General features: G+C 41.5%; 3 protein-coding genes across 3 annotated transcripts in view; 2 read left to right on the plus strand and 1 right to left on the minus strand.

Moving 5' to 3' along the window:
• The first annotated feature begins 3,262 nt into the window (after positions 1-3,262).
• fam219b (family with sequence similarity 219 member B) lies at positions 3,263-9,228 on the plus strand. The gene is made up of 6 exons (XM_017717196.2): positions 3,263-3,463; positions 4,692-4,803; positions 5,040-5,133; positions 6,933-7,007; positions 7,648-7,696; positions 7,883-9,228. The coding sequence occupies exons 1-6, from the start codon at positions 3,365-3,367 to the stop codon at positions 8,030-8,032; spliced, it is 579 nt and encodes a 192-aa protein (XP_017572685.2). The 5' UTR covers positions 3,263-3,364; the 3' UTR covers positions 8,033-9,228.
• Positions 9,229-20,510: 11,282 nt separating this feature from the next.
• LOC108439030 (AT-rich interactive domain-containing protein 3B-like) lies at positions 20,511-105,947 on the plus strand. Its single transcript, XM_017717195.2, has 9 exons — positions 20,511-20,626; positions 22,812-23,426; positions 67,950-68,024; positions 69,348-69,420; positions 98,083-98,266; positions 101,288-101,562; positions 103,794-104,063; positions 104,311-104,400; positions 105,644-105,947. Exons 1-9 carry the CDS (start codon positions 20,588-20,590, stop codon positions 105,814-105,816), a joined length of 1,794 nt encoding a protein of 597 aa, XP_017572684.2. The 5' UTR covers positions 20,511-20,587; the 3' UTR covers positions 105,817-105,947.
• An 18,975-nt stretch (positions 105,948-124,922) lies between these two features.
• The window catches only part of LOC108439023 (semaphorin-7A), a 31,033-nt gene continuing 11,776 nt past the window's right edge, over positions 124,923-144,179 (minus strand). Inside the window, exons 8-14 of the mRNA XM_017717188.2 lie at positions 143,323-143,501; positions 139,174-139,276; positions 136,790-136,967; positions 133,727-133,842; positions 132,328-132,467; positions 127,231-127,271; positions 124,923-125,680 (exon numbers count right to left, since the gene is read on the minus strand). Of these exons, the coding sequence (XP_017572677.2) occupies positions 125,346-125,680; positions 127,231-127,271; positions 132,328-132,467; positions 133,727-133,842; positions 136,790-136,967; positions 139,174-139,276; positions 143,323-143,501 (1,092 nt within the window). The 3' untranslated portion in view covers positions 124,923-125,345. The remainder of the gene's footprint in view (positions 125,681-127,230; positions 127,272-132,327; positions 132,468-133,726; positions 133,843-136,789; positions 136,968-139,173; positions 139,277-143,322; positions 143,502-144,179) is intronic.

Below are 144,179 nucleotides of genomic sequence, written 5' to 3' on the forward strand. Positions count from 1 at the left end.
AGTTCTATAAGGTTCTATCTGTGAGCCAACCAGCACTTCAAATACACACTAGAGGACCAGGTCAGGCTCTGCTTCTCTATCATGTCTCTGCTCTGCTGAGTGACTGCGGGAAACGTTTATAAAACTTTATGAACCATGAAAATATGTGGCTGAAACTCTGACTGTCTTCTTAAAGTTCTTTAAATAGTATTATTCTCTTAGGTTGTATAAATATTAACCTTGAAGGTATTTAAATGGTGAATTTTTAAGTGATTTGGGTCTTAATTACAACCCCATTTTCAAAAAAGTTGTGAAGCTGTGCAAAATATAAATACAAACCAAATGCAAAGATGTGCAAATCATTTAAACCCTATATTTCATAAACAAATAGCACAAAGACAACATACTGAATGTTGAAAGTGAGATATTTTATAGTTTTTTTTTAAATATATGCCTGTTTTCAATTTGATGCCAACAACATATTCCAAAAAAGTTGGGACGGGAGAAACCAAAGGCTGGCAAAGTTGTGTCATCTTAAAGAAACACCTGGTGGTTGATTGGCAACAGATCAGTAACATGATTGGGTATATAAAGAGCATCTCAGAGAGGCGGAGTCTTTCGGAAGTAGGATGAAGAGGGGTTCACCACTGTGAAAGACTGCATGATCATATAGTGGAACAATTCAAGAATAACGTTCTCAACATAAAACAGCACAGAACTTCTGCTTTTCATCATCTACAGTACATAATAACATTAAAAGGTTCAGAGAATCTGGAGGAATCTCTGTATGTATGGGACAAGGCCCTGATCTTTGGGCCCTCAGACGGCACTGCATTAAAAACAGACATGATTCTGTAGTGGAAATCACAGACACTGTGTTCTCCAGGCTGAAGACCACTCAGCTTGTTATCAGCTCATAGTTCAAAAGCCAGTATTCATAATGGTACAGGGGTGCATTAGTGCGCATGAAGGCACCACTAATGCTGAATAATATATACATGTTTTGGTAACATATGCTGCCATCCAGACCACGTCTTTTTCAGGGAAGGCCTTCATTACTTCAGCAAGAAATATCAAACCACATTCTGCATGTGTTACAACAGCATTGCTCCCAAACTGATAAGCAGCTGAAATCATAGACCAAACAAGAATGGGAAAACTTTTCATTTTCTAAACTACAGCAGCGTCTCCAAACGCTTACAGAGTGCCGTTAAAAGAAGAGGTGATGAAACATAGCGGTAAACAGGCCCCCATCTCAAATTTTTTGGAACATGCAAGAAGGATCTGGGTTCAGTCCCTAGCTGGGCAACCAGGGTACTTTCTGTGTGGAGTTTGCCTGTTCTACCTGTGATGGGCTGGTGACCTTCCTGTGATGGGCTGGTGACATGCTCACAGTGTTTCCTGCGTCTGCCCAGTGTGCGTGTCTGAACTCTGTATGAGGTTACCTGATAGTTTTGTATGTTTCTAGCATATTCCTTAATGGTCTGTCAGTTTAGTGAGATCATTTCACTTGAAGCAATTTAAATGGTTAGAAATAAGTTTAAAATTTCAAATCAAATTTATTTGTAGCGCTTTTTACAATGGAAGTTTTCACAAAGCAGCTTCACAGAATTCCAGAAAAGACAGAGTTTTAACAAGAATGTAAAAACCCCTGGTGGGCAAGCCAGGGGCAACAGTGGGAAGGAGAATCTCCCTCAGGACTGAGGAAGAAACCTTGGGAGGAACCAGGCTCACCAGGGGGGGTCCTACAAGTGATTATACTACTAATATTAATAGCAGTAGTATTAGTAGTAGTGATAGCTAGGAGTCTATGAGAACATCAGTGTAGGGTGGGCAGCTAGTCCAAGGCAGGTGGCGGGAGCTGGGGCGTGGGCAGCTGGTCTGAAGTGGGTAGTAGGAGAGCTCGACGGTCAGTCAACCTTCAGTGTCCGGCCGGACATGTGAGCGGTGGTATCCTCGGAAAAAGGTAAAGAGATGGAATTAGTTTTATTCTGTTTGTTTATATGTAAAACAGGGAATGTGACATTTACAGAGTGTGGCTAACGACTCCAGCAGATCTAACTATGACATCTTAGTTAAAAGGAGAGAACCAGAAGGACACACAGACATGGCAGCACTCTGAAACAGTTTGGCATCCCTCCTCTCCACCGTCCACAAACCTGAGTGACCGCGTGCGAGCTGCAGGACGACAGCACCAGCGTCTCAGTTTACTATAATTCCCTGTGTCCATGGACCCCTGGATCTGCTGCCTTTATCTAAGGGGGAACATTAACTACCAAAAGCTAAACTGAACAAGTGAGTTTTCAGCCTAGTTTTAAAGATTGAGACTGTGTCTGAGTCCCGAACAGTTTCTGGAAGATCATTCCAGAGTTTGGGGACTTTATAAGAAAAGGCTCTTCCCGCAGCTGCAGCCTTATGAATTCTAGGAACTATTAATAAGCCAGCACTCCGGGATCTGAGTAGTCGTGATGGCTCTTAATGGGAAATAAGGTCTTACAGGTACTCAGGAGCGAGCCCATGTAGGGCTAAAACAATTTTATAATCAATACGGAATTTAACAGGCAGCCAATGAAGTGATGATAGCACTGGACTGATATGATGAAATTTTCTAGTTTTAGTGAGGACCCTGGCTGCGGCGTTGTGGACCAGTTGAAGTTTGCATAATTCCTGCTCGTACATCCTGACAGTAGTGCGTTACAGTAGTCTAGCCTGGAAGTAATAAAGGCATGTACTAGTGTTTCTGCATCACGCAGGGACAGGGCATTTCTGATCTTGGCAATGTTGTGAAGATGTAGAAAAGCTGTCCTAGTGATGCTGCCTATGTGTTGATTGAATGATAAATCTGAATCAATTATGACGCCGAGATTTTTTGCTGCTGAGCCAGGTGTAACTGGAAAGTTGGCGAGATTTAAAAATATTTCAGCAGCAAAATGAGAAATATCAGGTCTAACAGCTAGATTTAACTTTCCAAGACATTTTGCAGTACAGACAGCAGCACTTTGCCGGTTTGATCCCCAGCACAGACAGTCCATGACTGAGGTGTCCTTGAGCAAGACCCCTAACCCCCAATTGCTCCCCGGGCGCTGCAGTTTGGGCTGCCCACCGCTCCGGGCAAGTGTGCTCACTGCCCCTTAGTGTGTGTGTGGTGTTTCAGGGATGGGTTAAATTTAAAAAGGTGGGGCTTTGAATCATGAAGCCTATATACAGTCTTTGGTTTGGGGCAGATCAGAGAGTTAGGGACTTTTATTTTGAAATAAAAAGAAGCAGCGAGCCCCTCCAACCCCTTACCCCAAACATTGGCCCCGTTGAGAACCCTCCTGTTGTCGTGTTCTCGCTGCTGGCGCCTGCTGTGCTGTGAGATCATGGGTTCCTTCGGCTCCGCTTTATGAGCCACGACTGTTCTCGCTTAATTGGCTCCAGCATGAACGACATCATGGAGGAGCAGGAGAAGGACGGTCTGCTGGCAGAGTCTCCGGCCGCAACGGTCAGTTTCACTAAGTTGGCTGGATAGATAGAGAAACAAGAGACTGCTGGTTTCCCATCAGCCAGCTTCTTGTTTGAATTCCCCCGTTCCACCTTAAATGGTGCAGCAGTTCGCTTCTGTAGCCTGAGGCGCAAGACTGTAACTACGGCGGGATTTAAGGTGGAACGGGGAAATTGGAACTCGAGCGCGAATAAGCCGTTTTCGGCTTCGTTTGAAAACAGCCTCTACACTTACATTTTAGATCAGTCTTAGGTTGAATTCGAGCTGGTTTTGGGTAGTTATGAGTTATTTTGACAGAGATGCAGCTCGAAGTTGAACTGTAACGGTAATGTTTTCATCTGACGAGGCTAACGTTAGTTAGCCACCGTTAGCTTGTCCAAGAGTGCAATGTTGTTAAAATGTGCGATTTTGCTTGAACTCAAAGCCCCGAAGTTCATCTCTGCCTTCTTTGTAGCTGTCACTATTACTCTGGATATATGTAACTTAAAAAGGAGCAATTATTTGTGGTTAGGTTAGCTAAGCTAACTAGTTAGCTTGCTACGCCTTTTCCTGCAAGAAGCTGCTTAAAGGGGAATTCCACCAATTTTTCAGAAATTCTGAATAATTCAGTCCTTCAAATGTTAATGGACACTGAGTGGTTTGGTGGAGAAATGGTTCATTGTAGAGACTAAGATTTCTTTACAGTGGTGGTGATAGGAACCAGGTGTCACCATGTCTACAACGCAAATATACCCCTTTTATTTACTATCCAAAACCACCAGTGACCCTACACGTGCCCTTTGAGCTTTTATATCTAATGTTGATGATGGTAAAATATGCATAAATCTTAAAAATGTAAGTTTTTTTCCATGCTATCTTGCCTTTGAAATGGCCTGCATGTGCATGGATGCATGAATGGATCAAAATAAATGAATTAAAATTAATTTTAAGGCAAAACTTGGATCTTAAAACTATCATTCAGCAACGTGTCGGCGATCCGCCAGCCACTTCATTTAATGGCTTTCTGTGAGGGAGCATTGAGAAGTGGACGGTTCCTCTGACAAGATTTCACACCCAAACGCTCTTGAATGATTTTGTTTACATCTCAACCTTTTAATTAGGAAGGTTTTCTGGAAAATAGGTGGAGTTTCCCTTTAACATACCAGCCTTCCAGACAGGAGCAAGATGCATTTTTTCGTTCTGGATTAACTTTAACATTAAAATCATGTTAAATCATTTTTATCTCTAGAAGCCGGGCAGCAGCAGCAGACCCAAACCGGTTCTGGATGGAGGGAATAGACCAGTGGAGAAGAGAGGACCCTATATTATGTCCAAAGTTCCTGCAATACATACCAAATTACGTGAGTAGAGCTTCATGGTAAACTAGAAATGACCGAACATTGCCTTCTGTGTCATGAGAGAGAGCAGTGCTGACAGAGGATTTCAGGACTGAATGTCTCCTTATTCTTTCCTATATTGGAGATTTCTGACTTGATGTTCAGAGCTTAAAATTGATGTTAAATTATGTTGATGCATAAATGTGTTGGTTTTCCTTTGGTTTTATCTTATGTTCCTTTCTGTGCCCAATTCTGTGTAGAGAAACACAGAGAGATGGCCAGAAGAGTGCTGAAGAAGAAAGGCTTTTCATCCGGTGGGCCGGTCATGCAGCAGCCCAGGCATGGGGCTAAAAAGTGAGCGAATGGCAGTTCGGTGTCCTTTTGATAGTATTTAAAAGGGAGTTCCGTGTTTTTTTCCCAGTTCTCTGCATAATTCAGTCATTAAGATGTAAAGAAGGTCATTCTAATTGGTTTGGTGTGAAATGATTCATTGTGGAGGAACGTACTGACTCTGATTTCTTTACAGTGGTGGTGAAAAGGAACCAGGGGGCACAATGTCTCCAACACCAATAAAACACCAAAACATATACACTATATTGCCAAAAGTATTCACTCATCTGGCTTCACACGCATATGAACTTGAGTGACATTGCATTCTTAATCCATAGGGTTTTATATGATGTTGCCCCACCCTTTGCAGCTATAACAGCTTCAACTCTTCTGGGAAGGCTTTCCACAAAGTTAGGAGTGTGTTTATGGGAATTTGCTGACGTTTCTTACAGAAGCGCATTTGTGTGGTCAGACACTGATGTTGGACGAGAAGGCCTGGCTCACAGTCTCCGCTCTAATTCATCCCAAAGGTGTTCTATCGGGTTGAGGTCAGGACTCTGTGCAGGCCAGTCAAGTTCTTCCACACCAAACTCGCTCATCCGTGTCTTTATGGACCTGCTTTGTGCACTGGTGCGCAGTCATGTTGGAACAGGAAGGGGCCGTCCCCACCTGTTCCCACAAAGGTGGGAGTGTGAAATTGTCCAAAATCTCTTGGCGCTGAAGCTTTAAGAGTTCCTTTCACTGGAACTAAGGGGCCGAGCCCAACTCCTGAAAAACAACCCCACACCGAAGTAAGGCTTGGATGCAGCTGCTTGGCCATGGAAACCCATTCCATGAAGCTCTCTATGCTGTTCTTGAGCTGATCTGAAGGCCACTTGAAGTTTGGAGGTCTGTAGTGATTGACTCTGCAGAAAGTTGGTGACCTCTGCGCACTATGCCCCTCAGCATCCGCTGACCCCGCTCTGTCATTTTACGTGGCCGACCACTTCGTGGCTGAGTTGCTGTCGTTCCCAATCGCTTCCACTTTGTTATAATCCCACTGACAGTTGACTGTGGAATATTTAGTAGTGAGGAAATTTCACGACTGGACTTGTTGCAGAGGTGGCGTCCGATCACGGTACCACGCTGGAATTCACTGAGCTCCTGAGAGCGACCCATTCTTTCACTAATGTCTGTAGAAGCAGTCTGCAGGCCTTGGGGCTTTGTTTTGTACACCTGTGGTCATGGAAGCGATTGGAACACCTGAATTCAGTGATTTGAATGGGTGAGTGAAAACTTTTGGTAATATAGTGTATATGATGCACTAAACCTTCTCTGAAGACTATTGTAAAACAGTTACTCAGATATCAAAGTGCTTAATTACTACCTCATATAAAAACTTTCTGTGAGGAGGCTTTTGGAGGCATTTCGGACATCTGGTTCCTTTCACCACCAGTGTGAACAAATCTGACAGAGCATTTCACATCATTACACCTGGGCTGGATTTTAAAACAACTGATTTAAAATTTACACTTTTTTTCTTAAACCCAGTTAGTGAATTGCTGCCAAAGGATTTAAAGCAACTTTTTTTTCCACTTGCACAATAGGCGAGTGAGTAAAGGTAATTTGGTTCTTTAACAAACAAGCATAAAAGCAGTTTAGTAATGATTAGACAGAGTGGTGAAGCATTTTCTGGGTGTGTACAACTTGATTTCCTCATTCCACAGATGCATGCAAGCTGCAATGAAAGATGAGAAGATTTTTTAAGTTTTACATTGTGATCAAGTAGCAGGCTTTTTGAGTAATGTTTGAAATGGGATTTGTTTTTTGTTTTTGTTTTTCAGTGTGAAGTTCAATAAGGGATATGCAGCACTTAGCCAGAATGCAGAAGACACGCTCATATCTTTGGACTCAGACAGGTAAACAGATAAATGTTACTTTGTGGTGCTTCAATTACCTCATGGTGTGAAATAGCAGAGGCTGAACTGATGTGCGTAGATTTGGAACTTATTAACTTCTTATTGTTGAGGGTACATCGACCGGCCTCTTCATTATATATACTTGTATCTACACGCTTTGTCGATTTTATCAGCTCCACTTGCCATTTTGGTGCACTTTGTAGTTCTACAATTACAGACTGTAGTCCATCTGTTTCTCTGCATACTGTTACTCTGTTCCTCAGTGGTCAGGACCTCCAGAAGATCCCCACAGAGCAGTTATTTGGGTGGTGGATCATTCTCAGCACTGATGTGGTGGTGGTGGTTTGTTAGTATGGGTTGTGCTGGTCTGAGTGGATTAGACACAGCAGTGCTGCTGGAGTTTTTAAACACCTCAGTGTCTCTGCTGGACTGAGAATAGTCCACCAACCAAAAATATCCAGCCAAGAGCTGGACTTAAGTTTCTGACTTAACATAAACGAGGTGAACCAAAAGGGTAGATGTATGTAATAGAGTGGATGGTGATTCACTTGTACTAGCACACCACCACCACATCAGTGTCACTGCAGTGCTGAGAATGACTGACTGTTTCTCATCTGTTTATTGCTTGTTTCCACTTCAGTGACGTGGAGCTGGAGTCCCAGTGTTCTTCTGGATATTCCTCTGCAGAGGTGAGACGCGCTGAGAAAGATGAGAGTAATACGTTATTAAATCAAATGATGATTACTCCTACTTTTAGAAATCTAAGAAGAGTTTAAGTCATTTAACGTACACCCAGCCAATGTTTCAGTGTAGCATGTTTGATCAAGTGTTCCTCAGTGTTGTGATGTCATATCTTCTCACTTCCTCTCCTCCAGGTGCACCCGGAATTAAGCCAGCAGCTGCTGAAGGACGGCTACAGGCTGGACGAAATCCCCGATGACGAAGACCTGGACCTCATTCCTCCAAAAGCCATGGGCTCCTCGGTGTGCTGCTGCTCAGACAGCCCATCCTGCTCAATTCAGTGAGAATCACGTACAACCTTTAACCCTTCACCCACCACACTGGACCTGCAGAAGCTGCCTTCCAGCAGATGGAACCGTGCCCGAGGCATCTGGAGCTCAGGACTTCAGAACAGCTCAAAATTTTGTCGAGCTCCTGTGAGGTTCCAGAGCTTCAGTAATGACGGTGCTGCTACGTTTCATACCGTTCTCCCAACATAGCATAGCACTTTTGCCGACTTAAGGCTCTTCAAAACTGCACGGTGCTTCTGATGTTACTTTAAAGGAGGTTTCCTAAGAGTGCTAGAGAGATTTATCGCAAAATGGTATGACTTTGATTTCCCTTCTTTGACATTTAAGATGAACTTAAACCTTCTGTGCTATTGGGAAACCTGCACCACCTTGTCATCATACTAACCTTTAGCTCATGCCTAAGCAGTCAGGAAATGCAGTTCGGTTTGATGCAGGTCTTGTCCTGTTCGGGCTAATTCATAGTACTAGCCCACCTCATCTTCAGGAGAAACGAGTAATGCTGCTCTAACTCAAACCATCTAAGTAGATTCAGCAGAACACCAAATGTCTTGACTGCATTGACCAATTTCTTCTTATTAATGAGCAGGCTGGGGTAGCTGTGGTCAGTTTAGGAATTTCTAGGTTACATTTATCATTTTGAGAATGATTTTTATATGGCACATAGTCTGTTATACTGGTCCCAGTCCCAGTGTTACACTTTTATGATTCTCTAGTTAGACACTCTGGAAACAGCACATGTGATCAATAACTGTTGAATCAATTGAATCACGTGTTGGATTAGAGGGAAGCAGCACTGAGACTGATAACACCAGGTCAGGGGTCATGATTTTAGGTCCTGGAAGGGCTTAGTCCAGCACTGTATGGTAAGTTTTCCTTCTCTGAAACACATGATTCAACAGTTACTTACAAGGTTCAGCAGGTGCATTTTAGCAGAGAAGTCACCAATCTGCTGCCCTGCCGTGCGTCACAATGCACAGTACAGTGCAGAAGTCAAAGTCCACTATTCATTTAATTTCCAAATTTCAATTTTCAAAAAAAATAGAGTAGCTATGACATTTATTTCGCTGTTATCGGAACAACCTTGTATCTCCAAAATGGTAACTTTACAGGAGAAGGAAAAGACCGACTGTACTTCTATTGTAAGTCTATGGAACCAGACATCTTTCCATTTGATTTTGGGCCATTTCCTTTGGTCTATTTGTCATGAAATTTGCATACCATGTAAAGAGTAACAGGCATTTTCAGATTATGTCAAAAACTGAAAAATGTCAAAAATGGAGATACAAGGTTTTCTTCCGACAACAGCTATATATAAATGTGTGTGTGTGTGTGTGTGTGTGTGTGTGTTATATTTGGTGTCTCCCAGGCCTTCCAGGTGGTTGTTAGGAGACGCATTTTCTCCATATCTTTTAATGATTTATTTTTTTTTTAACTCCAGTTTTGGAAAACCTTGCTTTACTGCTTAGTTTCTTTTGATGTTCCCCTTATTTAATATTTAACCCAGTGGCTGTTGTTGACCTGAAATTGAACAAATGAATGATGGCCTTTGGCTTTTGCACAGGGTTGTATAATGTATGATGTGTGGCTTTGGACACAGGTCTGAAATCAGCACCTCCAGGACTTGAATTGACCACCCATGCTTTAAGGGCTGCGTTTTATAGAGAACCTGGGCAGCAACACTTAATTTTACTAGTCCTTTTTTCTTTAAAAGGATGCTCTGGCCAGATAGGTCAATTCTGATCATGTGATGTATCCTTGATATAAGCTTTTTAAAAAAACTGTTTGGGGAGTTTTACAGGAAGTGCTGGACATTTGTGTGTACCTATACACACCATCCCAGCCTTTTATATGTTTGAAATATAAATATATAATATTTTGCAGACAAATCAGATCAGTAACAGTGCTACCAAGAACCTAGAAAACATTTCAAACTGCCTACCACCTTAAACACCCCAAAGCACATCTAGTTTCTCAAACCCCCCCCCCCCCCCCCCCCCTTCGGGATACATCACTAGAAAGTGGTGTCCCTTTAAGAATGAACTGAATTAATGAGGTTGTTCAGAGTTGGAACAGAAATCCTGCAGACAGTGGCCTTCAAGTAGAGTAGCCCCTTAATGTGCCTCTATACTGAGCGGGATTCATCAAGCTTTAAAGCAGAGGTCATCAGCGGCCCTTCAGGGTTGAAGCCCAGCACAGTTGAGTGATTTCCTGCTCAAACACACGAACTAAACCTGGTAACTAACTGCTGAATTGTATTATCACCTGTATTAGAGCAGGAAGATCACCAAAAGTAAGCTGGACTCTGGCCTTACGGTTTTAAAACAAGGTTCTCAGGCTGAAACCCTGGATGCCACAGCAGTTTAGACTCCTCCCCATGATTAAACCTGATTAGCTGCTAAATTCCAAACAAGGGGGATACTACACTGTGAAGGAGTGGAAAGTGATGGGGGGGGGGGGGGGTCACAGTGACCTGTACACACAATAGCTAATAGAATTTGGGTGCCCTGGTCAAATTACATGTTTAGTTGTAACACATTTAAGCATATTGTGAAGCACAATTGCTGTGTATACTGAATTGAATAAAATATAACATAAAATGTGGTCTGTGAAAAAGAGATGGCACCCCCCCAAGTATATTGAACTCGGTAAACAAATCACAGCTGTCAGAACAGAATCTCATATCTCCAAAGGGGTAACTGTACAGGAAAAGGGAGAACATACTGTATTTTTAATGTAATTCAGTGGAACCAGGCTTTGGACCGTTCATCATGAAATTTACACACAGCATTTTCAAATTATGTCAAAAAGTGAAAAACAAAAAAAATGGAGATGCAAAGTTTATTTCCAACAGCAGCGAAAGAGCAAATGTCCGTTAGAATAAGCTGAAAAAAAATGAGGTGTGCTTCTTGAAAAGGATGTTCCCTCGTTTTCAGTATAACGTAATTTGACCAGGGTTGTTCCAGCTTACGCATATGACTGTATATCGCATTGTGTATCTGCCTGGCAGTAGGGCTGGGTATCGTTATACATACCAGATACAGATAATTGACTTTGATGATGATTCCCAAGTGATACTTTTTCTCAATATCTTATAAACACAAAAACATTAAGTTTGAAAGCATATATTGCAATGGCATGACCAAAGGAGCACCTCACCGAATAGAAAATTCTGACATACACAGTGACATCAGCTTGAAATTGACAGTCCGGATTGCTTACAGCAGGGCTGTCCAGTCTTGGCCGCATAGGGCTGGACTGGAACGTGATGTTTCAGTACTCATTACTAACTGAAGTTGTTCAGTCTACCATTAGAGCTGAATTTCAGTACCCAGCCCGGCCAGGCCCTGCTGACAGATCCAGCATGTTTGTCTTGTTTCCCCTTCACCTCCATGAAGGCAGTTGTGTCTCTGTTTATATGATATAGGGATGATCTCTCCTGCGCACATTTATATTCAGTACTGAGCTTTACGTTTCTGACTTTATGCTTTAATACCTGCTTTGACAGCTGCACTTTGGTTTAATCTGTTTTTTTTCTTTTACGTTGTCTGCTACAGACGTGATGTAGGAAGCTTTGTGCGAGTGCGGGACGTGACGAGCAGGTTTGCCCTCGTCTTGTAGCTCTGATGTGTATTTTAGTGTGTGTTGTTATTTCAGAGCCGTCATTGCTGTGTTACAGATTTGCCCGTTTTCTGCGCCGAGTTTATGCAGTTTTCCCTCTGCCCTCCAGACGAAGTCGATCAGCCAGGATGGGCGGTGTCCAAAGTTTGCTTCTTTAGTTTAGCACTGGAGCGACGTATTTTGCTCCTTCTAATGTTTTTAGCAACATTATATGCGTTTGGCCATTTTTAGGGATAACTGGAGGTCATACAGTGTCAGCAACGACGTAATGGAGTTTGCCTGATACTAGTTGGTCTGTTACTTGGTGGCTAGATTAGCCGGTAACTGAAAATTCAGACACCAAACCTGTCTTGGCTGATGAGGAGAATTGTTTCAATTCAGTTTTAGTCCAAATCCATCACTTCAACACATTCTGCCTTTGACTGTTCACAGAATACAGCTGCCTGCGATGTGAAGAGCCGTATTTTACATCCGCTATAGGAAGCTCGGTGTCTTCGTTTTGAGTGTTGTGTGGTTCTGCTGCTTCGCATGTTACTGAACTTTGGGGACGAAGCCCCAGTAGCTCCTTCGTTGTACTTTTTTAATTTAAATTATTTGTTTCTCAAGTCATTTTTCATGTACTTTTGCCTTGTCCCCACAGTTTGGTCAATACATTTTAAGTTCTCAGGAGTTTTAAGTTAATATTGTACCATTTAATGTGCTGGTTCAAATAGAAAGTCATATTTTTTTAGAAAAATAGCTGATTAGCTGCTTATTTATCTCTTAAAAGTGGATTTCCCGCACTTTCTGTATAATTCAGCTGAGATGGAAACCGTCTTTCAGAGTGGTTTGATGTGAAATAGTTTAGTGTAGAGAAACTTGCAGACTCTGTTTACAGTGGTGGTGATAGGAACCAGGGGTTGCCATGTATACAGCATAAATATAGACATTTTACTATCCAAAACCACCAGTGAGCCTTGCATGTACGTTTCCACTGGGAATGGATACCTTAGGGCAAAATCTGATCTCAGAACTGCTGTAAAACAGTGTGTTTACATTCAATAATCTGATCGTAATGGGATTTCTGCACTTAGCTGATTATTCAAATGGCCATGTAAACAGCTCACTTAGCTCTGTGATCAGATGAGCTCTTACTGAAACTACATGCTTGACTAAATGAAGGATTTAAGTGTTCTTATTCTCGATGATGTATGGAAGTGGCGCAATGTTTCAGAAAAAAAAAATACGTTTACATCACGTCGTCTTCTGTGAGTTTATTGGCTGTTTTCAAAGCAGAAATCTGATCACTGTCCGACTCCTGTAGACCCAGAGTTTCCGCATTATCTGATTACTCGAGTGCACGTAAACGCGTTGATTGGATCACTGACCAAATCTGATTTTCTGCAGTCATCGGATAATTAAGTGCATGTACATGTGCTCAGTGTCTCAGGCGTCAGGCAGCATATTGGTCACCGTTTCATGTAGTAACCTTCTGTGAGGGAGCTTTTAGAGGCATTCAGACGTCTGGTTCCCATCACCACCACTGTAAACAGTTTGACTAAGTTTAGTCAACGGAACATTTCACACCAAACCACTCTGAATGACTTTTACATTGATTTAATTACACAGACATTTTGGAAAATTGAGCAGATTCCCCTTTTAATTTACGCTATAACTCCAGAAACCAATATATGAGGGCAAAAAATAAGAGAATGGATTTTTGGTCTAGTTCTGATATTAACTGTAGTCAGGATGTATGGAATATATATATTAAGGTGTTTAGTGATTTGAGCTGTGCGGACGCTGTTTTCTTGAATTTTATTAACTACAGCATGTTTATAGGGATGTAAACAGACAAGGGAAGTTTGGCTATTGGTTTTTTTTTTCTGTGAGGTGGGTGTGGGTGTTAGTTTGAGTGATGAACTTGTACATAAACGTTGCACTCTGAGCACTCGGCAGACTGTTCCTCCTCCTGTACTATGCAACTAACTGGACAATCACTTCTTCACAGTTAATGTGGCGATTACTAACCGTTACTCAGTTTAAATGCAATAACTTGAAGATGTGTTCTTGTTGTGGAAAAACACTATTATTTGTATTTAACTCTGTTGTTTTGCAATGTTAAAGGAACACAAACCTGTATAATATCTGGCTTTTTATGATCGCAAAACAGTAATAAATATTCAAGATTAAAGTCTGAGTTGTTCCGAGTTCTTCTAGATTTTCCAGTCCCTTTGCTTTGAGTGACTCTGTACCTTAATTGTGTTCATTTTATTAAAAGAAACGATTGAACGTTCCATTTTTTTCACTGCCAGTATAATCATAACACCATTCAAACGTCACAATGTTTCGGTAGCGACAATTTTCCACTGGCTTGATAAGATCGGCACTCTGCTGACTGTTTGCCACTGTTGGTCCACCGTTGGACCACCCAGATTACTGTCCTGCATACAAGCTGTACTTTTATTTTAGAAAATAGACAAATAATTGAATATACAAACATCTGATATAGAATGATTTTTATAGTCTTGCTGACACTGCAGGATTAAAATGATTTACTAACCTAATTTGCAAAGTGTAACTAAGGAAAGGAAGTAAATTAGGCTGTGAGTGAATGAGCGGTGATGAGAAACCATCACCATGTCTACAACACAAAAATCTGATCTCAAAACTGGTGTAAATGGGACTTCTGCAGTTACCTGATTATTCAAATGATCATGTTTCGTTTCTTAGGTCAGGGTGAGGTTGAGAAAGACGTCCGATAAAGAGAGCTTAGTCATCAGATTTCTCCGTGCATGTGAACTCTTACTCTGATTTCTTTCGGTTTAGCGGAAATAAGTGAGCAGCATCGCAGCAAAACGTTCATATTTTTGGGTGAAGTGGCTGGAGGTTAGTTTGAGTTTTACATTATGTTTACATCCCATCTAACGTCCCGTGGAATTTTGTCTATTACTGTGCTTAAGCACCGGTGGGCTGCCCAGAAAACACTGAGCAAAATGCCAGTGGAACGTCAGCTTTGTCATCAGCGAGCGAAAAGTGGTTCATTGTTCTTTTGCTTTCAGGGTTTTAGCTCATTTTGAGCGGAACGGTGACCCATCTGAACAGCTGTACACACATAAAATCGTGTTTCATTAACAGAAAAATGTTTACTTAAGTGCAGAAAACGTGTTTCAGTACTGACAATTATTACGGTTTCACACTGATTTTTCACACATTTGCCTCAAAAACATTGGAATCTAACTGCTCACCATGACTGTGTCCAGAAACTTTTGCTCTTATACTGTCCGCCCCAAACACATCTCCCGCCCTACTGGAGAAGAATGGAAAGAACTGATTGCACAACTGATTTCTTTCAATGTCATTAAATCTGATGTTGGACAGCCAGTAAGACGGGGTCCTGAAATCAGTTTCTGGGTCGAGGAAGAGAGGAGGAGGACTGGAAGGAAAAAACAGGACCTTTCAAGGTTTCTGAACGCAGCTCATGTGGCCGCGAGGGACAGGGATCCAGTCTTACTTTCTGCTGTAAAATACAAGGGTGTGGTTAGAACAAAGCTCCGCCTTTAGACTAAAACTGTGTTTCGGTAGTGACATGAAAACAGCATTTTGATCATAGTTTTTTATTTCTTCAACTCCGCATTACAAGACATTTAAAAAGTACTTGCAAAATACACTATACTGGCAAAAGTTTTCACTCACCCATCCAAATCATTGAATTCAGGTTTTCCAGTCACTTCCATGGCCACAGGTGTATAAAGCCGAGCCCCTAGGCCTGCAGACTGCTTCTACAGACATTAGTGAAAGAATGGGTCGCTCTCAGGAGCTCAGTGAATTCCAGCGTGGTGCCGTGATCGGACGCCACCTGGGCAGCAAGTCTAGTCGTGAAGTTTCCTCACTACTAAATATTCCACAGTCGACTGTCAGTGGGATTATAACAAAGTGGAAGCGATTGGGAACGACAGCAACTCAACCACGTAAAATGGCACCAGTACACAAAGCAAGATCCATAAAGATGTGGATGAGCGAGTTTGGTGTGGAAGAACTTGACTGGCCTGCACAGAGTCCTGACCTCAACCCCATAGAACACCTTTGGTAACAGTTAGAGCGGACACTGTGAGCCAGGCCTTCTCGTGGAAAGCCTTCCCAGAAGAGTTGAAGTTGTTATAGCTGCAAAGGGTGGGCCAACATCATATTAAACCCTATGGATTAAGAATGGGATGTCACTCAAGTTCATACGCATGTGAAGGCAGATGAGCAAATACTTTTGGCAATATAGTGTGTTTTCAGAAGTGTGAATGTAGTGGTTAGGGTTTGATGCAGACATCTCCCAACAGAAAGTACCCTATAAATTAATATTTCCTTTGATCGGGTTTGATTGGATAATAACATCATCTTCGTCAATTTGTTTTAGTTTTTTATTGTAAGACCATGGTTGAACTAAATTGGTAGTATGATGCAAAACACCTTCCAGCAAGCCAGTGCTGATTCATCACTGATAATCCTGTCAAGCCTAGGTTTAGGCCTAATCTGTGTCTGTGAAGCTTAATGCTGAGCTGCCTGAGGCTCTTCTTGGTATGCTGTCATATGAATCATTCTGGAAGAAGAAGCCGCCTGAAGATCAGACATATAATCACCACCTTTTTTCCTTTTAAATCATTGCTCAATATTGTTCTGGGCTCGTGGTTTACATTGAATTCCCTGCTCTAACCAACCCGACACGGCATTGTTTACCAGAGATAACAGAACGTCATACAGCGTCAGAGACCACATTGTCACGTCTAATTAGTCTATCAGACTAAACCCAGTCTGAAGCAAGTGAGCGGCTAATTGGTGGGACACAAGCTTCTATTACTCGGCTGAAGTGAAGTCGAAGTTTATTTATTTAGCGCTTGAGTCTTAGAAGTTAGTTGCATTTTCTGCTTCTCATGATTCCAAACACATTCGGTGGTGTTAAAGTCTGGACTCTGGGGTGGTCAGTCCACTGTTCAGCTTCTTTGTTCGATGTGTCCGTCTCCTTTTCTCAGTGAAGTCCTCTTGACAGCTACACATCCTTTCAGACCCATAGACGACTGCAGTCATGTTGTCATTTTGTACTCAGCGCCATGCTTTTATGCCCATATTAGGAACTCCGGGTGGTATTCGGGAGACAATTGTACACAGGACGAATCGTATCGGGTTCTGAAGCCATTTTTCGAAAACCCTATTCATTCTGGTCATAGATAAATGGAGCTTAGACCCGGAGTTCCTAATATGGGCATAACGAGGACTACAGAATGATGCATGACTACAGTTACCTGTAACGCTGACTGATTGTCTCACAGTGGAAGGACGGACAGAAACACCTGTGGATGTTTTCAGATCTGAAGCAGCTTGACTTTCTCCCCTCTCTCAAAGAGGAAAGCTTTGAGTGCGGTTTATCTGGTGGGGGCAGTTTTGGTGGTGTCCCATTTTCTCTGGAGCTTTTTGTCCTTTTTTGAACATATTTTCACTGCTTTCCCCTTCCTTATGCATGTGAATTATCTTATATCTCATCGTAAATATGTTCTGAAGAATAAATAGCTTCTACTTAATAGCTGTTTTGACTGGAAAACAGCTTCGGCACATTAGCCTTATAGCTGCTGAAGTGCTAAAACAAATAAGCAATCTATAGACATAAAACATGTCCTGGCTGACTGACTACATCTGTGGTAAGAGAGGAAATTGAGCACACTTGATTACACTGAACTCTAAACTCTAAACTTTTTAGCGTCAGGTACAGACTGAATACTTTCCTGCTGGTCCGGATGGCTAATTAGCACGATCTGTTATTAAAGAAAGCCTAGATTAATCTGTGTCTGAGGATTATAATGAAACAAATTTGGTGAAAATCGGTTGAGTGATAGGGAAGTTTTGGCCCATTTAATCCTGAGACTCATCATCTCTCAATACAAGTGAACGTGTTCACAAGCAGATGTTGACCGCTCCAATATGGCGGACGCGCAGACGTATAACTGACAACGCAGCACCCAGGATACAGACCGTCTTGGGCGAGAGACAGACAGCCCGTGTGAACTGATGAGTCGATTCCAAAGCAATCGATTCTTCAACTCCAACAGGTGTAGGAGTTGGAGTCGACTCTTGGCCAATGATTCTAAGAGTCGAAATGCTTGGAATCGACTCTTCGACCCTGTATTTTAAATCGCTCCTAAACAATATTTACAACAAACGCCTTCCAATTACAGGGGCCCATTAAAACAAACAACACTTTAAAAAACACAGTTCTTCAAGGGTTCTTCAGTAAAGACAATGGTTCTATAGAACCATGAACACTCAAAGAGCCTTTTGCATGCTTAAAGTGTTCTTTGCATGGTGAAATGGTTCTTAAGATTGATGGAGAATATGTTGCATATGGTGCTGTGTAGAACCAAAATATTTCTTTTGTTGTGAAAAGCTTGGCACCGTAACAATTATAGAACCTTTTGTGCGCTATATAGAACCACTTTCAAAAATCATATACAGCACGTTCTCCACCAATCTGAAGAACCATTTCACCCTGAAAAGAACCGTTTAAGGGTGTAAGTGGTTCTTTGGGTTTTCATGGTTCTGTGTTTGTGTACTAACCGGGAATTACCACTAGATGGCGCTACACAGTTAGAAATGACTCCACATTAAATCACAAGAAGCTGCACGGAGAAGATTAAGGCTTAAATTCAGTTTGTCTTTAATCTCACGCTTGTGGATGTTTTTCTCACGTTTGTGTATATTTTTCTCACGCTTGTGCATAATTTTCTCACACTTGTGGTTATTTTTCTCACGTTTGTGTACATTTTTCTCACGTTTGTGTATATTTTTCTCACGTTTGTGTGTATTTTTCTCACACTTGTGGTTATTTTTCTCACATTTGTGTGTATTTTTCTCACACTTGTGGTTATTTTTCTCACGTTTGTGTATATTTTTCTCACGTTTGTGTGTATTTTTCTCACACTTGTGGTTATTTTTCTCACATTTGTGTGTATTTTTCTCACACTTGTGGTTATTTTTCTCACGTTTGTGTATATTTTTCTCACGTTTGTGTGTATTTTTCTCACACTTGTGGTTATTTTTGTCACATTTGTGTGTATTTTTCCTCATGTTTGTGGATATTTTTCTCACGTTTGTGTATATTTTTCTCACGTTTGTGTATATTTTTTTTAAAGCAGATACATTTTTTTCTCTAGATGTTCTATCCTATATTATTTCTTGTATCTTTTAATGTAAATACATGATCAACTACAAATTTTTGTTATATTTTATTTGCTGATGTAAAATGTCTTGTCTTGCTCACTTCATTATTGCTGATTCCTTTTCTATTATTTATTTTTATTGCTATTATTTTTTTATCTTTTAGAATTTGTCCATTTACATTCTCTTTCCTTTTCAGTGCTTTTATTTTCTTGACTTTTTTCTTCACTCATATTCTTCTTGTTTTTCAAATGATTTCTATTGTCCTCTTTCATTATTAACCGGCTGCAGTGAAAATGATTGAACTCGTCCTCTACACTTTATTATTTATTAAAATGATAAAATATAATAAGTGCCATGTGCAAAAGGTGATGGGATATTTCATATATTAAGTTTCTCCCCCTGGTCTGTTAAACTCTACAGAGGCCCTGAAGTGCCAGTCTGAGAGGACGAGCCGGTGCTGGGCAGGGAGTGGGCCGAGCTTCTAGGGCATGGATGTGAAAATGTGCGCTGCAGTGACCAGTGCTTGGCAAAGAAAGGACCACCACAGCAGTTGCACGCCCCCAGCAGAAAGGAGCTGGTGTTCGGCTGCCCACCAGGGTCAGAGGAAGACAGCAAGGATTGTGGCTTTGGGCTGTGCGGCCAACCCCCGAAGACGGTCTGTGCGCCGCTGGTGGGAGCTTAGCCATGCAAAGTGGCTCTCGGGAGGCGCCGCATCCCGGATACAGCGGACGTTGTTGCTGATGTGTTGGAGTAGCTGTGTTTATCAGAGTAATTGCGGTTTGTAGTGTAACTAGTGCTTAGTACCCCCTCCCTGTGTCTAGTGTTGGGGTAGCTCTGGGCTGGGCGTTGTGCTGTGTCTGTTGAAATGCCTGTTCAAAATAAAAGTGCATTTTTGTTGTAAAAGTGCGTCGTTATCCAGGGATTTTTTCATGATTTGATTTGAAAATGCTTGTTTCCCTTTACACTGTGTGTAAACGTCATGATGACTGGACCAAAAGAAAAGGACTCGGGGGAAACGTCTGGTTCCATTGACCTGCGTTAAAAGTAAAGCGTGTTTTTTTTTCCTTCTCCTGCGAAGTTTTTCTCATTTTGGAGATACGAGGTTTATTATTATTATAATTATTATTATGGGATTAAACTACTGCTCTGTTTACCCTCATAAGCATCTGAGGCTCAAGTTGCATTGAATTGCTTCTGCTGTTTTACATTCAGCCTGAAGCCCCGCCCACTTTTATCCATCCGTCCATCCATCCGTTTGTTTGTTTGTTTGTTTATCGCTGTTCGCGCTCGAGCTGTGGGACTTGTTGCCGTCCGCTGGGCGGGTCCTGCTGACGCCTCGGCACGAGACGGGGGGTAGGAGAGAAGGAGGAGTGGAGAAGGAGGAGGAGGAGTGGAGGAGGAGGAGGAGTGTGAACGCGCACTGCAAAGGGGAAGGGAAAAAAAGAAAAGCGAGCGCGAGGAGTTGTGAGCTGAAGGCTACGCGCTCGCGCTCTTCTCGTTTCCGTCCTCCCTCTCTCTCTCCCTCCCTCTCTCTCCGTCCGTAGCGGAGAGCTGACCGTCGAGCGCGCGAGCGTCGCCGTGCTGTTTGTTTTTATTTTTATTTGCATTTTCGGCGCTACGGAGTAGCTTCGCTGGCACGCACGCGCTCTCTCTCTCTCTCTCTCTCTCTCTCTCTCTCTCTCTCTCTCTCGCTGAGCGCGTGCACGAGCAGCAGGGGTAACAGAAGAGAGGAGCGCGAGGAAGAAGGGAGGGATGGTGGATAACTCGAGCGGCAGCAGCAGGGCACAAATGGTGAGTCGCGCTTGAACTTCGTGGAGATAAAAAAAAAAAAAAACAAGAAAAAGTCGTTTTTTGTTGGTGCAGTGCGCTCGCGCGGCGCGCTGCTCTGATTAGGACCGGGACTTTGATCTTTACTGGGTCAGAGGAATGCGTGCTCCGCGCGCGCGCTGTGAATGACCGGCGCTGTAAGTTGCGCGGACTGCCCGGTTCGCAGCGCTGACCGGCTTTTTGGAGCCTGTTTGAAGTGCAGTGTGGGCAGTGGTCGCATGCAAAGTCGTTTTGGAGATCAAAGCCATGGAAATGTAACCTGTAGCCCCCCCAGTCTGCGTGTCGAGGGTCTGCCGGATGAGAGCACAGCCCCTCCTGCAGTATGTTGAAGGGCTGTGCTCTGATGACTGTCCAGGTCCAGATTGTCCTGTAGTGAGAGTGAAGGAGTGTCTTGTTGGTTCGGCCTGAGAGGGTCTCAGACTCAGACTGCTGCTTGTTCTGGGTGCTTATTGCTTGTAAAGTGTCTTATTACGATCCCTTGATTGGATTCTAAGACTTTCAGATGGACAGAGCTGTCCAGTCTCAATGGGTGCTTGGCGAGGATGGTGGGCGGTCTGAGTCCAGCACAGTTTGGAGGTTTCAGTTCGGCCGCTGAGATGTAAACAGAGTCATTCAGAGTGGTGTGATGTGAAACAGCTCGCTGTAGATCTGAGCTCCGATGTCTTTACAGTGGTGGTGACGGGATCCAGGGACGCCTGCCACACAAATAAAGCCATTTATTCACTCTCCAGAATCACCAGTGAGTGTAGACACACGTGTCTTCTGGGATTTTATATGTGGTGTTTATGATGGTGAAATGGTGATAAGTTCGCTGAAATGAAGCACCGGGGACTGTTTTGCCTCATAACATCCACTGACCTATTAAAAAACTGCGCTTAAATGTATTTGTGACCGTTTCGCTTGAGGGAGGGAGCTTTCAGAGGGTTTGAGCTCTAAATTCGACGTCTGGTTCCTATCACGGTCACTGTGAAAGTTTCTCACTGTTCAGTTTCTCTCGAAGGGAGTGTTTCTGGCATTGAATCACTCTGAATGAGTTTGTGGTACTTCTTGGAGATGGGGTCATATGTGGGTATTCGATATTTTTTATGTACGTTGGCCAATATCGATGACATGGAGATGCTGGGACGAAATCCACTTGGATTAGCATTCAAATTCAATAAAATGAACAAAATGCTGATGTTTTGGTGGAATATATATTTACAAAAGTGGAGATACAAGGTTTTCTTACCACAACAGCTTTATATATTTATATATGTATGTATGTGTGTGTGTGTGTGTGTGTATACACTCACCGGCCACTTTATTTAGGCATGTAGAGGTGGGCAAGACAACCTGCTGAAGTGCAGACCGAGCATCAGAACGGGGAAGAAAGGGGATTTAAGTGGCTTTGAACGTGGCGTGGTTGTTGGTGCCAGACGGGCTGGTCTGAGTATTTCAGAAACTGCTGATCTGCTGGGATTTTCATACACAGCCATCTCTAGGGTTCACAGAGAACGGTCCGAAAAAGAGGATATATCCAGTGAGCGGTCAGTTGTGTGGACGAAAATGCCTTGTTGATGTGAGAGGTCAGAGGAGAATGGGCAGACTGGTTCCAGATGATAGAAAGGCACCAGGAACTCAAATAACCAACCAAAATCTCTGAGGAACGTTTCCAACACCTTGTTGAAAGTCTGCCATGAAGAATTAAGGCAGGTCTGAAGGCAAAAGGGGGTCCAACCTTGTACTAGCAAGGTGTACCTAATAAAGTGGCTGGTGAGTGTGTGTGTGTATATATGAAATCAAATATTGGTTTTAGCCTTTAAATATATGGCAAATCTAAACTTCTGTCCAATATTTGTTGGACATATCGGTTGACACAGATGTTCAAACAGTATCATTGTGCGTCACTAGTGCCAGTTAAATACCATCGTCCACTGCAGAGGTTAGTAATAAGACCACAGTCCATGGTGAATGTTTTTAAAGTGCGAAGGTGGGGAAATAAGATTCTGCTGTGGAATAAAACAACTATATCCTTAACTAAATAAATACCTGTAGTAAATCGGACAGTCAGAGGCTCATTCAGTGACCCAACTTGAGATGTAATTGGAGTCTTGCCTTTATGGCATGTCATTGACGTCTTTGTTGCTTCCTTTCTGCCTGTGTCTCTCAGGAGGGCAGTTTGGGGAGCGGTGGTTACCCCCAGGGGGGTATGGCTGGAGTGAAGCTGGAGGCCGTGATGGAACAGCTGCAGAGGCAGCAGCAGGCACGGCTGGAGATGGAGCGCAAGGAGCGGCGACTCCGTGAGGCCCACATCATGTACGCCCAGCAAGTGGCCGCCCAGCAGGCCATTCTGGCTGCGGCCAGAGCTTCCGGGGTGGCCCAGGGGCAGACCAGAGCAGACTCGGAACGGGACAACAAGGAACGGCGAGGCCAGGACTCGGATGACGAAGATGATGATAACGATGATGCTGCTGATGATGATGATAATGAGGAGGAGATGATGGAAGGGGACGAAGCCAGTGAGGAAGAGGCTGGTGCGGTGAGTGGTTTGGAGTTTTTGAGAAAGCAGACATTGGCTCTGCAGCAAGGAGCTGCCAGGTTGCAGGGCCATTCCTTTGGGAGCTACACCGGGACACCAGCTCCAGCACCTGGGACCCAGAGAGAACCATCACCCCCTGTCCAGGTCAAACAGGAGCCTGAAGATGGGCTTTCTCCAGTGGAGCCAGCATCAGCTGCTTCCCCTAATGGCCAGGCTGACTGGAGCTACGAAGACAACTTCAAACAGGTAGGAAAAAGCCTGAATTCCTCCCCAAATCGTGAACGCTGAGTTGTTAAACAAGTTGACGTGACCCACTTGATAATTCTGTTGGCTGCTGTTTGATTATTGAGTTAGTGAACCAGTTTGCCTTCTTCGGTTTCTTCTTAAACAGGCGGATGTGACTGCCAACTAGAGCAACTAGCTCTGTCTGTAGCCGATTAATCGCTCAACTACTGTTCGGTTAATCGACTAATCGATTCCTCTCACTTTGCCGCCACCAGTCAGACGTCATTCAAAGTTTCATCAGCGTAAAAGCAGTTTCTTACAGATCTACAGCTAATGATTATTTCTATAGTCGATTAATCTGTCGACTGTAATTCAACTAATCGAATTATGCCTTCTGCAGTTTCTCCCCAGTCTCTCCAAGTGTTGCCGTCATTCAAAGTTCAGTCTGTGCAACAGTTGATAGTGTATTTTATGGATAGGACTGCAGTTGTTGATGATTTCTAGAATCGATTATTCTACCAGCTATTATTCAGTTAATCGACTAATCAAACCATTATGCCTTTGTCAAGTTGTAGCTGTGCAACAAGCAATTTCTTCTTTTGTGGTGCGATTAAAACTATCGAGACACGTCACTCCCAATGCTTTTTGTAGCATCTGTCAGTCTGTCAGAACTTCAGTGCAGGATGAAGGGATGTGAAAAAGTAGGGCGGTGACAATAACTGATTGCTTAATTCCTGATGAATTGTGCTTTGGAATGATAAATTGGAATGATATAAAGCTGTGTTCGGCAGTCTGAACATTGGCTGCAATGCAGGACAGCTGGAGCTTAAGTTGATTTCTTGAACAGCATTGAAAGAGAGGAAACCCACACCAGCAGGATCTCACTAATGCACATGTCTCTATTTGTAGTAGTGCATATATTTGAAGCCAAATTACATGTTTGCTGTCATAAATTGTGTGTGATTTACACGATTAATCGTCAAAATAATTGCTAGGTTATTTTATTACTTGTATAAGCAATAAAATAGAATGACGCGAGGAGAGTTGTGCTTGCCTGAGTGGTTTCAACACTGTTTTATTCTCAGGTCTCTTACCTGTGCCCTAATCTCAGAGACCATGTGGAAGTCTAAATCATGCTGAACTGCTTCTATTGCTGTTCTGCTGTCAGCCAGGAGGGAAAAACCTGGAAGTGTGTCCTGGCAGGAGGCCAGACCTCAGACGTCATTCTTTCACTTTATGCTCTCGCACTTCCATTTCCTTGCTCCTGGCAGAAGCTCAGCAGGACTTGGCCAGACTCCAGTGCGTGTAAAAAGACATTTGGGTCAGTTTTAACATTTGGGAGAAACATCCGGCAGGGCTGTATGTGTCTGTTCGAGTGCCGTACTCTGCCTGTACTCCTTCTCAGGCGCTCTGTTTTTCATTGAGAATAACCTTGGCTGGTCAGTGGTGCTTAGAACAGGGTTCGGCAGCCCAAATGTCAAGAAGAGCCAGTTTGTCCTTTCAACAAAACTCAAACCATCTTGGGAGCCATGAGGTGTCTCGGTATGTGCTGATGTGTAAGTATAGGCATACAAATTTAATATAAATGAAAATGTAGACTTGCGTTGCTTTAAGATTTAGCTCAGCTGCAGCCACTTTTCTCACATCTCCAGCAGGAAACGTTTCCTAAAGTAGAACAGTTTCTTGTAAAATGCCTCTTAACACTCAGTTTTAATGAGGCTGAAGTTGCTTCTCATTCTCCAGCTTTTGGTTCAAATTTCCGTGTTCCACCTTAAATTGTACAGCAGACAGTATTTAAGGTTGAAGGGTGATAATTTGAACGAGAAGCTGGCAAATGAGGAGCCACTTCAGCTTCAAGACCTTTGATTGACAGTTTGAACGTATCTGGAAACCAGCTGAAGTGATTTATAAATGGAAATCCATTCATACCCAAATTATTGATGTTGGTCTTGAATCTTTTTCTTTATCATTTCTTTAGATAACTAACTAGGTGAGATTGTTGTCTGTGTTGCTATGGCAACCAGCAGTCTGCACGCCAGCCTTCAGGGTTAAAGGGTGAATTAGCAGTTCTACATTAACTCCAGCCGTTTATTGTTAAACTGTGTTGAATGGTCAGCAGAGCTTTGTTTTACTCTAAAGGAGGATTATGTTATTTTCAACTAACCCTAACCCTAAAAATCGTATTCTGCTGTGGAGCCACAGCAGAGCAGTGAAAGAGCCGTGGCTCCAGAGCTGCGTCTTACCCACCTCTGACTTAGAGCTTTAATCAGGCCTAAAATATTAGCCTAAGCCTGAACACAACCCAGCAACTCGGAGCTGGACATGATCCACAGCACAAAGCTTTGAGTCTGATCCCAAAGTCTTGAGTGTGAAACTAATGCTGTGGTCTCACCGGCCTGTCGACTCCTGGGAACAGCGGACAGTGGGTGGGAATGGGTGGTCCTGATGTACGGTGGTTGTGGAAGGAATGTGTAGCCCCGCAAGCTAAGGTCAGCTTTTTAACGTGTGCGAGCACCAAGAAGCATCATGTTGACCGAGAAGCAGTTCCTTTGTTTATTTTTCTTTCAGAATTCACTCACCAGCCCTCCTCCTGGAGATCAACCCTCACTTATGTCAACATTAGTCATTTGTGTCATGTGAACATTGATAGTACCTTATAGAACATGTCATAAACATTAATAGAGGGGTATATAACATGCATGATGTGAACATTATACAGCATGACAGAGCTTAACGTAAACGATCCTGGTGACAACTAATTGACTTTTTCCAACTAATCATTGCAGCCCTATTGGACATCTTTATTGCGGTGCTGTGCGTTGAAGGATTGTGCTGATGTCTATTTTAAGAGCAGCGGCCGATACAGGACAGTCTGGGAGCAGGGGGCAGGGAGCGGAGCATGGAAAGACATTAAATAACCAGCCAATCAAATGAACGCAAAAGACATTCTACCTCCAGCGTTCATATGATCGTCTTGACAGCTTAGAAATCAATCATGAATGACCCCCCTCAGCCAATTCTGATTGGTGTTGCCTTTCAGGGATCTTATGACAGAAGAAAGGTACTTTATCTGGATGGAGGCAGATGGATGGAGCCAATGCAGTTATTACACAAGCGCATGGTTTTCATTTGAGCCAACCCCGATTATTTTTAGCTTTTAAAATCAACTTTTTATGTAGGTCGGAACAGTTCGGCAAATATATCGAATGATTTTGTTTTCCAGCATTACAGTTGTGATTTAAACGTGACTTGTTTTCTATAAATTGAGTTCAAGGCTTTTTCTATGGCAACAAGATACCTAACACTTCGCCGTACCCCTGTAACAGAGGGTTAAGTATTAGAGGCAAGGGGTGAAATGGGATCGGGCCTGTTCCACCTTAAATGGTGCAGCAGTTACATTGTGGCGCTTCAGGTGTCAGAACTTTCAGACTATTTAAGGTGGAACGGGAAAGTTAGCTAGCTAGCTACCAAGACATTAGCTTGCTATTAACGATTTTTTATGCTTGTTATGAGGAAAATGACCATAAAACACTGAACCGGCATTAATCTAAGATAATACAGTGGTTATAAATGTTAAACAGAGAAAATTCTCGTTTGTGGATTTGTTTGGTCTCTCGCTCAGCCGTCTTTCCGGTTATCTTATTTCTCATCACTCTGTTTGGACGGTGTCCAAACCATGTAGCCCCAACACTCCGCCCCTCTATCTCAACATGAACTGGGACACCCTGCCCCTAGACGTGAACGCGCAAAACGGAGGGCTTAGGGCTGAGTGGTAGGGGCGAGGGGTGACACGGGACTGGGCCTTGGACAGCTCAAATGTGACACACATATAGACACTAGCTAGCTGCAAGTAATAATTGTTTAATTGATCAGTGACTTATTGATTCAAATCATCCATTCGAACAGTCATGCCTTTTGCTGTTTCCTCTCACTCTGTCCCGTCACAGTGGTGTCATCAAAGACGACTCCTCCTTTTATGGATGCAACCCCACCCCTGCGCTTCCTATAGTGTACCGCAATCAGCCATATGTATCATATGAAGATTAAAATACTTGTTTTTTTTCCCCCATAATCTTGTTATCGATGCCTAAATGACTTCATCAGTTAATCGCTGCAGTCCTAGTTCAAGCGCTTGTACCCGTGATGAAGCTGTCGGCTTTTATCTGGCACGATAAAACCCAACTGAGTCAGGCTTTACGAAAGGTGTGATGACGCTCTGTCTCTCGCTCTGGAGCTTTGATCAGGGGAGAGACGCACAGAGGAGGGGCATGGGGGATGAACGGGGGGCCTGGAAGGCTCTATTGTATGATGAGAAATGGTCCGGCTGCTTTTTGTTTTCTTTCTGTTTGCCGGCATGTCGTAATGCTGTACAGCACCGTTTAATGATCCTCTGCGCTCTTGCCCTCTCTCTCTCTCTCTCTCTCTCTCTCTCTCTCTCTCTCTCTCTCTCTCTCTCTCTCTCTCTCTCTCTCTCTCTCTCTCTCTCTCTCTTATATTATATTGTTAAATGGGGGGCTCCATTAGGCCTCCGGATGCCACAGATTCCTCTGAAACGATGAAACTAAAGATTGTTGAAGGAATGCATGGGAAATGATACTATGGCTGACATTTAATACTAATGAACTGGGGCCTGTTCTGGCATTTCTTTGCCTGAAAATTGTCATAAGCTTTTATTCGTTAATGGTTCATTCATTCATTGCTGTTTTTAGCTCGTTCTTCAGTGTTTTTGGCATATGATATTCTTTTGAATGCTTTTAAATGATGCTCTCAGTGGGTAGTTGTAGGTGGGAACAATTGTTTGGTTAATGTGTTTACGCCAACATCTGGACAGCTCATAAAACCAAGTTTGCATCTAGATGATATCGTTTTTTTTAAAGCTACGTTGTCATTTGGCTTTGTTGAAACTCTCACTCGTGTCATCGGAGAAGTAGTGAATGTTTTGTCCATTTTAATTTCTTAAACAAAGAAATGGTCATTCATGGGGGTCTGATGTCAAACGCTCTGCTCTAGAGAAACGAACTGTTCACTGTGGAGGTGATAGGAACCAGACGTCTGATTAGTTTAACGCCTCTGAAGTCTCCATCGCAGAAAGCTCACATGAAAACATGGATTTTCTGCCTGATGGCTGGGGCATTATTATAGTTTTGGGATCAGACTTTGGTCTAAAATTTATACTTTTGAATCCATTGAACAAAAAATCAAACCACCTTCAGAGCCACAACATTTTATGCCCATTTTACCATCTCGGCTGTGAATATGTCTCAATGTGTGTTAATGTATTGGTACAGGCTAAAAAAATGACAAATGGCAACGCAGACTTATTTTGCTCTGCTTTAAGCTTTGGCTCAGCTATAGACACTTTTCTCGCATCTCCAGCAGGAAACTTTTCCACAAAAGTAGAACAGTTTCTTGTAAAACGTCTCTTAGTATTTGGATTTTTACAAGCCTGAAATCGCTTCTCATTCGCCAGCTCCTTGTTTGAATTTTCCCGTTCCACCTTAAATGCTCTCTGAGGCGCCAGAATGTAACTGCTGCGCCGTTTAAGGTGGAATGGGACGATTCAAACAAGCGACTTTTTAGTGTTTTGTGAGTTTCTCATTGCAGATGAAACATTTCAGGAAACCAGCTAAAGTTGTTATTAATGCAAATAAGTCCATTCGTCTCTGAATCATCAATGTTCGTCTAAATAAATCTCATATATGAGATTCATATATGATGCAAAATAGTCCCCAATGAAAGCATGTTGTTTTGGGTTACCTCTGTTTTACCATCTTCAGGTTTGCATATTAAAACTCAGAAGACATGTGTAGGTTTGTTGGTCGTTTTGGATATATTTGCATGACCTCTGGTTCCTGTCTCCACCACTGTGAATAAATCTCTATCTATACAATGAACTGCTCCACCCTGAGAGAGCCTGAATGACTATTTACATCTCAACCACTGAATTACGCTCAAATTTTGGTGGAAAATCGGTGGAATTCCCCTTTGAGACTGACTGACTGTGAACTTTTGAATTAGCTTGAGGTAAATATAGCTGCACTCTAATAGTGTTGCTACTGTCCTGTAATGTGAAAGCATTGAATTTATGTCTTCTGACCTCGGACCTGCCCTGAACAGAACACCCCCCCCCCACCCCAACCCCCACCCCACCCCCCCCCCCAACACCCGGCAGGGTCCAGCGATTCTGGTTGGGGCGGGGTAGAGGGGTGTGTTTCTCATCCTGAGGCGCAGAGGAACGTACAGCTGACCCTGCTAATCCTCTGTGTCCCTGGGGTCCTCTGGGGCTGACCGCTTCGTGGCCCGCTGGCGCTAGCTCCTGCGATAGCTCCCCTCCCCCCTCGCTAATCCTATAGTGATTAATAGGCTTTTAATCACAGAGAACATGGACAGTGTGCTCGACACCTGGACGGGCACCTTATGTTGGTGCATACACCTCAGAAGTGGAGCTGGAGTAGTAGAAGTTGAGCTGTTCCCCCAACATAAGCTCAGTTTTGTTTGTTTTGTTGTACTTTTCAGTGTGTTTTCCTTTTCAGTGTTGGTTGAGGAACTGAGGCTGCCTATTCAGATGAACTCATGAGCTAACAGGTCTTCTACACGAGGTCTTTCCTCCTCGGTGGAAGATGTGCGTGTTATTTTTGTTATTAAAATGGCTATATTTGTGTTTAGACAGTGACCCCTGGTTCCCATCACCACCCCTGAATCTGTGAATTTCTCTGCAGTGAACCATTTCACACCAGATGACTTTGTTCACATCTCAACCCTTGAATCATGCAGAAATTTTGAAAGATCTGTGGAATTCCCCTTTAAGTGCCTACACTGTTCCCCAAATACTCTGCATATCTTACACCATTTCACACTTACAGTGTTTCTATGTAATAAGATGTGCCATCAAATCCCCCCCCCCACACAATGCTGTAGTTTCATACCTGCATCAACCTTATTACACCATCCAGCTCAAGACCCCCTCTCCATCTGAAGGCCTGCTTGTTGAGGATGTGCTGCTATTGCATAATTTAGCCATCACCGCGGCAACGTGAGGGGTGGCAGCTGCCCAGTCAATCGATGGGGCTTGTGTAAGAGAGGACGATTGGCCTCATTTATGCCTCATCTATGATGGATGAAGCAGGGAGTCTGTGGAGTATCCACCTCCCCACCCACCAACACACACACACACACACACACACACACACACACACACACACACACACACACACACACAGCAGCATTGTATGTATGTATAATATAGCACAATATTTTTTCATTAAGGTCCAGGTGTAACAGTTAGGGAAATATATATTATAATTTATTTGTTTCTTATATAATATAATGTAATATAAGGGATAAAGATATATTGAAAAAAAATATGTATATATTCCTTTAGAGCTTAACAGGCTGTTCTTGTTATTCTGTACTTTGTTACTTTATGACTGATGCATGCAAATAGACTCTGTTCTGATTGGCTGCTCAGTATTGTGCCTCATTGAAAAAGCAGTTCAGGTTGAAACACTCCTTTTAACTTCAGTATAAGTGGGTGGAGCTAAATAGCTGCAGGTTGAGCTGATGGATGTATGTAAACACGATGGTTTTCATGACATCACAAAACCACAACGTATTAATTACCACATATAGACTGTACGGACTGGCAGGTGAATGGTGCACTTTAATAATATGTATATATTGTAAATGTATATCATCTAACTCTTAACAAAATGTGCACACACACTAGGGGGCAGTGAGCACACTTGACCAGAGCGGTGGGCAGTCCTATCCACAGCACCCAGGGAGCAGTTGGGGGTTAGGTGTCTTGGTCAAGGACACCTCAGTCATGCACTGTCGGCTCTGGGGATCGACCCGGCGATCTTCCGGTCACAGGGCCGGTTCCCTAACCTCCAGCCCCTAACCTGACTGCCCCCACATTTAAATTTTTTAAATAGTGAGCTAAATGTGAGCCACACAAAAGTCATTTGGTGGAGGGTAAATTTGCATATTATGCCAGTTTCCAGAGTCTGGCTGATAGTGCGATAACAATTAACAAACATTGTATTGTGCAGCCCTGCTCTGCACCACAGGTTGTGGTTTTGAGAGAAAGACTGTTCCTGCCTGAGTGCTACACAGGTGTGTCTTCTGACCTACTTCAGATGCCTCTGAAATGCTTTATCGTTCTCTCGAGTCGAGAAGAGGCCCCGCCGTGTGCTGTTTTTCCAGTCAGACAGGGTCTTTCATGCCCCCTCACTTTCATAAATCAGATCTGTTATTTCTGCGCCAGTGGTGTCAGTCAGTCAGTCAGGCGTTTTGTATGGACGCCTACTGGAGGTCCTGTCACTCATGACCTCTGTGCGAATGAAAAGCGAGGGCATAGCTGATGAAAAACATGAAACCCACAAGAGGACCTGCTGACCTGCTGCTAATTCAGCACTCAGCGTTGAACTTTTTCAGTAGTTTTGAGCTGCAGTGGTAGAGAAAGTTCTGAAGAAAGTTCTGGGCTAAGGATGATCGTTTTTTTTTATATGAAAATTTACCAAAAAGTTAATCAACTATAGTCTCTCACTTTCTCACACACACACACACACACACACACACACACACACACACACACACACACACATATCTCTCTCTCTCTCTCTCTCCCCATATATATATATATATATGTGTGTGTGTATGTGTGCGCGTGCGTGCTTGCGTGTGTGTGTGTGTGTGTGTGTATATGTATGTATGTATGTATGTATATATAAATGGTATTTTAATACTGGCGTCTTAAACAGTTAACTGAGTGCTTAAAGGGGAATTCCACCGATTTTCCAAAAATTCTGCATAAATGGTGGAGATATAAACAAAGTAATTCACAGCGGGATGATATGAAATGCTCCATTCCAGAGAAAGTCAGTGGTGGTCATAGGAACCAGACGCCTCAAGAGTTGAATGCCTCTGAAAGCAGAAAGTTGTTACATGGTTAGATATACTCTTCCAGCTATGACATAGTTTTTTAATAAGGCTTTGATTTAAAATGCATTTTACTTCATTCATTTTCATCCAGAGGAATACATGCAGGGTGGTTTTTTAATGACTGTTTTATTCTTATCAATATTACATATAAACGCTCAGAAGACACGAGTAGGTTCACTGGTGGTTTTGTAGAGTAAATAAAATGGCTGTATTTGTGTTGCTGACATGGTGACCCCTGGTTCCTATCACCACCACTGTAAGGAAATCGGAGTCTTTTCAATCAGCCATTTCTCATCAGACCACTCTCAATGACTGTTTAGAGTTATTCAGAAATGGGTTGAATTCCCCTTTTCGTCCCTGCTGTAAATACCAAACAAGTCTTGATTTACTGACTTGGCACGCTTTGGGAAGCGTGATGTTTTGACTAAAACATTGCTTGAAAATGTTGGTATGTACACAAAATCAATTAGGCCGATGAAGCAGCGGTGGCTAATATCGGCCGTCACAGTTGGTGTTGTGAGCTGACCGTAAAGCTGTTTTGACTCTAGATTTGTGTTTAGCTCTTCTCATTCCTTAAGAGTGTAATCCCATTGGTCAGTGTGCTGCAGATAATTTGTGTTGGGAATTTTCCGCCAGTTCTTCAGGTTGTCTTATTTTCCCAAGCCGACCTTTTCGGAGCTGGTGTGGTACCGAGCGTCCCCAGCCAGTTCGGCGGTGCTGTGTGCGGTGTTGTGCTCCTTTAATGGCGCGTGGTCGTGACTGCAGCGAGAGATTTGTAGGTGAACGTGTCATTAGCGCCGACTTCGCTTCATTAGCTGGAGGCCTCTGATGGCTGCGTTCCTCCTGCCTGTGAAATCCTGCTCAGCTTTCGTGATTCATTGACTCGTTCAGTAAAGAGTCTCAGTGAGCTCTGATCATCAGTGACGGGTACTTGGATTCAAACGCCTTAAGCAAGACACCAGAAGGTGTTGCAGTACATTTTATTAAATATTTCAAGTTTTTTTTTTTTTAGAAACACCAAGAAGCTATTGAATGAGAATATACTGTAATTACGGTCGTGTGCAAAAGGTCCAACTACTTTGCTTTTCTAAGTGTTTATTTAACATTTTGGGGGGAAACAAATGCAAAACTGTGGCCTGTGCACAATTTGTGGAACATATTATATTAGATATAGGGATGCTGGACACTAAAATGTGCAGAAAATGCTACATTTGTTAGGAGTGGTAAGCTGTTACATACGACTGTGTGTAATTTTAAGTTATCTGAGATTTGATGAGTCAATCTCGATATTAAATTTATTATAGTGTTATTTTTGATGACCATTTACCTTTCTTTCAGTCATTATGTTCTTGGTACGTCTCAAATCTGAAATGTCTTCATTTTTTTTTACACTCCCACGAATAACTATATTAGCTGATCATATTATAGTTAATATTAGATCATATTAGAATCAGCTTTTTATTAGGAAGGCTGGCTCAGTTGTAGGTTTATTAGGAAGGCGGGCTCTGTTGTAGGTTTATTAGGAAGGCGGGCTCTGCTGTAGGAGTCAAGCTGGACTCTTTGAAGGTTGTTGCAGAACAGAGGACGCTCAGAGACGGTACTGATCTCTGCTGTCTGAAATGTGCTGAACCACATCAGTGCATCTCCTCTTTGATTAATACACACTGTGCAATATATCACAACTATTACTGTAATGACACTTTCACTATGCACTATTACTTTACACTACAGTATTGATGCACTTTAGAGTTAGTCATGTCTATAATATGTGCTTTTAGTTTACCTCATACCACTCAGTGCCTGCTGTCTGTAAGCACAGTGAATCTGTCTCATACGCCATGTAGATATGTAAATAGACATACTTTTATACTTTCGTACTTTACAGTGGGGCAGTCGTGGGCTGGAGGTTAGGGAACTGGCCCTGTGACCAGAAGGTTGGCAGTTTGATCCCCAGTGCCAACAGTCCATGACTGAGGTGTCCTTGAGCAAGACACCTAACCCCCAATTGCTCCCCGGGTGCCGTGGATAGGGCTGCCCACCGCTCCGGGCGAGTGTGCTCACTGCCGCCTAATGGGTGTGGGTGTGTGTGTGTGTGTGTATTCACTACTGTGTATGTGGTGTTTCACTTCACGGATGGGTTAAATGCAGAGGTGGAATTTCCCCGTTTGTGGGATTAAAAAAGTATCACTTATTTTATTTGTCTTGTACTTTAACTTCTGTCTAGATTTATTTCTATTTTTGATTTTTCTGCATAGTTTATGTAAGTTTATGTGTAATTATATGTCTGACTACTGAAACACCGCAGTTTCCCTCCAGGATCAATAAAGATCGATCTATCATTTTTACATTTTCATGTTTCTAAACTTTTGAATGCTATTATACGTGTGAGATGCAGGATGTGGGGTGTGGGGGTGGATGTGGGGGGTGGATGTGGGGCCTGGGGTGTGAACGTGTATGTATGTGCAGACAGCGTCGAAGGCATGCCTGTACGATCCTGCCCCCTGAGTAACAGTGAAGTGTTGGAGATTCCTGAAAGCCAGAAATAGAGGTATTGAATGTAGGAGGATGATGGCAGAGGGGGAGGGGGAGGGGAGGGGTGTGAATTTGGTGGGGGGGTTGGGAGGGGCAGTGTTGTCCTGTCTCAGCTTTGCTCTGCCACACCCAGGGGAAACATTCCTGAATTAAAGAGTTAACTCTTTCTCAGCAAGGACATCTGTTAACACCAGCACGCCTGTGGCCGTATGTGTGGTCAGACCGTAGCCTGGATTGTGGGGCTAAAGAAGAAACAGCTTATAAGTATTATGATTCGTTTGCTTTGTTGCGTTAAGAAAACCTCATTTAAATACTACAAGGAAGGAAAATAAGGAAAAAAAAACATGAATTGTATTCCTAGCAAGTTGCGTAAAAATGCTAAGTGGGTGATCCTGCCAAATCTGGCAACCTCAAGAGTTCAACCATCTTAAAAAAAGGAAACAGCAGCTGTGTCAATGCCGCCTGAATGTTTCCGACTGTTTTGGATGGTTTGCTAGCCAGCATGCTGTCATTTATTCTCTATAATATATTCAGTACTGTGTAAAAGTCCGAGACCCCCTGACACGTAATTAATTCCCAGTCAAAACGGTCAGAAATGATATACGTCATCATTTTTCAGGCGACGTTTCTGAGGAGGCTACATATAAAATGGTGTGATTGCATCAAAATAAATAAAATAAAAAAGACGTTTTCAATACAGGAGGTCAAAAAAATGAATCAAATATACAGAGAAGACTGGAGAAATATTCAGTGCAGCACTAGTGTGTAGAACCGACAGTATATGGGGGTTCTTTACACTTTATAAAGGTTCTTCACATTCTCAAGCCATCTGTTGAAAAGTTAGGGAACCAAATTGGTTCTCCTGTGGCATCGCCCCCCCCCAAAAAACCCAATTGCCACCTTCTACTTTAAGAGGATGTGCACAACCAGGGAAGTAATTCATCCAGGATTTTATGAGCCAGATAACTTAAACCAAGTCTCAGCTGTCCAGTAAGATTTCATGGACTTAACCCTCTACTGCCCGCATGAGGAGAGAATTCTTTAAAATGTTCACTTTTCTCACATAAATGGACCTGATTTTTAAATTCAGAAAACATGAAATATTGTGTCCAAGGCTTCTTTTGGGGTATGTTGCCTTGAGGCAACGTTGTGCTTGTGACTGGCTAAATCCATTCCACTGTCACACAGTGTTGCTTCTGGGCAACAAACATACTTCTGCAGATTCTTGTAATGAAGAAAATTATACTGCATTACATTGTGCTTTGTATTCATTTAATCAGCCTCTGTCAAAGCACCATATCAGCCTGAAGGGCGGGAGGCATTTTGTCTGTTAAATGTTTGTTGTCAAAATAAGCTTTCGTTTTAATGAGCATATGAACCACAAACAGCGCTCATATCTTTCTATCTCAGCTCGTCAGCCATGCCCAGACTTTTCGAATAAGGAACGTCAGAAAATGTCGGCACACCCTTTACACTTATAACAGTTTCAACTCTTCTGGGAAGGCTTTGCACAAGGTTTAGGAACGTGTTTATGGGAATTTGACCGTTCTTCCAGAAGAGCATTTGTGAGGTCAGACTCCAATGTTGGACGAGAAGGTCTGGCTCACAGTCTCCGCTCTAATTCATCCCAAAGGTGTTCTATCAGGTTGAGGTCAGGACTCTGTGCAGGCCAGTCAAGTTCTTCCACACCAAACTTGCTCATCCACGTCTTTATGGACCTGCTTTATGCACTGGTGCGCAGTCATGTTGGAACAGGAAGGGGCCAAACTCCTCAAACTGTTCCCACAAAGTTGGGAGCACGAAATTGTCCAAAATTTCTTGGTGCTGAAGCATTAAGAGCTCCTTTCACTGGAACTAAGGGGCCGAGCCCAACTCCTGAAAAACAACCCCACACCATGATCCCCTCTCCACCAAACTTTACACTTGGCACAATGCAGTCAGACAAGTACTGTTCTCCTGGCAACCGCCAAACCCAGACTCGTCCATCAGATTTCCAGATGGAGAAGCGTGATTGGTCACTCCAGAGAGCACGTCTCCACTGCTCTAGAGTCCAGTGGTGGCGTTTTTCACCACTGCATTCAAAGCTTTGCATTGCATTTCTCTAGAACAAAGCACTTCACATTAAATCCATCTGAATGACTGACTGTTTTCAACATAATTAAAGGGTTTAGATTTATCTTTGAAAAATTGGTGGCGTTCTCCTTTAAAGAAAACCTCTATAAAGTCTTACTTACTGACTGTCTTTACAGTGGTGATGATGTGGACCAGGGGTTGTGGTGAGCTTTTATTAGGAACCTTGGTGGTGGTTAACGTTTGTGGTAGGTCTGTTTGGCCTGTAACTGTTCAGGGGACTTCCCTTTCGAGTCACCTCAAACAGACTTATTTATTGTTATCTGCAGACATGGAGATGAAGTGAGAACACACCTCTGAGACACGTTAGCCCCCTCAGCCCTCGTGTACTCTGGATTGGGGTCAGTGTCATTGCTGACCTTCAGATGCTTTCAGTTCTCAAAGACCTTTTGAAGTGCTGGATCTGACTGCCTAGGTTGCATCATGTCCAAGCATTTCCCACCGTAATAGCAGTGGGGGTCTCGGGCTGCGCTCTAATCCCAGCGGTGCATTAAAGCTGTCCCTCTCGTTTATGGGACGACCCTGGAGGACGGCCTCGTCCTGCGGTCTCTAAGGGAAGAGGGAGCACTGATGACTGAGTAATGTGATCCCTCAGTGCAGGCAGTCCGTCCCCACCGGCATCACTCGCTGTTACTCAGATAGCAGATCCTGTTCAGCTCCCATCACAACATCTGTGTCTAAATATGAAACATGGGGCGGGAGCAGCCCCCCCCCCCCCCCCCCCACCGCCCCGGCCCCCAGACCTGCCGGAGCGCCGGGCAGCGTGTGGAGAGAATAACAGACTGAAGCTGCTTCCCTGTTAGCAAAGAATGTTCATTTTCAGTGGATTTACTCGTTTGTCTTCGCTCTGCAGCCTCTATCGCTTTTTCTGTTGTTTTTCTTGTTTCTTCTTTCTTTCCTTTGTTGTTCCTTTACCTGCTTTTCTTCTTTGACTTCTTTCTTTGTGTTTTATACTCAGTTTTTCAGTCTTTTTCAGTTTCTGTTCCCTTTCTTCCTTCCTGTCTTTCCCTTTCTTACTTGTTTTTTTTCTTTGTTTTTTATTGATCTTTTCTTTCAATCTTTTGCTTTATCTGTTTTTTCTTTTCTTTCTTTTTCTTTCTGTCTCTGTCTTTATTTCTTTCTGTCTTTCTTGTTGTTTGTTTTCATGTTTCTGTTGTTCTTTTTTGCTTTTTTCTCTTTCTCTTCTTTCTTTATTTCTGTCTTTCTTTTTCTTTCTGTCTGTCTTTTTCTTTTTTCTTTCTGTATTTCTTTTTTCTTTTTGTTTGTTTTTATGTTTCTGTTCTTTTTTGTTTTCTCTTTCTCTTGTTTTTTTTCTCTTTCTCTTCTTTCTTTATTTCTCTCTTTCTGTCTGTCTTTCTTGATTTCTGTCTTTCTTTATTATTGTTTCTGTCTTTCTTTCTTTCTGTTTTCTTTCTTCTGTTTTTTTCTTTCTTTCTGTATTTCTTTTTTCTTTTTGTTTGTTTTTGTTTGTTCTTTTTTGTTTTCTCTTTCTCTTCTTTCTTTATTTCTGTCTTTCTTTATTATTGTTGCTGTCTGTCTTTCTTTCTTTCTGATTTCTTCTCTTTCTTTCTTTCTTTCTTTCTTTCTTTCTTTCTTTCTGTATTTCTGTATTTCTGTATTTTTTTGTTTGTTTTTATGTTTCTGTTCTTTTTTGTTTTCTCTTTCTCTTCTTTCTTTATTTCTGTCTTTCTTTATTTTTGTTTCTGTCTGTTTCTTTCTTTCTTTCTTTTTTCTTTTTTTTGTTTTCTCTTTCTCTTGTTTTTTCTTTGTTTTTGCCTTTTTTTTTACTTTGTTCCCTTCCTGCCCCCCACCACCATAATAAACAAACGATTAAAAGAGGACGTTTAATAGAACAACAGTCTTTTTCTTTCTGTTTTGTTTTTCAGACTTATTTAATATATCTTTCTCTGTTTCTTACATGTTTTACCTTTTTATCATTTTTGTTATTTTTCTACCTTTTGTTCTTTCACTGTCACTGTCTTCATCTATCTGTTCATCTTCTTTCTCTCTTTATTTCTCACTCTTTCTTGTTCAGCTCCTAGACTCTGCAGTAGCGTTCTAGAGAGTATCAGCTATACCAGCTTGATAGATGCTTAAAGTCCAGATTAAAACCACATCTATTTGTTCGCCTAGCTAGAAGTGTTGTGGCTCGTTTTCTCCTGTTTGGAATTGTGCGGTTTCCTCAGTTTGGAGTGTTTTTATCTTTCCAGTGTTTTACTGATATTCTTCTCTAAAGCACGTTGAGATTAAAAAGTGTGGTATGAATAAAGATTCGTTGTTGTTGTTCTTCTTCTTCTTCTTATTATTATTATTATTATTGTGACTTATTATTATTATTATTATTATTATTATTATTATTATTATCTGTATTTCTCTTTAGTTCAGGCAGAGTTCTATTCTCTCAGTGCAGGCTGCGCTCCGGCGGCAGCTGATGAGCTGCGAGCCGTGTGTTGTGCGCTGGTCTGGCAGATGTCCAGTCCAGTGGCTGATTCTGTAAGTGCTAAAACACTCTCGCTGTGTGTGGGAGGCCCGGGCAAGCCAGCTTGGCTCAGAGCCGAGAGAGAGAGGTGGAAGTGTTTAATTTCACCGCTGGCTGTTCTCTCTGACTCTACATGATGTAAGCCTTTGTAGCACTGCCAGCTATTCTGTCTCAGTGCCAAGAGCTCCTGTTCCAAGAAAGAGAGGAAAAAAAAAACGCTCCCTGGTGTTTTCCCTGAGGTCTGCTGACTCAGAGCCCGAGCCCCACGCGTTTAGGTAATGTTGCAGAAACGAGGCGTCATACTGTTACAGTCTCAGTGATGTCAACTTGAAATAGTGTCAGAAAGTAGCACGAAAGAAATGACGTCAGGCTGGGGATCTCACGATTACTCGAATAATAAAGAAGAAGAATAATAACTAGTTCTAATGTACCTTCTCGATGAGTCAGCAGTAATGAGTTGGCCATTTCGAGTGTCACAAAGGTCGCAGGGCTTAAAAAGATGCTTAAAATATTAGGCACAGCTCCAAAAGTCGGTATGTACGTTTACACAGTCGACTTAATATTAAATAACCCTTATTTTCCCTTATGATTCCTCAGATTTTTCTTCTTTTATCCCATTTCATAGTCACTCTGCGTCTATAAAAACAGCTCGTCACAAAACCAGTTCAAAACCATTTTTAATATAAAACAGTATTTTTAGGAGTTTGTATAAAACAGATTCATATTTACTTTTTTATATCATTAAAATTATAATACATTTTTAAAAATATGTATTTCATTTAAAAATATCATTCGGTACAGATTTTGGTTACTGGTGTTATCAGGACTCATATTTTAACACTATTTTAACTATTAAACGGCTTCTTTGGGTCGAGGCTCATCAGAGAGGAAGCATCTCGAGGCATGAGAAGGCGAGTCCCACCTGCTCACTATAATTCATTAATTTATTAATAATTTTGTTTAGCAGGCAGCTCATAACTTCTATGGCTGGGTAATTTAACTGCAGTTTCCCTCTGGGATCAATAAAATATTCTGATTCTCATTAATATTTTGTCAGAATAATGCCGCATTTCATTTTTATGACTGATTTTAAATCACAAGGTCAAATTTCACAAGGTGACCTGACCACCAGAGTCAGTCCATTTACAGAATCCTCAGTTTTAACCACAGAGTCACTGGAGTCACCGTCACTGGTGTTACACCGTATTCATACAACACCAGTGATTGTAAAGTATGTTTGGAGTTCAGCTCTCCTTTCTGCCTGTATGATCATGGGAGATGTTAATGGACGTATTAAGATGATTCAGTTTTGGGATGAAAGAAAATGTTATCCACCTGTATCCACCTGAATTCCCACTCCAAACGGGGAATGATCCGTATACACGGGAATTTAACTGTAGTTAAATGAGAGCAGGTTGAATTTGAGTTCTAGTAAAAGTGAAAGTCCCCATAAAGGCTGGACTGGAAGATGGGCGATGGGGAAAAAAATGGGCCTTGTCTGTGCATTTAGGGAGCTAGAGAGCAACTATTCCAATGAAACTGAACCTAAATAACCAATGTGGTCAGTGGCTGAACTCAAGTTCAGTCTTAAGCCTTATTCATACATACGAGGCCTGCGTGGCGCGAGCGACGTGGCGGCGTGAGCGCTACAGCTCGAACACGCTGGCCTTTCTTACGTACAGTGTTTGTGATGCAGAGCGGAGCAGTGAGGAACTTGTACAATCATTCCTTTCTCCAGACAGATATTTGTTCACATCAGTCATTCTGCTCAACAAAGACATGCTTTCTAGAAGTGCACGGTATGTTTGTTTATCCTCAACGGCATTCTGGCCTGTGAGAGTGCGGCGTGGAATGTTTAAGTAGCGTTTTGTTATGAATTCATTTACATTGTTTAAGCAGTTTGGGGTCTTTGGAAAAATCTTGTGATGATCAAAATAATCATGCATTTCTTGAGTACTAGTAATAATAAGAACTAGTTTGACTTTACAGTTGTACATGAATAAAACGTTAGAGCAACACAACTGCCGTCTGTCAATTGACGTCTTTTCTCAAGAACGATTATTAATGTGCAACCAATTGACATTTGAATCACATACACTATACTGCCAAAAGTATTAGCTCGTCTGGCTTCACATGCATATGAACTTCCCATTTCATAATCCATAGGGTTTAATATGATGTCGCCCCACCCTTTGCAGCTATAACAGTTTCAACTCTTCTGGGAAGGCTTTCCAAAAGGGTTAGGAGTGTGTTTATGGGAATTTTTGACGTTTCATCCAGAAGCGCAATTGTTAGGTCAGGCACTGATGTTGGACGAGAAGGCCTGGCTCACAGTGTCCGCTCTAATTCATCCCAAAGGTGTTCTATGGGGTTGAGGTCAGGACTCTGTGCAGGCCAGTCAAGTTCTTCCACACCAAACTGGCTCATCCACGTCTTTATGGACCTGCTTTGTGCACTGGTGCGCAGTCGTGTTGGAACAGGAAGGGGCCAAACTCCCCAAACTGTTCCCACGAAGTTGGGAGCATGAAATTGTCCAAAATCTCTTGGTGCTGAAGCATTAAGAGTTCCTTTCACTGGAACTAAGGGGCCGAGCCCAACTCCTGAAAAACACCCCCACACCATGATCCCCCCTCCACCAAACTCTACACTCGGCACAATGCAGTCAGATGAGTACCGTCTACTGGCAACCGCCAAATCCAGACTCGTCTATCGGATTGCCAGACGGAGAAGCGTGATTCATCACTCCAGAGAACACGTCTCCACTGCTCTAGAGTCCAGTGGTGGCGCTTTACACCACTGCATTCCACGCTTTGCATTGCGCTTGGTGATAAAAGGCTTGGATGCAGCTGCTCGGCCTTGGAAACCCATTCCATGAAGCTCTCTGTGCTGTTCTTGAGCTGATCTGAAGGCCACATGAAGTTTGGAGGTCTGTAGTGATTGACTACAGAAAGTTGGTGACCACTATGCCCCTCAGCATCTGCTGACCCCGCTGTGCCATTTTACGTGGCTGAGTTGCTGTCGTTCCCAATCGCTTCCACTTTGTTATAATCCCACTGACGGTTGACTGTGGAATATTTAGTAGTGAGGAAATTTCACGACTGGACTTGTTGCACAGCTGGCGTCTGATCACGGTACCACGCTGGAGCTCACTGAGCTCCTGAGAGCGACCCATTCTTTCACTAATGTCTGTAGAAGCAGTCTGCAGGCCTAGGGGCTCGGCTTTATACACCTGTGGCCATGAAAGTGATTGGAACATCTGAATTCAGTGATTTGGATGGGTGAGTGAAAACCTTTGGAAACAGTGTACATTCAAAGCCCCGTTCTTTTCAGTGGAGCACACAGTTCATAGTGAAAAGCTTTAGTGAATGGCTGTTAGTAGTGCACAGTTTTTATCAAGAGAACACCTCGGGTTTGGCACTAGACTAGAGTTTGAGTGTAATCGTGGGAGGTGTGAACAACTGTGTGCATCTGCTGCATGACTGAGGATGATAGATATCAACCACATTTCCTCCCACACAGCACTGTGTCACAATCAAAAGGCAGGAATTGCTGGTTTAACCTGTGTTTGCGTGTGTGTGTGTGTATGTGTACATTAGTGTGTGGGTGGATGTTTGAATGGTGTCGATCTGAACAGAAATTTCACTGACAAATCAGGGGCTGCTATGCATTGTTGGATTTTTGCAGCGCTGCCCTGAAGGTTTGATTCACACCTAGAGACGCCCTTATTCATCATCTCCTTTAGGACTGTAAAGCCTTAGTGGTGTTTTTTTTTTCAACTTGGAAACTTGTTCAAAACCAACTTGTTTTGGTTGGAAAACGTTCATTTATAATTAATGTATTCAAATGTATATATCGCTGCTGTGGGAAGAAAACCTCGTATCTCCATGTTTGACGTTTTTCAGTTTTTGATAGAATTTGGAAATTTACCATTTACATTGTATGTAAATTTCATGATGAATGGACTAAAAGAAACGCCACAGAATGACTTGGAAAAATGTCTGGTTCCATTGACTTACATGAAAAGTAAACTATGTTTTTTCCTTCCTTCTCCTGTAAAGTTGTAATTTCTTCCGACAACAGACATATGTATGCAAATGATATTCCTATGTTGGAACCAGGTCCCGTGATGTCTACAATGCAAATATAGCCAGTTTGTTTGCTATCCAAAACCACCATTAAGCAAAACGTGTTTTCTGGGTTTTACAGTAGTGTGCAAAAGCCAGAGAACGCCCCCCCCGGCCCCCAGCCCCCTTTAGAAGACTTGCTTTCAGTTTTTCAAAAGAAATCTGCAGGGATATTTCTTCACACCTCCAAAGTTCAGTCTTACAAGTTGGTTGCATTTTCTGCTTTAGTGCAATCCAAGTAATTCCAAACATATAGATTGTTCATTGGCCAGTACTTTGTTCTGAGAAACAGCAGCAGCTTCTTTGAAAGCTACACATCCTTCCAGACCCCTAGCACTGAGTTGTCTTCTCACAGTGGACAGATGGACAGAAGCAACTGTGGATTTTTCAGATCAGAAGCAGCTTGATTTTTACTTACAGGTGGTTGTCAGAGGTCCCATTTTCTCTTTTCAGCTTTTTAATGATTTTAAAAAGTTTTCCCTCCAATTTAGATGTGTTCAATTCCACCCACTGGTTAGGACTAAAGGTACTAGTAGGCTAGTAGGGGGAAACGGAGGGGCCATCCTACCCAACCAGACAGAGCGATGCCAATTGTGCTCTCTTGGACTCCGGGTAACAGATGGCTGAATCCAAGGGGTTGAACTTGTGATCTCCTGATCATCTCCCGACACTTAAATGGTTGCACCATGTGGGAGCCCCCAGAAATTCATGTGTTTTTAACCCGTTTTCAGTGCCTTTCCCCTGAAATTAGGACAATAAAAAGTGGTCAGTCATGTGTGTGTAATGTTGATGATGATAAAATAGTGGTAAATCTGAAAATATATGTATTTTTAGGGATTATTTTCCCTTACAGTTCCATAAAAATGCCTAAACTATGTCACAAAGCAATCTCTTAGGCATCAGATAACGTATTTATAACCTCTTCTTGTAAAATATGTTTACCTAAGGGACCCTTTAGAGCCATTAAACTCTATGCCTGGTTCCTATCACCACCACTGTAAACAATTCTGACTATGTAAATTTCTCTAGAATGGAGCATTTCATACCGAACCACTCTGCATGACTCTCCGTTATACAGAACTTTAAGTCATGCACAGTAGCTTCCTCACAACAGCAGCGGTAGTGTACTTCATGTCTTTTTGTGGTGTCAGCAAATCTCTTAAACAGTAAACCACACACCACACCACCCCCTCTCCACCCTGTTTTAGCTGATCTGTTTATAATAGAAAGCCACATTTGGGACAGGACTATGAAACACACGCTGGACTGGGTTAATCATTTCAGAGCGGGCGCTGGACTGGAGGGATTAGCAGAGCTCATAAAGAGGAGAAATGAGGGAAAACGTAAAAAGCTTGCATAAGACGGGCAGAGACCCTGTTCGCTGACCCTGCCCTGTTAGCAAACAGCAACCTGTGCGGACAAGATCTGTCTAGTGTTCCAAAGGTTCAGTCCCGAAAAGACAAAGAACATACAAACCCACTTTTCAGAGGCGAGTCAGTGTTATTAGACAGTACTGAAAATGAGTAAAATGCGTGATTGTACTAAACATGGATGTGAGTTGTGGTCAGATGTCTGATATTTATAGTGCACATATACATGTTTGCTGAATCTGGCTGGCTATGACGTAATTAATGAGAAATGTGATGTTTGTAGAGGTTAGGGCCGGTCGATAAAATGATAACGATAATTATCGCGATAGAACTTCCTCAATAGAGCGATAAGACATGTTCGATATAATTCACTATACTCACAATTCCACGTTCTGGCGACAGCCCTGGTGAAACAACATGAATAAAAACAACGTGAAAACTTTATAACAAAGTAACCCACGTAAACATCCCAACCTGGTGGTTGGTTAGTGTAGTGGTTAACACCTCTGCCTTCTACACTGTAGACTGGGGTTCAATCACCACCTGGGTAAGCACCCTACACTTGGGCAAGACTCCTAACACCGCCTTGGCCTGCCTGTGTAAAATGATCAAACTGTAAGTCGCTCTGGATAAGAGCGTCAGCCAAATGCTGTAAATGTAAACATTCAGCTTTTCTGGAGTACAGTCATTATGTCTTCATATGTAATCTTGAAGTATCGGGTGAATCTATTTATGCTAACACTGATCGTCATATGCAAAAATTTGAAAGATCTTGGGTTATATTTGCTTTGTGGATTTTCTAAGTGACGGTAAGTTAACAAATCGTCTACAGAGAACACACGGAAATGTAACGTTTTTCTGCCGCAGAAATGTTAACGGAGAATTTCTACTTAACTTTCTGTTTAACACCCTGGAAGAAAACATAAAATGTAAAATGTGCCATAACTTTTGCACAGGCCACATTTTATTGATTTTATTCATTTTATTTATTTCTTTAAACCCCCTGATTTGTTCAATTACAACATTCAGCAAATAAACAGTAATTGTACATTAAAATGTGCAGAAGTGTATCCTCTGTTCACTTATTTTCATGTGAAAAATCAAGAGAACATAGAACCCCCCCCCCCCCCCCCCCCCCCGTTTGTTAATAAACAGAGAAGGTAAAACTGAAAGTTACAGGAAAAAATGCCATGTTTAGGTGTGTTAACTGTAAAGGATGTGTTAATGTATTTTGCCTGAGCAACAAAAAGAAGCAGCTTCACCCAAACAACAACAAACGAGTAGAAAACCAACCTGAAATGGTAGAAAATGTGGCCCGTGGTGCAACAGGACGAGTACTATAATAAACATTCGGTAATATGGGCTTCTCCTCAATGTGAAGGTAAACGTGAAGGTAAATATTTAAACAATGTTCTGGCTTTGTGGTTTGTTTACTATGATTGTAGTTCGAGCCCCCGACTGTGACGGAGCGATTCCCAAGTGTTGACCTATTATTGCCCAATTTCCTCACAGCGGGACGTGACCCAGTTCCTCTTCAATCTGAGAAACGCACACAGTGACGTGTTAAATACGAGGAGTGTATTTGTGTTGTCTGAGGAATTTGGCTTCACTTGGTTACTTCCTTTCTTCCTGTGCCATTCGATCCCACTGAAGGTTGAGATCAGAGCTGCTTGGGTGGAGCTGTTTTGCTATGTTTCCCCCTTTAAAGACTGTCAAGACGAACCTTCACCCACCTCCTCACTCTTCAGCACAGAGAGGCATGTTGTACTTTGGCCCTGGAGAAATAAAAGGATTCAGACACATTTGTTTTTGTTATGCAATACACTGACAGTGTCTGTTAGAAGAGATTTAAAGTCTCAGAGAAGCAGCCTCATGTGATGATGCTCCCTCCATCGTGCTTCGCTGTGGGTGTTCTCGGGATCATACGCACAATCCAAGGTTTCCGACGTATTCAATTAGAAAAAGATCAACGAAAAGCCTTTAAACATTTACACCAATCAGTCATAACATGATGACCACCTCCTTGTTTCTACGCTCATTGTCCATTTGATCAGCTCCACTTACTCTATAGCTGCACTTTGTAGTTCTACAGTTACAGACTGTTGTCCATCGGTTTCTCTGATACTTTGGTAGCCTGTTCTTCAGTGGTCAGGGTAAAAGAAGGCTAACAAAAGTACCAGAGAAATAGATGGACTACAGTCTCTAACTATAGAACTACAAAGTGCAGCTATACAGTAAGTGGAGCTGATAAAATGGACACTCAGTGTAGAAACAAGGCGGTGGTATTAATATTATGGCTGATGGGTTATGGGATGTATTTTTAGCCAAAACTTTGAGAAAGTGAAAGATCCTAATAGGGTGCTAAAGGAGTTCTGCCATCAATACAAGACGTCTAGCATTCTCCTCATAACTGTGTGATGGAAGCTTTTACTGTTTTTAAAACCCTCATTATTGTGACTGTAAGGGTGTGCTTTGCCAGTAAAGGCTGTTTTCTTCCGAGGCAGGAGTTATGACGTTGACTTGTATGTACATGCCAAAAATAGTTACATAACCCTGGTCACATTTTGGCTGTGCAGTTAATGTTAGTGTAGCATTAACCGCCCATCACTCTACTCCCTTTGATCTGCTGGCCTCAGTCGAACCACATTTTGAGACATTAGTCTAGTTTTAAATATTGAAATAGCAAAAATGATGTAGTGTTATTGTCTTTTTAAAATAGCAGCTGATCTGTAAGTTTGTGTAGGTTTTTCTCCCAGCAATGACATTTGTTTGCTGTTTGGCCACAGAAGTTACGGTGGCATATTAAATCCGATCAAGTTCCAAAAGCTATTTAGAAACTAATGACTTCTACCATGCTGTATAATCTATCATCTATATCTAACTCTTTCTAGTCCATATAAAATTCCCATAGCTCTTTTTTTATCGTAATGTACTTGTATAGTGTGCTGTAGTATTTGATAGTAGTCATTTCAATTTAGTACAGTTTCTAGAAATAAAATCAATATTTTTATAATTGAAGGGTTTTGTCCTAAACCGTATAACGTGCCACTTATAATTAACCATAATCCGATGCAGAAAATCAGATTTTGTCAGTAATACGATCAATGTGTTAACAGGCACTTGTGTGATGAGATAATAGGGAAACTCCAGGCCTACATGAGTCAGGCAGTAATCAGATTTCTGACTTACAACCAGCCAATAAACTCGCAGGGGAAGACGTGACGTAAACATAACGTAAAAGTTGGACTTTATGCCTCAGTGTTTTTCAAAACGTCGCGCCACTTTACCTGAAACCATGAACATACGTCATCTAGAAGATGAGGACTATTTAAATCCTTCATTTCATCAAGCATTTCCAGGGATCGCTGTCTGATTTCACACAGACTTAGAAATTCGAAAGAAATCCGAGTAAGAGTACCCAAGAGCTAAAATCCAGCCTCTTTAGATCTCTTAATCAGATGTCTACACCTTACTCCGCTGTAAGAGATCGGAGTATGCTGTTTACATGACCATTTGAATAATCCGATAACTACAGAAGTCTGATTATGATTGGATTATGATATACATATTTGGGCGTGGGCTTGATTCGTACACAAAATATCAATGCTGTATTAATACTACCGTTACTAGGGTAATTAAAACGAGTTTTTTGACGTTTTTTTACGTCAAACCTTTTTTATATTCAGAATCGTTAGGAATACTTTTCCAGCATTTGTAAACTGAGTGATGTTGAACTGAACCCATTCTTATTGTGGGCTTTTTAATCTGTGAGCGTTCAGGCGCACTTAAGACTTTTAAAATGTAATATTCCAATGTACCAGTTTTGTTAGCTTTCTGACAGCATTGACATGCTTTGAGAACCAGGTTCAGTTTGCACCATCGTGGGCCTCCACAGCTGGAGTAAAAGGCCAAAACATGGCAGTTTTGGGAAGCAGTTTTCCCCCTCAAACGGTACTGGTGCCTGTGAAGGCGTCAGGCTGGAGGTGGGAGTTTGGAGGGGGGTTGGGGTTAGAACCTGTCTGTAAGCGAGTTGGGGGAGGTGGTATGGAATGTGGACTCTTGGTGAAAGGGATTTGAACAGAACAAACGCGCTCGGTTTATTTGGCAGGGTGGCGTTTATTGCGGCTTGTTAGACTTGTTTGCGGAGACTCCCTGCGCTGGCCTGTCGATTCAGTCACCCCAGTTTCATCAGAAGTACATGAGAACATTTTTTAGGTAAAGCCTTCGTAAAATGGTCATACGACAGTATCACGGATGTCAGACAACATGAATCAGGCAAAGCAGACCTGTTCAGTTGAAGATGTGGATATTGTGAGACTGCTTTGAGAATCACATTCAAAACGGGGGCATTTTTGAATGGTTTTCTCTTCAGTCCAGCGTCACTCTGAGATCTTTCTCTCAGGGCAGCAGCGTTGATGGTGCTTTTTGTTTTCTGTGGCCAGAAGTGGAACCGTTAATTCCCTTTACAGTATGAGACCATTTTTCCCTGTATTGGTGGTTTTCTCTGTGTAATTGTGTCCTCATACTTTGACATGATGGACAAGGAGGGGCTGCCTTTTAGGATATGTTTACAGTTTCAGTTCATTTCGATCATTCAGCCTTATAAAAGTACAATATCTAAAACAAAGCTGTGCTGTATCGTTCTAGCGCCTCAGTTTGAGGCTCTCGCAAGCCACAAGCTAACATGCTAATCGTGACAACAGTTCAGTGCTTCAGGACGATTTAATACTATATTTCCGCACCTATAAATTGGAAGTTTTCAGCTTTGTTACTTATTTGATTTTAATGTCCGTTACAGAAAATATACGATGCTGCTTCCAACCTGTTGGTAGGGATGAGCTACTAAGCTAACACTGGCTGTGTTTACATGCAAAGATTTTTGCCAAAACGATTGAATACAATCGGATTACAGATACAGATTCCGCGCATGCGTAGAACGTTCTTCCACCTTCCGATTGGAGTGCAATCAGATTCAGGCGTTTACACGGCTATTATTCTTCTATTTAACGGATTATTTACCCTCCTCGTTCAGTCGGATAGAAATTGTATTCCAATTGGCCTCAATCGGATTAGTCTGTTCCGATTGAGGTGTTTACATGGACGTATTCTATTCCGATTGAGCTATTAGTCGGATTATTAACGGATTATCAGGCTGCATGTAAACGTGGCTAATGAGGGTATTTAGCGGGTTAGCCTGTGTATCCAGTAAACTCAGTGAAGCCTCCAGCATTAGACTTTTCTGTGAGGGGAATATTAACCGAAAAATTCCATAATCACTTACTTGAACACTTACTTGAACTTATGAACACTTACTTGAAGGGAACCTCCACCAATTATTTAAAAAAATCTACATATTTAAATGGTTGGGCTGTAAAGAAAGTCATTCAGAGTGGCTTGGTGTGAAACATTACGCTCTAGAGAAAGTCGGAATCGTTCACAGTGGGGGTGATTGGAACCAGACGTCTGAAGAGTTTAATGCCTCTAAAGGCTCCCTCAAAGTTTTACACATGCTGCCTGATGTCTGACGCATTGTTTTATGATTGTTTCCGGCTTAAAAGGTATTTGAATCCATTCACGGCGGAGGGGTACGTGAAAGGTGTTGTGTTGTAGACATGGTGACTTCTGGTTCCTGTCACCACCACTGTAAAGAAATCTAAATCTCTACAAAGACCCATTTCACACCAAACCCCTCTGCATTGCTTTGTTTATTCATTATTTTTGGAAAACTGGTGGAATTACCCTTTAAATGGGGGATTTTAATATACCATTAGGATTTCCCACAGAGAGTTTGTTCTGTAGCTGATAGAGATGGTGTAGAGATTGAGTCAGTGCTACTGCTAAGCTAATCCCCTGATTTTTCTCACTCGATTTCTCTGCCATCGGGTTTCCTCCTGTGCGTGTTCCAGTCTGTCTCGTTCTCTTATTGATATCTCTAGGTTAAGTGATGAATGATGGTCATTATGGGAACCGAGGCCTGAAGCTTTAGGACAAGAAGCTACATGCGTCTGCTTTCCGAGACTCAGAGGCCTCAACATGACTGGACTTCAGGCTCCTGTCTGACTCACCACTTAACCCTCTTACAGTATATACACTTTAAAATGTCTCCTCTTATGTTTTGCTTGATTTATTTCCTACTCAAAGCTTATTGAAGAGAAATTCTGTCAAAAGTACAGATCAGATCCGTTGAGCTGATGCCACATTTGTGTTTGTGAACGTAAAGGAGATATTTTGTATTTTGAGTTTGATGAAAAGTTATTTTTGTGTATATCGTCTTCCTGTATATTGCCAAAAGTATTCGCTCGTCTGGCTTCACACGCATATGAACTTGAGTGACATCCCATTCTTAATCCGTAGGGTTTAATATGATGTCGGCCCACCCTTTGCAGCTATAACAGCTTCAGCTCTTCTGGGAAGGCTTTCCACAAGGGTTAGGCCATGGGAACCCATTCCATGAAGCTCTCTACGCTGTTCTTGAGCTGATCTGAAGGCCACATGAAGTTTGGAGGTCTGTAGTGATTGACTCTGCAGAAAGTCGGTGACCTCTGCGCACTATGCCCCTCAGCATCTGCTGACCCCGCTGTGGCATTTTACGTGGCTGAGTTGCTGTCTTTCCCAATCGCTTCCACTTTGTTATAATCCCACTGACGGTTGACTGTGGAATATTTAGTAGTGAGGAAATTTCACGACTGGACTGCACAGGTGGCGTCCGATCACGGTACCACGCTGGAATTCACTGAGCTCCTGAGAGCGACCCATTCTTTCACTAATGTCTGTAGAAGCAGTCTGCAGGCCTTGGCCCGGTGACTGTAACATATATAAATATAAATATATATATATATATATATATATATATATATATATATATATATATGTATGTAATTTATTTATATATGTTAGTCACCGGCCACTTTATTAGGTAGTGAAAGGTGAAAGGTTGGACCCCCTTTTGCCTTCAGAACTGCCTTAATTCTTCGTGGCAGACTTTCAACAAGGTGTTGGAAACGTTGGAAACTATATATATATATATATATATATATATATATATATATATATTTAAAATACTTTATTGTATGCTTTTATATTTGTTTAATGTCTGTTGTTTACTGTATTTACCACACGTGAAGAAGCAGAAAACCTACTATCCTCTGACGTTTCTCAGTAAGATCTAGATTATAGTTCTAGGTTACACTACAGTGTATATAGTGTTCCCAAGGCAGCAGCAGTTCTTTCCTGGCGTGGACGAAGCGGGCAGTTAAAAGCTTTCTTGTGGTTTTCCGCCGTTCAGTGGCGGGTCAGTGTGTCTGACAGATTCTGGCCGGCTTCCAGAAGTCCGCTTGAACGGGAAGGCACGCTGTGCGCTAGGCCACATTCACTTGGCCCAGAAATAACCTCTGGGCCGATTACTCTACCACACCCTGCGCATGCTTCTGACGGCTCCCCCAAACGTCTACTGTTTGACAGGTAGTAATTTTATGGAAAAAGATTAGTGAGGAGAGGGGAGGACTCGGGGCTGCAGGCTCAGAGCCATTACTCCGCTGAGGCCTTCCACTCGCACATACACACACACAGGAAAGCAACTCTGGGTTTTATATTATTTAAACCTTCTGTTCCCGCTGTTTATTACTGTGTTTAAAGCAGCATTTCAAAGCCTGCACTACCACATTGAAGGGATAAAAATATGCATGATCCACTGCCGCGTTATTTTCGTGTCATTTCTTTTGTGTGTGTGTGTGTGTGTGTGTGTGTGTGTGTGTGTGTGTGTGTGTGTGTGTGTGTCTGGAGTCACCACAATGTAAATGTTTTAGATGGGTTTGCTAATTTTAGATTTGTATGTAGAGTTGTTTATTTATATTTATAGATCAGCTGGTGTGGTGTGTTTATTAGAGATGCACAGTGGAGTTATTTTCATAGGTTCCCAGCTAACTGAGACTAGTGCACTATTGTGTTTTATTCTACAGGTTCCCAGCTAACTGAGACTAGTGCACTGTTGTGTTTATTCCTCAGGTTCCCAGCTAACTGAGACTAGTGCACTATTGTGTTTTATTCTACAGGTTCCCAGCTAACTGAGACTAGTGCACTGTTGTGTTTTATTCTACAGGTTCCCAGCTAACTGAGACTAGTGCACTGTTGTGTTTATTCCTCAGGTTCCCAGCTAACTGAGACTAGTGCACTGTTGTGTTTATTCCTCAGGTTCCCAGCTAACTGAGACTAGTGCACTATTGTGTTTTATTCTACAGGTTCCCAGCTAACTGAGACTAGTGCACTGTTGTGTTTATTCCTCAGGTTCCCAGCTAACTGAGACTAGTGCACTATTGTGTTTTATTCTACAGGTTCCCAGCTAACTGAGACTAGTGCACTGTTGTGTTTTATTCTACAGGTTCCCAGCTAACTGAGACTAGTGCACTGTTGTGTTTATTCCTCAGGTTCCCAGCTAACTGAGACTAGTGCACTGTTGTGTTTATTCCTCAGGTTCCCAGCTAACTGAGACTAGTGCACTATTGTGTTTATTCCTCAGGTTCCCAGCTAACTGAGACTAGTGCACTGTTGTGTTTTATTCTACAGGTTCCCAGCTAACTGAGACTAGTGCACTGTTGTGTTTATTCTACAGGTTCCCAGCTAACTGAGACTAGTGCACTGTTGTGTTTATTCTACAGGTTCCCAGCTAACTGAGACTAGTGCACTATTGTGTTTTATTCTACAGGTTACCAGCTAACTGAGACTAGTGCACTGTTGTGTTTTATTCTACAGGTTCCCAGCTAACTGAGACTAGTGCACTATTGTGTTTTATTCTACAGGTTACCAGCTAACTGAGACTAGTGCACTGTTGTGTTTATTCCTCAGGTTCCCAGCTAACTGAGACTAGTGCACTATTGTGTTTATTCCTCAGGTTCACAGCTAACTGAGACTAGTGCACTATTGTGTTTTATTCTACAGGTTACCAGCTAACTGAGACTAGTGCACTGTTGTGTTTTATTCTACAGGTTCCCAGCTAACTGAGACTAGTGCACTATTGTGTTTTATTCTACAGGTTACCAGCTAACTGAGACTAGTGCACTGTTGTGTTTATTCCTCAGGTTCCCAGCTAACTGAGACTAGTGCACTGTTGTGTTTATTCCTCAGGTTCCCAGCTAACTGAGACTAGTGCACTATTGTGTTTATTCCTCAGGTTCACAGCTAACTGAGACTAGTACACTGTTGTGTTTATTCTACAGGTTCCCAGCTAACTGAGACTAGTGCACTGTTGTGTTTTATTCTACAGGTTCCCAGCTAACTGAGACTAGTGCACTGTTGTGTTTATTCTACAGGTTCCCAGCTAACTGAGACTAGTGCACTGTTGTGTTTATTCTTGAGGTTCCCAGCTAACTGAGACTAGTGCACTGTTGTGTTTATTCCTCAGGTTCCCAGCTAACTGAGACTAGTGCACTGTTGTGTTTATTCCTCAGGTTCCCAGCTAACTGAGACTAGTGCACTGTTGTGTTTATTCTTGAGGTTCCCAGCTAACTGAGACTAGTGCACTGTTGTGTTTATTCCTCAGGTTCCCAGCTAACTGAGACTAGTGCACTGTTGTGTTTATTCCTCAGGTTCCCAGCTAACTGAGACTAGTGCACTGTTGTGTTTATTCTACAGGTTCCCAGCTAACTGAGACTAGTGCACTGTTGTGTTTATTCCTGAGGTTCCCAGCTAACTGAGGCTAGTGCACTGTTGTGTTTATTCCTCAGGTTCCCAGCTAACTGAGACTAGTGCACTGTTGTGTTTATTCCTCAGGTTCCCAGCTAACTGAGACTAGTGCACTGTTGTGTTTATTCTACAGGTTCCCAGCTAACTGAGACTAGTGCACTGTTGTGTTTATTCCTCAGGTTCCCAGCTAACTGAGACTAGTGCACTGTTGTGTTTATTCCTTAGGTTCCCAGCTAACTGAGACTAGTGCACTGTTGTGTTTATTCTACAGGTTCCCAGCTAACTGAGACTAGTGCACTGTTGTGTTTATTCCTCAGGTTCCCAGCTAACTGAGACTAGTGCACTGTTGTGTTTATTCCTCAGGTTCCCAGCTAACTGAGACTAGTGCACTGTTGTGTTTATTCCTCAGGTTCCCAGCTAACTGAGACTAGTGCACTGTTGTGTTTATTCCTCAGGTTCCCAGCTAACTGAGACTAGTGCACTGTTGTGTTTATTCTACAGGTTCCCAGCTAACTGAGACTAGTGCACTGTTGTGTTTATTCCTCAGGTTCCCAGCTAACTGAGACTAGTGCACTGTTGTGTTTATTCCTCAGGTTCCCAGCTAACTGAGACTAGTGCACTGTTGTGTTTATTCCTGAGGTTCCCAGCTAACTGAGACTAGTGCACTGTTGTGTTTATTCCTGAGGTTCCCAGCTAACTGAGACTAGTGCACTGTTGTGTTTATTCCTGAGGTTCCCAGCTAACTGAGACTAGTGCACTGTTGTGTTTATTCCTCAGGTTCCCAGCTAACTGAGACTAGTGCACTGTTGTGTTTATTCCTCAGGTTCCCAGCTAACTGAGACTAGTGCACTGTTGTGTTTATTCTTGAGGTTCCCAGCTAACTGAGACTAGTGCACTGTTGTGTTTATTCCTGAGGTTCCCAGCTAACTGAGACTAGTGCACTGTTGTGTTTATTCCTGAGGTTCCCAGCTAACTGAGACTAGTGCACTGTTGTGTTTATTCCTCAGGTTCCCAGCTGAGACTAGTGCACTGTTGTGTTTATTCTACAGGTTCCCAGCTAACTGAGACTAGTGCACTGTTGTGTTTATTCCTCAGGTTCCCAGCTAACTGAGACTAGTAGTGAATAGGGCTGCCCACCGCTCCGGGCAAGTGTGCTCACTGCCCCCTAGTGTGTGTGTTCACTAGTGTGTATGTGGTGTTTCACTTCACGGATGGGTTAAATGTGGAGGTGGAATTTCCCCGTTTGTGAGATCAAAAAAGTATCACTTAACTTAAGTCCACAGGTTGTTGTCTAAGGCTAGCAAACAATCTCTAACTTTAGTTAGCTTTGGTATTAATAGCTAGCAAACTAGCTAACAAAGGTCAGCACCATCAGAATGCGACGTGTGAGTCTACATGTTCTACATGTACATGTACACCTGGTTGGATAGTGTAGTGGTTAACACCTCTGCCTTCTACACTGTAGACTGGGGTTTAATCCCCACCTGGGCAAACACCCCACACTATACCAATAAGAGTCACTGGGCAAGACTCCTAACACCGCCTTGGCCTGCCTGTTTAAAATGATCAAATTGTAAGTCGCTCTGGATAAGAGCGTCAGCCAAACGCCATAAATGTAAATGTAAATGTTCGTCTCTGGCTCTGCTCTCATTTCCAGCTGTCTGATAAAGGACTCGCAACCGCAAGGGCGCTGAGACTCGCTGAGCCAATAATTCAGGGTGCAGTTCAGACGCCCTTATCTGTCTGTTCACATGAGCTGAAGGTCACGTATCTTCATTTTCATGTCATGTTTCATGATCCTGCTGCGCTTTCACACGGCGTGTGATTGAGTTTCTCTTGTTTTGACAGTTGAGTTTCTTCAGATCTGGCAGTTTTGTGCTGCTATTGTGTTGGTTTTTCCTGTTGATTCTTCAGAGAAGTGAAAAAGAGAAGTAGAACGAGAAGCAAATGTGTGCCATGCGTTTTCGAACATGTTATAGGGTAAATATGGTATGATTGCTTTCCCTTCCACTCAGTGTCTGGTCAAGCAGACGGCTTTTGGAAACCCCTGACGTACATAATTTCTGCAGTGGGCCTCAGTACAGATGTGGTCAGAATGCTCAGATTTGAGCGTGTGTGTGTGTCTGTGTGTTATCTCACAGGTTTGAGAGAAAATTCAGGCTTGTGTGTTCTATAGTGAAGAGATTTGTCTGTTTGAGATGAATTGAAGCATAAAGAGCACTAAAGAATCAGTCTTTGCATGTACGATAGCCGTGTTACACCATAGACTGCAATCCTTATTGACTCACCGTTTTACTGTTTCATGTGGTAACAATAAAACACCAACTGACCTAGATTGGTAGCTACTGTTACGTAGTTGGACAAGCTTTACAGATCACAAGTAAAACTTCTCTGGAGCCTAATAAGAAATATATTAGCAAATTAAGCATCAAAAAGCAGTGCTGAAGTGTGAATATTGCACTCAGAAGCATGGCACTAATGACATGAGAAATGTGATGAAGCTGATGTTATGTGGTTATATAATATATTAGTGTGTGTGTGTGTGTGTGTGTATATGTTGTATGTATGTACCTATGTAAGAGAGAGAGAGAGAGAGAGAGATTTGTTGGGTTGAGGTCAGGACTCTGTGCAGGCTAGTCAAGTTGTTCCACACCAAACTCGCTCATCCACGTCTTTATGACCTGCTTTGTGCACTGGTGTGCAGTCATGTTGGAACAAGAAGGGGCCGTCCCAAAACTGTTCCCACAAGGTTGGGAGCATGAAATTGTCCAAAATCTCTTGGTGCTGACGCATTAAGAGTTCCTTTCACTGGCACAATGCAGTCAGATGAGTACCGTCTCCTGGCAACTGCCAAACCTAGACTCGTCCATCAGATTGCCAGACGGAGAAGCGTGATTTGTCACTCCAGAGAACACGTCTCCACTGCTCTAGAGTCCAGTGGCGGCACTTTACACCACTGCATTCCACGCTTTGCATTGCGCTTGGTGATGTAAGGCTTGGATGCAGCTGCTCGGCCTTGGATACCCATTCCATGAAGCTCTCTATGCAGTTCTTGAGCTGATCTGAAGGCCACATGAAGTTTGGAGGTCTGTAGTTATTGACTCTACAGAAAGTCGGTGACCTCTGCGCACTATGCCCCTCAGCATCCGCTGACCCTGCTCTGTCATTTTACGTGGCCGACCACTTCGTGGCTGAGTTGCTGTCGTTCCCAATCGCTTCCACTTTGTTATAATCACACTGACAGTTGACTGTGGAATAGTCAGTGAGGAAATTTCACGACTGGACTTGTCACACATGGTGTCCGATCACGGTACCACGCTGGAATTCACTGAATTCCCATTCTTTTTATATATATATATATATATATATATATATATATATATATATATATATATATATATATATGCATAAATATGACCTAAAACATCATCTGATTTTCACACAAGTCCTAAAAGTAGATAAAGAGAACCCAAATGACACAAAAATATTATACTTGGTCATTTGTTTATTGAGGAAATTGATCCAATATTATATATTTGTGAGCGGCAAAAATCTGTTCTGACCCCCCTCTGCAGCAATAACTGCAACTCAATGTTTCCAGTAAATGTTGATCAGTCCTGCACACCGGCTTGGAGGAATTTCTCCAGTTTCTCTGTACAGAACAGCTTTAACTCTGGGATGTTGGTGGGTATCTTCACATTAACTGCTCGCTTCAGGTCCTTCCACAACATTTTAATGGGATTAAGGTCAGGACTTTGACTTGGCCATTCCAAAACATTAACTTTATTCTTCTTTAACCTTCTTCGGTAGAATGACTTGTGTGCTTAGGGTCGTTGTCTTGCTACATGACCCACCTTCTCTTGAGATTCAGTTCATGGACAGATGTCCTGACATTTTCCTTTGGAATTCTCTGATATAATTCAGAATTCATTGTTCCACCAATGATGGCAAGCCATCCTGGCCCAGATGCAGCAAAACAGGCCCAAACCATGATACTGCCACCACCATGTTTCACAGATGGGATAAGGTTGTTATGCAGGAATGCAGTGATTTCCTTTCTCCAAACGTAATGCTTTTTATTTAAACCAAAAAGTTCTATTTTGGTCTCATCCATCCACAAAAACATTCTTCCAATAGCCTTCTGGCTTGTCCATGTGATCTTTAGCAAACTGCAGACGAGCAGCAGTGTTCTTTTTGGAGAACAGTGGCTTTCTCCTTGCAACCCTGCCATGCACACCATTGTTATTCAATGTTCTCCTGATGGTGGACTCATAAACATTAACATGAGCCAATGTGAGAGAGGCCTTCAGTTGCTTAGAAGTTACCCTGGGGTCCTTTGTGACCTCGCCGACCATTACACACCTTGCTCTTGGAGTGATCTTTGTTGGTCGACCACTCCTGGGGAGGGAAACAATTGTCTTGAATTTCCTCCATTTGTACACACTCTGTCTGACTGTGGATTGGTGGAGTCCAAACTCTTTAGAGATGGTTTTGTAGCCTTGTCCAGCCTGATGAGCATCAACAACTCTTTTTCTGAGGTCCTCAGAAATCTCCTTTGTTCGGGCCATGGTACACTTCCATAAACACGTGTTGTGAAGAGCAGACTTTGATAGATCCCTGTTCAGTAAATAAAACAGGCTGGTCGCTCACACCTGATTGTCATCCCATTGATTGAAAAAACCTGACTCTCTAATTCCACCTTCAAATGAACTGCTAATCCTACAGGTTCACAGACTTTTGCCGCTCACAAATATGTAATATTGGATCATTTTCCTCAATAAACAAACGACCAAGTATAATATTTTTGTGTCATTTGTTTAACTGGGTTTTCTTTATCTACTTTTAGGACTTGTGTGAAAATCTGATGATGTTTTAGGTCATATTCATGCAGAAAATGCTAAAAGTTTCACAAACTTTCAAGCACCACTGTATATATCGCTGTTGTTGGACGAAAACCTCGTATCTCCATTTTTGATGTTTTCAGTTTTTGACAGAATTTGAAAATACATGTTACCCATTACACTGTCTGTAAATTTCATGATGAATGGACTAAAAGAAACAGCCCAAAATCACTGGTTCTATTGACTTACATTAAAAGTAAAGTAGATTTTTTTTCCTTCTCCTGTAAAGTTGCCATTTTCTGACAACAGTGTGTGTGTGTGTGTGTGTGTGTTTGTGTATGTATATACACACATACACACACACACACACACTAGCTGTAGATGTAAAAAACACATGATCACATACACAATCATATGCAATGATACGATGATGTATACATTTAAATACGTATACATACTGAGTTGAAATGGTCTTTGAGAGAGCAGCACAAACTGAAGCATTTCAGAGTGTCTGATACTCAGTAAAGCTAATCTGAACATTTGCTCCATTCTTTGACCACTTGCTGGGCCACTGGCCAACAAGTCACATCCTGTTACGACCTGATATCCACCCCCTCCGACTCCTGCGGCCACAGGCTTCTCTATAATCCTGTAGGAGAGCAAAGATAGAAAGAAGGGATTGAGGTTAGAGAGAGATACTGTGTAAGAGTGTTGTACTTCGTTTTTCTTTATAAAGGCTCCATGTTTCATTTTTTGAAAGTGAACAAGCAAAATCATTTATTCTTGGTCATTGAACAGATGAGCGAAGGCTTCAGGTGGATATAATGATATTTAAATCGATTTATGTGAGCAGTATATAAATACATATAAAAATGCATTGTGATTGGTGGGTGTGTGTGTGTGTGTGTGTGTGTGTGTGTGTGTATGCTAGCGTAACCAGTTCCAAAGTTCTCGAGGAAGTCCAGTATTTACAGTTAACATCCAATGCCTATTTTATCTGATCAGTCCTTCATTAAATTAAGTCAAGTGGTGCTTATGGAACTTAAGCATGTGATTGCTGCAGTTGAGCGAGAGGTCGGGAATCAAAACACTGTATTATTCTAACCTACATATTAATGACAAAACTTACTGTTTATTTCTGTTTATTTTAATGTTATTTTTACTGGACATATGACATACGTACAAATATATGACCATGTTCTGCCAAAGTATACAAATAAACGTGTGCATGTATTTGTGTATGCACAGTACAGTGCAAATGTTTAAAGCATGTGAGATCATTAGATTTTAAAAGCTCTTTATCTGCACAAAAGGCAGAGGAAAAACATTAATATTATGTTAATAAAAGTAGTTCATTTATGTCTGTCAGTGTTTTTGGTTTACCATTTCCAAACCCGTCCTCATGGAAGCCCAGTATTCCTTCCAGTTATTGCTTGTAGGTTGGCTGATCAATACTTCGTGTTGGTGATGGACGTGTTTAACAAATCCAGGCGAGGGCTTAAGATGTCCAGGAGAAATCTGGAGCCAAACCTTGTTGTTTTTTCTATCCAGTTCACCACATATCAGCTACCTTTTTTTTTTTTTACTGCGTTATTGTTTGTTTGCGTTTACTGTAATCTTACGTGGAGTTTGTACTGGAACACTTACTGCTGAGATAAATAGTTTAAAATACTTGCTTAGGTGCTGAAGACTTTGTTCTGTTCTGTATGTATTTATTCAATACCAGGCGTCTGCCGTACACACAGATAAAGGGGTGGAGAGTGGACAACAAAAAGTTGAGGGCGTGTCCTTTCACAAGACAAAGAACATAGTTTTAACATTCCTGCACTGACCACGGTTCCTCAACAAGGCCAAACACGTCTGCTTTTCTCAGTGTAGCCCTCTGTGGTAGACACTCTGACTCTGAGCCGTGACTGTTTTGTGGGTGAAATAGATGCGTATTTGTTGTTTTCCATGTAGTAATGCATGTCTAAACATTGGTTGAGGCCTAATTAAAGGAGCAGTTAGGTTAAAATCATGAGTCAATGAGCCAAGACATGTTTGAGGTCAGAAGTTTGATTCTTTACGTTTGCGCTGAAGTAATGGAAGCTTACCCCTCTTTTAGCATCGGCATGTTTCAGTTTTCACATACTTTCCTCCAACTGTGTTTAGTTGTCTGTTTGTTTCCTGACACTATATGACACATCTACAGCCCCGGTTCCAAAAAGGTGTGACGCTGTGTATATAAATGTAAATAAAAACAGAATGCAATTATTTGTAAATCTCACAGACCCATATTTTATTCACAATAGAACATAGAACACATTTAGAACATGTGAAGGGGAGATATTTTACCATATCATGAAAAAACATGAACTCCTGTAGAACTTGATGGCAGCAACGCGTCTCAGAATAGACCACGTCTACCATTGTGTAACATCCCCTCTTTTAACAGCAGTCTGTAAACATCTGGGAATTGACGAGAGCAGTTGCTGGAGTTTTGGGAGAGGAGTGTTGTCCCATTCTTGGCTGATTGTAGGATTCTAGCTGCTCAACAGTCCTGGGCCTTCTTTGACTGATTTTTGTTTCGTGAAGCGCCAAATGTTTTCTATTGGTGAAAGGTCTGGACTGCAGGCAGGCCAGTTGAGACTCTTCTTCTCCGAAGCCATGCAGCTGTGATGGATGCAATATGTAGTTTAGCATTGTCTTGATGAAATATGCAAGGCTTTTCCTGAAAAGACGTCTCCTGGATGGTGCATATGTTGCCAAAACCTGTGTCTATATCGTTCTGCATTAGTGGTGCCTTCACAGATGTGCAAGACTCCTATGCTGTGTGTACTAATGCCCTCCCCCCCTACCATCATGAAAGCTGGCTTTTGAAGTGTGTGCTAATAACAAGCTGGGAGGTCTTTAGTCTGGAGGATGTGGCGTCCATTATTTCCAAAAAGAATTTCAAGTTTAAATTCTTTGGACCACAGGACACTTCGTGTCAGTTCATCTTAAATGAGCTTGGGCCCAGAGAAGTTGGCAGCATTTCTGGATCCTGTTTATAAATGGTTTCTTCTTTGCACGATACAGCTTTCACTTGCGTTTGTGGATTGCACGGCAAGCTGTGTTCACAATGATTTCTGGAATTGTTCCTGAGCTCATGCAGCGATTTCCACTGCAGAATCATGCCTGTTTTCTGTGCAGTGCCGCTCGAGGATCATGAGCATCCAGCATTGACCGTCAGCTTTTTTCCCTTGTGTGCAGGGATTTCTCCAGATTCTCTCAATCTTTTGATATTGTGTACTGTAGGTGGGATGTCCAAAGTCTTCAGTTTAATATTGAGGAACATTTTTCTGAAGTTGTTCCACAATATTTAGGCACAGTTTTTCACCGATTGGTGAACCTCTGCTCTTATTTTTTTCTGAGAGATGCTGCCTCTCTAAAATGCTCTTTTTACACAGAGTCATAAAAGTGCAGTTGCAAATTCCTCCTCCAGCTGTTTTTTATTACTTTTCCAGCCTTTTTCAATTTTAAGAAACCTAATTACATTGAGCATGTGAACTGCTTTTTGAATTCGATGGACGAGAAGCAACCAAACTGTGACATCACGACCACTGACAGACGCATTGTGTTAAGCATCTGAGCCTCAGGCCAGAAAAAGTATATGCTGGTCTTTTTAGCCACAAACAATGCCCATATCTCACTTTATAGAAAACAATGGCAACTGAAATCGAAATCACAATTCTGGTTAAAAAAAAAAAAAAAAAATCACAATTGGATATTTTGCCAAAATCATTCAGCTCTAGCGGCTAGTGTTAGCTACATAGTAAACATACGAAGAGAGATGGCTAATTCACCAATTTGGACAATTGTACTTGTGGAATTGTACTATAGATAAATAGAATAAACACAAAAGACAAAGAAATCACTAATTACAGTTATTTATATGACTAAATTTCATTATTATGACAGCTCTAGACTTTATTATGAAGCATTCCTTTAACTGCCAAGTCTAGCTAATCAGTTCTGATCTGTGTTCAGTGTTTTGTATAATATTAAAATTCAGTATTTAGTGTAACATGCATACAGTGGCACCCATGAGTTTGACCAGGTATAGAAAAGCATTTCATTTTAGATCCACGAATCTATACAGTTTGATCGCATTGTGCTGATTTAATTGAATTAGGTGACATTGATTCAGGTTGTATGGGGATAATCCATACGTGCGGTAGTTTTGTTTACCATGTGCAGGCCTGCTCGGCATGCTCTTGTTTGCTTAGGTTTAATAGGTGATGTATAACTTGTGAATGTGAGGTTCATCAAGTCATAGACTCTGATTAAACATTAACCACATATGTAGTTTTAATATCCACTTCATTCTGCACAGATGTTGTGGGTGTTTTTCCTGTTTCTGCACACCCGATTCAGCTAATTGGCATGCATACAAGTCCTTGAAGTGGGTGCGTTATAAAGCTAAAACATTGATTAGATCAATATATTGAAATGTTAACCTCTTATTCTCCATGGCGTCTTTTGTTTTTTCCATCTGAGTTTACATGACCAAATCATAAGGCAAATTATTCAGTAACTGCATGAAATAAATGTAAATTTATATGTATTATTTGTAAAGGTTCCCCTCAAATAAACAGAAAATGTGTTTTATGATCTCCACATATCACTATAGGCTTACAATTTACTGCTGAAAGCCAAAAATCTCAGACGCTCTTTGTGTTATTTTATAAAAATAATGTTTCCAGAGCAGATCACTGAAGAGACGCCGTCTGTTTATAGTTTAGAGCCCAGATTTGGTGAAAAACGGGTCGACTTTCAGTAGAAAAACAAAGTTCAGCTTCTTTTATTATAAGGGTTTAAAATGACATCACCGTCTATTAGACTGGAGAGAAGAGCTACAGCCTCATATGACGCCCAGCTTCTGAATGGAGCTTATGGAATATGAACGTTCTGAAGTGCATTTTGGAACCACTGGTGATTCCAAGGAGTTTAAGAGGTTTAATGCATCAGCTGCTGCAGCTGCTGTGAGCACTATACCAACTAAATATCCAGCATCTTTAAAAGCTCGTGGTTGGTAAAGTAGACATTCCTAGCCTGGGAGGTCTGTAGGCCCATTCTGGCATAACGCAGCAGCTTACTTCACTACCCCATAAATATTATGCGATTATAAGCTTACTACACCACTAAACCTCTACTTTTGCAGCATTGACTTGTCAGGAAAAAGTCCGCCATCGGAAGGAGACCATTCAGTTACCTCATATAAGAATGTATCTCTGCCTGTTATAAAAAATTCAGCTTATAAAGTGATCTATCGCATATCATATTCACTTTATTCAAAATGACGGAGTTGCTAAAGAGCTATTGACTTGTTTCCCATACATTCCATTTAAAGTCAGTAGGTAATTTTTGTGTTGTTTAATGCAATGTTCTACCATTTGCTATGTTTAGTCGCAGTAACATGTGATAATGTTGTATAAATTCTGGTCAGGAATGTAAAGATTTACCTCTTTCAAATGGACAGTTTCTACATTTTTCATTGAATTTCATTGAGTTCTACAAGTTCAGGAGGTTACTAGCTTGAATCTCGACGATGCCACGTCCAAGACTGAGCAAATGCAGCTCTGCTTTATTTATTGGATGCAGGGATATGTAGTATATTGTTTTTCTTCTCCATCTCTAGGGCACCTGACCCGCCCACAAAGGCCTTTATGAATGAACCTTAGTTGAATCTAATAACTTACTACCACCGCAAACTAAACCACATGTGAAAATGAAACTAACTCAGCTGTACAACCAAAGTGTTTATTCATATTCGTGCATAAATCCCTGCCATTAATTTAAATGTACTATATATATATATATATATATATATATATATATATATATATATAAATGTAAATGTAAATGTGAATGTTTTGCATTTTATATTATGCTTAATGTAGAGCTGCACAACATACTGATTGTTTATCTTTATTAGAATAATGCTGACATTGACAAATGTTATATTGGCGAATGCTGTTATTGGTAAATGCTGCAAATGACACATCTAACTAATTACAATGGTTTTTGTAATGTTCTGGATCAGTTGCTGCTCCAGATGAGATTCACTGGCTGTTTTGATGAATTAAGGTATTTATTTCATGCAGAAAAAAGCAAATTAACGTCACCGTCTAAAGAAAAAGAACTTTTCAGGAAAGGGCAAAATCATTCTTTACTTTTAATGTACAACCTCATTTCTAAAAAAGTTGGGACACTGTGAAAAATGTAATAAATAAAATCAATGAATTGCAAATCATTTAAACTCTATATTTTATTGAAAATAGTGCAAAGACAACATATGAAATCTTGAAACTGAGAAATTCCATTGTTTTTGAAAAATATTTGCCCATTTTGAATTTGATACCATCAACACGTTCCAAAAAAGTTGGGATGGGGGCCTGTTTCCCACTGTTTTTCATCACCTCTTCTTTTAGCAACACTCTAGTATTTGGGAACTGAGGAGACATTGATGTAGTTTTGTCAGTTAATTGTTTTCTTGTTCTTGTTTGATGCAGGATTTCAGCTGCTCATCAGTTCCGAGTCTTCTTTGCCATATTTTTCATTTCATAATGCACCAAATGTTTTCAGTGGGTGACAGGTCTGGACTGCAGGCAGGTCAGTTTAGCCCCAGGACTCTTTTAATATGAAGCCATGCTGTTGTAATACATGCAGAATGTGGTTTGTCATTGTCTTGCTGAAATAATCAAGGCCTGAAAAAGACGTCATCTGGAAGGCAGCATATTTTGCCAGAACATGTATGTATCTTTCAGCGTTAATGGTGCCTTCCCAGATGTGCACGTCACTCATGCCATGTGCACTTAATGCCCCCCTATAGCCTCATGAATGCTAGCGTTTCAGAATGGGCAGATATCTTTTAATAAACAATAAAATTTCTCAATTTCAACATTTGGTTTGTTGTCTTTGAAGCATTATCAATAAAATATAGGGTTTAAATGATTTGCACGTTGAATTTTATTTTTATTTACATTTTATACAGAGTCCCAACTTTTTAAGAAACAGGGTTGTAATTTAATGTAAAGAGATTTTATTCTAAGGATTTTTGGAGCAGTTCTATTGGTCCACCATGACGTTTTCATATAAAAGCTGATGTGAAAAAAAAAATGGCAATACTTATTTAATTTTTTGGACACCAATATATTCACCAATATGTTTTAGATCTAATGCAAAGCATATCACAGTTACAAGTATTTTCTAGCTATGCTACTATCACATTATAGTGCTGTAGCTGTTCTTTAAAGCATGTTATCTAAATATCTAGCCAAGGTCCAAAGACCTTGCTCCTGCATGCATGTTTCAGTAAAGCAGTGTTTCACCCTCTGCTCTCTCTGAGTCGGCCTCTGGTGTCAGATGTTCCTCTCTGGCTTCCTCGCGCCTCTCCAGACGCAGCCTGGTTTTGTTCTCAGGGCTTTATTGGTTCTTTGTGGGGCAGAAATTCCTCTCCGGAACATTTTGTGGCCCTTATTTTCTTTCACCTTGCCTCCTGTGCGGCCAGCGGCCACCTCCCAAGAGCCCTTTACCTCCACTCCACCACCCCCTCACAAGATTTGTCAGAGCACACAGTCCATGAACTTGGTCCCTGTAGCATCGCCTTTGAGTGAAGATATTTTTGGGGTGGGGTGGGGGATTTGGGGTGCGAAGGGCTGGGGGGTGCAGCTGGTGTCCGCTGGGGGAGGTGAGAGTTTGTGTAGGTTGTCAGGGGATGGGGGTGGAGTACAGATGGGGGTCAGAGGGGGGAAGGTTAAGCGGGTGGACGACTTTATTTACTGTTTCCTGTGAAGAGACACCTGTGGGTGTTTACTTGTGCGCTTACTTATGGGCTATGATGATGATGATGATGATGATGATTTGCATTCCTTATTCGAGTTGAACTCCTCCTGTTGCTGGCTTATTATTCTGCTATTAATCTTTTTTGTGAACAATTGTTATTGTTTAATACAAGAAAGATGACCACAGCCGCATGCCAAAAATGGGCTCTGAACCCCCCCAGGAGTTCATCGAAATGGTAGACATGCTAGATCTTGAAATGAGATATAATAAAAAGAAACGAGAATGAAAACAAGGAGTTTAAATAAAATGAGTTTCCAATGGAAAACCTGTTGGTTTGGGTTTTGGAAGCCATGGCGATCCTTTTCCAGGTGTGAGTGGGAAAATTTTCTGGTGTGTTGGGATAGTTATCAATCTCAAAACTACTTATTGAGTAGCTATTATGATGATATGCATTGTGAGACTGATATGTAAGTACACCTTACATATTAGTGTTATAGTGACTGTTCATAGTAAAACACAAGTTTCACGGGTTCGATAGGTGGCATTCGGTTTCATCCTTATTGTTTATGCTGAGTGTGTGTTGATGATGAGGATGATGATGGTGAGGATGATGGTCTGACAGTCATTACTCTTCTCTGCAGAATGGAGTTGGTGTGTGGGGGGAGGAGTCAGACAGCAGCAGAGGAAGAGGAGAGGCATCCAGAGATTTTGCCAAGGTGAGCTGACTGTGTTAAAGATGCATATAAAAATAATGGGTCTCCTGTTTTTTATATCAAAAAAATAAATTAGCAACAGAATCTGTGTCACAAATTTAGACCCTGATGATCTTTCATTTATCATGAGTGATTAAAACTAGGCAGGTGGTGCATCCCACCTTAAAAGGGTTCAGCAGCATGCGGCTCCTTTACAGTCCTGTTGCGGCTCCACAACAGAGTTAGATTTTTAGGTAAAAAAAAATTAAATAATCCTCCTTTACGGTAAAATAAACCTCTGCTGGTCGTCTTAATATAGTTTTGACAATAAATGGTCTTAAACGCTGGAGTTAATGTAGAATTGCTAATTCACCCATTAACCCTGAAATGCAGAAAACAGCTAGTGGCTACCGAAAAGGCAAAGAGAGAGATTTAAGACAAACGTTGATTATTTGGTGACAAATGGACTTATTAATAATAATGTTTATAATCACTCTGTTTAATCTGCAATGAGAAACTGGCAAACACTAAAACGTTGCGAGACTGAATTCAACTTCCCATTCGTCAGCGACTTTTTCAAATTCTCCTGTTTCACCTTAAATGGTGCAGCAGCTGCATTCTGCCACCTCAGGCTTAGAAAATCAAACATTGAGGGACATTTTACAAAAACTCTTCCACTTTTGAGGAAAAGTTTCCTGCTGGAGATGCGAGAAAAGCAGCTACAGCTGAGCTGAAGCTTGAAGCAGGGAAACGTTAGTCTGTGTTTTTGTTTATTTATGTATATTTATAGTTTATACTAGTATATTAGGACATACTGAGACATATTTACAGCCAAGATGGTGACCTGGACATAAAATGTGGTTCCCAAGATGGTTTGACTTCTGTTGAAAGGACAAAGTGACGCTTCTTAATATTTGGGTTGTTCACCCCGGTAGCAGAGTACAGTGGGTGGAGAGGGGCGTGGTTTATTTTGTTTGGTACATAAAAAAAAAAGTTTGTTGAAGGGTTTTTTTTTTTAACCTCAGTTTTTTTGACCTCATGACCTCAGTTATTTTGATTGGCTCTTGTCTGGGGTACTGATAAAAATATCATAGCGCTAAAATGAAACCGGTGCGGTAATCATCGCCATGGTGACTTTATGAATATTTGCCATCTCACGCATTTTGCCTGGCGTGGTGCTGTTACTGCCCAGGTTTAAAAATCTGGCCCATGTGAGTGAATCCTCCCTGAGTAACCATCTGCCTGTTTTCAGAACCACCTCTCAGTGTTAGATAGTCAGTCTTTGAGTAGTTGCACTGTGGTGATGCTGATATGCTGAACTGTGTCCTTTCTCTCTCACCCCTGCAGTTGTATGAGCTGGACAGTGACCCCAACAGAAAAGAGTTCCTGGACGATCTCTTTACTTTCATGCAGAAGAGAGGTAAGATGTTCCCCTCAGACTGGCTGGATGTGCTGTGGTCAGTTCTCCACTGTCTGTAGAGTTACGCTCTTGGCAGGTGAAGTTTACTTGGATTTGAGCTGCGTCAGAACCTATAGCCTCCAGAGGATGGAGGTCCTGCAGAGACGTGTGGTTTAGCATGTGGACAGGAGACTTCTCTACTGTTAAACATCACAAAATGTGCATACGCTGTTATTATTATGTTCTATCTGGCTTTTTCCTTTTACCTCTGTTTGAAAAAAGGAATATGATAATTAAATCTTCTCTTCTACTAACAAACACAAATATTTCATGGATTGTGAGTTTAGAAATGGCACTTTCCATGGAATTTCAATGAGACACTATTGAGAGGTAATTAATATGAAATTACAACATGTTTTTATTATGGTCAGCGGTGACCAACTTTTAAGAGTTAAATGCAGCACTACATGTCCAGTACACCTCACTATGCCTGCCTAGTGTAGTTTATAGGGGCTAACAAAGTAATAAACCACACAAGGCCTTGCTTTGTAGAAATATATCATGATTAAGGGGTGCAGTTTGGCATAATGCGAGTGGCTGATTGCTTTCATAAATGCATCTTTAAAATAGACAAAATTTTTATAGACAAAAACAAAAATGTCTTTCTCTAAAGATGTTTAACAGCAGGCTGTAGTTGCCAATAGGGCTGTCACTGTCGGTGACACGATTAGTCTGGCAGAGATTAATCTAGTGATATGTTGTTTCTTTGTTTTTTTGTTTTTTTCAAAAAATTTAATTTAAGAGAATTTAACACTAATTAGGCCAGATCTGCTTAAATAAAGACATTCAGAGCTTGTAACACACTTTTACGGTTTTACAGTGAATCCTTCAGTAAAGCATAACTGAATGTTATTGGAGGAGCCTGTTACAATGTTTTCACTGTAAATATTTAGGTTTACGTAATATACATGCAAGTTGTAACTACTGTATTGTAACTACGGTGTGTGCGTTCATGAGATCCTGCTGGTGTGGGTTTCCTCTCGTTCAGTGATGTTCACAAAAGCAGTTCATTATGGAGAATCAGCAGCCTGCCTAATACAGCTGTGTTATGACCCACAGACACCCTGTTTATCAATAAAATCTTTCATTCAAACAAATTAAAAACTAATTTGTTTGAATTAGTTTAGCAAATATAAATTTATTTAGTATTCAGTATTCTGCGATGGACTGGCGGCCTGTCCAGGGTGTTTCCTGCCTTCCGCCCGATGACCGCTGGGATAGGCTCCAGCACCAACAACCCCCCGGGACCCTGAGGGAGAAGCAGCTTAGAAAATGTAGATGTATATTTGTGATGTCATATGTTAGGGGTGTATAACTCCTGTCCTGGAGGGCCGGTGTCCAGCATGGTTTCCCTGAAAACGCACCCACTAAACCTTGCATTTAAGAGAGGTGAATTGAATCGGGTGTGTTGAGCAGGTAAATCGTCAAACTGTGCTGGATGCCGGCCCTCCAGGACCGGAGATGTGCACCCCTGTTGCTAGAAGCCGACTCAGCCAATCAGATTTCAGAACTGGAGTCGGTTACCTAAATGGTGGTGGCTGATGCTCTACACAGTGGACCTTATAAAGACGTACAGGTTCATTCAGCCCTCATGGACTCTGACTTCAGACGCTGTCATGATGAAGTTAGTCAGAGTGCATTAACTGACTGCCGGGAAACTAATTAGTGTGTGTTTGTCGTTGATCGTCTTCTGTCTAAGCACTAACTGCCCTTTACATCTGAGAAGAGGAAGCTCCCGCTGCCCTGCAGACGTCTGTTTAACACACTGCCTGCCAGAATAGGTGGAGAAGAAGGGGTGTGTGTGTGTGTGTGTGTGTTTGTGTGTGTGTGTTTCCCTGTTTCTGCAGAGTGCATGCAGGTCTGAACCAAAACCTGAATCACTGGTTTCATTGTCGCTTTGTATGAACTCTGTTCCGACTTAAAGGTATAGTTTGGTCAAAGATCAGCCTTCCCCTTTACCCAATTGGGGGACGGATGGGGGGGGGGGGCAGTAGGGTCAGTTTTCATAGAGGTGCAGGATAAAACCTGCATAGAATGACCCTCCAGGATACTGTACTTTAATCACCATTTATCATTATGGTCTTTATTTCACGCCTCGTTAGCTGAGCAGTTTTAATGAGCACCACTCATTTAGCCTGTTATTTATTATTATCATTAGCCTAATATATCACTGCATACGCTCTCTCTCTCTCTCTCTCTCTCTCTCTCTCTCTCTCTCTCTCTCTCTCTCTCTCTCTCTCTTTTGTCTTTCTCTCTCTCTCTCTGTCTCCATCTCTCTTTTTGTCTTTCTCTCTCTCTCTCTGTCTCCATCTCTCTTTTTGTCTTTCTCTCTCTCTCTGTCTCCATCTCTCTTTTTGTCTCTCTCTCTCTCTCTCTCTCTCTCTCTCTCTCCCTCTCTCCCTCTCTCCCTCTCTCTCTCTCTCTCTCTTTTGTCTTTCTCTCTCTCTCTCTCTCTCTCTCTCCCTCTCTCCCTCTCTCCCTCTCTCTCTCTCTCTCTCTTTTGTCTTTCTCTCTCTCTCTCTGTCTCCATCTCTCTTTCTCTCTCTCTCTCTCTCTCTTTCTCTCTCTCTCTCTCTCTTTTGTCTTTCTCTCTCTCTCTCTCTCTCTCTTTTGTCTTTCTCTCTCTCTCTGTGTCTCCATCTCTCTTTTTGTCTCTCTCTCTCTCTCTCTTTTGTCTTTCTCTCTCTCTCTCTCTCTCTCTTTTGTCTTCCTCTCTCTCTCTCTGTCTCCATCTCTCTTTTTGTCTTTCTCTCTCTCTCTCTGTCTCCATCTCTCTTTTTGTCTCTCTCTCTCTCTCTCTCTCTCTTTTGTCTTTCTCTCTCTCTCTCTCTCTCTCTCTCTCTCTCTTTTGTCTTCCTCTCTCTCTCTCTGTCTCCATCTCTCTTTTTGTCTTTCTCTCTCTCTTGTCTTTCTCATCTCTCTCTTTCTCACCCTCTCTTTTCTCTCTTTCTCTTCTATTTTCTCTCTCTTGTTGTCTTTCTCTTTCTTCCTCTCTTCTCTCTTTCTCGTCTCTCTTTTCTCTCTCTCTTTCTTTCTTTCTTTCTTTCTTTCTTTCTTTCTTTCTCTTTCTCTCTGTCTCTCTCCCCTGTTTCCTGCCCTCTGTGTGTGCTGTAATGGAGGAATGCCCCACCGTGTCTGGGAATGTCCTGCCCTCTCTTTGTATTTTTCGGAAACTCGACCAAAGGAAGAAAAATTGTTAGAGAATCTCACTTCCGCCCTGAGTGTATAAACGCAAGGAAATGTATGTGTAAGCGTGTGTGTGTGTGTGTGTGTGTGTGTGCGCGTATGTGTTCATGGCTGTGGAATTTTAGCAGCTGTCTTTAACAGTCTCCGAGGGGCCGTATGTGGGGCCCCGTGTGCAGACGGCCTACAGAAAGCCACACATACTGTTGAGCAGAAAGCAGTGGATCTGAATCAGACGCTGCAGGAGTAACTCTCAGCAGACTGCAGTCACTACAGTGCTTTCACTCTGCGTTCTCCCTCTTGCTCTTTCTCTCTTGCTCTCTCTCTCTCTTTCCTCACTCTTTTTTTCTGTCTCTTCCTCTCCCTTTTCGTTTACCCTCACTGTTCTTCTATCTTTTCTATCTTCTCTCTCTCTCTCTCTCTCTCTCTCACTCTCTTTCACTATCTCTCTCTCTCTTTCTCTCTCTCTCTTTCTCTCTCTTTCTCTCTCCTCTCTCTCTTTCTCTCTCTCTCTATCTCTCTCTCTCTCTCTCTCTCTCTCTCTCTCTCTCTCTCTCTCTCTCTCTCTCACTCTCCCTCCCTCTCCCTCCCTCTCCCTCTGTGTCAGTGCTGTCCAGTTGAGTTGATGAATGTTCCTCTTGTGTCTCTGACGGCCGAGGCCAGAGTGGGAGACTCCTTTTTAAGATCAGAGGAAGGGGATGGAGTAATGTGCATGTGGGGGAGAGAGAAAAAAAAGAGACTGACAGGATGGAGGGGGGTGAAAGAGAATAGACAAGTGTTTTTGAAAACGACAAAAACAAGTGGCACTGTTTGTGGTTTTGGTGCATTGAGCTGTAAGAGGCAGGTGCAGGGAGCATGCAGTGAGTGACGGATGTTTTCTTCTTGGATACATGAGAGAGAGTGAGAGAGTGAGAGAGAGATGAGAAAGACAAGAGAGGAAGAGAAAGACAAAAAGAGAAGAGAAAGAAAAGAGAAAGGGAGAGAAAGACAAAGAGAGAGAGACAGAGAGAGTAACTTTAGTTACAGTGACTACATTTACACAGATTTTACCTCAAATAAAGTCTGAGGTCAATAAAAGGTAAATAAAATCTGTCAAGTAAAGTCAGATCTGACACTTCTTCAGTCTTGCGCTAGAGATTAATATAGTTAACAAGCAGTGCGTTAATCCTGTAACTTTTACACGATGCTCAAGTGGTGCTACGTGACTGCAGGGATCAAACTGGCCACCTCTCGGCCTTACCTGGGAAAACTCCATGAGCGAGGCACTAATCAGATTTCTGCTTTCAGTTGGCCAGTAAACAGAAGAAGATGTGACGTCAACACTTTAAAAAAAAAAACACCTGAAGATATGAACATACATCATCTAGAAGATGAATAATGTGTGTTTTTCATTTCGTCAGGCATTTATTTGGTTTCATTGTTGCTCCAAAAGTGTTTTGCTCTCTTGGTAACCGACTTGCTTATTCCTGACACTGCCGTCTGTTTTCGCACATGCGCCGACTGTGAAACCCGAAAGAAATCAGAGTAAGAGTCCACACTGATTACTGAGCTCTTCTTTATCTGATTTCTGGACCTTACTATGATCTACGAAATTAAAGTGTGTTATTTATATGATCATTTGAGTAATCAGATAACTGCAGTTAACTGGTCGGATTATTGAGTGCATGTAAACAGCGTTCTGTTACCATTTAACTGTTCTGGTCAGATGTATTAATCGTTGACTGATCTGCCTTTTTATGGCTTAGTTATGTCAGTGTTGTGTAGCAGGGCTCAGGTGAAAGTGTTGCAACAATGTCTCTCACTGTGGTCTCTGATTGGTCAGCTGAGGTCCGGTTACCCCATCTCTCTGGCCGCTGGGCTTTCCCAGCAGGGGCCCCACAGGAAGTCCTTCACTGCCATGCAAAGCCTGTTTGCTCTGTTGCCACCAATTACAACATGAATGTACTCCGGGGGAGCAGTGTATACATTACAACACTCACACTCTCCGAAACCGGCTCTCATACTGAGACGCTCACCCGGACACAATGGCTGCATTCAGGCAGCTCTTCACACGTCTGTCATTTTCAGGTAGACTGGCTTGTAGATTTTAAAATGCTGCATTTTTGCTGTGTTGCTACATGAATAGTTCCTTTAAAGGAGACCAAGTAAACAAGCCTTGCCAGTTCACATACACCGTCACTGAGCACTTTATTAGGTACACCTCCTCGTATCTACAGTTACTGTCCGTTTGATCAGCTCCACTGACCATATAGGATCATTTTGTAGTTCTACAATTGCAGACAGTAGTTTCCATCTGTTTCTGTGATACTTTCAACTTGCCCTTTAATAGTCAGGACCCCCCGCACAGAGCAGGTACTGTTAGGGTGGTGGATCATTCTCAGCACTGCAGTAACACTGAAGTGGTGGTGGTGTGTTAGTGTGTGTTGTGCTGGTCTGAGTGGATCAGACACAGCAGTGCTGCTGGACTGAGAGCCAAACATATCCAGCCAACAGCGTCCTGTGACCACTGATGAAGGACTAGAGGATGACCAACACAAACCGTGCAGCAGCAGATGAGCTGTCGTCTCTGACTTTACATCTACAAGGTGGACCGACAAGGTAGGAGTGTCTAATAGAGTGGACAGTGAGTGGACGCAGTGTTTAACTCAGGCAACTCAGGCAGCACTGCTGTGTCTGAGCCACTCATACCAGCACAGCACATGCTAACACACCACCAGCACGTCAGTGTTACTGCAGTGCTGAGAACTTTCCACCACCTAAATAGTACTTGCTCTGTGAGGGTCCATGGGGGTCCTGACCTCTGAAGAACATGGTAACAAAGTAAGCAGACAGTCAGATGGACTACAGTCTGAAACTTCCCACTTCCAGGGTGATTTCACAGCAAACACCATGGCAGATGTGAGCAACAATAAATGTGCTGTTGCTGGATGCGAGGTGTCCAGTGGGTCATGTAAATAAACACCTGGGTAGTTTCAGTTTAACTGATAACGTGATGTGTCCTCTGGTGAATGTTTGAATCCTTTTTGCGATTGAAGTTGTCCGTTCTTGTGGCTAAGCTTTTGAAAAGTAATGCAGTTACTAGGTTGGGATTTGAGCACCTTTTCTGACCTTAATAAGACTAATAATACAAAACTCTGCATACTCTATGTAGGACGGTTACACTGTCCGTGGAGTCAGCGAATCAGAGTCTTGCTTTTTGAATGTATTTGGCTCAAAGTGCAAAATAGCTTCTTGCGCTTATGCGTTCTTGGACCCGCTCGTTGCCGTTTGCGGCTATATTTGGTTATTATGATGTGACATCAGAAACCGGAAGTTTATAGACATTGTTTGATGAATTATGTGCAAAAACAACAATTTGTCTGTCTCTTAAATTATGATACAATGAGCTTATAAGGTGATTAAGGTGTGGAGTTACCCAAGTGAGCGCTGTGTAGTGAATAGTGTAAATGTGTCACATGGAGTGTCTGTCTATGATTGCGAGCACTCTGTGCTCTCAGTAGAGGATTGAAATCTCAGTGAGGCTGACACAGGGCAGTGTTTGTATTTGAAGTGTGCTGTGGGCCGGTGTTGGGGGTGTTTTTTTCAGAGGGAAAGGGTTGGATTAAGGGGCCCCCTGTCCCTCACAATGATTAATGACCCTGTAAAGCACACAACACGCTCCCTCTGCCGCTGCTGATCAGCTCCAGCCCAGAGAGGCTCAGAGAGCAGAGAAGAGGCCGCAGGGAGAGCGACAGACGGGGATAGACGAGTGGAAGGAGAGAAATGGGCGGAAAACAAGACAGCAGTCTTTCACTTCCTTGAGAAGGGAGGGATCAGTCTGTCAGTCAGAAAGACGGGTGGAGAGGGCCTGAAATAGTAATCAGATGACGATGCTGTTTAAAAGTCTGGAATCATGTGTTATGATTGGTTTTATCCAATATGAGAAATGTATCAGAAGGCATTTTCCTTTTTGGTTTGGCTTGATGTGAAATTAGTTTACATAGAACCTTAGAGAACCTGATGTCTTCACAGTGGTGGTGATGGGAACCAGGGGTCGCCATGACTACAGCACAAATATGGACATTTTATTTGCTTTCCAAAACCACCAGTGAACCTACACGTCTAATGTATATTGTATATAGAATATACTCATCGCCCGCTTTATTAGGTACACCTGTTCAGTTGCTTGTTAACACAAACACCTAATCAGCCAATCACGTGGCTGCAACTCACTGCATTTAGGCATGTAGAGGTGGTCAAGACGACTTGCTGAAGTGCAGACCGAGCATCAGAACGGGGAAGAAAGGGGATTTAAGGGTCTTTGAACGTGGCGTGGTTGTTGGTGCCAGACGGGCTGGTCTGAGTATTTCAGAAACTGCTGATCTGCTGGGATTTTCACACACAGCCATCTCTAGGGTTCACAGAGAACTTTTACTAGCAAGCTGTACCTAATAAAGCGGCCAATGAGTGTATTTTATGTAGATTTCATTTTTTTTATTTACTTATTTTTCAGTTTTTGACATCATCTGAAAATGCCTGCTGCCCTTTTACATTGTCTGTAAATTTCATGATGAATGGACAAAAGGAAATGACCTGGAAAGACGTCTGGTTCCATTGACTTTCATTAAAAGTAGAGAGGGTTTTTTCTTTCTCCTGTAAAGTTACTATTTTGGAGATAAGAGGTTTTCATCCAACAGCAGTGAGATGTATCTATGTATGTATGTATGTATATATATATATATATATATATATATATATATATATATAAGGAAAAAACCTACTTTACTTTACATGTAAGTCAAAAAAACCCACTCTACTTTTAATGAAAGTCAATGGAACCAGACGTCTTTCCAGGTCATTTTAGGTCATTTCCTTTTGTCCATTCATCATGAAATTTACAGACAATGTAAAAGGGCAGCAGGCATTTTCAGATGATGTCAAAAAGAGATAAATAAAGAGCCCAAAAATGCACACAGCTTAAAAAAACACCTCATCTACCATTTCTTTGTCTTGTACAGCGTCTTACTAGTTTGAAACCTCGTAGTCACTTTAAACATTTATCCGCATTAATCTGATTTTATATGGTTAAAGAGCATTCTGAAGTTTTTATCTGCCATTGAAGAAAGAAGAAATAAAAGAGACATGCCTTGTGAGCTGTGAGGAGGGTGGAGGCTCCAGACGTCCAGCAGACAGCCAGGCGTATCTCCTTTCCTGGCTGCTTTTTAATCAGCACTGTTAAGCTTGTCTCTGTATAAAAAGCTGCTGTTAAGGCTTGTTGATGGTTAAAGATGAGGTTTGTGGTTTAGTTCAGAGTTGTGATCTGCTGTGGGAAGGCCACGCCCACCACAGTTAGGACAGGGTGGGCTGACTGCGGCCTGTTTATAGTACACTGTGGTATTAATGTGCAGGACTGCAGTTATTTATTATCGGGGACGTGTGGTTGTTCAGACTGTAACTCAGCCTGGATGGATTGTTCTGTACTCATTTAGACGGTGCAGTTAAAAATATAAAAACTGAATCTAAATAAAGAAAAAAGCATAAGAGGAGAAAAAATGAACCTCTTTTAATGTGACCTTTAAAATCGCAGGTCAGTTTGAGTCGTTTCTGTTGGTCCACTCTTCATTACGGGGTCACAGAACGTAAAGGTCGTCTGCCTTAAAGTGTAAAACTGGTGACATCCTGTGAACAAGATTCCACAACCCCCCCAACCCCCCCCCCCCGGCCCTCTCGCTCTCGCTGTCTCTCTCGCTCTCGCTGTCTCTCTCTCGCTCTCGCTCTTGCTGTCTCTCTCTATCTCTCTCTCTCCCTCTCTCGCTCTCTCTCTCTCTCTCTCTCTCTCTCTCCCCCTCTCTCGCTCTCGCTCTCTCTCTCTCTCTCTCTCTCCCCCTCTCTCGCTCTCGCTGTCTCGCTCTCGCTGTCTCTATCTCTCTCTCTCCCTCTCGCTGTCTCTCTCGCTCTCGCTGTCTCTCTCTCTCTCGCTCTTGCTCTCGCTGTCTCTCTCTCTCTCTCTCTCTCCCTCTCCCTCTCTCCCTCGCTCCCTCTCTCTCACTCTCTCTCTCTCCCTCTCGCTGTCTCTCTCTCTCGCTGTCTCTCTCGCTCTCTCCCTCCCTCTCTCTCTCTCTCTCTCTCTCTCTCGCTGTCTCTCTCGCTCTCTCCCTCCCTCTCTCTCTTTCTCTCTCTCTCTCTCTCTCCCTCTCTCTCTATCTCTCGCTCTCGCTGTCTCTCTCTCTCTCGCTCTCGCTGTCTCTCTCTCGCTCTCTCTTTCTCCCTCTCTCTCTATCTCTCACTCTCGCTCTCGCTGTCTCTCTTTCTCTCTCTCTCGCTCTCTCTCTCTCGCTCTCGCTGTCTCTCTCTCTCTCGCTCTCGCTGTCTCTCTCTCGCTCTCTCTCTCTCTCGCTCTCTCTCTCGCTGTCTCTTGCTCTCTCGCTCTCGCCTTCGCTGTCTCTCTCTCTCTCCCTCTCTCTCTCCCTCTCTCTATCTCTCTCGCTCGCTCTCTCTCTCTTCCTCTCTCTCTCTCTCTCTCACTGTCTCCCTCTCTCTCTCTCGCTCTCTCTCTCTCTCTCGCTCTCTCTCTCCCTCTCTCTCTCTCATTCCCTCTCATTCTCACTCTATCTCTCTCTCTCTTTCTCTCTCACTCTGCCTCTGTCTCATTCTCTTTCACTCTCTCACTCATACTCACTTTCTCATTCTCTCTCTCATTCTCTCTCTCTCTCTCTCTCTCTCCCCACACTCTCTCTCACACACTCTCAAACTTTGTCTTTCTTTCTTTCCCTCTTTTTAAATATCTTTTAGCTCCTTTTTCATTTCATACTTTGTCTTTTATGCTTATTCTCTTTGTCTCTCTTCTCTCATGCTTTCTTTATCTCTCTTCTGTTGTCTTTCTCTTCTGCCTTTTCTGCACCTTTATACATATAAGCAGAAAGAAAAGAGAGAGGACGCCACCTGTGCAACAAGTCCAGTCATGAAATTTCCTCACTACTAAATATTCCACAGTCAGCTGTCAGTGGGATTATAACAAATATAAACTTTATATTTTATATAAAATATAAAATCCCATAAACACATTCCTAACCCTTGTGGAAAGCCTTCCCAGAAGAGTTGAAGCTGTTATAGCTGCAAAGGGTGGGCCGACATCATATTAAACCCTATGGATTAAGAATGGGATGTCACTCAAGTTCATGTGGGTGTGAAGGCAGACGAGCGAATACTTTTGGAAATATAGTGTATATGAGAGGTGCTATTGTAAACTCTCTCTTCCTCTGGAGTGGGGGATGGTCCCTTTCCCTCCTTCCCTGCTTCCCTTTCCTCCGTCTCTCCCTCTGACTCAGAGGCCCACGTCTTACCTAAACAGTTTACAGATGACCAGAACTGTTCAGGCCCAGAGGAGACATTTCACTCCACTGACGCTGCAGTGACACCATCACAATGGTCACCAACAGGCCGTGTTTAGACAAGAGGTCAAACCTGATTTCTTTGACCGCTTATTTCATGCAGTGTGACCTGTCTCACGTAGCACATTCAGCTTCACAGCACCAAAGAAGTGCAGCCTTAGTTAGTTAGCAACTTTCTCTATTAACTCAAGTTAAAGCTGAGATTAAAGAGGAATTCCACCAATTTATGAAATTCTACATAATTCATTGGCTGAGATGCAGTGTCATTTGGTCTGATGTGAAATAGTTGATGGGAACCGGAGATCACCATGACTACAACACAAATAAAGCCATTTAATTAACCACCACCAGTGACCTGCACAAGTCTTAGTTTATATGGAATGTCGACGGTGGTACAATTGCAGTAAATTTAAAAAAATAAGTGTTTTGCTTCACACAGCCCTGCGTGTACCTCTCCACCGTGGCTGTATCAAAAAAATATATAAAAAATAAAAAAGTCTGAACCTTCGTAAAATAATGTCCCAGGCATCAGGCTGTGTATTCATTTTGTATTAATTTGTATTAACTGTTTGTGAGGAAGCTTATCGAGGCATTAACCTCTGTAGATGTCTGGTTCCTATCACCACCACTGTGGACAATTCTGACTTGGTTCGTTTCTCTAGAACGGAGCATTTCACACCAAACTGCTCTGCTTTATGATCGTTTTGATGAAGTTTTGGCCTAAAATAATGTATGTTTTTAAGTCAATTCAGGGCTTTTTTTACCAAATTTAGCAGTTTTGCAGTTAAGATTGCATATAAAAACTGTAGGTTCACTGGTGGTTTTGCATAGTTAATAAAATAAATAAATTGTCTTTATTTGCTTTGAGACGTCGCAACATCTGGTTCCTATCATCACCACTGTAAAGAAATCTTAATTGGTAAGTTTCTCCAGAATGGTGCATTTCACATCAAACCACTTGGACTTTGTTTACATCTCAGTGGTTGATTTATACAGCAATTTTTTTGCTTGGTTTTAGGCTTGTAGTAGCTCTGTGCTAATTACTAGGCCAGCTTTTGTTTCTTGTCATCTACATTCGCCTCGCTGCACCAGTGAAAAGCTAAAGCAGCGAACTTCAGACACCAAACACGTCTTGGCTCATCCACTACTTTTGGGTTGAGGTGGGAAAACTGTAAATCTGATTTTGATCAAAATTCCTTTAGAAGCAGACGTGACCCAGAAATGCCTGAGGATAAAGATGCTCTGGCTTCGGTGAACTCTTCTGCCCAGCAGCTGATCACTCAGTATTGATCAGCCAGTCTTCAGCTCTCGGCTTTATCTGCCAATCTGACGGCGCATCGATTACGGCCGTTAGCTGTTAGAAGAGTGAGGAAAAGATGGGGGGGAGGAGATTTCCAAGGAGAGTCAATGAGAGAGAGAGAGAGAGAGAGAGAGAGAGAGAGGGCACTCCAGGCGTTGTGTTTAACCTCTAAATAGCCTTTTCCGACGTCATCCTGTGGTCAGTAGTCATAGTGACAGAGGACAGGATTAGGTTGCATCTACAGCGGTGGCAATTACCTGCTTTCACACCAGACTTGGTTTAACATAAAACTAGGACTTATTTCTGTAATCACTTCATCTATGAGCTTGTTTTATTTCGATTAATCGACTGATTTAAAGATCATGTTTCTCTTCCAGTGAGAAATACATTTTTATATATATATGCAAATGCAAAAAAACCTGAATTTGAAAATTCACCCACACTTTCACACTATCTATCTATCTATCTATCTATCTATCTATCTATCTATCTATCTATCTATCTATCTATCTATCTATCTATCTATCTATCTATCTATCTATCTATCTATCTACCCACCCATCTATCTATCTATCTATCTATCTATCTATCTATCTATCTATCTATCTATCTATCTATCTATCTATCTATCCACCCATCTATCTATCTATCTATCTATCTATCTATCTATCTATCTATCTATCTATCTATCTATCTATCTATCTATCATATTTCTGTTATGATTTCTCATCTGAAATCATTCCTGAGCTTTTTTCCCTGCGAACAGATAAAATACATGACTTAAAATAAAAATGCTTGATTTGATAAACTCTTCTTTTCTTATTTAGTGACTGTTTTACGTTTCAGCTGTTCTGCTTTCTTGTCCTTTAACCCACGTTCACATTTTGGTCACTATGGATCTGAATGGGGCAAATTTGAATAGCTAATATCAATCTAAAACAGATCTAACACCCCGTTTTTATCTGGCTGGATGGCCTTCATTTTACTGTACGGCATTCAAAGGGTAATTCCACCAATTTTTCTAAATGTCCACGTAATTAAATGGTTAATTAAATGTAGCCATTCAGAGTGGGATGATGGGAAATGGTCTAGGATAGAGAGCAGACATCTTAAAGAGTTTAATGACTCTAAAATCTCCCTTATTACTTGAGTTATTACATGAAGTGGTAAGAGAAGGAGTTTGTTGTGTAATGTATTCGTGGTGGAGGGACACATGGAGAGTGTTATCAGGCAAATTCGTCCCTGAACAAAGCTTATTTTTCTGATTTAACACCGTTTTATAATCATCATCACATATGAAAACTCAGGTTCGCTGGTGGTTTTGGAGAGTAAATAAAAGGGCTATATTTGTGTTGTAGTCATGGTGACGTCTGATTCCCATCAACACCACTGTAAAGAAACGAGTCAGTAAGTTTCTCTACAGTGAACCATTTCACATCAAACCACTCTGAATGACTGTTTCATCTCAATGATGAAATGTTCGTCTCTTCCATGAGACGCTTTGTTCTCTAATGTGTTGCCTAATGTTACCTTTACTGGGCTTACATTAGACGTTAGGCGAGGTAGTTAAAGCCCTTTTCCACCAAAACAGTCTGCAGTCTTTGGATTAATATGCATATTAACATTTTACAGTGTTGTTTTTATGCAAAACAATGGGAAAATTCACGATAACCCTTTTTTAATTGATGTACTTTATCATCTAATCATGATTTTTGTTTTATTTTCGCGAGTTTCAATGAGCTACGACTGAGAAATAATATGAAATAATAACAAAAAGATGTGTTTATTAGTGTTTGCAATGACTGCCTTGTAAGATTTAAAGTAATAGTTTGGCCAAAAAACAAATGCTAAACTTTCCTATTGTTCCAAATGTAGTCGATAAACCAAGAAAGTTGAAATTTTGGAAATTTTGAAGATGCTGTCTTGGATAATATTGCATTATGTCAAGTTGAAAGATTTTTGTAGCTGTATATTAGTCATAGAAGCGTTAAGCATCAGTCCCCCCCCCACCCCCATGCCCCAAAAGCCCCTTCCAGCTCCCCCACGTCCTAATCCGGAATGCTGTGTCAGGGATTTAGGCAGTCCCCCACTCTGCTCTCGTTTCGATGAGGTGTTGATTAGATTGCGATCAGCTTTGACCAGCCGTCCTCTGGGAGTTCACGCACTCCGGTTACAGTCAAAGTGGCCTTCTCACTTTTCACACCATCCACTCTTTTCATTCCTCCTCGCTTCCCCCACTTATCCCCCCCATCCCTTCCTCCGTCCAGGTGACCCATCTTTTGACCCACGACGAGAGTCAGGTTTCTCCCAGTTCTCCTCCGGCTTTTGATCTTCCTTCTTTTGCTCCTTTCATCAAATTGGAAGTAGCAGTTTGGTGGAAAAACAGCTATTTTACAAAATTTACTCCAGAGCAAAGACGTGTTTAGTTAAATAGCCGCGATGCTGTCTATTAATATCACTGTTTTTAGCTGTGTCACATGCTTTCGTCCATATTTAAGTTAAGTGATACTTTTTTAATCCCACAAACGGGGAAATTCCACCTCCGCATTTAACCCATCCGTGAAGAGAAACACCACATACACACTAGTGAATACACACACACTAGGGGGCAGTGAGCACACTTGCCTGGAGTGGTGTGCAGCCCTATCCACAGCACCCGGGGAGCAGTTGGGGGTTAGGTGTCTTGCTCAAGGACACCTCAGTCATGTGCTGTCAGCCGAGGGGATCGAACCAGCAACCTTCCAGTCACAGGGCCAGATCCCTAACCTCCAGCCCACGACTGCCTCGTTATAGGCAACAGTTGGTCATACAGAGCTAGAAAGCGTTTAATCAAGTATATTTGACTGCATGATTAAATGGTTAAGACGTAAAGAAAGTAAATCAGACTGGTTTGATATGAAATGCTCTGTTCTACAGAACCTTCCGGGGCCAGAATTGTTCACAGTAGTGGTGGTGGTAGGAACCAGACGTCTGAAGAGTTTAATGCCACTAAAAGCTCCCTGGGTGGGCAAAAGGGCAGAAATATTGTATCATGATGCTTCGAAAAATTCTTACGATACATGATCTGCAACATTATTTTTTTCCCCAAGATTCAATAAGTTGGAATAGACAAAATAGAACATGTAGTGTCACTTGTAAAAATATTTTTATAATAAAAATAATAGTAAAAGCTTATAACTGCAAAGATTTTTGTTCAGTGTTGTCCAAACCACACTGTATTACATCCAATTACTTAGGCTAATTAGACTCACTTTGTAATAAAACAAGTAGTTGGTGTTCTTCAAGAACTGTCGTACCAAGTCTTATGCTTCATCAATAGTTTTGAAAGACGATTTTGGCCTAAAAGTTATTTGTGGTGGAGAGACCCATGCAGGGGCTTGTAAGGTGAAATAGTCCCTGTTTATTGTGGTTTTACCTTCACCAGCATTACATATAAAACTCTGAAGACAAATGCAGGTTCACTGGTGGGTTTGAATAGTGAAAAATGGCGTTATTTGAGTTGTAGACAAGGTGAGCCCTGGTTCCCATCACCACCACTGTAGAGGAGCTTTTATGTAGGCCGAAGGCCAATTCTCCTACCTTGAGTTTGGTACTGATACACACAACATTGTTTTTAATATATAATGTTATAATATTTGAAATAATTTAAATAATATGTTTAAATATTTTTAATTTGAATATTATAATAAATTTGATATTTTAATCTAATATGTTAATACTATAGTTCTTTTAAACTGCAAACTGAAAGTGGGTGTAGTTTAGAGCCGACGTTAGTGTGAAGTGACTACAACGGATCGCAGATTAATCGGGAAGCGGCAACGTTAACATGTAGACAGAAGGTAATATGAAGAGCTAATCAACAGTGTAGGGGTTTTAAATAAGCATGCTTATTGGCTCATGAGAGAGAGAGAGAGAGAGAGAGAGAGAGAGAGAGAGAGAGAGAGGGGTGTAAATATGTAGATAGATGGATACATACAGTGGATATGAAAAGTACACACCAATGTTAAAATGCCAGGTTTTCGTCATGTAAACAATCAAACCTAGATTAATCATTTCAGATTTATTTCCACCTTCAATGTGATCCGTAATCTGCACAATTACATTGAAAACAAACTGAAATCTTCTAGGGTGAAACTAAAATAACCTGGTTGTATGAATATGAACAGCACGGCTCTAAGACAGGATTCAGTCTTTTTGGGTAGGAGTTGGTCAGCGTGGCACATCTTGAACAGGCAGTTTTTGCCCGCTGTTCCTTGCAAAAGCGCAACAAATGTGTCGGATTGCGAGGGCATCTCCTGTGTACAGCCCTCTTTAGGTCTACCCAGGGATTTTCGTTGGGATTCAGATCTGGGATCTGGGCTGGGCCATTCCAAAACTTTGATGATCTGGCGAAACCATTCTTTTGTTGATTTGGAGGTTTGTGCTTTGGGTCATTGTCGTGCTGAAGGGTGAAATTCCTCTTCATCTTCAGCTTTTTAGCAGAGGCCTGAAGGTTTTGAGCCAAAATCGACAGTTCGTAATTCCCTCCACTAAATCCCCAGTTCCAGCTGCAGCCCCAAAGCATAATGCTGCCTCCACCATGCTTCGCTGTAGGTGGGGTGTTCTTTTGGTGATGCGCAGCGTTGGCTGTGCGCCAAACATACCTTTTGGAATTATGGCCAAAAAAATTTTACTGAACTCTATTTTACAGATGCATAAGTAGAACAAGTGAACATATATTATAAAATATACTGAAACGACCTTAAAATCTAATGTGCAGTACAAAAAGGAAAGGAAGAAGGAAAATTGCGTACGTTTTATTCAGATGACATTGCAGTGGCACATGTCCCCTCCAGTGAATGAACCACATGACTGAACACTGTAAACAATGACATGTTAATAGTTGTGCAATATGCCCGGGTGTATAAACAAGTGGCAGTGCAATATGCAAAACTGATGCCAAGACCGACTTCTGACTGCTTGGCTAATTGGCTACATTTGGGTAAAGTGGAGAATCATGTCAAATATGATTTTTCAAATATGATTTCTTGCAAACTCAGCCTAGACCTGTCCAAATGTTTCAGGATGTCCAGAAGAAGAAGACAAGCCAGCCAGGAAAGCTTTGTTAGAATGACTGCACAGTCGTTCTGATCAATGATTGGTTCAGAAATGTGTACAGATTCTCAAATCGCATCATATCTGGTCTCTCCAGTGTGAGGGCGGCTCTGAAAGGGTTGATGTAATCAAGGCCATAAGAATAGGAGCGAGCAGCCTGAGGTGCAGACCCCCAGGGGGCCTTTAGCCTACTGCCCTTACTGAAGGGAAATCCCACTAAGAAAACCCCCAACACCCGAATGAAACGCGTGTGAGGTGAAAAATTCTGCTTTCATAGCTTAAATGAATAACTTGGTGACACAAAAGTCACAGAATTTCCCCTTTAACCCAAAATTTCGACCGTCTTCCGGTACATGATGTCCTTCTGTCTGTATGTAGACATTACCCTGCTGAAGAAAACAGCACAAAGTCCATGCTGGTCTTACTGGTCTTGGGTTGGTTTCATGCTGGTTTAGCTGGTCACACGCTGGGTTTGCTGGTGACCAGGCGTGCTGGTCTGTGCTGGTTTTTCTAGACAGGTACAGGTAAAAAGTAAATGGTAAGTAAATTGGTTTCTCTGGTAAGTAAAATGGTAAGTTTCTCTAGAACAGTGTTTTTTTTCACATCAATCTGCTGTGAATTACTTCTTATTAATTAAATTAGACGCTTAAAAATGAGTAAGATAATAAAGTCCAGTTCTCCACCCCTGTGTTGCGCACAGCGGCTGTGAGTAGGGACCTGTCAGTGAAGAGGGTTTTAAATGAAGAGGGAGCAGGAGGCTCGTTCAGTTTATCAGAGGCGCTGGAGGGGGATTCCTTGTCCTGTGATTTTCCCAGGATGATAACGCTGGAGTGACAGACGCCTCTCAGCCATTACAGCTAGAGGTGTGGTTACTAAGTCGTGTCCGATTTTAGCTCGTTTGTTTTTGTGCCGGAGCTACAAGGCTAACGTAGCTAATGCAATGGAATGTTTTAGACTAACGGTTAGCATTAGCATTGTGCAAACTGCAGGCTCGCCTCAAACTGTGTCTGTCTAATGTGGTTGTGTGTGTAAATAAACATATACATACATACATACATACATACATACATATCGCTGCTGTCGGAACAAAACCTTGTATCTCCAAAATAGTAACTTCACAGGAGAAGAAAAAAACCTACTTTACTTTCAATGTAAGTCAATGGAACCAGAATATTTCCCATGTCATTTTGGGTCATTTCTTTTAGGCTATTCATCATAAAATTTACAAACAATGTAAAGAGTAACAGATACTTTCAAATGATGTCAAAAACTGAAAAATGCCAAAAATAGAGATAGAGGTTTTCTTCCGACAGCAATGATATATATATATATATATATATGTGAGTGAGTGAGTGAGTGAGTGAGTGAGTGAGTGAGTGAGTGAGTGAGTGAGTGAGTGAGTCAGTCAGTCAGTCAGTCAGTCAGTCAGTCAGTCAGTCAGTCAGTCAGTCAGTCAGTCAGTCAGTCAGTCAGTCAGTCAGTCAGTCAGTCAGTCAGTCAGTCAGTCAGTCAGTCAGTCAGTCAGTCTAAAGTGCAAAAACAGCCTGTTGTGATGTCACAAAAAATAACACATCTTTACATCTGGGTATATGCAGATGTGTTGGTTTTTCAGCCTACATTGCTGTGTGTGTTATAAAGAGTGTTTTAGCCTGGATTGCTTTTTGAATGATTTACAATACAGGACATCCAATGAGAACAGAGCTCATTTACATATATCAGTCTAGATATAAAAGGGGTTGGAAAATGAAAATGTAAAAAATGAATTACGCATTTCTTTATTACGTAGGATCACACAAATGCCATGATTAATCCTCAAAGGGAAAAAAATTACAGTGAAAACTGGGATATGCGCCCTTTAATGCTCTCCACCTCTCAGTGTCCTCCGCCCAGCAAGTCTTCCTTCTGTTCATGTTTCTTCGTCTTTTTGGTGAAGAAGGGCAGCATTGCCTGGTGAAATATCACACCACAGTGGCAGCCATGCATGTTCACTGAAACATTAATTCCCCAGGTCACCCCATCAGCCGCCAGGCAGTCACTCGTGGCCCTTTAATAATTTAAGGAATGTCAGTAATGTGAAATCAGCGATATTTAATTTACCGCACTGGCGTCGGAGACGGCCCCCTGATTTATTATAGATGCTTCACATGTGAGCAGCTGAGTGCTAAAATTGGGCCAAGAGTCGGGGAGCGCGAGTCTCATTTTAATTTACTGCTCTTCTCTATCTTGGTCATTGTTTTGGCCAATGGGAGATTATCCCTCACGTCCAGCTCCTGTCTGCAGCCTCGTCTGAGCCGCGCTCTGCCCGGAATAGTCACTATAAACGCTGTTAAAACCTCACTTTATAACAAATGTGTGGCTATGAATGTTCAGTGTGAACGTTTGGCATGTAAAGCAGACACAAGTTGGTGAAGCCCCCCCCCACACACACACACCCACACACACCCACACACACCCACACACACCCCCTCACACACACACACACACACACACACTCTCACCTACTCACTCACACACACACACACACACACACACTCTCTCACACACACACACACACACACACATACTCTCACCTACTCACTCACACACACACACACACACACACACACACACACACACATACTCTCACCTACTCACTCACACACACACACACACCCTCACACACACCCTCACTCACACTCACTCATACACACTCTCTCACACACACACACACACACACACACACACACACACACACACACACACTCTCACCTACTCACACACACACACACACACACACACACACACACACACACTCTCACCTACTCACTCACACACACACACACACACACATTCTCACCTACTCAATCACACACACACTCTCTCTCACACACACTCATCTACACACTCATACTCTCACACACACACACACACACACACACCAGACTTTCACCCATTTATGTGTCTGTCTCTTTTTTATTATCTTTTCTTTCTCCTTTTCTCTCTTCCTTCTTCTTTCCTCTTTCTCTCCTTCATCTTTGCTTTCTCTTTCTCTGTTGCTGCCCCCCACCTCTAGGTTCTAGGGTTCCCTCCCTCTCTCTCTCTCTCTCTCTCTCTCTCTCCGGGGGCCCCAGCCTCAGGGCTTCCCACCAGCACGACCTTTGACCCCTGCTGCCATTAATCTCTCCACTCCTGATCGGTCTGTCCCAAGGGGGGGATAAGCTACAGAACGGCATGATGGGACATCTGAGCTTGCGGCCAATCAGAAAGGGCCTCAGAGCGGAACTGGAGGCCCATTAGCCAACACTGGCCCATTAGCCTTTAGCTCCTGTCCCTCAGTCAGAACCACAGCGGGCAGATTCATTTCAGGGTCTTCTCAAACTTTTAGAGTTGCTGTGTTTATGGTGGACGTTAGCAGGTCCTGCTGAGTACCGAGATCACTGAGGACTATAGCAGCGTCTCCTTCACCGCTCTGGGACACGTCCACTGCTTTCTCTGAATGTTTGACCTCTGCTGTACTCGTCAATATGCAGCGATTCTCTCACATATTTGAATTTACAGAGAAAAGACAGCGACTTCTTGCTCCTCGGTTGATGATATACAATGTAAGCATGTGTGAGAAGTGAAAATGGGCTGATTCTGTTTCTGGTTCCAGTCGTGCGCCTCCTACACCAGCAAATATCGTGATATTATATTTTTGCCATATTATCCACTTCTGTCATGCAGATTGTATAGGGCAGCACAATTAATTGTATTTTTTGCATTATTGAGAAATATTTCCATGATAACCACATCACTGCAGTAACAGAGTCAAGCTACCACACGTACAGAGCCACAGTGAGGAGTTTAAAGGCTCTCAGAGCTCCCTCACAGAAAGTTCTTACACTAAATAGTTATGAATACGCTGCCGGGTGTCTGAGACATTGTTTTACGATAGTTTTGATATCAGGTTTTGGTTTAAAAAATTTATTTTTTAAATGTATTCAGGGGGGAGAGGTACATGCTGGACACTGCAAGGCAAAATATCCTCAAAATCCTCAAAGAAACTTCAGATTTAAAACTGTTACGCCATCAACATTACATATAAACGCTCAGCAGTAGGTTCGCTGGTCAGTTTGCATCATAAGTAAAAAGGCCATATGTGTGTTGTAAACATGGTGACCTCTGGTTTCTATCACCACCGCTGTAAAGACACCCCAGCTGTTACGTTTCTCTGCACTCAATAATTTTACTTCAAATCGCTCTGAATGACTTTTACACCTCAGTGATGGAATTATACAGACATTTTGGTGGAATTAAATACATATTTATTCGTTTTTTTGTAGGAAAATAAAGATATAGTCCGACTGCAAACAATGAAAAAGCGGTTGAGGGAATTCCGACTGCTTACAGACTGAAGCAGGTTGTACATTTTCCATGTGGGAGCACCTTTAGCAGTCAAGTTGCTTTCGATGCTTCATAAGAGCAGAGCTTCGCCTCAGTGACGCACTAGCTGTGTCCCAATTCAGCGGCTCTGTCCCAATTCAGCGGCTGTGTCCATCAGAGGCTGCATTTCATGGCCGATTGTGTCACAGCTGCGCGACTAGGCTGTCCCATTTATATGCGGCCAAGAGATGTGTCCTTCTTTTCCATCATAACGAAGGATCCAGCGGGTGGATCATTCGCCAGCCAACATATCCTGAGGTTCATTGCGTGCCGGCGAGGATTCGAGAACATGCCAGCATCAACAGAGGAGCGAGCAGCAGCTGAGGAGACACTTTTGTGTCAGTATTATGTTTAAACTGAGTCGAATAGACAGCGATACCAATGTTATAACAACCAGTGTGGTCTGAAGCAAAACGTACGCTAACGTTTCATTTTATTTTAGGGACCAAGAAGCCGACAGAGAGATTCCTAAGACTGCGACGGGATCTCCAGCTGTAGTAATTGAAAAATTGAAATGACTAAAATCTCATTTTCTGGTTCCATCTTTAAAGAACTTTAAAGGAACTTGGCAGGAGTGGCGTTTCACAGCAGTGCTGTGGCGCAAACAGGAAATCTGCCGCAGAGCAGACCATCTCACTTCAGGTTAGTCTTCAGGGGTCTACACAGCCAAGGACGTGGTCTGCAGCCCCTGAATTGGGACACACCCACTGTGTCCTCCTTCAGCCTCTCAGTACCCAAAATATGTGCTGGCAGTTCTGTTCTATTTAAGTAGCTGTAGTAATTGTGGTGTTCTGTTTTGCACCGCGGTGACCGGTGTTTATGTAATTGTGCAGTTTTTCTGAAATGTCCAGCAGTTTGTGCTGTGTTGCTCATATTGTGCAGCCCTGCTTCATGACTATATTGGTGGCCACAGCGCTTAGTGTGGCATGTGCTTTGTCCATGGTGGTCTTTGTGTGTGTGTGTGTGGTGGGATATGTGTGCGTATGAATACAGCTTCCTGCTGACCGGCACTTTAATTCACACGTCAATAACCCCGGGCCTGACCTCTGACCCCTGCGGCCGTGCTAATTGTTTGATGCGGGTTTGATGGGCAGAGCTGCATTAAAGTGCCGGACTCGGCTCACGTTCGCAAACAGTGTGTTCTGGAAGTGATCAGATGTTGAGGCGACACGCGCCACCCCACCAAACGGCTCTGGTGATATGATGTCACTGGTACAGGCGTGAGGGAGGGACAGTGGCTGTATATGATCCTCAGACAATAGGCTGGACAGCAGCGTCTATAGAGGGCTTTATAAAGAGGGGTATGTATAGAGAGACGTCTATAGACCTACACAAACACAGACTGGCTGGAACTGGAACGGCTGTTGTGTGTGTGTGTGGTCATTCTGGCTGTAATGATGGTTAAATTTGACTGGTTTCCGGGAAGCTTCGGATGGAGAACGAGGTTTCCTCTCGTTTTGCTGCATAAATTCTGATAATTAATTATGATTCTAACCTTTTATAGATTATTAATCAAACGTTGACATTAAACTTAGCTTAATAGGACATTACTACAGAGAGATCTGTGTAGGGGTGGACTGTATGTCATTACAGCTGTGTGTAAAATTGTGAACTCCTCTGGTCAACTTGCGCTTCGTCGAGTGAGAATAAGTATCACATCCTCTACAGAGAGCTTAAATATGGCGTTTCAGCACAGTGAAGCAAACAAATCACTGTTGTCAACACAAAACCTCGTATCTCCAAAATGGTAACTTTACAGGAGAAGGAAAAAACACACGTTTTACTTTCAGCACAAACCAGTGGGACTTTTTTCAGAGTCATTTTGAGTCATTTCTGTTGGTCCATTCTTCATGAAATGAGCACACAGTGTAAAGGACAGCAGGCATTTTCAAATTTAGTCCAAAACTGGAAAAAATTAGATTATATTATATTATCACAGGCTAATATGTTAAATTTAACGAGTGAACTGTAACCGTGCGTTCGAATGTATGGAAGTGTGTTCTCTGTATAGGATGTTAACTTTTTTTTCCCCACTTGCAAAACATGTAAGGGAAACATGACTGGGACACCCAAACTTTTGGCATGCGACTTGTATCATATACCAAGTTAATTATATATATATATGCACACACACACACACACACACACACACACACACACACACACACACACACATTATAAATAATACAGTTCAGCTACCAAAAATGGTTAAAAATGACAGTGTCTGCCGAAACAATTACATTAGGAAAAAGCATGTCATTTGTCCAGGGGGTTTTCTGGGCATATTGTGGATATTGTCAGTACCTAAAGAACACTGACCACTTGGACATTTAATTAAAAAGAGAGCTTAATTGATTGGACTGAATAATTGGATTGGATTGTTTAATTGGATTTCGTGCAGCATGTTGTGCAAAACCAGTAGATTTTCTATTTGCAGATTAAAAAATGTGGCTCTGCTGTATTTTTCCCAACTGTTTTACACCAAGAAAACACAAACTCTTGATCCTTGTCATGGCGTGAAAATGTCTTAAAGTTTAGTGTTTTTATATTTTTAAAATGAGTGTGGCATAAAAAATGTTCTTTTTTTTTTCTCTTTGGCATTTTTTCATTTTTGTTGCTGTCCAAAGAAAAACACATACCCCCAAAATGGTGACGTTACAGGAAAGGATAAAACTGTTCTTTACTTATAATGAAAGTTGATGTGAATATATTTTATTCCAGGTCATTTTGGAGCATTTCTATTGGAGCATATTTACTGTTAACCAGGAAAAATTCTCACAATGTAAAAGAACAGCTGTCATGTTCAAATTCGACATTTTTTTTCTTGTTTTTTGGACAGGAGTGATAGAAAGAACCAGCACTCCAAGCTGCTTAGAGGAACAGAAGCGAGAAGCCGTTTAGTCGGTTAACATGCCTGTGTGTGTTTAAATGGGCAGTTTTCTAACTCTCTTGACAATGTGTAACTTTCTGTGTGGACTTACAGGTATTTTTTTAAGGGATTCACTAAATGTATTGGTTTTGATGTGATACGGTGGCCTGTTAGTTCAATACAACGGGGGCAGTCGTGGGCTGGAGGTTAGGGAACTGGCCTTGTGACCGGAAGGTTGTCAGTTCGATCCCCAGTGCCAACAGTCCATGACTGAGGTGTCCTTGAGCAAGACACCTAACCCCCAATTGCTCCCTGGGCGCCCTGCATAGGGCTGCCCACCGCTCCGGGCAAGTGTGCTGACTGCCCCCTAGTGTGTGTATGTGGTGTTTCACTTCATGGATGGTTAAATGCGGAGGTGTCATTCAGAGTGATTTGATGTGAGGTGGTTCATTGTAGAGACTCCTTTCCTTACAGTGGTGCTGATGGGAACCAGGAGTCCCCATGTCTACAACACAAATATAGCCATTTCATTTATGTGTAATGTTGATGATGGTCAAATCTGAAAAAATAAGTTTCTTTGGGGACTATTTTGCCACACAACACCCTGCATGTGCCACCCTGCCATGAATGGATTAAAATACATTTTAAGCCAAAATTTTATCACAAAACTGTCATAAAACAATGTGTCGGAGATCAGGAAGCATATATATCTAACCATGTAACAACTTTTTGTGAGGGAGCTTTTAGAGGTGGACGTCTGGTTCCTATCACCATCACAGTGAACTCTCAAACCACTCTGAACGACTTTGCTTACATCTTGTTTAATTATGTTGAATTTTTAAAAACGGAAATGTTTAGGAACATTACGTTGGGGACAGGACTCAAGAACAGGAATTGTCAACGTATTCCTCCACGTCTGAGCTCTGTACAGGACATTGAACTGGTCAGCAAAGTCTCTCTGAAGTAACAGAGGTTATTTAAGAGAATGAAGGTTGTGGACACCCTAAAAGTTTGAAATGACTGTCCTAGTCACTCATTGTAAAAACGGTGACCTCTAGCTCGGAGTGTGTTCGCTCCACTGTACGTCCATGCGAGCATGTGGCCACATCTCCTGGTCTAATTAAAGCCAATCTGCCCAGAGATGTGGCCAAGTTAAGACGTTAGATCGAGGCTAATCTTCCCGGATGATCATGTTGCTGTTTGAGAGTCATTAATGGCTCTGGTGTCTGCTGGTCTGAGGGGGTGGGATTGGTCCCAGCATTGCCTCCGCGGTCTCGCTCCACGAGCCTTCAAAGCACAGAGAGGGGCGCGTGTGGATTTAGCTTTAGCAGGTCCTTCAAATAACGCTCAATGTAGCGGCTTCGCTGTGCAGATTAGTGAACCCGCTCAATCCTCGTGTAATCCGGGGGGTTCGTGGGGCCAAGGTGGGGGTGTCACACTTTTCCCCTAGTCCAGGATAAAATTCCTTTTAGATTTTCTAATTTTTTTCGAACCCACTGAGGGAATCTTTACTGAACACCGTTCTGAGGTAAAAGTTGCAAATTAGCATAGCGCTACAAATGTCCTCAGCAAGCTTCTATGTTTCTGTATCTCTCTGTATCAAATAAACGTTTAATAAATAAAATAATACATGAATAAATAGTCCAGTTTAGACGCTGTGCTCTGGCTACTGTGGCAGTTAGCAAGACTAGCCTAGCTAACACATAGCAACCAAAGCGCTTAGCTGTACATAAATATTCACTGATGTTGTAGTCACGGTGTAAATTTACTACAGGTATATTCCTCATTTTTTGTAATAAGTATGACCCTAACAATAAATGTTTGCCCCATTATGGACTTTAACAGATAAGTCCAAATATAGTCATGACCCCTGAGGCTAGTTAACATGGCTAAGGCTAATGCTATTAGCAAATCACAGGACTGTTGAAAGGCCTTATATAAAAAAATAGTTTGTTTTTTTTAAAACACCAGGTTTTAGTTTCTAAATGTATTTTCTGTGGCGCTGGAACCAAGAGGCTAATCTTAACACTAGAAGTCAATAGTCACCGAAATCTCTTCAGTAAATACTTTCTCAGCCCTGGTCACATCCTGCTCAAACCGCGACTTGGCCTTCGTTAAGGTCGTGCAGACTGATTCACAGTTGTTATTTAGTAACTTACCTGATATTTTTTCTTGTTTAATATTGTTTAATATTGTACAATACTTAAACACTGAACAACTGCATGTTTCATCACATTTTTAACCTGTCTAATCCAGTTGCATTGTATTTAGTGCAGCAGAGTTTGTGAAACATTGAACAAAAATGACTGTATTTATAGTTTTTTGTAATATTTTTAAATATGGCACTTCTAAGAAACCTCAGGAAAACTGCATATAATGGTACATATTGTGTGTCAGAAAAGTATCGTGATGTTCCAAATATGCAAATGGAAAAAACCAACATCACAATACTTTGAAATTTGATATTATGAATTTATTATATGTATTAGTATGAATGTATTATTCTTACAGCAGCATGAAAGCTAAAAATACAAGTAATCAATTGTAATTGATTGTGATTTACATTTGTAGAACACCTTAATATGTTTTGTTTACTAGCTTGTCTAGCTAGCTTGATGAGTGGAGGAGAGTTTTATTGCCACGCCTGGTTAAAACCACGTTTAAGGGTCAAAAAAAAAAAAAAGTTTTTTGTGTTGCATTTTCATACACAGCACTACTCATGGTTAAATGTGAGAATCTCATATATATATATATATATATATATATATATATATATAGTGCATTATTAAGTACAAAATCCTATTGGTTTACTGGTGAGTATATATGGTGTAAGCAGACGGCACCTTTGGCTCGGTGCCCACAGAACCTCCATCCTGACCCAGTCCTAACCCCTCCATAAGCTGTTGACAAGATTAATGCATCGTTATCAAAAGTCTGTTGGCTGCTGGTGCTTTTGTGTTTGCGAAAGGCCTGTTTTCCAGGTCAAGCCTGTTTGGCTAAAGCAGGCTAATGTTTTCTGCTCTTGGTCCACCTGTGCCTTTTGAAGCTTATAGACGTACTTACTAACGCCAGAGTGATAGGAACGTTTTGCTGCCACTAACAACTTTAAGCCAGTCTTTTTGGTAATATTAGCTGTATTTTTACTTTATTTTGTATTGTAGTTATTGATTTCTACCTAAAGAAGATGCGGCTCTTATTGGGTTCCGTCTGTCTAAGGTTTTGTCTCATTATCAGGAGATGTGAATTCCTCAGACCAAAAAAAGTTGACAGTTATTGCCCTGTCATCAAAATGACCAACATCAGCTGTTTGATATATAGGTCAGGCCCTGGGCCTAACGCTGGTCTCGAAGCTCAATTGTAGGAACTTGTAGGGCTGAATAAATTCAATTCTTGGTCATTTCTGAGAGATTTTTTACACGCATAAGATTTGTCAGTGAAAGAGTAATTAAATCATTTAGATATAAGGTACTGGTGCATGGAAATAATCAGAAATTAACTCAAATATATAAACTAAATGCTTCATTGGGTTGATTTAGCAAGAATTTACTGTCTGAGACGCTTTCACCCATTAATACACAAGACTGATTCTGTTTTTGACAATCTTTTATCGGAAAACCAGGAGGAAAGGGAAAAAAACAAAAACAAATACGCTACAATGCCCTAAAACCTACACTATGTAAGTCCTGAGATTTGGAGACCTTTCTGGTGAAAATGTGTAATTGCACAAAGTGTGTGGAAGAATACTTTGTAACTACAGGTTGTACTTCGACTCCGTCCGCAAGGGGATGAACATGATGATTACACGCGTTTTGAAAGAATATTAAAGAGAACTCAGTCAAAACTTTGTAAGGGATGTGTTTATAGAGGATGTGACTGAATTATCATGTTATATAGCATCATATCTTCATCGGTATGGTTCATTTTGCATTTGAGACCTAAACATCGAGCTGGACCTTCTACAGGGAGATTCAGTCGAAAGAGGCCCTGAATATTCTGTTGTACCTCCCGTTAGGATGAAGCAGCCTGAACAAAAAAATACGCTACATAACTTGACGCATGTGTAATCGACTGCATTACATGCCATGATGGAAGTGATCTCTGTTTTCTGCCAGACGCATGAAGGGGTACCGGGGGGGTCTGCACCTGGAAGTTGCAAACGGAGGTGAAACATTGCGATGGCTGTTCGGCGCCTACCTTGTTGCTCCGATGCAGGGGCATCCCGGCTTGGTCGAAGCTCCATATACTGAGCTCTTTGCACTTTGTTTGGTTCAGATTGCTTTGAGAGTTATTACAGAATATTCGGGGCCTCTTTTGAGTGAAACTGCAGAAGATCCACACATGCCTGAGTGTTGAGTGTGTTGATGTGCGATGCGACATTCATGCGTGATGTGCGGATGTGTTTGCAGGAACTCCGGTAAACAGAATCCCCATCATGGCCAAGCAGGTGCTGGATCTGTACATGCTGTATAAGCTGGTGACGGAGAAGGGGGGTCTGGTGGAGGTCATCAACAAGAAGATCTGGAGAGAAATCACCAAAGGCCTCAATCTCCCCACCTCCATAACCAGCGCAGCCTTCACCCTCCGCACACAGTGAGCAGACAAATAACACACCCATGTCAGCTTGTTTACACAAATAAGCCCACAGAGATTAAATAAGGCATGTGTAGTAATAATAATAATAATAATAATAATAATAATAATAATAATAATTTGTGTATTGTAAGGATGTTTAGTACACAAGCAGCTCATGTTCAGCCGAATGGCCACGTCTGTGTGGAGCTTTAAGTGGAATATCTGTGCAGTGTTAGTGGATCTGTTTTAAAGGAGAATTCCACCAACTTTTCAGAATTTACCTAGGCAAAGTCATTTAGAGTGGTTTGCTATAAAACGGTACATTTTAGGAGAAACTCATCACAGTGGTGCTGATGGGAAACTGGAGGTGCAAATACAGCCATATGTATTCATATGCCATATGTCTTAAACATTATGCTGTTGATTGTAAAATATTAGTAAATTTAAGGGGGTGTCCTGCATGCACTGTCAGTCATTTGCAAAAGCTGTGTTTTTGGCCAAACCCTCTTTTCAAAGCTTACGTAAAAATATCTGAGGCATCAGGCGGCGCATCCATAACCAAATTGTATGTTTCTGTGAGGGCCACTGTGAACGTCCAGCCACTCTGAATGACTTTGTTTACATCAAAGTGACCTATTTATTAAGAAATTTGAAAAATTGGTGGAATTCCCCTTTGAGACCCATGCAACTAGAATGTAAAGATAAATCACAAAATCAACCAAGCTGCCATAAACCAATCACCTCTCACACTGAAGCCAATAAACAAATATTAAATGCAACTGGTTTTCATTTTCTTCATAGCATGTGAAGTTTAACACAAAATTAACTGACCATAAATAGCTGTAAATAATTTGTAGTGTGTGTGTGTGTGTGTGTGTATACATGCACACGCGTACACACACACACTACATATTTACTAATTACTGTTTATCTGACAGTGACAGAAGTGTGTATTAATGGTTTGTTCACAGCTATTAATGGTCAGTTAATGGTTTATTAAAGATTTTATAATTATAAAGTGTTACCAAATGTAAATATTGTATGTCTTGTTTTCCATAAATGTTTCTATTTTCCTCTCAGCTTATGTCTCACTCTGTCTTCCTCTCCCTTCACATCAAATTCTGCTCCCACTAGAGAAGCTTATTGATCGAATGGATTTATTGATGAAATTTCGGTCAAAGTTCACCACGACTGTAGTATATAGGAGCTCGCTCTCCCTCTCTCTCCCTCTCTCTCCCTCTCTCCCTCTCTCCCTCTCTCCCTCTCTTGTTTTTATTACTCCTCTGTTCTGTCATTAAGTTGTGCTCCCCTGATATGATGAAAGCTCAGTATTGATTGACAGTGTCCTCTGTTACTTGCTCGAGATGGCGAGTGATTTATGAGTTGGAAAAAAACAGCCACGATCATAAAGCACAGATTGGAGTTCTGGTTAGTCTCTTAGTTTTTAGCTTGCTCAGGTATTCTGTAAAGCTGTACAGCTGATCATATATTAATCATATCTTAATCAATACTACCAGTATGGCCCCGCGCCTTCATGGCTTCCATTTAGAAGAGCATCAAAATCGAGCTTTCCCTGCTGTGAGGAAGCTCAGATGAGTTCCCTGACGACTCCGATATTATGAAAATACTTTTGTGAAAGATCGTCAGTTACGATTCATGCTAAATGTTTGATTTGTGATTTTTATTTATTTTTAAATAAACATTCTTAAAATATACCAACATTACTAAAAGTGACAAAAGAGCATTGAGGGAGTTCAGTTCCACAGCGAATAGCTTTCATGACTGAATACTGAATCATTCGAATCAATTGCTGGCAGATGAAAAGGATCCAGTGGCTTATGAAACATCAGAAGTGCAGAATCAGCCAATTTAAATGTTTTAATGATTATAATCATATAAATGAAATCCTGACCAGTTGCATTGAATCTTTTCCTAAATACGCTTAATTTAATTTGTGTAACATGTTCTTTACTTTGGGTGTTAGAGTTTAAATACTGAGTCCTTCAGTAAAGATTTAAACTCAAGCCTCCATCTAAACCTGGTACAATTACAGAGTATAGTTTCTCTGCATACTCTGTTACCCGTGCTAACACACCACCACCTTGTTAGTGTCACTGCAGTGCTGAGAATGACCCACCACCCAAATAATACCTGCTCTGTGGTGGTCCTGTGGGGGTCCTGACCACTGAGGAACTGGGTTGCAAAGTATGCAGAGAAAGAGATGGACTACAGTCTGTAATGGTAGAACTACAGAGTGCTCCTGCATGGTCAGTGGAGCTGATAAAATGGAGTGTAGAGACAATTATTTATTTACCATGTCACCTTTAAAGGTGCATCCTGCATTTTTCATGTTTTGCATTTTTGCCACTAATAAAGTTTGTGTGGGTTTATGTGACAAAACCAGCGACAGTCAGCTTTACATGACTATTCTAACCTCTGTTTTTCCTTGAAAGATAAGAAATAGAGTTTTTCTTTCACTGCGTCTGTAACCCCCTTAAAATCCCAGGCTTATTACATACTAAGGCTTATTATTTAGTAACTATTGGGAGTTCAATGCAAACTGGCTGAGCTCTTCTTAGGTTATAGAAGTGTGTAAAAGTTTGGGCCCTGGCCACTTAAGGGGTTAAGACTGATGTGGACTGGCTGCTCTGTATTGTTCCTCATTCTAAAAGCAGTCCAGTTTGAAAGGCTCCTTAGGACTTCAGTATAATGGGTGCACCTGAACTGTTGTAATATGTATAAGTGCTGTAATATTGTTGTATATTTACAACAATAAAAAGTTTTTCTTTTTTGTGACATGACCAAAATAAAGAGTATCGACAGAGTTTTTTGAAACTTTAACAGTGTTCACAGACCTCATCAACCTCTTATTTTAAATGGTTATTAAATAAAATAGTAAAATTCAGTTTACCCTAACGGGCCTTTAAGACAGTGAATCATTAAGATCAGTGAATCAAACAACTGAGTCATCGCCTGTAATAGATGATACAGCTTTACTGAGTCATTTGGCTGAAGGTGACTCCTGTGTATCTGTTTCAGGTATATGAAGTATCTGTACCCGTACGAATGCGCTCGGAAAGGGCTGAGCTCACCCAACGAGCTGCAGGCCGCCATCGACAGCAACCGGCGCGAGGGCCGCCGACCCAGCTACAGCAGTAGCGGCCTTTTCCGCTTTAGCCCCTCCCCCAGCACTGCATCACACATCCTATCACCTCCCAAGATGCATCTGGCAGCACTGGGCGCCGGGCCGGGAGCCGCGGGGGCGCTGAACGGCCTGCAGGGCTCCCCAGGACCATCCGTCAAGAAGGGGCTCGGTGAGTGGGACACACATTTTATACAAACGGATGATTTACGGAAGTCTGGAATCATTTGTTCTAACACTTTTACAAACTTAACAGTGATGTACCCAGTGTGCATTTAAATATAAACCATGCAGTAAAAGATATTTCAGAGGTTTTATTCAGTGTTTCACATATTTTAGTGGCATCGTCTACAACCCCTTTTCAAAAAAAAGCTGGGACGCTGTGCAAAATTTAAAAACAAAATAAAATGCAAGGATGTGTAAATCGTTTAAACCATACATTTCATTGACAAAAGTACAAAGACAACGTATCAAATGTTGAAACTGAGATTTTATTGTTTTTTGAGAAAAGATGCCCGTTTTGAATTTGATGCCAACAACACGTTCCAAAAAAGTTAACATTAGCATTGAACTTACACGCTGTAGTTGTATAAAGGCCTGCACGGTCTCCTTTTGAATAAGAGAGAAATGAGAAGAAGTTAAAATAACAGTCCCACATCACTGTGTGTGCAGTAGAGCGTATTCACTTTACTGTGGGAAATAAACACAGGTTATACATTGGAGAACAGCGCCCCCTTCTGCACTTTTTGGAAACTGCAGTCTTGTATGAGTGAAGAAATGTTTGCTTAGGGGTTTCAGAATTTGGTTTTCTTGTTGTTCTCTGGAGCATCTGATGTGGTTAATGGTTTGATAGTATACTGTGCTTTATGTGTTATACTTACTAGTGTGTTAAAATCTCCAAAACATCCAGGGGGAGAATGAGTGTAATTATGGATAAGAGACTGGAGTCAAATCTCTGTTTTACTGCAAATTATAGTGTGTTCACACAATTGTAGTAACTTTCAGATCTCGCAAACTGCCGTGGCTATTCTGTGAACACAAATATTTAATATATGAAGAGAGAGCATAATGTAGTGGTTGAAGTTCTTAATGCTTTAACTGAACACTTTATTATTATTATTATTATTATTATTACTACTACTACTACTGCTATTATTGTTATTATTTTTTTGCAGTGTGTCTGTGGGAATTTGTGCCTTTTCAGTCAAAAGAGCAGTTGTAAGGTCAGACAAGACTGGTGTCGGATGAAAAGGTTGAGGTCAGGGCTATTTTCAGACCGCTGGAAACACCAAACTCATCAAACCATGTCTTGAAGACCTTGCTCAGCTATGCTGAAACAGGAAAGGCTCTTCCTAAACTGCTGCCATGAAGTTGGAAGCATATAATTGTCTAAAATGTCTTTGTATGTTGTAATCAACGTTTCCCTTAGCTGGGGGGACTTTAAACCCAAAACCTTGAAAAACAGCCCAGCCAATTATCCCTCCTCCACCAAACTTTACTGATGTCGTTTGCCAAACGCAGAATTGATAGTGAAGTGTGGTTTATCTCTCAAGAGAACATGTTTCCGCTTCTCCAGAGTAGTGGTGTTTTACACTGCTCCAGTGGACGCATGGCATTGTGCATACTGATTTTAGGCTTGTTTGCAGCTGCTCAGCCATTGAAACCCATTTTATGAAGCTCCTGATGCAGTTCTTATGCTGTTGTTGCTCCCTTGGACAATTTTGAAGTCTGTAGTGAGTGATACCACAGAGGCTATGCAATTTTCAGTAATTGGCAGTCCTGGTCTGAATTTGCGTTGTCTACCTCTTTGTCAATTCTGTGCTGAGCTGTTGTTGCTCTGGGATGCTTCCATTTCACAGTATAAGCACTTATACTGTGTATACAGATTTAGCAAGAAATGAAAAAGACAGAAAAAGACAGTGTCCCATTTAAGATCAGGAGCTCTGCAGTATGACCAACTATACTGTCAGTGTTTGTCTATGGAGACTGCAAGGCTGCATGCTTGATTTTATACACCTGTTAGTGTGGGTTAGCAGTGGGTGTGGCTGAAACACCTGAAATTAATCAGAAGGGGTATCCACATACATTTGGCCACAGTGTACAATGTTACTGTACCTAAATATCAACAGCTAAATAGCCAAAAACAGCAGACATCCTGTATTTTGTCTATCCCTTTGTCCAAGTTTATGGATGGCAGTTTGCCATACAGTGTCTAAAAATATATGTAGGTCTGTTTGATATTACTTAGCATATATTTTGAGAACATTAGCTGCAGTAGCCTTGCAGCTTTAGTGTGAAACTAAAGATGCAGACACCAAACATCCTGGATGATTGACTATGTTTGGTGTAAGAGGAAAGATTTACTTGCACTCAAAAAGCAGTGATAAATTTTCTTTCTTTCAGAAGATGCCTCCCCCTCTCTGCTGGCGGCACGGGCCCCCTCCTTAGCACTGGCTCTGGGGCCCCAGCAGGTGGCCGGTTTGGCCAGAGCAGCCACTCTGGAGCAGTTGCGGGAGAAGCTGGAGACAGGCGTCGGTGCCGAGGGTCCAGAGAGGAAGATGGCTCGCCTTGCTGAGGAGCAGCAGAGGCTGATGCAGCAGGCCTTCCAACACAATCTGCTGGCCATGGCTTCACAGATGCCCATGAACCTGAGACTGAGCATGCCACCAAGAGGTCAGTACCAGCTACAACAGGAGGTGGTTTTCTTAGCCATGTAGCATTAGGAATCATCTGTACTGTTTAGAGCTGTTGGTGGGCCAGTACCATCTTAATGGAGAACCTGGAATTGTAGTGTGGAGAGTTCGGGTCTGTGTGTAGGGCTCTGATCAGGGATTAGGGTGAGATGATGGGAGACAATGAGAGAAAGAATCAGACCCTTCAATGCTCTGTTTGTGACTCCTTTGTTTTTGTATTTTAACAGAAGACAAGCACGACCTGGCCATGAGCATCTCCTCCTCTGGAGCTGCCAGCATCAGCGTATCTGTGGAGGTCAATGGTGTCCTCTACTCAGGTACACATCACATATTTCCAAGTCAGGGTCAGCAAAATTTCAAAGATATCATTCCACAACGCTCAAAGGCGTTTAAATGATGCACAATACACATCATGATATTTTGACGCAATTCACTAATAATGCCACGTTTAAAACCATTCATCAAAAACTCAAATGAGGTTTATTCAGTGTTTCACGTACTGCACTACGCAACGTTCAGTCAAACAGGACTAATAGCGCTGTCTTTGTAAAGAAACGTACAGTTGATCAGTACTGAAGCTATCCGCACATCACCGTGGTAACTGTATGTTAGGGGCTATGAGAAACTGTCTGGCTGGGAGTTTGAGACCCCTGGCCTAAACTCAGATGAAGTCTAGCCATTCATTTACAACTGCACTAACCAGCAGGGCAGTTAAATAGCTACCTTCAAGTTTTGGCATAATGGAGAGCAAATGATTTTCAAAGTGTTTCTTATTGAATGTTGAAAATAAAAGCCTGGTAAAAGTGTCCTTGAAATGTAGAGATTTATTTTTACATTTTTATTTATACTTACTTATTTGTCCTGTTATGATAATAAATAACTGCACGTATTACACCAGAAAAACTCTTAAGTTTCAAAATACTCTTCAGACCCCTGAGCATTATGGAAATGCATGTAATAATTCAGAATTACTCCTGTCTAATGACACAGAAAAATGTATATATTTTTTGTGTACATCCCAAGCCCAGTTTAGCTTATCTTGACTAATATGTTTTTGTTAGAACATGAAAGGTAGAAAAAGATTCTTGATCATCGTTCAGTATAATTGATTATTGATCTCCTATAAACTTAATATAAAATATTAAAATAAAGATGCAAAGCTGTCACCGGGGCTGGACCCCTCTTATCACTGGGGTGGGTCCCTCAAGGGCTACATCTCAGTACCTTTAGTCAGGAAACATAACTGGACAATAATCCACTGAAATGATGTTTTCTAAGCTGTACTGACTCCACACACCCCGTCTCGCCTCTCGGCTTTTTGTTTTATTTTAAAACGTTCGGTTCTGAAAAAGTAAAAATACGTATTTTTCACCTGGAAAAACTTCTTTAAGGTTCACAGTCAGACCTTAAAACCACTGTCGTACCTTTGAGGGAACATTAACAGTTTTTTTACCTTGATAAATGAAAAATGAACCTGACCAGAACCTTCATTTCTAGCAGTGAGTACTGTAGTTTGACTCCGGATCACCTGATCTGTTTCTGCGCATTTCTCATTCTCAGGAACGCTCTTTGCTCAGAAGTCAGCAGCAACACCAGTGAGTGCATCTGCTGCAGCGAATGTGCATCCCATGGCACCCAGCGCGGTCTTCAGCTTTCCCAGCCACAGCCCCTCCTCTTCCTCTTCTTCTAAGGGCCCCAGCTCAGTGGAGCCCTCCGCCAGCAGCTCTCCGTAGCCTGGACACAGCCTTCACCCGCTGCCCAGGCTCCAGCCTGCTCCAGGCCAGAACAAAGCAGTCATGGATGTTTTGAAAATCAAACTGTTGCACAACCAGTACCTCATTTTTCTCCTGTCGGTCTTGGCTGTCTACACATGTTCAGATATATTTACCATAAACGTACACAGACATAGACCGAATACTCTAAACGCTAAACACAATCACGACGTTCAGCCAAAATCAACTGACAGGCGCTCATAACAGAACTTGAAGATTTTTATTTAGAAAAAGAAAAGTGTTGCTATTTGTTGTCTTCTGATTTTTGGGGTGTTTTTTTTTTTTTTTTTTTTCCCCCCCTCTTGAGTTTTTCCTCTTATGACATACCTCAAATCAAGCAATCCACCGTGATTGAATATTACAAGAATATCTTTACCTCAGGAGTTTGTTAGTAAATACTTTAGCTGGATGAATTTTATTTTTTATAATGTATTTGAATTTGTCAGAATCAGGAAAAGAGGTGAGCTCCCCAGAAGGAGGGGCATCACGCGCTTTTGTTGCTATGCATTTGGATGCTCATTTGGATCAGAGGTCCGAGAGAAGGAGAGGACATTCTGATCGCCGAGATGTCCCAACTGCAAACGGAGCCAAATCTTGAGCTTGAATTCAATGCAACTAGACACTCGTGAAAAGCTCTCAAAGTTCTTGACCTCAGTGACCTCATTGCCTTGTCCGTTCACTCTGAACGGCCTGGACATCACCGTTACCTGCAAATACCTCACATACATCCCTCTCACTAACCAAACCAATGGCAGCTTTGAAGGTTGTAGCTGTTCCGATACTTTTGTGTCGTCTTTTCAGGAGCGAATGCAGTATTTCTGACCAACCATCTGTTTATTGCCTCTCCCAGTTTACACCAAGCTCAGTACTGTACAATTCCCATTTTGGGAAGACGGCTGCTTCCGTTACAGCCCTTTTTCCAGTCAGCAAATGCTGTGTGGCCTTGGGATTGGGGCACTATTTGTTTTGTTTTCTTCTTTTTGGAGCTGTGGTAAATTCAAGGAAACAAGAATTCAGTCAATCTATTATGTTACCACGCCTGCCGAAAGGTAATGATGCAGTGTAAAATCCCAACCCAAGCATAGCCCCAACTTTTTAAATCAAGACATAATCCGTTTATGTCGTTTTCCCCTTTTCAGTCAAGCCATTTCCACACTCATGCATGTCCACTTTGTACAATCAAGGCTAAAGGCTCTCACACATCGAGTGTGATGCGTCACAAAAACGTCACAAAAATGAGCAAAATGAAAAAAAATTCCGAATCTTTTTGAGGAATTTCACTCAGTCATTCATGCAATGAAACAAAACAAATGGATGTGCAGGATGTCTTCAAGTGCAAGAAGACATCCTTTGCTCTACACAAAACAATTTCGGGAATGGGATGGATATTTTTCAATTTGGGAACGCAAAAGGAAATTGAGAATTTGGTTGCCGCATTCAGGAGCTTAAAGTGTTGCATATAGCTCTGATATCCGTAACTCAGCTTGAGGTGAAGATGCTAGAAAGTTCTAGTTGCTGGACACCACCGATCTGTCAGCTGGTCGAGAGCGTCATGTTGTCAGCAGAAGCTCAGAGTGTGAATAAAAAAAAATGTTGCCATGGAAAAAAAATTGCATTTGCTGTGAAACATATCAGCTACACACGTCTAATTCATTGGGAGAAAAAAGAAAATGCACAAATAATTCGCGCTCGCTGTGTGAAGGCCTTAACTCACCTCAGCTCTGGAACCTCACCAAATCCGAAAGTAGTCATAGAAATCTAATAGACATCACTTCCAGGGAGCTTGGATTGGCCTCACGCCATCCAAACGACAAGGGACACGTTGTAATTCTGTTGTTCGAGTTTTGCGGGGAGCCCTCGAGTCTCTACCTCGCAGTCAAACTGTTGTTGTACCAAATCAGGGAAGGGAAAGTCAGGATTTGAGATGCCGTAACAAACACTTTCAAACCTCAGTAGCCTCTGCCTCTCGTGGTGGGAAGGCAGCTTTCTCAGGAAGTATTGTGACCTCAACAAAAACGGTTATACAGAAATATGCGCAGAAGGTGAACGAGACTGTTTTCCAAAGAATACCTTATGCTCTGCGATGGAGAACTACACTACATACCTCATGCTGCCATGGGACTGCTTCATTTCAGATGGCTGGATGGGAATATTCGGAACTTAAGCTTGATTCCGGATTGCTGGATTGAAATATCCTAAACATAAGCATCTTTCTGGAATATCAGGAACAGAAGCATAATTACAGAATGCTGAACAGGAGCATTAGTGTCCTTCATATCGCAGTTAAGCTTCCTTTCCTGATATTCGATTCAGACATGGGAATATTTGGAACTTTAGCATGATTCCAGGGTGCTGAACTGGAATATCTGGAGCTTTAGCATCATTCCGGACTGCTGGATCACAATCTCCTGACATTTCGGAGTTCCGGACTGATATGACATAAATTCTCTCTCCTTTTCTCTCCGTGCTCATCTCTGCCTGTCTCTTTGATCGCCCTTCGTGGGTCACCATAGCGACCATGTAATGTTCTGCATTTGTACAATCAGGTGTGTCTTTGACCTCCTCTTCATACTGTGACTTACAGCTAGACTACCAAAGAACAGCTCAGCCTTTTCTGCCTGTTCCTCTGACCCCACCCCTTCCGTGAAAGATGCCAAGTCATACAATATTTACCAAAGGTTTATGACTCGGAGCTGGAAGTCTGTACAGTTCAATGGTTTTCCCTGCAGCAAGTCCTGATCATTAGGAACGTGAAGTATTTGAGCAGGGAAGACGCTAAAGAGACTAAAGGTTTGCGCTGTAGGTGGCTGTTACTCGATGGTCTGCAGTGGCCTTTTTTCCCTTTATGACCAGCTATTGACGAAAGACTGGGCTAGTCTTAGCTAATCCGGTTGATCCGAGTTTTCCCAAAATTCAGATCCAAATCCTTTTAAAGCATTTTAAAAGCCTGCTTACATTGCACTGAGGATTAAATACTGAAAGGATATTTACTAGATCACACCGGCCTCCTCCTCAGTTGACGTGATTACACCTTGTCATCGGTAGTACCGCTATGTGCAAAAGTTTTGGCACCCCTGGTCAAATGATGTTTTGTTAACGCGTCCTTCTTAAAAGTGTGAAATCGCACTTTTGATGCTGTTTATTTGCTGCATTTAATATATTGGCAACGAAGAACACGTGAAATGTAGCCTGTGCAAAAGTCATGGCACGTTTTGGATTTGATGTTTTTTCTTTCAGTATGTTAAACTCAGCAAATAAACAGACATTGACTTCAAGGTTTGCGAGAATATTGCCATAACTGAATTTATTCCCAGTGTTAAAGGGCCCATAATCACAAGAAATTTGAAGTAGTACATAAACATTGTTCAAAGAATTCCTTGTTTCTGTGATGCGCATATGTGCACCTATTGATGAGAGCAGCCAATCAGAACAGAGCTCATCTGCATAAGCGTTAAAGGCACTTGAGCGAACACAGTCTAATTCTAAGCGGTTACTAGACGCTGGAAACATGAACTATGACTGTTCTGGGTACATAAAACCACACAAATGTTATGTTATAATCCATGAAGATGTAGGATATGGGCCCTTTAACTCATTTCCACGCAATAAATCACTAAAGAAGTAGTTTGACTGGATACATGAGTAACTTTTACCCTGAGTTTGGTTACAGATCGAGGCCGACTCTCTGAACACACATGGGTTAGAGGCAGTCATTTAATCTTTTTATGAGAGTGATTATTTAATGAGATGGTCTTTCAAACGCTTTCATTCGTCCACTCCACATTACGCTGTGGTTTATAAGGGAAGAACCAAGCGCCAGAAAACATGCCACCTGCTGCCGCACGGATGCCTCAGCACAGCAAACCGCCATGTAGTTCCCTCTCTAAGCTCAGGAAGTGCGTTTTGCCAAACGTCTGTCCGTCTTGAATTTTTGGCCTCCTTTGTAAGTTTATCTAAACGCTTGCTTCTCCACCTGCTGGACCTGAAAAGTGTGTGGAGTGTTTACTGTAGAGCCAGATTTCCACCTAATTGCAGTATAACACAAACACAGTTACTGTCGCAGGTAAGCAAGCATTGCAAGTATATTTACCTACTAGTAGCCATTGCCTTTCCCTTTACTCATTCTTCACGCTAAAACATCCGACTGGGCCGCTTTGTTTTTCATTTTCCCTTTAAAACAAGCTGCTACACTTTCAGTTAGGTTTCCTGCCTGAAGTATAAACTGTCCTCACATATAGCAAAAGGATGTAGTTTCTGCCTTAATCTCGGCTCACAGTTCAGTATCAGAGCCAGAGCTTCTCTCTTTTCAGCTGCTCTTAACATCGTGACAGAATTTAAGATAAACAGCCCAACAGAAACGGCGCAGAGTGGCTTGGTATGAAATACTGTTGTGTTAACAAGTTAAGAACATCTGTCCCTCGGCTGTTTCCTTTTGGAAAGGCAATATACAGTATCATGATATACTGTATGATGATATACAGTATGTGTATATACAGTATCATGATATACTGTATGATGATATACAGTATGTGTATATACAGTATCATGATATACTGTATACATACATACAGTATCATGATATACAGTATCATGATATACTGTATACATATATACAGTATTATGATATACAGTATACATATATACAGTATCATGATATACAGTATTCTGATATACAGTATACATATATACAGTATTCTGATATACAGTATACATATATACAGTATTATGATATACAGTATACATATATACAGTATCATGATATACAGTATGAAGCATATTTCTCTTTATTTTATGGGAAATGAACAGGATGCACTGTTTAATCACTGCGGATCAAGTTTGGAATCAGTTTTTAATAATGTAAATATGTTTTTAATGATGGACAGAGCTCTAGACGAGTGCATAATCATTGAGAAAGCTGTATCGCTTTGGGATTTAAAAGTTATAATACAGTTACTTATAACAACAGCTATTTATAGTAATTGTGGGTCAAAGAATGAATATTAATAGACAATAAATACTTAAAAAATTCTGTTTAGTGGCTGAGGCGTCGAGCTTCCTGTCTTTTTTTTCCTCTTTTTATATCAATCGAGTTTTGGACAGCAATGATGAATCTATAGACATGCATTTATTCATTACACAGACCAATTCAGACTAATAAACAACCCACCCCCATGGTAATCTTCAAAGAGAATTAACATACAGATAATCTAATCATTGCCAATATTATAGAAATCTAATTAAATGAATGAATAATTAATAAGTGGATGGGAGCCTGAAAGAACACATCCTGTTATCAGTGACTAACAGGCGTGGAGAACTCAGGAGGGATGAGAGCAGCTATGATGAGTGTGTTTACATGCGCTTAATAATCTGATTACTGCAGAAAATCAGATGTAGTCAGTAATACGATCAACACATTTACACGAACTCGGTGATCAGATGATGGGGAAACTCCAGGTCACACTTCTGACCAGATTTCTGCTTTGCAACCAGCCAGTAAAGTCACAGAAGACGTGACGTACACGTAATGTAAAACTTCACACCGCAGAATCTGAAAATATGAACATATGTCGCCTTGAAGATGAAGAATACATATATGATTTATTCCATGTTTGGTTTCAGAGTTGCTCCAGAAGTGCTGCGTCTCACGGCGACGCTGCTCGCTTGTTTCCGGTGCTGCGGTCTGTTTTCGCACATGTGCAGACTGAGAAAGAAGTCAGAGTAAGAGTCCGCATGCGCTGTGAAATCTGATTACTCTTCTCTTTCTCAGATTTCTAGATCAGATTTCTAGATCAGAGTTTGCTGTTTACGTGACCCTTTGAATAATCAGATAACTGTAGAAATCTGATGATGATCGGATTATCGAGTGCATGTAAACGCTCTCACTGTTTCCTGCTGTATAATTAACCTTGTACTTAACTTTCTGGAAATGAAATAAATAGTAAGTCTCGCGCTTTTATTCTGTGCTGCATTGTTCCATAACAATCATTAATACGAAAACAGGAAGACAGGAAGTCCTTTTGGCTTTGGAAATATGCTCTTCGTTTGTTTGCGTCCACACATTTGCACGTCAGATGACCAGACGATGATGGAAGTAACGGTTCTGTTGGGCTTCATCATCTACAGAAGCGTCTTTGACAAATCATCACCAAAGTGTTCTCAGCTGTAACCTCTGGCCTCCAGATGGCGCCAGAACGCAAGACGGTTTTCATACAGGAATCCTGTGTGTGTGTGTGTGTGTGTGTGTGTGAGAGAGAGAGAGAGAGAGAGAGAGAATGAGCTCCTCTGCATGGGCATTGCTGAACTAATGGACACTGATGTAACACTGATAGACACAATCTTCCTAAGTGCTAGTTTGACTGTTTCCGGGACGGGTCGGCCCGCGCTCTTCTTCATTTTATTCAGATTCTGTGTATCATAGATTGCATATGCAAGTGGTTATTGGAATACCTCATTTATCTTTTGGTTCTTTTTTTTTTTTTTTTTTTTTTTTTTTTTTTTTTTTTTGCTTAAAGTTGTACAAATGCTCCATTTGGAAACTGAGCAGTGGGCTTTGTGCATATTTTTGTACTGTTGTTATATTATTATATTGTTGTTATTGATATATTAATAACAATATTACTGATGTTAGAGTTTTGTCTCTTCTAATGAAAACAAGATTTAGGACAGAACACATGTGAATGCTTGTTAGAACTGGTTTGTGCTGATTGTATTTAAAAGTGGAGCACTTTTTTTTTTCCCTTCCACAAAGTTTTTTTTTTTTTTTTTTCTTCAGTTCTCATTCAGTTTTGTTCACATCAGTAATATTAAATCTGTGGTTCTCAGGGCTTTCCACGTCTACGTTATGATAAAGTTTTACTTTATATCTTAATCTGAGTGGTGTATTTTATTTGTTGTTCTCTGCTCTTTCAGCTGAAGGCATGTTCTTCTTACCTTTAGAGCAAGCATGAGAAAGTGCTGCTGAGATCAGCGTTTACCCTCATCTAAGCCTCTGAATTCAGTTCATGAAGGCCTTGCCTTCTGAACTCAGCTATTCGCCAGCTTCTTGTTAGAATTTCCCAGTTCCACCTTAAATAGAGCAGCAGTTCTGATTCCTGAGGCGCCCGAATGTAACTGCTGCACCATTTAAGGTGGAACGGGAAATTTAGCCAGCTCGCTACTGAGAAATCAGTATGATGTCCTTCGTCCTGCCGCATAAACGAAAATCTCCTAAAGTAAATCTCCAGCATGCTTCACAGATCAGGTGGTGTGTTTGGCTTCTTTCTATTTGCCATACTTGTCTCTTCCCATCATTCTGGCCCTAGTTGAGCTTTGTCTCGTCTGTCCAGAGGTGATTCAATGCTCCAGTCTACCAGCTGCCCACAGGGCCTCTGATTAGCGGAGGTTTTTAACCTCCCTCCATGCCTGGGTCACTCGGACTGATCTCAGGCTTTCCCAATCAAACACTATTTTAATAAGCCGCATTTGTTAAGATTTCATTACATTTTTAAAATTTGATTTCTGTATGTGACGTCACAGTGTTATGGCCAATCAGATGATACGCTCTGTGCCAAGCTCCGCCCTCCAAATTCCTGTCCCTCAACTGCAGCACAATTCGACTTGGTTTGAGAATGAACTGCATTCCCAGTGCAAATTCCCAGCCATGACTGACTGTGGCTTGAAGGTTTTTGGATGCTGTGCATAACTAGACCCATAGGCCAGACGACCACCTGTAGCCCCAGGGCCCACGAATCGGCTAAAGCGCCTCTCCATAAGACAGTTTTTTCCAGAACCATAGAGGCTTTTTCAGATGTTCTTTGGCATCAACTCGTCTGGTCTTTCTGCTTTTGAGGCTTAATGATGTTTACATCGTTAGTTAAACCGTCTGTATTTACTCTGATTAAATCTTTTCTTGACCGTTGAACGATGTGCCTCTTTCCTACGGATGTTCCCGGGGGTATTTTGGGATGTTGGCTGACTGAAGGGGTTTTTCAGAGAGAGAAAGAATTCACTGTAGTTTTCTGTGGCCTTCTGGGTCTGTTCCTTTGAAATAGTTGGTTTGGCCTAATGTTTTTGCTGTCTGTGGTGGCTGCCAGCGAATTTCTTTGGATTTCATATTTACTGTAAAAGCAGCAGATCCCAAATAAAATACCACAGTTGCACAATGTAAATTCCTTTAAAATAAGTACATTTAATGGCTGAATAGTCGCCAAAGAAAACCTTTTACTATTTTCCCATCAGCATTGCACAAAGAAGCTCAGAAGAAATGTGTAGGTTCACTGGTGGTTTTGATTTAAATAAAATAGTAAAGGGGCAGTCGTGGGCTGGAGGTTAGGGAACTGGCCCTGTGACCGGAAGGTCGCCGGTTTGATCCCCAGTCCGATCGGTGGCAGTCCATTTGACCAACAGTCCATGACTGAGGTGTCCTTTGGCAAGACACCTAACCCCCCCCCAGGTGCCGTGGATAGGGCTGCCCACCGCTCTGGGCAAGTGTGCTCACTGCCCCCTAGTGTGTGTGTATTCACTAGTGTGTATGTGGTGTTTCACTTCATGGACGGGTTAAATGCGGAGGTGGAATTTCCCCGTTTGTGGGATTAAAAAAGTATCACTTAACTTAAAATGGCTATATTTCTGGTTCCCATCACCACCACTGTAATGAAATCAGAGATTGATTTCACATCAAACCACTTTGAATGACTTGGTTTATATAATATAACTGGCATTACATAATGAACACAACAGATGTGGGTCATTCTACAGAAACGTCCACTTTTTCACCCATCCCTGGGGGTCACTGGTGCTACTGATCGTCATTGGTGTAACACATAAAAAAGGGAACGCCGGAGACGTTTAGATTGACAAATGAGTTTAGAAAGCGGCTGCTCCAGAGCATCAAACCCCCCGTGTTGTCAATCATGGAAGATCCACTGAAATATGTAATCTAATCCATTTGTGTTGTGTTTTTTCACATATTACCTCAGAATAAAGCAGGTCACTCCAGTGACGTCAGCTAAAAGCTTCGTACGAAATCATGAGCTGAATGAGAAAATCTCTGACGGCTGAAAGGCACAGTGGACTCACCGTGGGCTTTTCTTCAAAGATCCTCAGAAAACAGGTGAAAGGAATCACGTCATCAGCGTAGTTTTTCTGTCAAAAGTTTTTGTGACGCAGTAACACCAGTGACACGACTGCTGGGGAACGTCCATTATATATATTTTCTAAGATTTATTTGTCATTTCTTAGTCATGTGTAGATCATTGCAGTTAAAACTGGAGAAATGCATGTTTTCCACCTCAAAATATGGCCTCCTCTTTCACACGTGACGGAGAAGATGAGCTCTTCTGTGGTGCTTGGAATTCTGTATGGTTGAGTTAAAAGCCAATATTGGTAAATTGGTTCAAGAAGGTGTGACCGTTAAAATAAAGTATTGTTCTATTTTAAAATGTAAACAAATGACATGTTTTTCGATAGGGACACAAAAACGGGTGTTTCCACAGAATGACTCGGTTGTGTAATGATACACATAGACTCAATTTACATTCTGTGTCAGCAGGTTCTTCTTGTGTCGATGTCCAGAAATGATTAGAACGTTGGGATTTTTTGCTCTTTTTACAAAGCAAGACAATATTTTTTCAAAAATTCCAGTCAGAATCGAATCTCATCTTCTGCTTATGAATACAAGGCGTGATTGTAATACTTAGAATTACTGTCAGTACAGTGTCTTAATAAGCCACTAAAGAAATGATCATCACCAGCAGCACCAGTGACTCCTAAGTGTTAATGTTATCTGAGGGTGTGGTGTGGAGAACAGGGTTGGATGTCTTTGGGTGTTTAGTTATGATGTTTTTTGTGGTAAGAAATGAGTCACTTTTTCACTCTCTAACTCCCTAAACGTCATGTTTCCCCCCCTTGAAAGGGCAGGAAAGCCCACCACGTAGGGAGATATCGCAGGTTGACCATGGAACATTGTTTAGAACTGACTTCAGGTGAGGTCATGACTGCCAATGATGGAGAATGTGTAGGAGGTCTTGTCCCACACTGAGCACACCTCCAGTTCACGCTCCAGAGAAAAGCCACTTCAAAAGAAACTTGGTCAGCGCCAGGAAACAAACGAACAATGGTTCAGTTTAGTGTGAAATGCTTTGTTCTAGAAAAGCTAGAGAACTGCTCACAGTGGTGGTGATAGGAACCAGACGCCTGAAGAGCTTGAGGCCTCGAAAAACTCCATCAAAGAAAGTTATTATGTGAAATGATTATGAACTTGACACCTGAGACATTGTTTTATACTAGTTCTGCTCTGTCTGGCAAAATAGTCCCCAAAGAAAACATATTTTCAGATTCATGACAGGTTCACTGGTGGTTTTATATAGTAAATGAAACGGTTATATTAGTGGTGTTGTCATGGTGACCCCTGGTTCCCGTCACCACCACTGTAAAAACATCTGAATCTCTCCAATCAACCATTTCACATCAAACCCGTCTTAATCTCTCAATCAATAAGTTATGCAGAGATTCTGAAAAATCGGGGGAATTCCCCTGTAATGACTAAAGTTGATTTAGAGGAAAAAAATATGAAGCATTTTCTTCCTTTCTTGTTTCGGTAGTCAGTCGGTTTTCATACTTTTCATGTGCTTCTGTTCACTGGCCACTTTATTAGAAACACCAACCTTGTGCTTCTATTCACTGGCCACTTTATTAGAAACACCAACCTTGTGCTTCTATTCACTGGCCACTTTATTAGAAACATCAACCTTGTGCTTCTGTTCACTGGCCACTTTATTAGAAACACCAACCTTGTGCTTCTGTTCACTGGCCACTTTATTAGAAACACCAACCTTGTGCTTCTATTCACTGGCCACTTTATTAGAAACACCAACCTTGTGCTTCTATTCACTGGCCACTTTATTAGAAACATCAACCTTGTGCTTCTGTTCACTGGCCACTTTATTAGAAACACCTACCTTGTGCTTCTGTTCACTGGCCACTTTATTAGAAACACCTACCTCGTGCTTCTGTTCACTGGCCACTTTATTAGAAACACCAACCTTGTGCTTCTATTCACTGGCCACTTTATTAGAAACATCTATCTTGTGCTTTTATTCACTGGCCACTTTATTAGAAACATCAACCTTGTGCTTCTGTTCACTGGCCACTTAATTAGAAACACCTACCTTGTGCTTCTGTTCACTGGCCACTTTATTAGAAACATCAACCTTGTGCTTCTGTTCACTGGCCACTTTATTAGAAACATCAACCTTGTGCTTCTATTCACTGGCCACTTTATTAGAAACATCTATCTTGTGCTTTTATTCACTGGCCACTTTATTAGAAACACCAACCTTGTGCTTCTGTTCACTGGCCACTTTATTAGAAACACCTACCTTGTGCTTCTGTTCACTGGCCACTTTATTAGAAACACCTACCTCGTGCTTCTGTTCACTGGCCACTTTATTAGAAACACCTACCTCTTGCTTCTGTTCACTGGCCACTTTATTAGAAACACCTACCTTGTGCTTTTATTCACTGGCCATTTCATTAGAAACGCCAGCTTGTATTTCCACTCACCCACCTTGTGTTCACACCAGGTGAACACAAGGTGAACTGTTAGATCCCATTGTCTCAAAATAAATGTGTCCCAAAGTTTAAATATCAGCATGAAACATTAAGAATTGTCTCTACCAAAACACATTTTCCACAATTAAGTACTTTTTTGTGTTTTCAAGAAAAACAGTGATGTAAAATATGATGGTGTGTGTAAAGCTGTTCAAAGCTGTTGTTAGTCATGTACTGGCTAGTGTTTTTTAGTTTTACTCAAAGTAATCTAAAACTGTTTCTACTGAAAGAGTCACTACTGAAGTATTTGGAAGTGACAAAAAGGAATTTTCAAGCATTTATTTTAATAAAAGAAACAATTAAGGTACAGCGTCACTCAAAAGCATAATAGTCTACGGTTCGAGTCAGTTAAGTCTGAAATGTCTCTCTTGCAGATCTTACAGATACAGACTGTAGCCCATCTGTTGCTGCAGTTTTTCAGCCTGTATGGTTACAAAAATAATAATTTCACATATTTTATACTGAACTCTCATTGGCCTCTCTGTGTACATGCAACCTGACTGTCCCCGATGGTTTGGAAAGTGTTGGTGTGCTGTAAGTTAAAGGAGTTGACCATCTCCACCGCTCATTAGTGCAGATCATTTATCTCTGTTGCTTCAGCTGAAGACCAGCCAGCTGATAAACTGATGGTGGGCTATTTGCGGCCTTGAAGCTGCAAGTTTTCACACCCTCGAGATACCAGAAGTGAGAGGCCCACCGTTTCCTTCCTTCTCACTTATTGCGCATCAGTGTTAAAACTCTTGTTAACTCATATCACAATGAAGTACATTCAATAGATTGTAAGTTCTTTGTGCTCTGTTGACCAATGAAATGGACCAACACCCTTTTGGGGACTATTTAACCTTCTGTAATCCATGTTTCAGGTGATCTCGTGGTTTTTACCCCACTGTGACACTGTGAACACATTTTAGGGATTCAATTGTGACTCTTGTGTGTTGCGTTATTGTATTTCTGTCGTGCAATGACACCCGCCGTACCTCATTTATCACTGGTCAGCGTATTCCTAAAAGCTAACCTGGTCAGACGGCATCTCGTGTTCACAGTCAGTGATGTATCTAGAACTTCCAGAAGGCCTACACCCTTTTTCTCGCTACCCATTGTTAATCAGAATCTAATTAGCCACCTGACCAGTCTAATTTGGGTCTAATTGACCAGTTCCTTATTATGCTGGCAGTTAGTCTATCATGTAAGGCCTCCGGTTCAGCTCCTGAAGGCCTAACCAATGGGAGAGCTCACTTGGCTGGAACTACTCAGATGCCACAGAGGAGAGGGTCTTGATTGGACAGGAGTTTCAAGAGTTTAACTTTTTCCAATCAAGAATTAACACCGGAATAACAGCTTTATATTACTACAGTTCGCACAGAGTTTAAGTACAAAAAGAAAAAAAACATTCTATTAAATTAACGAACTAAAAAATTAAAGACGTGTCCCAGAAATCATCAGGCTTTCTCTGAAGGCCCTGTGTGTTTTCTCTGAAGGCCCTTCTGAATTATTGCTTTGTCTAATGAAATTTATCTCTGTTGCTTCAGCTGAAGACCAGCCAGCTGATAAAGCGATGGTGGGCTATTTGCGGCCTTGAAGCCGCAGGTTTTCACAACTTTGAGATACCAGAAGTCAGAGGCCCGCCTTTTCCTTCCTTCTCACTTATTGCACATCAGTGTAAAAACTCTTGTTAACTCATATCACAATGAAGTGCAATCAATGGATGGTACGTTCTTTGTGCTCTGTTGACCAATGAAATGGACCAACACCCTTTTGGGGACTATTTTACCTTCTGTAATCCATGTTTCAGGTGATCTTGTGGTTTTTATCTCGTTGAGATTCTTAAATAAACACATTGCTTTAAAGATTCATTTGCGATCACATTATTCAGCGTCACAAAACCTGCTATTTAAACCACAGAGGGCACTTTGATGCATATATAAGGTGTGATACTTTTTTAATCCCACAACCAGGGAAATTCCACCTCCCCATTTAACCCATCCGTGAAGTGAAACACCACATACACACTAGTGAATACACACACACTAGGGGGCAATCAGCACACTTGCGCGGAGCGGTGGGTAGCCCTATCCACAGCTGAGGTTAGGTGTCTTGCTCAAGGATACAATCAGTTATAGACTGTTGGCACTGGGGATCGAACCTCCAGCCCACGGCTGCCCCTAATATATATATAGTTACAATAAATGTGTGGACAAAACTGTGCTGGCCGTGTTCTCTCTGTAACCAATGGGCAAGATTTCTTTCCTTTTTTGGTGTCAGCAGTGTGTCGTTCCTTGAACAACACACCACATTGTGTTTCAACACGTTTCCAGGAGGCCATGTGAAACTCTTCTGCGGTTTCACAAGATCTGCCTTTACATGGCAAACACTGGACAACATGTTGCCAACAAAAGCACTCAGAGGCTCCTTAAAATGGTCCGTTTGTTTATTGCTGAATGTGTTTTCACAGGTACTGTGCAAATGTGCATGCAAAAAACATCATACAAAAAACATAGAAAGTATTTTAGCCTGGAAGTAACTCAGCACAGCTTTAGTTTAAACAGTCATGTACAGGTTCATGCTACATTAGCTTGTAAGAGACAGCAGCTGCATGCTGTTACATCTGTGTTGGAGGCAGTGAGAACACCACGGTATCAAGTGATAATGTTTTATGAAATGGTACTTTATATCACTACATTGTAGGTTTTATTAAACAAAAGATAAAAATCGCAAAAAAATTTTAAAAATTAGAAGTTTTATAAAAATACATGTTCTCTATTTAGTTGGGGAAGCTGGTTGGGGGTTAGGGGGGCCAAACTTAATGACTGGGCCTGAGAAGTGTAAGGCAAGGCAAGCCTCAGGAGTGCTGCCTGAATACTGCTACTACTACTAATAATAATAATAACAATAAAACCTACAGAGCAAACTTCATTGAAATGCAGCTTAAAGTAACAAACAAATAAAAACAAGTAAAAAAAAGAAAAATAATTTACATTCCCAGTGATTTCTCTCTCTCTCTCTCTCTCTCTCTCTCTCTCTCTCTCTCTCTCTCTCTCTCTCTCTCTCTCTAACACAATCATCCATTCCCACACAGTGCATGTCAGTAGGAGTATGATTTCTCCCTAATTCCACCACGATTATGACCTGGGTTTTGTTTCCTGTCTTCTGTTTTTCTTCCTTGTGTTCTTTCTGTTCTAGACAGCCAAAACACTCTCAATGTCAAAGCTCACATCACTCCCAGTTTCACACCTTCTCACAATCTCTCTAAGCTGGTTTAAAGAGTTCTTGTACAGATGAGAGGAAACACACTCATAATGTCGCAACAACAATTCATACTTGTGTTTTTACATTCATCCTGAACTGAAATCAATTGACTCTTATCTAAGTGTATCAGAGGAAAAGTGCTAGTGACACTGTTTATAATACTATTGTATGTTGTCAGAGCACCCTGGTAGAGGAAAACCCCACAGTGTTCAGAGAGTCGATAAGACTTCTTTATTTGTGTTAGACAGCTAAGAAGAAAAGCCGGGGTGGAAAACCATGGAAAAAAGCCATTTTTGTCCTGTTGAATTTACTGGAAAAATTTGTATTATGATACAAAACGCTGTGTAAAATATAAATAAAAAACAAATGTAATGATGTGCAAATCATTTAAATCCTGCATTTCATTAAAAATAGTACAAAGACAAAATATCAGATGTTGAAACTGAGAAATGTTGTTTTTTTTTTTTAAATATATGCCTGTTTTGAATTTGATGCCAACACCACATTCCAAAAAAGTTGGGACGGGGGAACCAAAGGTTGGTAAAGTTGTGTTATGCTAAAATAAACACCTGGTGGTTGATTGGCAACAAGTCAGTAACATGATTGGGTATTAAAAAAGCATCCCAGAGAGGCGGAGTCTTTCCGATGTAAAGATGAAGAGGGTTCACTCTGTGAAAGACTGCACGATCGTATAGTGGAACAATTCAAGAATAAAGTTTCTCAACATAAAACAGCACAGAACTTCTGCTTTTCATCATCCACAGTACATAACATTAAAAATTTCAGAGAATCTGGAGAAATCTCTGTATAACCAGTATTTGCTGGCTGTGATCTTTGGACCCTCAGGCTTCACTGCTTTAAAAATAGACAGGATTTTGTAGTGGAAATCACTGCATGGGCTCAGAAACACTTCTTAAAAACACTGTCTGTGAAAACAGTTTGTCGCTGCTTTCATAAATGCAAGTTAAAACTCTAAAATGCAAAGAAGAGGCCAAATATAACAGGATCCAGAAACGCTGCCACCTTCTCTGGGCGTGAGTTCATTTAAAATGCACTGAGGTGAAGTGGAAAAGTATCCTGTGGTCGGACGAATCAATGTTCGAAAACCTTTTTGGAAATCATGGACACTGTGTCCTCCGGGCTGAAGACCACTCAGTTTGTTATCAGCTCACAGTTCAAAAGCCAGTATTCATGAGGGTATACATGTTATGGCAACATATGCTGCCATCCAGACGACGTCTTTTTCAGGGAAGCACATTTCAGGAAGACAATGTCAAAACACATTCTGCGTGTGTTACAGCAGCATTGCTCTATATTAAAAAAGTCCGGGTGCTAAACTGACCTGCCTATAGTCCAGACCCGTCACCACTGAAAAAATTTGGCACGTTATGAAGTGAAAAATACAAAAAAGGAGACTCTGAATTGTTGAGCAGCTGAAATCCTGCATAAAAACAAAAACGAGAAAACATTTCACTTTCTAAATTACACCAGTGTCTCCTCAGTTCCCAAACGCTTAAATGAAGAGGTGATGAAACACAGCAGTAAACAGGCCCCCGTCCCAACTTTCTCGGAATGTGTTGTTGGCATCAAATTCAAAGTTGGCACATATTTTTCAAAAAACAATAAAATGTCTTAGTTTCAACATCTGAAATCTGTTGTCTTTGTGGTAATCTTATTTTAAAACTATGGTTTTCATGATTTGCATATCATTGCATTGTTTTTATTTACATTCTGCACAGCATCCCAACTTTTTTGGAAATGAGGTTGTATATAATGGAGTCTTATAGTGATAGTTGTACATTTATTCAATAGATCTTTTCTTTTAGCAGTAATAGCAGTGACTTCCATAGGGCTCTTCTTTTGTAGTGGTCTTAGCAGTACATTTTATGTGAAAATCGTCTTGGTTTAGTAGCCATAATGGTACATTTTATCTGTGGATCTATTTGTATAGATTTGGTCCATATGATGGACAGAATTTCATATACAGTGTTCACAGTAGTACTATTTACCCACAGATCTTCCTGTGGTCATTGTCTACGAATCCTTTCACATAGCAGTAATAATAAGGAATCTTCTATATGGATCTTCTCAAATAGTGATCTTATCTGTAGTTTTTATCTACATGTATTTTTGTATAGTGGTCATATCCACACTTTTATCTATGGAGCTTCTCATATGTGCGAATTGCTGCTGTCTAGAGAACTTTGGTTGGATCACTGGTGGCACATGCTCTGTCTAAACCACACTTTGAGGGCCATCATGCTGAAGAGGTGGTTGGTGGTTGGTAGGCTGACTGACAGGAGCTCAAATATTGTGCCAATCACTTGACAAGTCACACAAACCACGTTCCAGTAATGGACTGTGGGAAGAACATCTGGAGTCTGGAGGACAGAGGCATCATTACTTTTAACACTTCTCATTCTTAAATGTCATCAATGTGGGAGAAGATCCATCTTCTGTCATAAAAGCTCAGGGGTTTATTCTACCACGGTGCACTGAGAACATATTCACTTTTACAAGAAAACAACGTGGGAGCGCATCAGACATTCCTCGGAACAGTTCGGCTTAAGGGGACCTTAAGACGGGTGCGTTAAGCGTAGTTTGGTGTTTTCCTGCTCAAACTCATTCATCTACTACAGCTGCGAAATAAGGACTCCTTGTGTTTGAGCAGGGAGATCACCAATTCATGCTCAAACATGGTCAAACTAGAGCAGTACCACTGGAAAAGTACCTTTGATCACCAGCCTTTCATATGCTAGACATCATACACTCACCAGCCACTTTTATTGCTTGTTAACACAAATAGCTAATCAGCCAATCACGTGGTCAAGACAACTTGTTGAAGTTGCGGTCAGTTGTGTGGACGAAAATGGCTTGTTGATGTGAGAGGTCAGGGGAGAATGGGCAGACTGGTTCCAGATGATAGAAAGACAGCAGGAACTCAAATAACCAACCAAAATCTCTGAGGAACGTTTCCAAAACCTTGTTGAAAGTCTGCCATGAAGAATTAAGGCAGGTCTGAAGGCAAAAGGGGGTCCAACCTTTCACTAGCAAGGTGTACCTAATAAAGTGGTTGGTGAGTGTAGATCAAACCAACAAGCTAAAAACATTATACTTGAATAATGTAAATGTTGTAATATATATATACAATAATACATATTATAAATGTAATTACAAATGTATAATACATTATACATATATATAACATTTACATTTATAATACATATATACAATAATGAACTATGAATTTACATTTCATAACTGGAAAAGTGCATTTCTTGTATGGTTGCTAGGATACTGCCACAGGGTTGGTGCGGTATTAGGGTGTGCTAGAGTGCAAGGCGGTTGCTATCATGTTGCTAGGTAGTTGCGATTGATTCCCAGCTGGTTGCTAGAATACTGACTCCTGCACCCCAACAATGCAAAATATCAGAAACAACAGACATTTGAAGCATGTAAGCCACTCACGTGAAATTCTTTCGATTTTTTCTAGCTGTTTTTCGGTGAATTGTATCACGAGTACTTTAAATCAACCTCATCATCATCGTCGTTGCCCGCTTAGTCCAAACAGGGTCGCGGTAGCAGTTGGGAGAGCAGAGAATCCCAGATGACCCTGTCCCCCGCAACTTCCTCCAGCTCATTCCCAGCTCATTTCCGCCGCTTGTATTCTAATAATATATTGCATTATTATGTAATTGCACTATTATGTAATATCACGCAACCTGTGATATTAATTTTGGAGTTATTTACATTTATGGCATTTGGCTGACGCTCTTATCCAGAGCAACTTACAATTTGATCACTTTACACAGGAAGGCCAAGGTGGTGTTAGGAGTCTTGCCCAAGGACCCTTATTGGTATAGTGTAGGGTGCCCTGGTCGGGGATTGAACCCCAGTCTACAGCATAGAAGGCAGAGGTGTTAACCACTACACTAACCGACCACCCGTATTTAGCCTGTTTAAATTAAGTTTTCAGCCCCTCAGTTTAAACAAAAGCCTCATCAGTACAGTCGGTGCCCCATGCAATCAGCAATAGAGTCAAAGATTACTCCATTAACAGCAGCAGGGTTTTGTTTCATGCTGTGGCGCAGTAATTCAGTTGTTGTGAGGCTGTGTTATAGTGTGGATTTAACCTTAAAACTCAGCTCAATCGATCAGGTTTTGGTATCGAAACTATCCGTTTTATAATGAGCTGTTTTTAATCATCAGTGCCTTTTTAGCTGCAGTGGGCAGATGGAAAGCCAGGCAGTTTATTGCACTCTGAGAAAAGCATAACTATTATTTCCATATATTAACAATACAATAACAATAACAATGGGAATTTAAAATATTCAGCATAGCCCTATTTAAATAAAATGTATTAAGAATTTAAACTTTTTTAAATAAAAACGAATGAAAACTCTTTTGCTTGCTAAAACAGAAAGTTCAGGTTCAGGTTCCAGGTTGCCACAGATTTCACCTGAAGAATGCGGTCCAGTAGCTGATGCATCTTCAGTGGCAACAAGTGTGTGTGGCAGTATTGCTCATTCTCCTGGCTGCAGACATGCCCTCTCAGAGAGATGCACGCTCAGCCCCAGTGATGCACGTGAGCGTTCTCTCTCCGCAGCCAATAGACAGGCTGAGAGTGCATGTCTGCAGCCAGATGATTCTCCTCAGCCCTGATACCAGAAGCAGATCAGAGAAATCAGAATCAGAAGGCGAGGAGGCACTCTCGGCTGCGAGGCGCTGTTCCCCAAGCGGAAAGATAGGACTTTCCTTTCTTGACCGTTCTCTGAAGCTATGCAGTCATACTGACCCACGTCCTCCTCACTCATATTTTCTATTAGTAGAAGACATTCCTGTTGAAAGGGGAGGCAATCTTTTTTCTTGCTGTTATGTTCCCAAGTGTATGAGGCATGTTGAGAGAAGGTGGGGCACTTATAGTGGTATTTGGAGTTTGGAGGGACGATCACCAATGTTTCTGACATCAGCTTGGCAGTGACCCCAGCTGAAAAGAGAAAGTAGGTGGTTATGGGCATATGCTACTACTGACCATTTGAAATCACTTGGAATCACTTTATTTACTGCCACTCGAGTTTGGAATTAAGTCATTATGTCCTTATCTGAGCTTTAACAGTGACGAAACATGAACTGAATTTAAAACTTTACCACTTGTTTTTATAAGGTCATTTTATGGAAATGTCCGTTTTTGTGTCCCTAGTTTACAGAGATATTACACTTGAAAACATGTCAGGGTTACAATTTATTTATATTTTTCAAATAAAACAATATATTATTTTAGTAATTACACCTTCTTGAGCCTCAATTTAGCAATATTGGTTTGTAAATCAATCCCCTCGGTCGTGTGTAAAGGGTGAGTATCTTATAAAATTAATTCATTAATTAATTAAGTTCCCCAGGAGTCGTGTCACTGGTGTTACCGCATAGCAAAAAATCTCACTGACGACAGCACACGGAAAGTTCACTGTGCCTATTATCAGAGATTGTCTCATTTAGCTCATGATCTCATATGAAGCTTTTAGCTCAAGTCACTGGTGTGACCTTCTTTAGTCTTAGGAAATTGTGAAAAAAAATGGAAAACAAGTGGATTAATTTACATATTTTAGCGGATTTTCCGTGATGGACAACATGTGGTTTGATGCTCTGTAGCAGACATCGTGTAAAATGCATTTATTATTTACAATGTCACTGGTGTTACTGTCTCTGGTGTGGTGGCGCCCGTCGTGGCAGACGTTCCTCCTGCAACCAACCCTATTTATTATTCATCTTAACATTAGTATTTATTTTAAATGTACAGTAAGCACATAGTGTTATTCTTCTATCTTCTATTTTTATTTTCTACTCTCTTCTCATACTATATTAGGATTATATTTGGTGAATGGAAGAAGAGGAAAGTAAGAACTTCATTTTACAGTGTAACTGCCTGATCTGCTGTACATATGACAACAATGACGCCAATGAGGACTGGTAACACCGGTGACCCCACTGAACAGCCAAAAAAGTGGACGTTTCTGTAGAACAACCCACAAATGATTTAAATCTTTATTTGAAGTTGCCTAATACTAACATTATATTGGAATCACTTTGTAGCAGCAACAAAACGTTTATACTCTTGACCGATGCCAAACTTTTTGTGTGGTGACATGCAGAAGTTGTTTCAAGATCCTGGTGTTTTTGAAGGCTGGGAGTAACTGGTACCTTTATTCCAGCCTTGCAGCAACACCTAGAGCTGCCGTACCAAACGCAGCCATAGCTCTTGTTTGTACAGGTATATCATTTGTTTAACTATGACGCGACGCTTGGCAGAGGCTGAGATAGTCATGCTCCTGTGTGGCATATTTCATCATGCATTATGAGTCTTCTTTGGTATTTGATGTTGGATGTTGGCCTTTAGGCATTTAGTCAAACATCCATCTGTGCCTTCCAGCTTATGAGAAAAATAAGATGAAAAACATAGCAGCACTGTTTGCTGAGCTAGTTATCACTAGGATGTAGGACCGGTTCAGTTTTAAAGCAACAGCAGACACAGAAACCTACCTGTACAATCAGCCGGATCGTCGAGTCTCATGTGTGGCATACTGTAGAAAGAGCAGAGCACCAACGGTCAGGTCTTTGATCATGAACATAGCGACAATGTTGTTGGACGGTGTGATGAATCAGTGAAAAGTGATAAATTATGATTCAGTTAGTGTCTCTGACTGGGTGTGGTACAAGAAAAGAGGTTTTTGGCTGCACAAACAGAAACTCAAGCTTTTTAGGCAAGTAGCAAAAATCACAAAATTACAAAATAACTTCACTATTGTGCAAAAAAAAAGTCAAAAAAATCATTTCGGCTTACATCACAGCTGCGAGCACATCTCACTGTGCACTAAAAAAACAGTCCGCATTCCCTGAACACCATTTTCTATATAGGCCTGCAGAAACTAATATACACTGACCAGCCACTTCTTTCAATACACCTCCTCGTTTCTACACTCATTGTCCATTTTATCAGCTCCACCGACCATAACTCACTTTGTAGTTCTACACTTACAGACTGTAGTCCATCTGTTTCTCTGCACACGTTGTTACCCTGGTCAGGACCCCCACTGGACCACCACGGAGTAGGTATTATTCGGGTGGTGGATCATTCTCAGCACTGCAGTGACACCAACATGGTGGTGGTATGTTGCGCTAGTGCGAGTGGATCAGACACAGCTTTTGAGGATAGTCCACCAACCAAAAATGTCCAGCCAACGGTCTCCTGTGGACATTGTCATGTAACCACTGATGAAGGACTAGAGGATGACCAACGCAAACTGTGCAGGCTTAGATTAAGATGAGCTACTGTCTTGACTGCACTTCTGAAAAGCGGACCAACAAGGTAGGAGCATCTAATAGAGTGGAGAGTATAAATCTCGCAAGTTTTCATTCTTTAAATAAAGTTGGTTTCACTGAAGTCTCATGTTCTACGCAGCGCCATTGCAGGAACAGCCTGAACACACCTGTATATTTGGATTACACCTCGTAGCATTATGGGCCAATACAGCCACCTCATATCAAACACCGGAGAACTGCTTTTGTGCACTGGCCTTTAAAAAACTGACCAAAATAAAATCAGCCAACATCTAACGGTGTGGATTTGCAACAGAAAGATCCCTCTAATGCAGGGTGGAGTCAATTTGCGAGAAACAACGTGCAATTTGTGAAGCGTGCTGTAAAAATCGCTTTTGTTGAAAGTCCTTAAAATTATAACACGCTTTAATACAAGCTGCATATTCATACAATACAGTTCAGCATTCAGGATTAGTTGGGATTATCACTGAGTTCAGTGATCAACATCTGTATCAGCTGACTGAGCAAATAAATAAATATACGGTATATACTTGCATATGTTCAAAACAATGACTGGTAAACAGAAAAAAGTTATAATCAATAATAAATAATAATAATGTGTTTAGGGCCTAAATAATGAAAGCGAAAAGTTCTGGCCACAGGGTTAGCTGGGTTGGCCATTTTAATCAACAGGTTTTCCATCAACTGCATTCATATTTCTGTTTGGATTCAGCAGACAGGTAGGTTGGGGTCCAAAAATGTCTGAGACCACATTGAGAATCTGAGAATTATGATGAATAAAATTAAAAGATTCTTCAGATCTTGCAGTATTTCTAGGTCACTTTGGGACATTGGCCATGTTAAGGCCTTTGTAGAAAAAGGTTAGATATTTTTTGTCTCATCTCTTCCACTGCAGCTTGTGTTCCGATGACTATCATGTGAGTTTGCTCTGCTTACCTGAGGCGTCTGCACAAACATGTGCAGTCCAGCTCGAGGGGAATGCTGGCATTACAGAAAAATGGGGACATACTGTGCCAAATACTATGAAACTGTGAGACAGCAATTCAAAATAAAAGCGTTTTTTACATTTATGGCATTTGGCTGACGCTCTTATCCAGAGCGACTTACAATTAGGTCATTTTACACAGGAAGGCAAAGGTGGTGTTGGGAGTCTTGCCCAAGGACCCTTATTGGTATAGTGTAGGGTACTTGCCCTGCTGGGGGATTCAATCCCAGTCTACAGTGTAGAAGGCAAAGGTGTTAACCACCACTACACTAACCACCCACCACTACGTTTTTCTACTGTTCTCAGATTTTTGGACCCACTTGTATGTGTAGGGAACACTGCAGTGTTTTGGAGTGACTTAAACCTACATGGGTGTGATCAGTGGGTGTGATAAGGCTGTTATTACATTAGTCTGACCACAGCTTAGGGATAGGCTTAGACAAAGTAATATCTAAAATATGACAGCTGAGCTGGAAGTGTGAGGTCTGAACTCATCCAGATGACGGTTTGCATGAGTCAGTTGATGAGAAGTGTCTGTGCGGATGTGAATGCAGGAGAGCGTGGTTAGCAAGTTGAAGCGTAGAAGTGTCATCGTGTCAGAGGCCACTGTTTCACTTCTCTTTGGTGGAGAGTGTTCATGGGCATTGACAGACTTGGCAAATCCTTAAATACTAAGGTTAGGTCATCTATTGAAGGAACCTTTCCCAATTAAGAAAGTATCACAAAGCTAGTGGATATGACTCAGTTCATCACAATCGCAATCAAGAGCAAAGTTAACATCTCAAAAATAGCAAAGGAAGCAAATGTGAACCTTAATCAGGAACCATACCCTTCTCTTTCGGTTTGACGGGTCATTTTAGCGCAAGAGAACTGATCTGCTGCTCTACCTCATTAAAGTTTCACTCAGAAATTCACCAGAAGTTGAAGAGAGAACCGACATAGCTTTATCTTTTGCCATCTATTTTAGGTTTGTATGTAATTTCAACACTACGAAAGACAAGAGTTCAGACAGTGGGGGGTGCTAAACAACTCTTATATAAACTTGAGAAGTTCAGATCACTACTCTGTGCATTTCACAGTTAAATTAGATGTGTTTAACGCACTAAACTAGGCTTATATATGAGGTACTCGTCGTAAAAGGCCATAATTCATTTCCTCATAACCATTTTCTACCATCTCTCTTTTCCACTTAGAATCAAACAGGCTTGTTTTGCTGCTGTGCCTTTAAGACTGATATATGTAAATAACCTCTGTTCTGATTGGCTGGTTCAGGTCTCAGGTCTGCTGAAACACTCCTTATGACTTCAGTGTAAATGGGCAGAGTTAAACTGTGGTAGGCTGAACTGGCAGATACACAGTCGCATGCACAATTTTGGTCAAATGACAAGTAAATAAACAATAAACAATAACCGAGCCTTAAAATGTGCAGAATCGTGTCCTCTGTAGAGAATCTGGCCTTATTTTCACTTAGAAATTCAACAAAAACATGGAATTTGACTTCTGGCACCCAAACTTTTGCGTATGTAAATATGATGGTTTGATTGTGAATTCAAAGCAGCTTAGTTTCCATAAATGGACTGGAAACTTCTGAAACATTTAACAATGTTTGCTTAATATATCAAACTTGTTAACAGTAAAAAAAACAAAAAAAAAAACAAAAGTTAATTCAGTTTTTTGTAAGTTTTTTAAAGCTTATTACTCATCATCATGAAGGGCAATGAGAAGGTTCTGCATGTACAAGAATGTGGAACTAAAGTATAGGCCACATACGGCTCCTCAAGGTTTATAGAGTTCATTTTTCTTTATGATTCATTTACTCAAGGCATTGTGACTTATAACTGGGAGTGTGAATGACGTTTAGTCAGATCCGGTTTAGTCAGGTCTGTGTCAAACACGTTACCTATTACTGCATTTCAGTTTGGTGAGCTAGTTTTGATTGATTTGTTTCTGTGATCAGAAGATCACAAGATCACAAGAGCGAACTCATTCACATATACACCCTATTCAGCCTACAGCAGTTTGGCAACACCGGATCATGTCGAAGCTCTAAGCAGCTCTGAGTGCTTTTTGAATGAAGCACAACATAGGACAGCCAATCAAAACAGCTCATTAACATATATATATATCAGTCTTAAAGGCATAGTAACAAAAAAATAAGCCTTTTTAATTCTAAGGCATAAAGACAGGTTTGAAAATGTACTAAGTCAACCTCACTTTGAGAAACTAGGCTTTGAGCCCATTTTTGAATCTTTCTATGAGAGCTCAGTTTGAATCTTCTCATTTTGGGTGGTTAAAAGTTAAGGAAACACCATCACCCTATTTATTGTCATATTTAGCAATTTAGTGACAGAACGGGGAGAAAAAAAATGCCATTGTAATGGGCAACAAATATGAGTGAATATGTATACCACTTCTGTTAAACCAGTCAACATTTCAAGTGTTTGAATTTTGCTTTATTAGTATAGATCTGCTGTAGAAAAGGCATTTACCAGTGTTATATTCAGTAATGCGATGCAATAGTAGATTCCTGCTGCCCACTGTGTGGGTGTGTCAGAACCTAAGGTGATTGACCTCTAGAGGCCGTTGTAAGTGGCACTCTGTAGGAAAACACTGTGAGCCCTGATGTTAACAGGGTCACTAACATTACCTTATTAACAGTAAGCTACAGGTCCCTCACTTAAGGTGGACTGCATGCCACTGAGCTCTTGTCAGTGAAGTTAACTGATTGTTTTGGGATCTGTGAAATAGCTACGCTGTTGCTTCCTTCAGTTAGCAAATTTAGAAAATGACCTTCTTGCTGGGAGCTTTGTTTCTGCCTCGATTTGTTGACGTACAAGTATTGCTAATTCTTTCTGGTGCTTTAGCAGATCTGACATTACCTGCTCCAAATGTAGCTCCGCCCAGCTCAAATGGAACTGAAGATAATGGCAGAAAAAACTGAAAACATCTCAAGAACTATCGATAATAGCATGTAAGCTGCAGCCATCTGATGCTTTCCCACCAATCAGACCACATCTGCACCCTCTGTATGTGTCGCACGTTCAGTGAAACAAAATACAATTTGATATATATTTTCCACTGAGTGTACCAGGCTTGACCTAGTCAGAAAGCTGCGGAGGGTAAACCAATGTATTATGCTCTTTTACGAAAGATGTTTCATTATGCAGAGTAGCTGATTTGACTGTGTATCCCTTCAGTAAAAGGATGTCTGCAGAACTTTTCTGCAGTCGCAAGTGCTGCATCTGTGAATGACCAATGTGTGAGCTGTAGCTGTGAAGAGCAAAGAGTATGTGTGAAACTGGCCTTTGACTTACTCAGGTGAACATGCACTCCCGCTCCAGGCGCAGTAAGGATCTCTAGCAAACACACAATCACACTTTTCTTGCCCATATATGCTGCAGGTCTTCAGGTCGATTTGCACCAGCTCATTACTGGAACTCACATACAGCTTTTTCTGCAATAAAAACAAAAGTTTTGTACTTTCACTCACTTTATCAGAAACCCCTCTGCTGCTTTGCAGTCAGAGATGGGACTTCACCTGTTCTGTTAGCCGTGTATTAAAATGATCAGAAGCACAAAACACTGAAGGTAAACAGTTTCCATCAGGGAGAACCGAGTGGCTCTGAAATCACTTTTTACACACAAGCAAAGTTTCAGTTTCAGATTTATTTACAACTTAGTTCCAAGTTTAAGTTGAATAAAAACTGGCTTTAAACTCAGGATCACAGATGAGCTCCTTTACTATGTTGATCTGTAGGCGTCTGTTCATAAACATAAACCAGCCCAAACTCATTTACTATAAAATGAAATGGTGTTTGTAGAAATTCAGAAAAAAGCCGCGTCAGTCTCGACTGCATATGTGGACATATTTCTATATTGAGCTCTATTTACACAAAGTTAGGTTAGTTCATCATTTATGTTGAACAGACTCTCCCAAAGTTTTACGCTGCTGCGCTGACGTTGAACCGCGTGCTGCACTGGGTCGGTATGACCAACAGGTCAAAACCAGCTCTAAACAAAGTGACCGCTGGGCCCTGATTGCTGCTCTGGCTTTGCGCTTCTTTCGTTTTGACATGTGACGTTTTTATACACACAGAAACCAAAAGGAACGACAGATTTCTCAGAATGTAGGAGGAAAAGGTCAGATAGTAGACTCTGAAATGTAGTGGAGTGAAAGGAAAAGCGCCCAGAATGGAAAAACTTCAGTAAAGTACAGATACAGGAAAAAAGTACTTAAGTACAGAAACTAATTACATTTACTGAGTTACTGTCCACTCAGCTAACAGTATGCAAAGGTGGGAGTGCAGCAAGATATTAATACAATATGTAGACTTTTCTAAAAAAATGAAACCTTATTACTTTCTTTTCATTGTATTTGTTCATTTGTGTTCATTGTAATGTTATATAGTGTTTTACTTCTATAAGCGCACATTTTTTTTATCACTGCCTGTTGCACAAGGTTAGCGTTTCCAATAGTGCAGAATGCAGAAACCGAACACATTAGATAGAAAATAATATGATGTATTTATAGCAATAGATTCACTTGACCCTGTCAGGACTGTGGAAGCTGTCAGTTTACAGTGCTACTTAGCTGGTGTTCTAAAATTAGGGCCCTAATCAAGCAAATCTGATGACCCAATTTCTCTAAATGCATTTTCTCTCACTTTACGGCAAATTTGAATGTGACCCTGAGAGAGAATGTGATTCTCTTACTGTAGCTCTGTCCAGCAGCATGCTTTGGATGTGTGTCTTGTATTCAAATGGCTCGTATTCGGCGATGATGAAGGGACCATCATTCAGCTCCACCACTTTATGGATCCTGCCATTACCTGAGGTGAAACAATAAAAACTTTCACACACTGTTACAAAAACCTTCCACATGCGCTCACCTCAGTTTTAGAGGAGGGGGGGGGGATCCCCCTGCTGCCCCCTGTGGAAAGAACCATGATTCAACTCATGAGATTTAGTCAAGCATGAAACTGAACCTGAACCCTTTCTGGGTTCCCCCAAAGTAGAATACAGAACAGCGTCTCATACCCTGCTAGGAGTAGCTGAGGTGTTGCCGGACGCTTCACAAGATTTAACACTTTTTTCACTTCTTGAGCTCTTTTAACCTCCTTCAGTCTATGGTTGAAAGTAATTACTGGAAGCGAGAGTTCATCTCCTTTAGAGATGTTTGCTTTAAAGTGTTCAAGCCAAGAATGAAGACGCGTGCAAAAACCTTCTGATGACACAGCAGGTTTCAGTTACAATACTCAGGGCATCAGCAGTGTGTCAGCACTGCAGAGTCGCTGCAGTGTCCAGGAATCATCTCAGGGGCAGGGAAGCGAATTACCAAAATTAACTTTTTTTTTCGTATTTATACCCCTGTGTTTGTGCGTCTTTATGTCCTGTTGTGTGTCTCCCCTCATTGTTGGTATTGTTTCCTTGTTTAGTTCTAGTTTCCTCGTTTGCCTTGTTTTACCTTGCACTGGACTCTGTCCCACTCTCCCCTCCCCGGTGTTTGTGAACTCTTTGGATGTTAATAAACCAACTCGCACTTGCATCCTTGCATTCTTGCTTGCATCTTGATCATTTGGGAACTGTATGATTTGAATGTGCAGAGAGCAGCCTTTAATCAGCATGCAGTGTACATTAATGCTTGAGAGAGAAAAACAGGTCGATTGAAGGCTTTAAGGCCAATTGTATGTTTTTTTTGTCATTTTTAGTAAAGTTTTAGTTTGTTTATATCGCCCATTCAAAATTTGAATGTTTTTTATGTCTGAAAAAAATAAATAAAGCTCTTTTCCTTCCAAATCAAGCCCAATCACCAGTAGCCAGGCAAGTGCCACATATAAGACAAGCTTAGTTAAACAGTGCAGTCAATATTTACTGTCAGTACTGGTAAATAGGAGTTGTTGTGTTTTAATAATCTCCTCCCTGCTTTTGGAAGGAAACTCCTACAAATGCTTTTGCACTCGTAGGAGTTTAGGCAGAAGAGCAGCGACAGCCCTTTCAGCTAATTATGAGTGCTAAAGGGCCATGTGAGCCTGTTTGAATCACAACAGTCATTTATTAATGACAAAAAGTAATAGTACAGAAGAAAGAAAAAAACTTTCTTCATGTTTGTTGATTTCGAAAAATACAGAGTACATCCTCTACAGAGAACAAATTTAAATATGCAAATTACAATGCTCAGTTTCTATTTCTTTACTGAATTTAAAGCAACACTATGTAGGATTAGAGGATTTGGAGACCTCTGTGGTGGAAATATGTAATTGCAGGCAATGTGCCTTTAACTTTAGTGGTGCTTTGAACCTCCACAGACGGATGAATGTTGCATTTTTGCGAGTGCGTTGACAAAGATCAAAGAGAACTCAGTCAAACCTTTGTGAAGGAACATGTCTGGAGAGGATGTGAGTGAATGATCTACTATTGTCATCATATCTTCATTAGTGTTGTGTTGATTTTACTTTTGAGATCTAAAAAACATTGAGACTGACCTTCTTTCTGAGCCTGTCTGTGTGACATGAACATGCAAATCAAATTTGACGAAAGTTAACACTGCAGTCGTTTCTGCAGAAACGTCTTTTCCATTTTCGAAATGTTTTTGTCATTTACGTTTATGGCACTTGGCAGACGCTCTTATCCAGAGCGACTTACAATTTGGTAATTTTACACAGGAAGGCCAAGGTGGTGTTGGGAGTCTTGCCCAAGGACTCTTATTGGTATAGTGTAGGGTGTTTGCCCAGGTGGGGGATTGAACCCCAGTCTACTGTGTAGAAGCCAGAGGTGTTAACCACTACACTAACCAACCACAGACATAAATCGGATAAAGTGGGAAAAAACAGCTAAAGTGTGGGCTTAAAGCTGTCATTACTGAACGTGAATCAATGTTAATGTGTTAAATACACATTTCCATTGATTAACATTGCATAATTACGTAATTAAACGGCTTAACTGCATTTGAATATTATGGCAAAATGACAGTACTAACTTTTTGTTTTGTAAACCGTTGATTCACCTATAAAGTTACAATTCCAGATGCAAGGTTTCACTCTGACAGGAACCACACATCTCTTCCTTTTACTGTCAGTAGGTTTTCTAAGTAACAGTGCAACTGAAAGCCCACCCAGTGCAGCAGATCACAGCCCACAATTTCCTCGCAAAGCAAGCAGCAAGGCTGATGGTTAACAACCCCCAAACCTGCAACCCACTGAATGAGGCCAGTCAAAGTTAACAAAACTCTGAACGAGAAGTGAAGACGAACGAGGCTGAACCGTTCTGCACTAGTATGGGCTACGTCTGAGCTTTAAACAGGAAATAAGAACATGTGGGTTTACTGTTTATACAAATAAGAGAATTGTAATCACATCCTCTTTAAGGGAAATAATCACAAGGGAGCAGAACCGCTCGTCCTGTGCTCTGTACATGTTCTGTGTGGTCACCTGTACATGACATTACTCCAACTTTAGCAACTTTGTTGATTTGTGCTGTGGTGAACACAGGATTAACTCCTACAGCCTTTCGAAAAACAAAGTTGGTCATCAAGCCTGTCGAAAAGCCAAGTGATTGCACCACTCTGAGGAGACAGATGACGACACCTACATCCTCTTTACACCTCAGCTGCACTGTTCCTGTTTACGCCTGTCATTCGCGGGTTGTAAAACAAATAAGTCTGTGCATGTTTCAGCGGGTGGATGTAACAATGTCCTTCCCTTCTCTGTTACAATGCAATCTCATATCGACATGTTCCAAACAAGTGTTGCTCTTTGGGTTACCTGGAAATTTACCCACCTAAGGTCAAAAAGAGGACGCTGTAGGTAACGTCATTTCTGGTCACACTGTCCACCTGCAAGTGTGTGTAATGTCGATGGCCAACCAGCAGGGGATGCCGCTCAGGCTCGATCCATTCCTCCATCTCCGGACGCTTTTCCATAAACTTCAGAAAGCTTGTGCTTTTGTCTGAAACACACTGTAAGCAAGTTACAACATATTAGTCTCCAGTCATTCTCTGCATTCAGACCTCTGCACCACTACCAGTTGCATTTATCTGCCGCTCTATTTTCATATTTTTCTCAGAGAGAATATTTTTTCCTGCAACGATTCAACCAAATATCAGATTTATGGTTTACTCAAAGCATCAGCTAAAGTAAGGTGCCTCTTTAATTCTGCAGTGCAGCTATCAGGATAATGGCTAACAAGTAACTGAGAAACTAAGCAGTAGGAATGGCTGTTGTAGGACTGCCAGCTGGCTTATCTTCTCTCTCTTTTAAGGAGAAGCTGTCGAACGGTTTATATTATCTAGCTAAGTTGGAGGATCCTTCATTTCCCTCTTGGTGGAAAGACTAGGGCTGACATTACCTAGCTGGCCTGGACAAGGCTGCTGTCCCTCTTTGGGAAGACCTGTTGTAAGGCTTATTTTACCTAGCTGGTCTGGAGAATCTCTCTCTCATTAGAAAAAGCTGTTGTGAGCGCTAATGTTAGCTACATGATCTGTTGGATCACTCTCTCTCTTTTGGAACAGCTGTAGGGCTAATGTTAACTATCTGATTGGTCGATCCCTCTCTCTCAATTGAAATAGCTGTTGTTGGGCTACCTTTCACTAACTGATCTGGTCTCTCCTTCATTAAGACTAGCTGTAGGGCTGACATTAAGCAAGCTAATCTGAATCACTCTCTTCTTCATTAAGACTAGCTGTAGGGCTGACATTAAGCAAGCTGATCTGAATCACTCTCTCTTTCTTTAAGACTACCTGTAGGGCTGACATTAAGCAAGCTGATCTGAATCACTCTCTCTTCTTAGGAATGGCTGTTGTAAGGCATTATTAACTGATCTGGTGGCCCACTCGTTCTCTCTTTAGGACTAGCTGCTGAAGAACTACTGCTAACTAACTGATTTGATGGATGACCCTCTCTCACTAGGAATAGCTAATGTTAGCTAGAAGATCTGGAGCCCCACTCTGCACTCTCGTTGGGAATAGGTGTTGTAGGCTGGGGTGGGCAAAAGTATAATATCACAATACTTGTGTACATTTTCAAGATACGATATGTATGACATATGTGTTTTTTTTTATAAATACAATCAAACGTATGAGTGTAATGAGACTTCTTCAGCGATGAACAAAACTCTTCATATCTTTTGTTGACATCACTGCACACATTATGAGTAAAAGATGCTTGTGCACAGACTACAGGTAACATCTGCTTATTAAATCCAGCAGTTTCCAACAATGCAACAGTATTGCATGTATTTAATGTGTTGACTGAGCTTCTACAATTGCCAGTTTGACAACATTTCTCTTGCTTCTGCATGCAGCCAGACAGCGAGTGAGAAAAGGGGAACCTTTGAACTCTGCACTACTCACAGTTCAGCATTCTCTGCCAGTTAATTTTAGAAGTTTCACTTCGTGTGGCATCTGTAGTCTACGCTACGCCCAAAATACTTTAGAATTTGTTTTATAATTTACAGTTCCCTTTTCTTCTTATTATGGTTTAGCTGTTGTAGGCCAAAAAATGCCCTGGAGACAGGCCTTCCTGTAACCTTGCTTAAGCGCAATGTAGGGTCGCATGCAGAGTCATCAAACGATTAAGTAATGTCCAGTAGACTTGTTTTTGTTGTGTGACATGCTGTTATCTATAAGTACATCTTGATGAATTTTTAAAGAGTTTATTTAAGCTTCCCTTTCTTGTTAGCTACATAAGCCTTGCAGCACTAGTGCAAAGCTAAAGAAGCAAATTAGACACCAGTTTGGTCAGCTGCATTTGGGGTTTAAATTTTGGCTGATTTAATGTCATTTGGATTCTACATCGCATCTTGGAAAGCCAGGACAGAAATGTGGGTCTCATCTTATTTGGATAGTCCCCTATAGATTATCTACAGAATTGTTAACAAACTATCTGTTAAAACTGTTGATTTTAAACAGTGGTGGGGTTAGTGATGGGATTTTAACCCAAGGTTAGGGCTAGGACCAGGGTGAGGATTGGGTTTAGCTTTTGAGGTGAGGTTAAGGTTAGGATTAGGATCAGAGCAGATTTCAATTTAGAGAAAATTATGGTTTAGTAGATATTTAGTTGGACGCAGCATGAAAGTAAATTAAGGATCTATGAAGCATCTAAAGTGGACTATGCAAATAAAGTGTTCCCGAAATTTGTGGTTTACTGTACTGAGCAGGATCGTACCTCTCCAGCTTGCTGAGGAGGCGCTGTAGAATGTCTGAACTTGCCGCTTGCGAAGATCCGTGTGATCTCAGACATTTTGTAAATACACACAGCAGTCGCGTTACTGAGGGAGAGACACAGCGGTCAGCACTTTTTATGACACACAAACACTATTTTTGTCTGTGTTAAACTGAGCTCGTCTGAGCAACCAGAAATAGGCTGCTGATCAAGCTTTCTGAAGTAACACAGTGCATTCACTCCACTAACTCCACTTTGTCTTAAAATGCAGCTGCCTCAGCTGAAGAATGTGAAGTCCAAGTTCTCTCAGGCTCACTATCAAACACACTCATTCTAGCCAACATTATCTCTGGAACCAACAGTGTGCCTGAAATGTATGTGCCATTTATAGATCCCTATGTAGGATATCCATCCAAAGCCATTCAGAGTGCTTTAGTTTGACATTTTGAAAAACTACTACAAAGCGTATATGCAAGACATGCAGGAGTAGATTTGTAGGTAACAATAAAATAATCCTCCTTTACAGTAAAATAAAGCTCTGCTGGTCGTTCAAACACAGATTTAACAATAAATGGTCTTAAACGCTGGAGTTAATGTAGAACTGCTGATTCACAATTTAACACTGAAGGTTGGTGTGCAGACTGCTGGTCACCATAGCAATGCAGACAACAATCTCGTCTAGCTAGCAAATGATGAAACGGCAAAGAGAGAGATTTAAGACGAGCATTGATCATTTGGAGACAAATGGACTTATTTGCATTTATAATCACTCCAGCTGGTTTCCCAATTCTTTAATCTGCATTGAGAAACTATCAAACACTAAAAAGTCATTGAGCTACAGTCAGCTTCTCATTTGAATTGTCCCACTCCACCTTAAATGGTACAGCAGTTACATTCTGGCGCCTCAGGAACCATTTAAGGTGGAGCAGGAAAATTTGAACAAGAAACTGGTGAATGAGAAGCAACTTCAGTCTCATTTTACAGGAAACTGTTCTACTTTTGTGGAAAAGTTTCCTGCCTGAGATGCGAGAAAAGCAGCTACTAAAGCAGAGCAAAGTAGGTCTTTGTTATATTTTTAGCCTAGGTTGCCGACTCCTGATCTAACGCAAAGCTCCCAGAAGAGTAGAGGCGGTTACTGCAGCATAACTCCCCATTAAAACCTCTGAGTTATGAAGAAATATCAAATGAACAGATGTTTATATAGTTATGCGGAACTGATGTATGGGAACAGACAGACGACTGGGCCTATGTGGTTTATGGTTTTAGTTGCTTGAAACTTGCACGACATTAAATTTCACTGTAAAATGTAAAGCTTCCAGCAAACGTACTCAGCCACAGCTGCTGCAACCCGAACAAGTTGTATGAAACAGCCGAATCAAAACAAAGATGTACCCTGTGATCACGTCACAGCACTTATTTACACAACCAACTTATTTAATTTCGTCACAATACGAACAAGAAGATGTGTTTTGAAGCAATACTGCTCTGTTGGCTGGCAGCCAGCTTAATCTGTTAGCCAGCTAACCAGCAAGGGTTGCGTGGCAGATGTTTAAGCATCTGCTTGCTCTAGCATTTGATAGCATGATGCATCATGAGCTATGTAGTTATATGTATTATACAACATGCAAATATAGGGTAAACATTAAATAGGAAGAGTGATACAACATATGAAAACTGTGGTAACCCTTTACTTTGAGCCCTGCTACATAATGTTAACATTACTTTGCCATAAGCATGACATGGAAGGCAACATCTGCTGTCAGGAGCTCTCATAAAACCATTGATTAGTTACCAGGATTGGTCATAATGATTAATGACAGCTTATTTCACATGCAACATGAACTCTAGTTAGCAGTCATAGCATCAAAGATTATGACTTAACACGACGATAACGATAACAAGACACTATTACGTTATTACGTAAGTCTCTCACAGCAACTTGCGAGAGCATATTGCTGCTGTCGGAACAAAACCTCATATCTCCAAGATGTTTACTTTATAGGAGCAGGTTATGACATGTCATGACATTAAGTGATACTTTTTTAATCCCACAACCGGGGAAACTCCACCTCCGCATTTAACCCATCCGTGAAGTGAAACACCACATACACACTAGTGAATACACACACACTAGGGGGCAGTGAGCACACTTGCCCGGAGCGGTGGGCAGCCCTATCCACAGGACCCAGGGAGCAATTGGGGGTTAGGTGTCTTGCTCAAGGACACCTCAGTCATGGACTGTCGGTGCTGGGGATCGAACTGGCGACCTTCCGGTCACAGGGCCAGATCCCTAACCTCCAGACCACGACTGCCCCCTGTGGCTTGTTTATGCCATTGTTATGTAGCAGGGTTCAAGTAAAGCTCTATCAAAAAAATAGGCTTTAATCCTGCAACCAATCAAGTAATTGAATGTGTTGGTTAATTTGGTTTATGCAACTTTCAACTTGTTGCATTAAAGTTTCACCATGTAAAGCCAGTGTTGGGGTTCTATGGGTAAAGCCCAGGCTAAAGGGACTGAGGACAGAACAGAGCACCCATGAAAGGGACTGGTTTGTGTAGATCAGATTTCTGTGTGGTGCACCACAGTGATTATGAGGGGTCTGAAATGGACAGGCAGAAACCTGCCAATGAAAATCCACAGTGTGAATATTGTAGGAGTTCATCTGGCACTGTGGGTCTTCACAACCAGAGGCAGTAATCCACACTGCACATTTACAGAGAAATAGGCCTATGTAACTATATCTTCAAAAAAACGAGGTCTTGGCCTCGCTAATAAATCACCTGAGTAGACAGATATTAAATTGGCACTGGCCCCCAAGCCAATGAATCTTGTGGCCAGAAATACAGGAACACGTTTATCATATCGCTGCTGTTGGAACAAAACCTTGTATCTCCATTTTTGGTGTTTTTTCAGGTTTTGCCACAATTTGAAAGCACCTGTTGCCTTTTACATTGTTTGTGAATTTCATAATGAATGGACCAAAATAAACAGCCCAAAATGACTTGGAAAAAATTCTGGTTCCATCGACCTATAACAATGGGACAGCAGTTTCATACTATGGTCAGCCAGACTGAAGAGTTTTATCACTTTGTTAGGCTGTGGGTTTGTCATTGACATGGCTAAAGATTATCGCAATTGTGGTGAAAGCTGTGGCTGTGCTTTTGAATATTATGTTATCAAAACTGTCACCTGGTAAAGGACCGACCTCTGCTTTCTGCCTATGATGGAAACTGTCATGCTTGACAGGCCATCACATCCTTTCAAAGCTCATAAGCAAATCACAGAAACGCACTTTCTTCCACTCAACTCACTGGCTTGACAGCAAGGAGGGCCTGGATTCGATTCCCCGGCCGGGCGACCAGGGTCCTCTCTGTGTGGAGTTTGCATGTTCTCCCTGTGTCTGCGTGGGTTTCCTCCGGGTTCTCCGGTTTCCTCCCACAGTCCAAAGACATGCAGTCAGGCCAATTGGACATGCTAAATTGCCCCTGGGTGTGAGTGACTGTCTGTGTCTGTCTATCTGCCCTGCGATGGACTGGCGACCTGTCCAGGGTGTATCCTGCCTTCCGCCCGAAGACTGCTGGGATAGGCTCCAGCGCCCCCCCGCGACTCTGACGAAGAAGCGGCTTAGAAAATGGATGGATGGATGGATGGATGGCTGGATGGATGGATGGGTCATCGCTGACAGCAAAGCCATATTTTAATAATCCAGCCATCGTGGCAGCGTACTGCCACTGTTGTGCAACAATTTTGTGTCTTCAAAATGGTACATGAGAAGAAAACCTTCTTAATTTTGAATGGAAGTTAATACAACTAGAAAAAAATTGGATCATTTCTATTGATCCATTCATTGTAAAATTTAGCACAACATAAAGGGCGGCTGGCATTTTCAAATTCTGTAAAAAAATTAAATGCATAAATAAATGGAGATATAAGGTTTTATTCCGACAACGACGATTTGACGACATGCACTTAGTTCTAGAAAGAAGCTGTTACTTGCTGTCATGTTGGCTATCATGGTGGTAACGTTGCAGCTGGGATTCAGCAAAATCTGATTTGAAGAGTGATTTAAATGTCGCCCACTGCGGCACATTAATCAAATTAACAGCAGAATTAATGTGTTGCCCTAAAAATCACATCAAGAATCATCTTACTAGTTGTTTCTGAAGAGTGCATAAACCATGGTGGTGTTCCAGTTCTTTGGATCCAAAACAGCAACATCCAGCAGTTCTGTGAAGGTCACTCTCATCTTCTTGTCTCCACAGAACAGGCGTGCCGTCAGCATGGAGGTCCAGCGGTACTGCAGTTGATTCTTACTGCCCCCCGTATCTGACTGGTTGCAGAGTTTTAGTTAATAAATAGCTTGTTACATACAAAATGGGATTTTGTGACCAGCATTTCCCAGATCCTGTCCTGGAGTACCAAATTTGTGTCCTTCTGATTCTGAGATAAGTGTTTATGAGGTGATGGGCAGTCAAACCAGCCCATGGGTACAATTCGTACCACTGTGTGAGAGAGAGTGAATCTAAATGTGGCATTTTTATGCATCATTTCTGTTTATTTGCTTTGAAGTTTGAAATATGTACATATATACCAGTCAGGCATCACATTATGAGCACCTCCTTGTTTCTACACTCATTGTCCATTTGATCAGCTCCACTTACTGTATAGCTGCACTTTGTAGTTCTACAGTTACAGACTGTAGTCCATCTGTTTCTCTGATACTCTGTTACCCCCTTTCACCCTGTTCTTCAGACACAGCAGTGTTTTAAACACCTCAGTGTCACGGCTGGACTGAGAATAGTCCACCTATCAAAAGCATCCAGCCAACATCGTCCTGTGACCACTGATGAAGGACTAGAGGATGACCAACACAAGCTGTGCAGCAGCAGATGAGCTGTCGTCTCTGACTTTACATCTACAAGGTGGACTGACACAGCAGGAGTGTCTAATAGAGTGGACAGTGAGTGGACACAGTGCTTAAAAACTCTGCTGTATGTGGTGGTCCTGT

The sequence above is a fragment of the Pygocentrus nattereri genome, chromosome 7 (genome assembly GCF_015220715.1).
Source record: "Pygocentrus nattereri isolate fPygNat1 chromosome 7, fPygNat1.pri, whole genome shotgun sequence".
Taxonomy (NCBI): domain Eukaryota; kingdom Metazoa; phylum Chordata; class Actinopteri; order Characiformes; family Serrasalmidae; genus Pygocentrus; species Pygocentrus nattereri.

Excerpts from the sequence above, each read along its gene's own strand:
- fam219b (XM_017717196.2), top strand. The coding sequence starts at position 3,365 with ATGAGCCACGACTGTTCTCGCTTAATTGGCTCCAGCATGAACGACATC. Across the intron at positions 3,464-4,691 it reads CAGAGTCTCCGGCCGCAACG|AAGCCGGGCAGCAGCAGCAG; the intron begins GTCAGTTTCACT and ends TTTTATCTCTAG. Across the intron at positions 4,804-5,039 it reads TGCAATACATACCAAATTAC|AGAAACACAGAGAGATGGCC; the intron begins GTGAGTAGAGCT and ends AATTCTGTGTAG.
- LOC108439030 (XM_017717195.2), top strand. The coding sequence starts at position 20,588 with ATGGTGGATAACTCGAGCGGCAGCAGCAGGGCACAAATG. Across the intron at positions 101,563-103,793 it reads ATCCGTCAAGAAGGGGCTCG|AAGATGCCTCCCCCTCTCTG; the intron begins GTGAGTGGGACA and ends TCTTTCTTTCAG. Across the intron at positions 104,401-105,643 it reads CAATGGTGTCCTCTACTCAG|GAACGCTCTTTGCTCAGAAG; the intron begins GTACACATCACA and ends TCTCATTCTCAG.